This window comes from Diceros bicornis (assembly GCF_020826845.1).
Source record: "Diceros bicornis minor isolate mBicDic1 chromosome 13 unlocalized genomic scaffold, mDicBic1.mat.cur SUPER_13_unloc_1, whole genome shotgun sequence".
Lineage (NCBI taxonomy): Eukaryota > Metazoa > Chordata > Mammalia > Perissodactyla > Rhinocerotidae > Diceros > Diceros bicornis.
Window position 1 is genome coordinate 187807 of NW_026690866.1, and position 144179 is coordinate 331985.

The following is a 144179-nucleotide window of genomic DNA, read 5'->3' on the forward strand; positions in this document are numbered from 1 at the left end:
GATGTCAAGACATGTTTTAGAGACATAGAGAGCAACTGATTAGTTCACCCACACATTATTAATGTTTACTATAACTTTCGTGTGCCACATCGTGTCAACTTTACCAACTTTAGTGCTTCACTGTTCTTTTTGAAAAAACTCAGAATGTCACTTTTCGTGTCAAACACCTTGCTGTTTTCTTCTTATTCACTAGATGACAGTTCTGTATCTCTGTAAATTACCACTGCAGCAGGAAACGAGAGGTCTTAAGCCAGTTTGCTCTGCACAAATGATGGACATAGGAGGACTTCTGCTCCATCAAGGCTGCCTGTGTCATTCCGTGGCTGTAACGGGGATGTCCAGGACTGCTTAGTCAGAGGCACGAAGCAGAGTCAGAAAGCATCCTCTAAATTCTTCAGATGTGAGTTCAGGCACCTGTCCTCTCACCTGAGCACACTGGAGTTTATTGAATGTGTTCTGACTCTTACTCTCTCCCTGTAGTTAATAAGTCTGGGAGCTCCATAACTCTAGAAAAAACACAGGACTCATAAAGCCTTTTCTCAACTAAACAGAGTTGAGGGCTATGGTGTTGCCCGAGAGTCTCATGCTTAAAGAAATTACAGCTGGTGCTCAGGCGGAAGGCAAGTGTCAGCTACTCCTGGAGGGGTTTTATTGATGCTCCCATGGAATGAGCAAGTTTAAAAGAAAACCACATTGCTTAAACCTCACTAACTGATTGTTTTATTTTCAAGTAATATGCTCTGAAATCTGCTATGTCTAAAAAACCATTTCAGGCCGGCCCCATGGCTTAGTGGTTAAGTGCGTGCGGTCCGCTACTGACGGCCCGGGTTCGGATCCCGGGCGCACACGGATGCACTGCTTCTCCGGCCATGCTGTCGCCACGTCCCACATACAGCAACTAGAAGGATGTGCAAATATGACATACAACTATCTATTGGGGCTTTGAGGAAAAAAAGGAGGAAGATTGGCAATAGATCTTAGCTCAGAGCCAGTCTTCCTCAGCAAAAAGAGGAGGATTAGCACAGATGTTAGCTCAGGGCTGATCTTCCTGACACACACACACACAAAAAAAAATTCAGTCTTTTTTCTTTGCTGTCTGTTTATTATCATTTTTACGAATGCTTTGATTTCACCATCTTCTTGGCACCACAACAGTAGCCATTGAGATGTTATTATAGATTCAGTTTTGAAATTTTATCATCTTATCTCTATTTCCTCTGCCATTTCTTAGTTTTAGTTCTTACTGCATCTTATGCTTGAAAATATTTGAAGCTTATAGTGTTTCTTATTTTCTCAACTTTTTATTATCTAAGGGCCCTCAACTATCACTTTTTTAAAAAAGGAAGTGAAATACATAACAGAACAATACACTGTAATAAATTGACCAATTATAAAATTAAGTTCAACCTGAAATCTCTCCCCACTTAACAGAGACCATCTTTCATAATTCACCATACTTTAGTTTGGGCAGGGTCAGTTTATCAATGATTTTTGGATGTTTTAAACCACACGAGATGAATACAATATGGTAAAATTGTTAATCTTGCAGAAGTTGTAGAATTTCCTGATGGTTAGAGAAGTTGATGGTGGAGAACCTGAATCATATGAAAAGTAGTTGATTAATTAACACCTGACAGAGTTTGTTAATTTGTTAAAGATGATGATAAGATATACATGCTGAAAAGATAACTTTGCATATCAGAGTATTGTGAGAGGCCACTGGGAAAATTCATAATGTTTTCAAATACTACAAAAAATGGCCATTTTTTCATAAAAAATGTCATACATGATGGCATCAAATACTTATGTCAGAAAATTTACAATGAAGAAAATTAACACTTGAGTCATTTTAATTCTAATAATTTGTTCATGCTTACTATTAGGTTACAAACAATTTTTAGAAATAAAGTGATAAATGATGTACTTGCTTAATTTTTAATTTTTTTAGGAAAAGACTTTTTCACATTTTAAAAAATATTTATTTGTATTTATTTTATGCTGAATTTATTCCTAGGCTCAAAGACTTTTTTTTAATTAACTAACACCAATTCTTTTCAAACTCTTTCAAAAAGTTGAAGAGGAGAGAATACTTCTAAAGTCATCCTATGGGGTTAATACTACACTGATATCAAAGCCAAAGACACTAAGAGAAAAGAAAACTATAGGTCAATATCTTTCATGAATATTGATACAAAAATTCTCAATAAAATAGTAACAAAGCAAATTCAGCAGCATATTGAAAGGATTATACATCATTTTTAAGTGGGATTTATTCCTGGAATACAAGGATGTTTCAATATATGAAAATGAATCAATGTAATTAACCACATTAACAGAATGAAGGAAAAAAAGTGATCACCTCAATGGATGCAGAAAAGGCGTTTGACAAAACTAAACATGCTTTCATGTTAAAAACACTAAAAAACCCTCAGAGTAAAAGGAAGCTACTTCAACATAATAAAAGCCATATACAGAAATCCACAGAGAACATCGAATTCAAGGGTGAAAGACTGAAATGTTTTTATCTAAGATCAGGAGAAAGGCAAGAAGGCCCACTTTCACCCTTCTATTCAACATGGTATTAGAAGTTCTAGCCAAAGCAATTAGATAAGAAAAAGAAAGAAATAGCATTCAAATTGGAAAGGAAGAAGTGATATTATATTTGTTTACACATAATATCTTATATGTTGAAACCCCGAAAAATTTCACAAAAAATTTTAGAACTAATAAATTATGCAGAGTAGTGGGACAGAAAATTAACTTGCAAAAATTAGTTGTTCTTCTATACATTAATAACAAGTAATCTGAAAAAGAAATTTAAAAACTTTACATTTTTATTTACAATAGCATCAAAAAGAGTAAAATACTTAAGAATCAACTTACTCATGGAGGTAAAAATCCCAATGATTTTTTTGCAAAAATAGAAAAATCTATCCTAAAATTCATATGGACTCTCAAGGGACCCTGAATAGCCATAACAATCTAGAAAAAGAACAAAGTTAGAGAACACACACTTCCTGATTTCAAAACTTACTACAAAGTAATCAAAACAGTGCAGTACTGGCATAAATACACACAATATACTAATGAAATATTAGAGAGAGCCCTGAAATAAACCTTTGCATATATGGTCAAATGATTTTTGACAAGGGTGCAAAGATCATTCACTGGAGAAAGGATAAGTTTTTCAACAAATGGTGCTGGAAAACTGGATACCCACATGCAATAGAATGATGTTGGACACTTACCTTACACCATATACAAAAATTAACTCAAAATGGATCCAAGATATAAATGTTGGAGTTGAAGATATAAAATCCTTAGAAGAAAACACAGGGTAAAAGCTGCATGTCATTGGGTCCAAATGCCATTGCCAACAATGATTTCTTTACTATGACACCAAAGACATAAGCAACAAAAAAAATAACAAATTGCACTTCATCAAAATGAAACGTTTTCTGTATCACAAGATACTAGTAACAGAGTAAAAAGGTAATGCACAGAATGGTTGAAAAGATTTGCAAATCACATATCTGATAAGGGATTAATATCTAGCATATATAAAGAACTCCTACAACTCAACAATAAAAAAACAACCCAATTTAAAAATGCACAAAGGACTTGAATAGACATTTCTCCAAACAAGATATAAAATGGCCAGTAAACACATGAAAAGTTGTTCAACATCACTAAGTATCAGGAAAATGAAAAATAAAACCACAATGAGATACATGTTCACACCCATTAGCATAGTTACTATCACAAAATCAGAAAATAACAAGTGTTGGCAAGGATGTTGAGAAATTAGACCACTTGTGCAATGAAGGTGAGAACGTAAAACTGGAAAACAGTATGGCAGTTCCTTCAAAAATTAAAAATAGAATTCACCATATGACCTAGCAATTCCACTTATGGGTTCTGAAATAATAGAAAATATATTTATCAGTCTCTGCCTCCAGTTCCTGGCACAGAGCTCCTAAAACTTTGTAATTTCCTAAATGATAAGAACACTAGGAGCAACTCTTATTCTAATATTTGTCTTTGACACCATTCCTGACACAGAGACCCTAAAACCCTTGTAATTTCCATTTTTTTTTTTTAGGAAAATCAGCCCTGAGCTTACATCTGTGATAATCCTCCTCTTTTTGCTGAGGAAGACCGGCTCTGAGCTAACATCTATTGCCAATCTTCCTCCTTTATTCTCCCCAAAGCCACAGTAGATAGTTGTATGTCATTCTTGCATATCCTTCTAGTTGCTGTATGTGAGATATGGCCTAAGCATGGCCGGAGAAATGGTGCATCGGTGCGCGCCCGGGATCTGAACCTGGGCCGCCAGTAGTGGAACGTGTGCACTTAACTGCTAAGCCACGGGGCCTACCTCCTTGTAATTTCCTAATTGATAAGAACACTAGGAGAAGCTTTTGTTCTATTGAGGCAACTCTGGGTGGGCTTCTGGATGGCTCCTTGATGTGGGCTGGTCACCAGGAAGACCAAGCCCTGATTAGAAGGTTCGAAATTTTGGCCCTACCCCTTATCTTGCAGAGAGGGGAGGGGGGCTGGAAACTGAGTTAATAATTAATCATGCTTATGTGACAGAGACTCCATTAAAATCCCAATAGAAGGAGGTTCAGAGAGCTTCCAGGTTGGCAATGACAAGGAGTGCTTGGAGAGTGGTGCACTTGGATATGGCATGAAAACTTTGTGCCCCTTCTCACATACCTTTCCCTATGCACCACTTCCATCGGCTGTTCTTGAGTCATATCCTCTTATAATAAACTGGTGATCTAGTAAATGTTTCTCTGAGTTTTGTGAGCCACTCTAGTAAATTAATCACACCCAATGAGGAGGTTGTGGGAACCTCTGGTTTATAGCCAGTCAGTCAGAAGTACAGGTAACAGCCTGGGCTTGTAACCGGCATCTGAAGTTGAGGTGAGGTAGGGTGGGTGTGCAGTCTTATAGGACTAAGCCCTCAACCTGTGGAATCTGATGTATCTCTGGGTTGACAGTATCAAATTGAGTTGAATTATCTGACGACTAGCTGGCATTCCAAGAATTGCTTGTTGGAGGTGTGGGGAACCCTCCCACGTGTGAAAAAATGAATCTCAGAACACCATTTATGAGCATACACCCAAAATGATTGAATGCAGAGGTATAAAGACATAAATGTACACCCATGTTCTTAACAGCATTATTCAAAATAGCCAGAAGCTGGAAGCAAACCAGGTGTCCATCAACAGATGAAATGACAAAAAACATGTGGTGTATACACACAGTGAAATATCATTCACCCTTAAAAAGGAAGAAATCCTGACACATGTTATGACAAGGAAGAACCTTGAGGACTTTATGCTAAGTGAAATAAAGCCATCCACAAAAGGAAAAATACTGTATGATTCCACTCATATAAGGTACTTAGAGAACTTAAATTCATAGGAATAGAAAGGAGAATGGTGTTTCCCAAAGGCAAGAGGAAGGGATAACAGGGAGTTGTTGCTTAATGAGCACAGAGTTTCAGTGCAAGGTGAAAATAGTTCTGTGGATCGTTCGAGGTTATGGCTACACAATAATGTGAATGTACTGCATGTCACTGAACTGTACACTTAAAATTGGTTAAAATGGTCAATTTTAGGTTATGTATATTTTATGACCATTTAAAAAAATTAATTATTTTCAACAAATGAACAAACACTAGCTACATGCAATAGATGAATATCACAACCAAAATGCTGCATAAAAGAAATTATATTCAAAAGGCTATAGATTTTTTAATTCCATATATATAAAATCTAAAAAAGAAACAAAACCGAGGTCTGGCTTCCAGTAATGGTGGAGTGGCTTGTTGAACTAACACTCTCACAGATAACAATGATAAAATCTGCATAAAATATTATATGTATTTATATAGAATCATGTATTTATATGTAATACACATATAATAAATGCATATATGTGTGTATGTATAAATGTCTTCCGAAAGCAAGCAGAACTGAGAGGGAGCCTTCCCTTAAATGATGGGAATTGCACCAGGAGATATTTGCAAGCTTGAGTCTTTTGCCTCAAAGCATTCCAAAATCTGTACATGGCCGAGACAGGGGAAAAACTACAGTCTTACTTGTAAAGTTAGAGGATGTATTTTGGGGCTGACAGAGTAGCTGGAAAGTTAAGGGAGAAATTCTGGAAGGGAGGGAGACACACAGAGGAAAATCTCAAAATATGTACGTAAGTCTCCCCCCCCCACACACACCAAATTGGCAGATCTTTGAACAACACACATGCAGGGTAGACACCAGCGGGCTTAGTGTAAAAACAGCAATTGGTAGATGAAAGAACTGAATGAGGATTTCAGCTATGCTCACGGTAAAGGAGAGAAGATTGGAGTTTCAGTCCAGCCAAGTTAACTCCCTGCTAGAAAAATAACAACACTCTTCAAAGGAATACAATAGAATCCAGAGTCTCTATAACTATCATTCATGGTTTCCAGTACACAGTTTAATTTTTTTTTTTATTTATTTTTCCCCCAAAGCCCCAGTAGATAGTTGTGTGTTATAGCTGCACATCCTTCTAGTTGCTGTATGTGGGACGTGGCCTCAGCATGGCCGGAGAAGCAGTGACTCGGTGCGCGCCCGGGATCTGAACCCAGGCCGCCAGTAGCAGAGCGTGCACACTTAACTGCTAAGCCATGGGGCCGGCCCTCCTGTACACAGTTTAAAAAATCATGAGATTTGAAGAGATGGGAAAATGTAATCCATATATGACCAAAAGCAGGGAGGAGAAACTCTCCCCAAGGTGTTGCAATTAACTGACAAGGATAAGACAGCAGCTATTATAAAGAGGATCAAGGTGGTATGAAAAATATTCTCATAATGAATGAACATATCTGGAAACTCAGCAGAGAAGTGGAAATTACAAAAAAGAACCAAATAGGAAGATTAAATAAAAAAAATACTTTTGAGTTTACATGTACATTAGAAACAGTAGAAGAGGGCCGGCCTTGGGGTTTAGCAGTTAAGTGTGCGGGCTCCACTGCTGGCGGCCCCGGGTTCAGATCTTGGGCTCGCACGGATGCACTGCTTCTCTGGCCATACTGAGGCTGCATTCCACATACAGCAACTAGAAGGATGTGCAGCTATGACATAGAACTGTCTACTGGGGCTTTGGGGCAAAAAATAAATAAGTAAATAAAATTAAAATTAAAAAGGAACAGTAGAAGAAACATGATGATAGAGCAATAGAAATTATCCAGTCTGAACAAAAGAATGTAAAAATTTTGAAGAAAAATGAAGAAAGCCTTACCTGTGAGATGATTGAGTCCCCAGCAGAGAGGGGAGAGACAGAAAAATTAAATGAGGCAGAAAGACAAATCAATAAGTAATAGCATAAAACTTCCAAAATTTGGTGGAAAATCTAAAATTTTAGATCCAAGGAAGTCAGCAAACCCAGAAAATAAAATACAAAATAAAACCATACCTGGGCACATGATAGTCAAGCTGCTAAAATCCAAAGATAAAAACAAAATCTTGAAAGCAGTCAGGGAAATACATATATACAGGGGAAGACATTACATACAGGGAGAAATAATGTCATTGATGGATGATATATTATCAAAAACAAAAGAGACAAATCAACAACAAAATGACATCTTTCAAGTGCAGAAACAAAACCCAAAAGTCAACACGAGATTCTATATTTAGCAGATCTCACTTTCAAAAAGGAGGCAGAAGCCACAATAATATTCCGCACACCCATTAGGTGGCTGAAATAAAAAATAAAATTGCAAATATCAAGTCCTGGTGAGGACAAGGAGCAACTAGAACTGGGAATGCAACATGATAGTTGCATTCGGATAATGGTTTAGCAGGTTCTTATAAAGTTAAACATACACTTATTATATGACTCAGATATCCCACTCCTAGGGATTTACTCAAGCAAATTGAAAACTAATGTTTAAACAAAATCTTTGGGTGAATATTCATAACCATGTTATTCATAATTGCCACAAGCTGAAAATAAACTAAATGTCCTTCATCAGGTGAATGGAGAAAGAAATTGTGGTGAATTGTGACATTAGAATACTACTTGGCAATAAAAAGGATAAACTCTTGATTCACACAACAACATGGATGAATCTTGGCTGCATTTCTCTAAGTGAAGGAAGCCCGATTCAAAAGGCTGTACAGTATGTGGTTTCATTTGTATGACTTTCTAGAAAAGTCAGCATTACAGAGATGAAAAATGATCAGTGGTTGCCAAGGGATGGAATGGGGGAAGGGGTTGATTACACAGGGACAGTATGAGAGAATTTTGGGGAGTGAAAAAAACAGCTCTGTATGCTACTGTGGAGGTGGATACATGACCATAAAGTTGTCAAAACCCACAGAACTGTACACTACAAAGAGTGAATTTTACTCTGCAAATTTTAAAAATCAATCAGGATGCTGGGGAACTCAGATGAAATGCAGTGACAAATGAATCTCACTGTATTACAAGCATGTGACATAGCCACACATAATGGGTGGGGATGAAAGGTCCTGACCTAAGTTACAGTGGAAGACAGTGTTTTGATGGGATACTGTAAAACTAAAGTAATGTACACAAACACTCTACTCTAGGTGGTAAGTTTGTTTTTCATAAGGGTATGGATTAGCAATTCTGAAACTAGTTGACACATTAGGAAATATATTGTAGCTAACTGGAGTTAAATTTCTCACTGTTGGTCAAAGAAGTTAAAAATAAACAAAAGGAGAATGCTAGAATAAACTCTGTGGTGCTGGATAGGAGTTGGAAGTATCAGTATGAATCCATGTCACTTCTAATATATCTATCCAGATAGATGGATAGATTGATAGATGAATAGATAGATGTGTATACCTGTGTTTATATTCATACATACATTTCCAGGCTCTGCTGAGAGGGTCCAGAAGCACTGACACCCTAGTATCAATGAGCACACTTAGCTCCCAGATCTTGGTTTCCAAATATCATTCTCCAATAAAAAGAACCAGGTTTTCTTGGAGAAATGGCTAATTCTAGGGTGGAGATGGAAAATACAATATGAACCTGGACCATCTTGTAGTGTCAGAAGTAGGAAAGTGCTTTAAATAAAACACAGCAAATGATGAGATGTGTCAAAAGGAATCAATCTGAAAGACTTCTCAATGGCTCAAGCTGGAAAACTGTGAGCAACATAATAAATAATGGTAGCATTGGATTATTATACAGAGAATAAAATAAATATCCATGAGTCTATACTGACATAAAATAGATTAAATAAGAAAGGAAGAAAGAAAGAGGAATAAAAAAGAATAAGAGAAAGAAAGGAAGAAGGACGGGAGAAGGAGGGAGGGAATCTTCCTCACAGAATTCCAAATAATAAATGTGGCTGGATAGCATGAAATAGAGAATCGCCACTAGAACACCACAGTAGTAATTATTGTGGGTAAGGCTGACTGATGAATGCAAAAACTGTGGGTGAAATTAAAAAAAAAGAATACATTTGCAGAGCCTCAAATCATCTGCCTCAAAATATATAACTTTTTTATGTTAATTACTTTAAAAGACCTATGACTATTGAAAGCAAAAATTATAACACTGTATTGTGGGATTTATAACATGAGAAGATGTAAAATTTATGATAACAATAGCACAAAGGACAGACAGAGGTAAATGGAACTGTTCTGTAGCAAGTCTTCCATATTTTACATTGATTAAACTGGTGCACTATTAAGTCTAGGTAGGCTGTGATATGTTAAAGATGCATATTGTAATCTGGACCAACCACTAAAAAATGCAAAGGTGTGTCACTTAAATGCTAATAAAGGAATTAAACAGCATACCAAAAAACGTTTGTACAAGACTGTTCACAGGAGATGACCTGCACGTCCCCAGGACGAAGAAGAGCCCACTGCGACGCATCCACAGAGCAGAACGCCCTCAGCTGTGCCGAGGAGCAAACGCTGACACACACATGCTGGGAGAGACTCATCAACCTCGTGCCGAGGGAAGCAAGCTGGACAGAAAACAATACACGTGTGATGATTTCAGCCAAGATGAACCTATGCTGAAAAAACCAGAACAGTGGTTGCCTCGGGGGAAGGAAGAAATTGCCTAGGAAGGAACAGGAAGGGGTTTTCTGGGGGTGATGGAAATATCCTGTTCTTAAAGGGGTGAAGGTTATATGGGCATGTTTATTTGCCAAAAATGTAAGGTTGAGATTTGTGCCTTTCAGTGTGCGTACTTCTTACCCCCCCACACACACAAAGGACTAAAAGAATAATAAAGTGATGTGGGAATGGGATGGAGTGTGGAAGAAACAAAAATGGCAGATGATTAGTAGTTGTTGAAGCTGGGTGACGAGCCTACTATGCTGTTTTGTTTATTTTGTATATTGTTTAAATTGTTCTGTAATAAAACACTTGTATAAGAAGACAAACTCGATATATAGTGTTCGCTGGTAAGGTGTCAGCTACCTTTGGGGAGGAAGGAGGGAGAAAGGGATTGTCGGGGCCTGAGTGAAGCTGGTGCTAGTTCTTGGTCACACAAGTGTGTTCACTTTGTAATAATTCTTTGAGGTTTACATGGATGACTTCTGCGTATATTTCTATACGCATGTTATACATCAATAAACATTTTAAATCCGGCATATTTGCAAAAAGATCCTAACTCAATATCTCAGAATAACAGCAGTGTTTTGTTTTAAAGTGGAACACGTTCACTCATGATATCATCAGATGGATTTTAATACTCCCAAGTATCTAGTAATGCCCTCACCCTTGAGTGGCCCCCCTGGGTGGTTCCATTTTTGCCTCAATTTGGCAAGTGGCATGGCTTTGAGTTTTTATGATGGGTATGGGCCCTTAAGGTGGGTGGGTTCCAAGGGGAGGATCTCTGCAGCGACCCTGATCACGAGGTCCAGAGGGAGGAACATGGCAGGCTGGATGGATGGAGGGGATGGTAGGACAGATGGCCTTGAAAAGGCAAATTCCAGGATCCCATGCACCTGGTATTTCTATTTTAGATATTGAATTTACATTTCAAATACTGGCCAGGGAGCTTCCACCAGGGCTGCAAGCAACCTCAGCAATAGCCAGGCTGGTGAGCCCCACCCCTACCTGAGTACTGGCCCCAAAGGATGCAGCCCAACCACACTGCACAACTCTGGGGGATTGGCAAGGCATGGAGAGATGACATTGTATAGAGAAGAGGCGGAGTAGAAGGTGGGGTGTAGAAGCAGAGGGGCGTGGGCCAGGGGTGGAGGGACAGGTGGGAGTGGGGTCCCCTAGCTGTGTATGCTTGGTGCTTTTGTCTCTTAACCATTCCCTGCTGGGAGCTTGCAGGACAGCAGGACTACAACTCCCAAGATGCTCTGGGCACGGGGCGGTGTCTAGCCCTGGGGGGAGGAGCAGGGCTGTGAAGGCTTGCCTCAGGGCAAAACCGCCGTTGACTCAGGACTCTGGTCCTGCACCCGCTCCAACTGGACTGAGTCCCGGAGGGATGTGACGGGACGAGAGGGACCAGGGAGTTAGGAGGGTGTGGCAGCTGCATGGGCAGCTGCGGGCCTGCAGCGTGCAACTGCTTTTGTCCAAAATTGAAGCTGAACTCATGCCTCTTCCCCACCGCCTCCCTCCGTTGCTTGATTCCTCCTCCCCCCTGTGTGCCTGTGGGTCTTTCCACAGCCTCCTACCTAGTCCAAGGCCAGGTGCTTCTCTAAAGTGCTTATGGGAACTGGTTTGACATCCCAGAAACTTTCCACTTTGCCTGCTGCCCTCTGCCTTCTCCAGCCAAAGTGCCATCATTTCATCAGCTTTTGGGAGACATTCGCCCTTGTGGCCCCTCTTGCAAGCCCAACTGAAGAGTTTGCAGGGTGGTAACATTGGCTGTTGCTTGCCTTTTTCGCAGATGTGGAAGTTGAGGCATGTGTGAGGTTACTCACTGGTTTCCCCACAATCCACTAAGAGCAGAGGAGAACAAATCAATTCCCAGGCAAGTATCTAGTAGGCCGTTTTCACCAACCCATTCCAGTGCAGAGGCCTCCAAAACAGCATCCTTAAGATGAGAATAGCTTAAGTATTTTGCCCTTTAGATTGATCACCTAATCTCAGCTCAGGCCTGAGTGGCCAGTCTCTCAGGGACATGGGTGGTGATTCTGATCCCTCAGGAAGAGACCGGTGGTCCAGCTTTGCGAGAGGGATATTCGTGGTAGACAGCACCTGGGCAGCATTTGAAACCCGTCAGCTTTAACATCTCTGTTTTGGTTTCAGGCAAGTTTCCCAGATAAACACACCTTGGGATAGTCAGATGTACCGTATTCTTTAAAAATTGATTACATCAGTGAAAAGAACAGAACATAAAATATCCTGCTCATTTGCAAAAGATAAAATGCAAGCAAGACTTTCTTGTTAATTTTTTTCTGCTCATTCTCTTGGCTGTACTGTACGCTTGAATGCAGAAACAAAAAACTTGAATTGCCGTATTCTCTTTTCCTGAGATTAGTAAATTAACTTAAAAGTCTTATTGAAACCTGTGGAGGAATGATTAGCAGTTTTTCTGATTTATGTCATCCTTAAAAGTCTGGGCGTTGATTTAAATGAAAACAAGTCCTTGTTTATATCAAACACCCCAATAGGTTACATTTCCGATTCCTGAATGTGTAATATTATCAAAACAACTGGAAAACCTGGTCATCGAAACTAGACCCTGTCACTTTGTCAAGAATTTGCCTCTTTATGAATTAATGACACATGAATTCTTCAACATTTTTGTAAAGAAAGGATGAGAATCTCTGCAGTGTCTCTGAATGTGGCAAGACAGGGAATTCTCGTTAGACCGCAACCTCGGGTTCTTCTCTCGTGTTCAACAGGCCCGGGTGGTAGTCCGTGTGGTCAGGTGCAGCACCGCTCCCCAGCCCCCAGTGTTCCATCCTACTCTGGCCTGTGACCTCTTCAGGGGGTTCTGATGACACTCGTCCACAAGTGTTGGAAGGAGACATTGTAACGTGAGGATATTCCTCATCTTGAAACAAGAATTAATTGAGAGGAAAGTCTCTGGGTCTGTGTGCTCCGATGCACTGCTGTTGGGGTGTGGCTGCAGTGACCACTGTGCTCCCAGCAGTCCCCACAATGGCTGCCTCATACATTTGATCTTCTGGTGCAACCACAGCAGCTGTTGACAGAGCTGGGCGCTCACCATGGTTAAGTGTCTTCCATCAATTTTGTGGCTCTGACCCTCCTCTGATCAGCCCCTTCTCATTCCTAACTGCTGCATTGATTGCTTTGTAGTTGTTTCCTAGGAGCCACTGTGTGTAACTGGATTTCACAGTGTCTTTAGGGACCCACCTTCACTACACGAGTCACTGTACAACAGCCACTTATCCTGGTGTAGCCCATGTTCGTCCTCTAAAGTGGAGCTGTGAAGAACCCTGCTTACTCGGAGCTCCTCTCATTCTCATGCTGCTGGGGCTGCTTATGAAGCTGGGCATCTCGTCTTTGGTCTCATCACATTATTCTTTTCATCGATTATTCTGAAGTCGGATACGACTTTGTTAATAATGTGACACTGGCTGTCACAGGCACTTCTATGTATCTTCCTCAACAGCTCTGTGAAGTATGCCTGTGATCCCCATTTTACAGGGGGGACACTGAGGCTCAGAGAGGTCGAGTAGCTTCCTTCACACAGTTTCTTGGTGCATTTTGAGTCTCCACCTGGAACTCCGCCTCTCAGGTGTGTGCACTTAGCTGGTGTTCCACTTTGTCCCTCTCTGCCAGCCTCACCAAAGGCACACGGCCCATCCTGAGTCCATTGTCTGCTAGTTGGCAGTCACCCTGCACAAACAGGCCCTGGGTGGGGAGTGGACTAGCAGGGCGTGGTCGTCCGGCCTACCCTGGGCAGATTCTAGGTTTATTGCAAGAGCTGGAGTAGTGGAAGATACTGACCGTCACTCACCTGCAAGGTTTCTTATGTAGAAATACTCCACTGACTTTTTACAGGTGTCATGTCTTTTTGTCTTCATTGCTCCTCTGGGCTTTCTCCTACAGTCCGTGTTGTGCAGTAGCATACAGTACAGAGACTGGTGAACATAATATTGTTGCCCTGCACCAAACGGTCACATCATTCATTTTTCTAATTATGAAAGAATTACATACTTCGTAAAAAAAGGCAAATTACACAGATCTATGTAGAGTAAAGTGAAACCTTCCCCTTCCATCCCCTTCCCTGCACACTCACTCCCCTACTCAGAAGGAACTATTGTTAAGAGGTGGCAGCTTATTCTTCTGGACATTTCCTATGAATTTATAAATACACATAAAGATTTTTTTAACATAAACAAATTACATAACTACATCGTTTTGCAGCTTGCTGTTTCCCAAAACATATATCATAGACGTCTCTCCTTATCAGTGCACGTCCCTCTAACTTAGCTTTTTAGAAGTTTTAGAGCTACTCCAAAGAACAGGAATACCATGATCTGTTTATTTCTTCTTTGATAGAGATGGGGTTATTTCCAGTTTCACTATTATACATAATGCTGCAGTAAGATCCTTGTATGGAATTTATTACACTGCTATTCAACTGCTCAATTTGCTTTGTTCCCTTTTAGTCAGAGACTATGATATATTTTTAACAATTTTATGGGAATTGTTTTATAGGGAAATTAATTTTATCTCTGAATCAAGACATTTATGGGGAAACTGGAGTTCAAGGTCATCCATCTCAGTATTCTGGAGAAAAATCATGAAACTTAGAAGATATTATGCTAGCTGCATCACATTCTAACAAGTCACGTTAACAATTTAAAGTTGAATGTTTGGGCTGGCCCGGTGGCGCAAGCGGTTAAGTGCGCGTGCTCCGCTGCGGCGGCCCGGGGTTCGCGGCGGCCCCAGGTTCGCGGGTTCGGATCCCGGGCACTCACCGACGCACTGCTTGTCAAGCCATGCTGTGGCGACGTCCCATATAAATTGGAGGAAGATGGGCATGGATGTTAGCCCACGGCCAGTCTTCCTCGGCAAAAAGAGGAGGATTGACAGATGTTAGCTCAGGGCCGATCTTCCTCACAAAGCAAAAATAAAAAACAAAATAAATAAAATTGAATGTTAGTATAGCCTTACAGTCTTTGTTCAGAAGAAGGATGACATTTTCTTGTCTTGAAAACTTCTGACTCCAGGGGCTCTCAGTTGGGCTTCAGAGAGGATAAGATGTTGGTGTTGTATCTGTTTCTCTTCAGCTGTAGGCTGCATCTTCTAAAGATCATAGAATTGAACATGGTCCAATCTATATATATGATTTGGGTCAAAAATTCAAAGTAATGAACCCAAGATAGGAATCTATAACTTTGGTTCATTTTTAAAGTTTTTTATTTATTTATTTTTTCCCCCAAATCCCCAGTAGATAGTTGTATGTTATAGCTGCACATCCTTCTAGTTGCTGTATGTGGGACGCGACCTCAGCACGGCCGGAGAAGCGGTGCGTCGGTGCGCACCCGGGATCCGAATCCGGGCTGCCAGCAGTGGAGTGCGCGCACTTAACTGCTAAGCCACCGGGCCGGCCCTATAACTTTGGTTCTTAATGAAGAATTTCCTTTGATATCCTCAAGTCTCTGTGATTACTAGTAAAAACTCACCTGTGGATGAAGAGATGTGGTTCTGCTGGCAATGTCTGGCTTGAACATCTATAGTTAAGGCTGCCACATCCCTAGGTAGATTAGACTTGACCTCTCCATGACCTCTGCCCTTGTTCTTTGACGTGGGAAAAATAAGAATTTAAAAAAACTGTTGTTACTAGCACTGAATGCTAGAAATGCCCATTAAAGAGTGAGTTTGATTTGGTAAACCAAAGGGAGTATAAGCAGAAGAAAATCTTTAATATCTATGAAATTTCAAGAAGTTCTAAATTTTTTAAATGTAACTCTATTTTTGCAACAATGCAAAATGTATATATATGAATGAAATATCCCTCTGTCTATTTCTTAACTTGTTTCCATTGATTTGATGGATTTATCCTCTAATCAGGATTCCAAGTGTGAAAGAACATCTTGGTATTTCAAAGAAAAGAAGCCATTGATATTTGATTTGCTTTTAGCTCGGCATCCTACAGGTTTGAGGAATAAATTATCATGTAATGATACAATGATTCTGAAATCTAATTGTTAATTAGAGGAGTGTAAGGGATGATTGAATAGTGGTTCATCTCCATGGTCAGGGGTATTGTACACATGGACATGTAAACACGAATCAGGAAGCTGCTTCAGCCCCGTGACATCGCTGAGAACCACAGTGCAGGAGGATCTAGGGGCACAGCCCTTTGCCTCGATCTCCTGGGTTACATGTAGATCCAGAGGTCTTGACAGTGGCTTCAGAGCAGCTAACTTTTGTCTATTTCTCCCCTTCCTTCTCTCCAGCTTATCTCAAACAGTCCTGACTACCATGTTTTAAAGTAAGGCCAATTATAGTTATTTACATGAGCTTCTTGTTCATTATTGAAGAGTAATTATCAGGCATAACATTAAATATCATTTAATCTACCTAAATAAATTTGTTGTACCTTTTAATTGATTAGAACACTAAAGTTGGTTCAGAGTTTGATATTCACCAAGTGCGTTAATCTGCTTACAACTGCCATGTGCCTCACTCCTCTTAGAAGTGTATCATTGGCCCATCACAAGATTTTAATGACTCAAACCATCATAAATTAAGATAATGCACTCTCTTTTTGATGACCGGGAAGCACATGGGTCCATTTTGGAAATATGCCCATCTGTCTTTTCTCCCCATGGGAAGTTTCTTGTCACTAGGTCTCCAGTGGCTTGCACAAGCCCTAGGTCTGTAATAGCTTGGTGCCTCTCCTTCTACTTGGGGTAGAAATAAAAGAGGTCAGAGAGACTTATTAAAATTTTGGTTGCATGAAGTCTTCTATGAAGACCATCCATACATATTGTTCTGGATAGCTCTCTGTTCCTAAGACTACTAGTTATTTTAAGGGCTTGTCAGAAACCGTGAAAGATCTGATGTTTTACCTTACCTGCAAACCAATAAGTTAGCCTACAATGGTCTTACAGATGCTGGCAAAAGTCAAGAGACCCATGCGTCAGAGACAAAGGACTTAATGACACAACAATAGCGGTGGCTAGAGTATCAGCATTTGCACCAGTTCAATAAATCTCACTTCCTACAGGGTGATACACAGTGGGCCAGGTGACATGCAGAGAGATGCAAGATCTCAGAGCCTAAGGAACTCAAATCTTTGATAACGGGCAGGATGTCTGCTAACCTTTGCCCTGGGGGCGGGGGGTGTTATTTTTATTATACTGGGCAGTAAGCCAGGCTGCCCTTTGCTCCAGAGGAGGCCACTATTTCTATCTTCCAAGGCTGACAGCTCTACACACATCCTTGAAAAGACAGCCTGGTTTTACTGGCTTTCAAAGATAAGCTTGAGTGAGACTTGATCATCATTCAGTTCTTCTGTGTCCTGTTTTGAGATTGTGCAAATATGTTCTTTTCTCTGTAAAGTTCACTAACTTTATTCATACATAAGAGATGCTTTTTGTTTTATTTATTAAGTTGAAATTTTCTTATTAGAGAAAATGATGAAACTATTATGGGTTGGATGTGAAAGTATGTTTTTTCAGGAAAAATGTGAAAGTAGATCGGTGCTCGCAGAACTTTGCCACAAGGAGCTGATAGCAACTTAAATGATTTTAATTTGAATACTGTTTTGTACAACTTTCTTCCATCTTACATCATCCTCTCTGCTTCCTGTAATTCCCATATGGGAATGGGGCAGTTTCAGGGATTCACTGAACTCATATACAGTATTCAAATGGTTTTGTCTGTTGTGGTTTTTTAATTGAGATAAAGTTGACATACAACATTAAATTAGTTTCAGCGGTACGACATAATGATTCAATGTTTGTATATATGTTGAAATGATCACCACAATAAGTCCAGTTAACATCCGTCACCATATAGAGTTACAAATTTTTTCTCTTGTGATGAGGACATGGCATATTTCAAGGTGCAGAAGAATCAACGATGATGTCATACATTTCCATAGACAGCTTGATGAATTTGGACTTAAGCATACACCCTTGAGACTGTCACCACCATCAAGGCCACAAACATATTCATCATCTCCCAAAGTTTTCTCTCACCTCCTTTATTACTATCATTCTGTTGTAAGAACTCTTAATATCTACTCTATTAGCAAATGTAACGTATGCAATACAGTCTTGTTAGCTGTAGGCACTATGTCGTATCCTAGATTTCCAGAACTTATTTATCTTGATAACTGAAACTTTGTATCTTTGAACATCAGCTCCCCATTTCTCCATCTCCCCAGCCCCTGGCAACCACCATTCTAACCTCTGCTTGTGTGAGTTTGACTATTTTAGCTTCCACAAATAAGGGAATATTTGCCTTTCTCTGTCTGCCTTATTTCACTTAGCACAATGTCTTTTAGGTGCATTCATGTTATCAAATATAGCAACAATTCCTTCTTTTTTCAATGTTGAAGAATATGCCATTTCTTTATCCCTTCATCCATCAGTGACGTTTAGGTTACTTCCATATCTTGGCTATTGTGAATTTGCTGCAATGAACATTAGAGGGCAGATATCTCTTTGAGACCCTGATTTCAATTCCTGTGGGTGTCTACCAGAAGTGGGATTGCTGGATCATAAGCTAGTTTTCACTTTTGGAGGAAATTCCATACTGTTTTCCATAATGGCTGTACTAGTTTACATTCCGACGAGGTTTCCTTTTCTCCACATCCTCACCAACATTTGTCATCTTTAGTTTTTTTGATAATCGCCATCATAACAGGTGTGAAATGATAGCTCATTGTGGTTTTGATTTGCATTCCCTGATTTGTGATGCTGAACAACTTTTCATACACCTTCTGGCCACCTGTATGTCTTCACTGGAAAAATTTTACTCTGGTCCCTTGCCCATTTTTAAATTGATATGTCTTTTTGTTTTTGAGCCAAACAAAAAAAGAGAACAAAATTTCCAGGCATTATGGGTGCTTCCCAGTTGATGCAGATGGCTTTGTATTTACAGTGGTACAAAAAGATCGTGTTTCGTGCTTTTTCTTCAGCTTGTCATAAGACCAGCAGTAGCTGTGGCACGGCAGATAATCGGGATGTTCTGGGTTTGGAGGTTTACAAAATAAATGAGTGGTAAGGAATTTTTTATTTTTCCAAGGAAATTATTGTGATCATAGTCCATGGAATCCAGGATTGATAGGTGTAGGAGGAAATTAAGGTGAGAATCGTTGATCTGGCATTACTACTGATCTTGAGGGACAGGTATCTACTGTATGAATGTTTGAATAAAAATATTAGAGATCAGGCATCTGTGATGGGTGAATATGTTTTCTGAGTTGTTTACTTTCGAACATAACCATTTGGATTATGTGAACATCTGGGATATGGGAGTAAGTTGCTAACAGGGGGTGGTTGATAACGTCACTATTGATTTAACCTCTATGAACACAAAGTGGTCAATGGATTAAGCAAATGAGTAGACAGAAAACACAGAAATGGTAAGATTTGGGATTTAGTAAAGGACTGGGGGCCGACTGTCCTGAGAGGGAGTGCCAGGACTTGTGCGGTTGAGAGTGACAAGGAAAAGAAGAGAATAGACTAACACTCAAACAAGGAGGGCGTGTTAACAGGATGGAGGGGGAAATGATCTGGAGGAGCCTTGAGTTTTGACCTTGAGCTTTCTGTTCTTGATGCAAGTCTGCCTGATGACATCCCAGGACACAGGTCAGATATATCCCGAGTGCGTAGAGGGAGGGTGGAAGTACAAAACAGCCAGGATAATTGTCCTAAAAAGGCAGGCCTCTTTTATCATTTGACCCAGTTTCATGGTTTGTTTTTATAGGGTAAGAGGAAAAGAAGGATGATAAGTCACGTCTTCACAGAAGAAGCAGCGTAACTGTGGGAACCAGTCCAAACCAAAGCCTGGTTTAAGCATTTCCATTCTTTTGAGGTTGTCCAGTGACATATTCAAGAGGCCAGTTACTAGAATCCCATCCCATCCTGGCAATTTCTGGTCTCTGAGAGGACAACTTGGACCAGCCCCACCAGATCTGCTGGCCCGAGAGACTGCAAGGACTCCAGGCCTGCAGCAGTGCATGACAACACGTAAGTCCTTTCAATCTTGTAAAAACTTGCACCTAGTCACACAGGTGAATCCCTGCCAGGTGTGCTCGCAGGTGGTCTGCATTCCAGGTCCCATTCCCACTCCTGCTGGTCTTCAGATTTGGCAGAGATGATTCCAGGAACTGATCTGTGCATTCCACAGCTCCACTGTGGAGGTATCAGGAAGGAGGAAAGGGCAGTGAAGAGCACAGGAGCGAGACTGGTGATAGCACTGATGGCGGACACACTTGCTAGCAAGGCAGAGAAAGTGAGGGTCTAAGAAGGCCGTCCTGACAGCAGATTAAATGGAGCAGGCACCTCAGTGAGGTCTCTTGGCAGCGTCCCTAATGTTTCCTTGCTTTGAGCTCTTGAAACTTTAAAATATATTGATACTTTTCTTTTATTAAACTCTGCTTCGAGACATAGAAAATATAGACAACAGTTTCTCTCTGAGGTGAGAGGTTGAGTTTCAGGTGAGGAGAGAAAGATCTTCCTTTTTCATGCTGTTCTCTCATTTTCCTTTACTATGTATATTATTTATTTGTACTTTAAAGTCAGCAGCAAATTATCAATGTCACGGGATGATTCAGTTTTTCCCCTCACAGTCACAGTAAAACCTACTAAAAATGGATTATTCTTTTTGTATAATATTCCAATAGATTCCAAAATATTATTTCAAACGCACTTTTGTGTCTATGTTCTCAAATTAGATATTTACTTCTTGGTCTCCATTTTTCTGTTCTCTGTTGCATGCTAATTCAGAGTTGCATCTAAGGAAATACCAGATTTCCCTTAGTTTTTTAGATCCATATGTGTTGGAAATTTGATTCATGGAGATGAACATGGCAGTTGGGGGATCGTGCGATTATCAAAAGAGATCTTTTCAGCATCAATAATGCGGAAAGAACCCACTGCTTGTTGGGATTTAATTGTCTATTTGAGGGATCAAGCTTTCACTGTTGGCTCTTCTCTTTCTCTTTGGAGAGAAAGTACAGCCTTCTCAGTCTTTCCGTTACCAAATCACTTTCCTGGGTGGCTGTGCCATGTCAGGAAGGGCTTGGGATGCTGGGAACCAGGATTCATTTTCAGCTTCTGGTTGTCCTGAGAAGGCTTCCCTGGCAGAGTGCAGCCTGTGTGTCTGGGTGACACTTGCAGCCATCAGAAGTGAGGGGATAACTCACAAATGCCAAGCGATTCATCTGGTCCTTGTCTTACAGGGTGTTCCCAAGGGATGAGGTTCAAAATGCCACTTGGTAACCATTTGAAAGCTCCTAGTCATGGGGTGGGTTCTCGGTGCGAGCTCAGAGCAGTGTCTGTTCACCACCAGATGGGAAGCATTTCAGTATTTTAATTGGTAAGGCTGTGTTCATGCACGTCCATGGACCATCGGTTCAGCGGCATTCCCTGCTGTAGCCCCCCACACCTCTGTCGTGCGTCATCTTTGAAAGCTCCAAACAGTGTTCACACCCCAGCAGGTGGTGGTAATGTAACCACAGCACAGGACTGGGGACAAAAACACAAAAACCCAGAGGCAACACAGTTTATGGGCTCAGGCCCAATTGCCCCATTTGGACGAGTTGGTAACACCAACACTTAGTGTGTAAACTGGAGGATTGTCCAAGACCATGGACCTCAGAATGACACGGGCTCAGAAGTCACCTTGGACAGCAAGGGACAATGTGAGGTCACTCACTGACCAGGATTATGGTCCCTTATACTGGCAAAGTAGAGCTCACCCGGGATCCATCGAGGGAGGAGGCTTGGGGCCTTCTGGGGAATTTCTGCCCTAAAGGGAATTGCATAAGGAAGGCAGGGGTGCTGAAAATCCTAGTTCACAGGGAGCAGTCATGTTTATGGAACGAGACCCAGCAGTAGCCTTAAAAGCTGCGTCACAAATCTTTCCGCCTGGATACAAAACAAGCAGGAGAAGGAATTCAGAGTCCTGGACAAGGATCCCAGCAGGATTCAAATCCAGGTCAGGGGTGAACAGGGAGCTCCTAGAGGGGCCTCAGGAGCGAGGTCCTGCCTGCCTTTAGTCCATTTGCAAATGAGCTTCCTTGGGCCTTGTCCTCTCAACGTGAAAGTTTTGATCTTTTTACATTGTTTTCATCACTTAGAGCTGATGCAATTCCAGAGATTCAACTAGAAAACTACAAGTTCCTAAAATTTAGTCAAAAGAAATCTCAAAAAGAGGAGCAGAAAAAGTTCCCTGTTCCTCAAGAATGGAGAAAGGCAGTCCCTGCCTGTGGCACGACGTTGTCCTGGGTAGTGCTATTTTAAAGACACCCACATTTCAGTGGTTGTTGCTCTGCCTGTGAAAGTACCTTCAACCTTAAAATCCCAAGAGAAAGGGTGGGGGCCATGTCTGCTCCTGGAGGAGCTGAATGATACTGAAATGAACTGATCTTCGGAATTATGGGGACTTGGGAGTGTCCCCACTAAGCAGGGAAGGGGCTGGCCCTTCTCCCTTCGCCCACAGACAATAAGCTGATGAACCCAGAAGAGTTCGTGATTCAAGGAGAAATGTGAGATTCAGTGTCTCACTTACATGCCTACAGAAAGCGACAGAACCACACCACAACTCCCAGCTCTAAAGGGAACAGGACTTTAATATAATATTCAAATAGGGCATTTATTATTTACAACAAATAACTACTGTCCCTCCCCAATGGGTGAATAGGTGCTGGGGTAGAGACATCAGGGAGCTGGGGTGGGGTCGTCCCCTCTCTCTTGGGTTTCAGGGGACCTCAGAGATCAGCTTACAATGCTCCCCTTCCCGTCAGGTGGGAGGAGCTGGCCCAGTGCATCGAAAGCCTCCCAGCTGTGTCCCCGCTGCTGAGGATGGGGCTGTGATCGGCCACTGGTACAGGGCTCGGTGTTGGGGCCTGGGGACTGAGTAGAAGAGTCGGGTTACCCTGGGGGGCCTCCCTCAGAATCATGGCCCCCACCCTGTCCCCACTGCACTGAGTGCTCCAGACTCTGTGCTCAGTGCTGTCAGCCACCAGTACCCCATTTGTCCCTGCCACGCAAGAGATCATTTGGTATCACCTATTTCACAGAGGAGGAAACGGAGTCTCAGGAAGCTGAAGAGAGTCACCCCAGTCACAGGACTGCTCAGTAGTGGAGCTGGGATCCCAGTGCCAGCTGTCCAACTCCCCAAGGGCACGTTTAGCCCGAAGCTTTACTGAACCCCTGGGAGTCAGTCACCACGGCCCAGACACTCACTCACCCCTGACCTTAATGATGGCGGGTTCTTCTTATCCTTGAGTATTCTTCTGGCCAACTAGGTCTGGGGGGTCCAGCTGGCAGGACAGGCTGTAGCTCCAGGACAGAAAGGCACCTGTGAGCCTACCAGGAGACACACCTCAGGTGTCCCCCCACTGCCTGCCCAGCAGCTGGAGTCTAGGAGTCCCAGAGGTCGCCATGCAATAAGACCTGGGGCTGATTGGGGGGCCACGGAGACAGGCTCTCTGGACTGGCCAACAGGGAGCGTCCACCCCTGCCCTCACCCAACTCCTGCCCGGCCTCACCTATCATTCTCGTTGAGCAGCTCCATGTCCTAGAACCAGGCCCCAAATCGCTCCTCGGGCTCTAGGTTGTAATTCTTTGCGGCCACCTGGAGCAGAAGGATCGCCCTCATGACTGGGTATTCCTGGGACCAGAGGGAAGGAGAGGATGCAGATAGGGCCTGGGTGGGGGATGCTTCATGGACCTTGTGGGTGGTGAGGAGTGGGGCAGGGGACCATCCTGGGAACCCTCCTTCCCTCCAGTTCCATCCAGGCTCTACCTGTTCTCAGAATGGGAATAATCAGCCCCTCCTCCAGGATGTTTTCCTTGATGTCATCTTCCCCTCAACCCACCCGCCAATTGGTTGGGTCTCCCACTTCTCTGTTATCAAACTCTTCCACTAAATGTAAGATACAGGGGGTGGAGCCAGGGACTGTTCTGCCCAGAGGGTCTCTGATTTCCTCCTCCTTCCCCTCCCCTGCAGGGAGTGCGGCAGCTGTTCACTTCAGTCCTCTTCTCAGGTTGATCTCATTCCCCTGGAAGGCAGAGAGCCAGAGTCCATCAGACAGGGCCCTCTAGCCTGACTAGACCCCTAGGCCCACCCCTTCTCATGTTGCACTACTGCCAGGTCCCCAGAGGGGGCCGGGCATGCACAGAAAACAGGACTTGGACCTAGGCTGGGATCTGGGCTCCAGAGAAGCAGGACATGGGGTAGAGGCTGAGGGACCTGGCAGCACAACCCTCTCTGATGACAGACTTGGAGGCTGAGGCCTCAGGCAGAGGGGACTGCTCAGCCACTTATGTGCTGCCTGACTTGGAGGGGTCTGACATCTCTCTCCCTCCATGGGCAGCGTGGGAGGGAGAGGCTGCGTCCAGCTCAGATAAAACCTCAAGCAGCTGTGCCGTCAGGCAGCTCTGAGCTTCCCCAGCCTGAGGAACCGGAATGGGTGTCTCAGGTGGAGCCTCTGTTCACTCATCCCTAAGATGGGCCTGATGCCCCAGCTCCCAGGGGTGGCTGAGAGGCTCTTATGACAGGAGATGTGCCAAGTGCTGAGAGCTCAGAGCTCAGTTCGGGGGCTCCCCATCCCAAGGCTCAGGATCCTGGTCCTCCCTGCCTGGTCCTCAGGTGCACCCATCTCGAGATTATCACCCATCAGCAGGTGCAGCATCAGCAGGTGACCAAGGAAAGTGCCAAGATAGGGGACGACACTTTGTGATATCGGGGTGTGGGTGGGATGAGTCCTTGCTCTCAAGTCAGCCCCCTGCAGAGCCTCCCCTGAAAAGTCCTCACCCTCAGCCTCCTGGCCCACCCCAGGGTTCCCACGGGGAGCAGCCAAGACCCTTAGCAGCCTCCCCTCAACTCCTCCTCCTTTCACAGCCCAAGAAAACCACACTCCTCCCCCTCACCTCCCAGGGCCGGCTTCTGGCAAATCACAGGGTGTGCAGTCCCTGGCCCTCCCCACAACAAACCCATCCTGCACCAGCTCTTCCAGGCCCTCACCCCGGTCACTTCTACTGGGGGATTCAGGCACTGTGGCAGCAAGAGGAAGGGGCCTCCTCTCTTGATTTGAGGGCCTCCAGCTGGGAGGGCAGAACCCCTCCCCCACAGGCACACTCACCTGCTGCTGCTGCTGCTTCTCCTGCACTCTCTGGGGGCTGATCTGTGGGGGGGCAAACGTGGAGGGCCTCTGCTGCCAGGGCCGAGGTGAGTGTCAGTAAGACCATAGTCCCCTCACTCCATTTCTCTCCAGCACCGCTGGCCTCTGACCGTGGACATCTGACTCCAGGCATCTGGTACCAATAGCACTCCATCCTCCAAGGTGTTGTGATCCTAGAACAAGCCAAGCTCCAACTCTCACTCTGGGTGTGAGCTTGGGCTTTGGGCCAGGCCTCCCCGAGGCTGTTTCCTCATCTGGAAGGTGTGAGAATTCCAGCTACCTCACAGGTTCTCCTGAGGACTCAGTGTCACATGACACTGTTCTCGCCCTCACTCTTCCAGGTGGATCAGGCAGAAAGCTCCCACAGTCCTTTCTTCCCTCTTACCTCATCACCCCCTTGTGTGGCCTGCAACTGAGGCTCAACTTGGGGAGGACTGGTCCCCAAGTTCACTCTCAGCTTTCAGGGTTCAGTTTGGACTGAGAGCCTGAGTTTCTTTCTGTCTGTTGGCCTGGGCAATCTCGTGCTTCTCTCCTCTCTAGGCGTCCACATTGGGCAGCCCAAAAACACTGGTATTTGATTCCTCAGTTACAGGGATTCGACAGAGTGAGAGAGAGAGAGAGAGAGATGGGACATGAAAGAGGGAGTAAGAGGAAGTGAGAGACTTTTTTAGTTAAAATTTAGACAAGACATCCCATCACTTTGGCTGTTATTATGTTAAGAAGCCAGTTACTAACTACTTAGTGGTTCCACTGGGATGGCTATACCATGGGTGGCGCTTACTAGGTACCACTGTGGAGATTGCCCACCTCGTATGCGAAGATGAGGCACTTGGGTCACATTCTCCATTAAACAGGAAACAATTGAATGGTTTTATGCCACAGGATGGCAGTATCTAAATTTCCATTAGTTTCAACCCCCTCATGATGCTGACCTGAAAATGAGGCCAAGTTGGAAGCGACTGTTCCAATATCACATTGCTAGAACCCAGGCCTGTTTTGAGTGGTGTTCTGTGCTACCTGTCACCCCTTCTTGTTATTCTTCCATCTCTAAGTTTGTGCCTTACGTACATGTGACACCAGCCCACAGGGGTAATAGATATTATGTCATATACACCGGGTGACATCCCTAGGAAGTAGATTCTAGCCTGATCCCCATGGTGCAGGTTTAGAGACTGAGGAGGACCTGAGAGGTACAGGGACTTTCTCAGGATGAAGAACTGGTAAGAAAAAGGAGGTCTGCATTCGTCTCTGTCTCCTCAAAGCTAAGACCCGACTTAGGTTTCCAGGGAGCTGTGGCTAGGGCTGTGTAGGCTCCTTGTGTACAGTTCAAGAGATGACATGGGGGAGGAGGGTTAGCAGCCAGGGCACAGGCGGCAGCTCTGGACAAGTCTGATTGAGGGAAGGGGCCCAGGTAAAGGAATCTTGAAAAATGACCTCACTTCCTTGGTCATAAACCTCAACAGATCTTAGAACTCTGGTAACCAGGCACCCACAGCCCCCAATTCAGCTCACTTGACTGGAGACAGTCAACAGGCAAAAATATTTTGTTGTTGTATCCCAAATTTTGGAGGATCTAGGCTCAAAAAAAACCAGAAAGAGAAACTTTTTGGTCGTTGCCGACGTTGGCTCAGCCCTCATCCCCGACGCCTCTGGACATCTGGCAGGAGGCAGTGAAGGGTAACACGGGGCAGCCCAGGAAAGGCTAGTGCAGGCCAGGACACAACTGTGATCCCACCTGATCAGCCCCACACCCCTTACACTTCATCGTGTGTGTGTGTGTCTGTGTGTGTTTGTGCAGAGGGGAGAAGGCAGGGTATGAGGGGTAGGCCATTCTTGGGCAGGAGCTGGTTGTTAGGTGTCGGAAGCATGGTGGACCTGTCATGTTCATAGCCCAGGTCATGGCTGGCAGCATGAGAAGGTGAGCTCCTCTACTCTTATGTTACTGAGCCATAGAGGTTTCATCTCTTTTCCTGCCTGACCACAGTTCTTTGCAGGGATGTCCCTCTGTGCCTGAACTGAGGAGCAGACTTTCTCTTGGGGGTTGACCCCAGTGGCAGTGTGCAGGCAGCCCCTGATTCCTTCTGGCCCAGCTCCAGAGCAGTCTTTGCAGAACTCCAATCAGAAGGTCATCGAGGAGCTGCCCAATGGTTTCAATTTCACCAACTCACTAGGCAAGGGGAAGGTGCCTGAGGCCACAAACACCATCCAGTGCTGCTCTGAGATAAGAGCAGGAGCAGAGGGTCTCCACACTCAGGACCTTGAGATAACCAGGTTGGAGCAGAACTAGGGCATGACCAGACTGGGGCTGTCCCTTTTTCAAGCTAAAGGGGATGTACACGCAGGTAACCTTGCCTGGTTCGGAGCTGAGCTGCCATGACCCTCTTACCCTTGCCCGGTTTGAGCTTCTGGAGGCCACTGAGACAGAGGCAGAGGGTAAGGGGGACTGCAGGCTGCATATTCCTGGAAGGGAAGTGGGATCTTTCCTGTGTTTAGAGGGACACATGGACAGTCAGCTATGTGGGTGAATCTTTCTCTTTATCCCACTGTAGCGCCAGCTGCAGAGCTCCAGCCAGTGGCAGAAGCAGAGCAGTGGGCAGTGGTGGAGGTAGAGCTGGCTACAGCTCCGTTGACATCACCCCTTCTAACGTTGGAGCCAGCGTCCCCTCCATCAGCAGTGTTGGAGCTGGAGCAAGGGGCAACATCGGCTCCAGCAGGAGTGGGAGCTGCTGAGCTGGAGTCACCTGGACCATCATTTCTAGTGGGAAGTCTGTCTCCACCTGTGGCTGTTAAGGAGCGTGAGAAGAAGCCCAACCTCACGGCCTTCTCTCCTAAGCAGGTGGTAGAGCGGTTGACCGTGATGGATGCGGTGAGCAGCTGGGCTCTCAGGGCAGGGTGGAACAGGCCTTCCCTCTGCCATCGTTGTCCCAGACCTGATCCAGACTCCCATGATTTGGGCCCAAATCCCAGCTCCACCCCTTACCAACCGTATGACCTGGGCAACTTCTGGAACCCCCAAGCCTTTGCTGTCCACCTGCAGATCGTAGAGGTGGACACTAACAGGACCTGCTGCACAGAGTGGCTGTGCCGGCTCCATGAGGTAGAAGAGATGGAAAGCTGGACAGGGCCTGGCCCATCAGCGGTGGAGGGGAACTCACTGTGTGCAGCCAGGTCTACGGTGGCCCTGCCGTCTCCTCAGGAGGCTCAACAGCCTCAGGACTTGACACCTGATGTGTGCTTCACTACAAGGGAGACAGACAAGGCCAGTGGTTGTAGCTGCCACGGGGGAATGTGCATCAGAATGGGGAGTGGGATCAGAGCGGAGATCAAGGTGGTGGAAGATGCCTCCTTGACATGAGCAGAGTTGAGCCACCATCTGGAGCTTGGAGTTAGCCAGGACGGGCTGGGTGCAAATGCCCCTCTCCCTTCCCTGCCGGGATTGGGTCCTGGGTCATCCTGTGCTGGGCACCCTCGGTGGACAGAGAAGAAAACCCAGGGACTCTCACAAGGCTCAGGACACATCCTGAGCTTCCTGAGCTCCAGCTCTAAACTGTGACACCTGTGTCGGACTTTAGGGGCTGTGGACACAGAGGTGACCTGTGGCAGGGCTGGATGACATTCCCCCTGTTCCCCAGGAGCTCTTCTGGAAGGTGGTGCCCTCTCAGTGCCTGGGATCCACCTGGCACAAGAAGAACAAGCCTGGCAGTGAGCACTAGACACCCACCATCCAGGCCACCATCGACCAGTTCAGAAGGGTGGCCAGCCTCGTCATCACCACCTGCCTCAGGGACGCGAGCATGACAGCCCAGGACAGGGCGAGGGTGGTAGAGCACTGGGTCCAGGTGGCCCAGGCGTGCCGTGGGAGGCCCAGTGGAGCCCCTCTCTGGAGACTTGGGAACTGCCTCTCCACCTTTATCAGCTCCCAGGATTGCAGTGTGTGGTCTAAGCTCCTGCAAGTCCCTAGGCGCTTCCTGCCAGGGGCCCACTGACCTTGACTCCAGGTCCTAGTGGGAGGATGCTCACTTCCTACCTGTCTAATTCCCTGGGTTGAGCTAAACTCCTCCTCCTTGTGAGTGTTACTCTCTGAGTCCTAAATGTCCTTCTGGGGCTCCCTGAGCATCTGTCTCATCCAGGAGGGGAGATTTAAATAGAAGGGGACTGAAGCTAGAGCAAGCGGGGCTCCAGTGCCCAACCTCACACCTCATTCTTTTCCCTTCCCCAGGAGTGCGAGATCTGGAAGAACTTCTCCTTGCCCTGCACTGTCATCTCTGCTCTGCAGAAAACTTCCACAAGCCACCTGAAGAACACATCGGGGGAAGTTTCCCCGTGGGTAAGCCTCTCTCCATAGGAGGACCAGGATGGATGGGGGATCTCCTGTATGACTGCTATTGGCGCCTCAGTCAGCTGGGAACTCCTGGGAGGCAGCAAATGCTGGGGACAGGGCCTGGGCGTCGGCAGTTGGTCTCTAAGTCTCCTGGTGTCCTTAGTGAACCAGTTTTGCTTCAGGACTCAGTTTCCCTAAATGTCAGGTACTGGGTTGAGCCACATTGGAGATTTTCAAGTGTTTATAGCAACAGAACTCTATGGTCAGTTGAAACTCATAGTGGTCAAAACAGAGCTGCTCTGTAGAGCTGGGGAGTGGAGACTCCAGTGACCAACAGGAGAGTCCCCTCCCAGTCCCATGAGACCTTAGCGCTCAGAGGAGCCCAGTGAGAACACTCCTCCAGGCAGGTTGAATCTCTTGGGTTGTCAAAGAAAAGGGATTTGCACTCAGACCCCTCACATTATCCCTAAATTTATCCTTCCCTCTTTCCCCTCCCCTCGGGTAAAGCTCTGAAAAACTTAAGGAGCTCTATAGCCAAGACGAGTCCTTGAGCAGAGAACTGATGACCAAGACAGAGTGGAGGCTGTGGGTCTGGAAAGAGAGGAGGGGAGTGTGGGGCAGGGGACTGAGTGGGCTGTGGTTTTGATAGTTTCTCACTTGAGCATTCTCTGAAACATTCCCATCTATCTTGTCCAGGTTAACAAGCAGAGGGATCTGTTCAGCCCATGGGCAGCAGGGTGCCATTTGTGGGCAGGAGGCCCTGGTCATGGGACACAGTGGTGTTGGCTGGGCTGTTCCAGGAGGAGTTGCCGAGCTGGTGCCATCAGCAGGTCTCTGGCTTCCGTGCTCGTCTATCCTGCTGGATGTAGCTTCTTCCAGGCTGTTGCGGTGGGTTTAGCCCTCAGCCTAAACCTGTCCTCAGGAAGCCAGGCCCCTGCTGCTCCTTCTGTGTTCACCAAGTCTGCGAAGACGTGACTATCATCCTTCTTATCATCTTTCTTTTCCTCTTACCCTAGATAAACCAATCATGAAAGTGGGTCAAATGATAAAGGAAGCCTGCCTTTTTAGGACAATTATCCTGGCTGTTTTGTACTTCCACCCTCCCTCGATCCCCTGGGGATAGATCTGACCTGTGTCCCAGGATGTCATCAGGCAGATTTGCATCAAGAACAGAAAGCTCAAGGTCAAAACTCAAAGCTACTCCAGATAATTTCTCCCCCTCCATCCTGTTAACACCCCCTCCTTGTTTGAGTGTGATTCTATTCTCTTCTTGTCCTTGTCACTCTCAACCGCACAAGTCCTGGCACTCCCACTCAGGACAGTCAGTCCCCAGTCCTTTACTAAATCCCAATTTTTACCATTTCTGTGTTTTCTGTCTACTCATTTGCTTAATCCATTGACCACTTGGTGTTCATAGAGGTTAAATCAATAGTGATATTATCAACCACCCCCTGCTAACGACTTACTCCCATATCCCAGATGTTCACATAATCCAAGTGGTTGTGTTCAAAAGTAAATAATTCAGAAAACATATTCACCCACCACAAATTCCTGATCTCTAATATTTTTATTCAAACACTCATGCAGTAAATACCTGTCCCTCAAGATCAGAAGTAATGCCAGATCACCATTCCTGACCTTAATTTTCTCCTCCACCTATCTAATCCTGGATTCCATGAACAATGATCACAATAACTTCCTTGGAAAAATAAAAAATCCTTACCACTCATTTATTTTGTAAACCTCCAAACCCAGAAGATCCCGATTATCTGCCATGCTGCAGCTACTGCGGGTCTTATAACAAGCCGAAGAAAAAACACGAAACATGATCTTTTGATACCACTGTAAACACAAAACCATCTGCATCAACTGGGAAGCATCCATAATGCCTGGAAATTTAGTTCTCCTTTTTTTGTGTTGGCTCAATAACAAAAAGACAAATCAATTTATAAAATGGGCAAGGGACCACAATAGACTTTTTCCAATGAAGATATACAAGTGGCCAATAGGTCTATGAAAAGGTGTTTGGCATCGCTAATCATCAGGGAATACGAATCAAAACCACAATGAGCTATCACTTCACACCTGTTAAGATGGCGATTATCAGAAAAACTAAAAATGACGAATATTGGTGAAGATGTAAATAAAAGGAACCCTTATGGGAATGTAAACTAGTACAGCCATTATGAAAAAGAGTATGGAGGTTCCTCCATAAAAGAAAACTAGCATATGATCCAGCAATCCCACTTCTGGTATATACACACAGGAATTGAAATCAGGGTCTCAAAAAGATACCTGTACTCTAATGTTCCTTGCAGCTAATTCACAATAGCGAAGATATGGAAGTAACCTAAACGTCACTGATGATGAATGGATAAAGAAATGGAATATTCTTCAACCTTGAAAAAAGAAGGAATTCCTGCCATTTTTGACAACATGAGGGACCTAGAAGATATTATGCTAAGTGAAATAAGGCAGACAGAGAAAGACAAATACTTATATGTGGAATCTAAAATTGTGAAATTCATACAAGCAGAGGTTAGAATGGTGGTTGGCAGGGGCTGGGGAGATGGAGAAATGGGGAGCTGATTGTCAAAGGATACAAAGTTTCAGTTATCAAGATAAATAAGTTCTGGAGATGTAGGATATGGCGTAGTGCCTTCAGCTAACAAAACTCTATTGCATACGTCACATTTGCTACTAGAGTAGATACTAAGAGTTCTTACCACAGAATGATAGTAATAAAGGAGGTGAGAGAAAACTTTGGAAGGTGATGGAAATGTTTGTGGCCTTGATGGTGGTGACAGTCTCAAGGGTGTATACTTATGTCCAAATTCATCAAGCTGTATATAGAAAAGTATGACACCATCGTTGAGTCTTCTGCACCTTGAAATATGCCATGTCCTCATCACAAGACAAAAACATTTGTAACTATGTATGGGGACGGATGTTAACTGGACTCATTGTGGTGATCATTTCAATATATACTCAAACATTGAATCATTACGTTGTACCCCTGAAACTGATATAATATTGTATGTCAACTTTACCTCAATAAAAAAAACACAACAAACAAAACCATTTGAATATTGTAAATGAGTTCAGTGAATCCCTGAAAGTGTCCCATTCCCATATGAGAATTACAGGAAGCAGAGAGGATGAAGTAAATGGAAGAAAGATGTACAAAACACTATTCAAATTAAAATAATTTAAGTTGCTATCAGCTCCTTGTGGCAAAGTTCTGTGAGCACTGATCTTCTTTCACATTTTTCCTGGAAAAGCATACTTTCAGATCCAACCCATAACAGTTTCATCATTTCCTCTAATAAGACAATTTCAACTTAACAAATAAAACCAAAAGCATCCCTTATGTATGAATAAAGTTAATGAACTTTACAGAGAAAAGAGCATATTTGCACAATCTCAATAAAGGAAACAGAAGAACTGAATGATGATCAAGTCTCATTCAAGCTTATCTTTGAAAGCCAGTAAGACCAGCTTATCTTTTCAAGGATGTGTGTAGAGCTGGGAGGCTTGGAAGATAGAAATAGTGGCCTCCTTTGGAGCAAAGGGTAGCCTTGCTTACTGCCCAGTATAATAAAAATAACACCCCCCCAGGGCAAAGGTTAGCAGACATCCTGCCCTTTATCAAAGATTTGAATTCCTTAGGCTCTGAGATCTTGCAACCCTCTGCATGTCACCTGGCCCACTGTGTATCAGCCTGTAGGAAGTGGGATTTAGTGAACCAGTGCCAATGCTGATACTCTGGCCACTGCTATTGCTGTGTCATTAAGTCCTTTGTCTCTGACCCATGGGTCTCCTGTCTTTTGCCAGCATCTGTAAAACCATTGTAGGCTGACTTATTAGCTTGCAGGAAAGGTAAAATATCAGACCTTTCACAGTTCCCGACAAGCCCTTTAACTAGTAGTCTTAGGAACAGAGAGCTATCCAGAACACTATGCATGGATGGTCTTCATAGAAGACTTCATGCAACCAAAACTTTAATAAGTCTCTCTGATCTCTTTTATTTCTACCCCAATTAGAAGGAGAGGCACCAAGCTATTACAGACCTAGGGCTTGTGCATGCCACCTGGAGACCTAGTAACCAGCAACTTCCCATGGGCAGCAAAGACAGATGGGCATACTTCCAAAATGGACCCATATGTCTCCCTATCATCCAAAAGACAGTACATTATCTTAATTTATGATGATTTGAGTCATTAAAATCTTGTGATGGGCCAAAGATACACTTCTACGAGGAGTCAGGCACATAGCAGTTGTAAGCAGATTAATACACTTGGTGAATATCAAACGCTCAACTAAATGTAGTGTTCTAATCAATTATAAGGTACAACAAATTTAATTAGGTCAATTAAATGATATTTGATGGTATCCTTGATTATCACTCTCTAATAATAAACAAGAATCTCACATAGATAACTATAATTGGTCTTACTTTAAAATATGGTAGTCAGGAGTGTTTGAGGTAAACTGGAGATAAGGAAGGGGAGAAATAGATAAAAGTTAGCTTCTCTGAAGCCACTGTCAAGACACCTGGATCTACATGTAACCCAGGAGATCGAGGCAGACGGCTTTGTGCCTAGATCCCCCTGCACTGTGGTTCTCAGTGATGTCACGGTGCTGAAGCAGCTTCCTGAATCGTGTTTACATGTCCATGTGTACAATACCCTTGACCATGGTGATGAACCACCATTCGGTCATCTCTTACACCCCTCTAATTAACAATTAGATTTCAAAATCATTGTATCATTACATGATCATTTATTCCTCAAACCTTTGGGATGCCGAGCTAAAGGAAAATTAAATCTCAATGGTTTCTTTTTTTTGAAGGACCAAGATGTCCTTTCACACTTGGAATCCAGGTTTGAAGATAAATCCATCAAATCAATGGAAATAACTTAAGAAATGGACAGAGGGATACTTCATTCATATATACACAGTTTGCACTGTGGCAAAAACAGAGTTATATTTTTAAAAATTAGAATTTTTTGAAATTTTATAGATATTAATGACTTTGTTCTGCTTATACTCCCTTTGGTTTACCAAACCAAACTCACTCTTTAATGGGCGTTTCTAGCATTGAGTGCTAATAACAGCAGCTTTTTTAAATTCTTATTTTTCCCAGGTCAAAGACCAAGGGCAGAGGTCATCAAGAGGTCAAGTGTAACCTACCTACAGATGTGGCAGGCTTAACTAGGGATGTTCAAGCCAGACATTGTCAGCAGAACCACATCTCTTCACCCATAGGTGAGTTTTTACTAGTAATCACAGAGACTTAAGGATATCAAAGGAAATTCTTTATTAAGAACAAAAGATATAGATTCCTATGTTGAGTTCATTACTTTGAATTTTTGAACCAAATCACATATATCGATTGGACCATGATCAATTCTATGATCTTTAGAAGACGCAGCCTACAGCTGAAGAGAAATAGATACAACACCAATATCTTACCCTCTCTGAAACCCAACTGAGAGCTCTTGGAGTCAGAAGTTTTCAAGACAAGAAAAAGTCATCGTTCATCTGAACAGAGAAAGTAGAGGCTATTCAAAGATTCAACTCACATTGTTAACATGACTTGTTAGAATGTGATGGAGCAAGCATAATACCTTCTAAGTTTCATTATTTTTCTCCAGAATACTGACATGGATGACCTTGAAGTCCAGCTTCCGCATAAATGTCGTTATTCAGTGATAAAATTAATTTCCCTATAAAATAATTCCCGTAAAAGTGTTAAAAATATATCATAGTCTCTGACTAAAAGGAAACAAAGCATATTGAGCAGTTGAAAGCAGTGTAATAAATTCCATACAAGGATCTTATAGCTGCATTATGTATAATAGTGAAACTGGATGTAATCCCTTTGCTATCAAAGAAGATATAAACAGATCATGGTATACCTATTCTTTGGAATACCTCTAAAACTTCTAAAAAGGTAAGTTAGAGTGATGTGCACTGATAAGGAGAGAGGTCTATGATATATGGTTTAGGAAACAGCAAATTGCAAACGATGTAGTTATGTAATTTATGTTTAAAAAACATTTTGTGTATTTATAAATTCATAAGAAATTTCCAGAAGAATAAGTCACAACCTCTTAACAATAGTTTCTTCTGAGTAGGAGAGTGAGTTTGCAGGGAAGGGGATGAAAGGGGAATGTTTCACTTTACTCTACATAGATCAGTGCAATTTGACTTTTTTACAGTGTGTATTTGTTTCATAATTAGAAAAATGAGTGATGTGACCATTTGGTGCATGGCAACAGTATTATGTTCACCAGTCTCTGTACTCTATGTTACTGCACAGCCTGGACTGTAGGAGAATGCCCAGAGGAGCAATGAAGACAAAGAAGACATGACACCTGCAAAAAGTCAGTGGAGTATTTCTACATAACAAACCTTCCAGGTGAGTGACGGTCAGTATCTTCCACTGCTCCAGCTCTCGCCATGAACCTAGTACCTGCCCAGAGTAAGCCAGAGGACCACGCCCCGCTAGTCCAATCCCTGCCCGGAGACTGTTTGTGCAGGGTGACTGCCATCAAGCAGACAATGGACTCAGGATGGGGCGTGTGCCTTTGGGGAGACTGGCAGAGAGGCATAAAGTGGAACACCACCTAAGTGCACTCACCTGAGAAGCGGAGCTCCAGGTGGAGACACAAAATATACCGAGAAATTGTGTGACGTGAAGGAAGCTACTCCATCTCTCTGAGCTTCAGTGTCCCCCCCTGTAAAATGGGGATCACAGGACTACTTCACAGAGCTGTTGGGGAAGTTACATAAAAGTTCCTGTGACAGCAAGTGTCCACATTATTAACAAAGTCATATCCGACTTCAAAATAATCGATGAAAAGAATAATGGCAATGAGACCAAAGACGGGATGCTCAACTTCATAAGCAGCCCCAGCAGCATGAGAATGAGACAGGGTACTAGTAATCAGGGTTCTTCACAGCTCCACTGGAGATGATGAACACGGGCTACACCAGGATAAGTCACTGTTGTACAGTGACTCGTGTAGTGAAGATGGGTCTCTAAAGACACTGTGAAATCCAGTTACACACAGTGGCTCCTAGGAAACAACTACAAAGCAATCAACTCAGCAGATAGGAATGGGAAGGGGGTGAGCATAGGAGAGTCAGAGCCACAAAATCTGACGGAAGACGTTGAACCACGAGCGCTCAGCTCTGTCAACAGCTGCTGTGGTTGCACCAGGAGATCAAATGTCTGAGACAGCCATTGTGGGGACTGCTGGGAGCACAGTGGTCACTGAAGCCACACCCCAACAGCAGTTGCATCGGAGCACACAGATCCCGAGACTTTCCTCTCCATTAATCGTTGTTTTAAGATGATGAATATCCTCATGTTACAATGTCTCCTTCCAACCCTTGTGGATGAGTGTCATCAGAACCCCCTGAAGAGGTCACAGGCCAGAGTAGGATGGAACACTGGGGGCTGGGGGAGCGGCGCTGCACCTGACCACACGGACTATCACCCGGGTCTATTGAACACGAGAGAAGAACTCGAGGATGTGGTCTAAGGAGAATTCCCCGTCTTGCCACATTCAGAGACACTGCAGAGTTTCTCGTCCGTTCTTTACAAAAATGTGAAAGAATTCGAGTCATTAATTCATAAAGAGGTAAATTCTTCACATAGTGACAGGGTCCAGTTTCCATGACCAGCTTTTTCAGTTGTTTTGATGATATCCCACATTCAGGAATCGGAAATGTAAGCTATTGGGATGTGTAATATAAACAAGGACTTTTTTTCATGTAGATCAACACCCAGGTTTTTAGGGAGGACATGAATCATGAAAGCTGCTAACCATTCCTCCACAGGTTTCAATAAGACTTTTAAGTTAATTTACCAATCTCAGGAAAAGATAACTTGGCAATGCAAATTTTTTGTTTCTGCATTCAAGCGTATAGTACAGCCAAGAGAATGAGGAGAAAAAAATTAACAAGAAGGTCTTGCTTGCATTTCATCTTTTGCAAATAATCAGGATATTTTATGCTCTGTTCCTTTCACTACTCTAATCAATTTTTAAAGAATACGGTACATTTGACTATCCCTGGGCATGTTTATCCTGGAAACTTGCCAGAATCCAAAGCAGAGATGTTAAAGCTGACGGGTTTCAAATGCTGCCCAGGTGCTGTCTACCATGAACATGCCTCTCCCAAAGCTGGACCACCGGTCTCTTCCTGAAGGATCAGAGTCATCACTCATGTCCCTGAGAGACTGGCCACTCAGGCCTGAACTGAGATTAGGTGATCAATCTAAAGGGCAAAATGCTTAAGCTATTCTCATCTTAAGGATGCTGTTTTGGAGGCCTCTGCACTGGAATGGGTTAGTGAAAACGGCTTACTAGATACTTGCCTGGGAATTGTGTTGTTCCCCTCTGCTCTTAGCAGATCCTGGGGAAACCAATGATTAACCCCGAGGATGCCTCAACTTTCACACCTGTGAAAAAGGCAAGCAACAGCCAATGCTACCACCCTGCAAACTCTTAAGTTGTGCTTGCAAAAGGGGCCACAAGGGCGAATGTCTCCCAAAAGCTGATGAAATGATGGCACTTTGGCTGGAGATGGCAGAGGGCAGCAGGCAAACTGGAAAGTTTCTGGGATGTCAAACCAGTTCCCATAAGCACTTTAGAGAAACACCTGGCCTTGGATTAGGTAGGAGGCTGTGGAAAGACCCACAGGTATGCAGGTGGGAGGAGGAATCAAGCAACGGAGGGAGGTGGTGGGGAAGAGGCGCCAGTCCAGCTTCAATTTTGGACAAAAGCAGTTGCATGTGGCAGGCCCGCGGCTGCCACTGCAGCCGCCACACCCTCCTAACTCCCTGGTCCCTCTCATTCCCTCCGGGACTCAGTCCAGTTGGAGCGGGTGCAGGGCCAGAGTCCTGATTCAATGGGGGTTTGGCCCTCGGCCAAGCTCACATTGCCCTGTTCCTCCCCCCAGAGCTAGGCACGGCCTCGTGCCCAGAGCCTCCTGGGAGTTCTAGTCCTGCAGCCCTACGGGTTGCCAGCTGGGAGCGGTTAAGAGAGAAAAGCTCCCAGCATGCACAGCTCGTGGCCCCAACTCGTGCCTTGTCTCTCGGGCCCTGGGCTCCACGCCTCTGATTCTCCATCCAACCCTCTTCTCTATACCACGCCCATTCTCCATGCCCTGCCCACCTCCCAGAGTATGCGCAGTGTGGTTGGGCTGCATCCCTTGAGGCCGGGACTCAGGTAGGGGTGGGGCTCACCAGCCTGGCTGTTGCTGAGGTTGCTTGCAGCCCTGGTGGAAGCTCCCTGGCCAGTATTTCAAATGTGAATTCAATATCTAAAATGGAACTACCAGGTGCCTGGGATCCTGGAATTTGCCTTTTCAAGGCCACTGTCCTACCATCCCCCCATCCCTCCAGGCTGCCATGATCCTCGCTCTGGACCCGTGGTCAGGGTCGCTGCAGAGATCCTCCCTTTGGACCCAATCTGCCTGAAGGGCCCATACCTTGGTCAGGAGTCTTAGAAGGACTGCCCTGAGCCATGTCATAAAAAGGAGAAAACATCACATTGGACAGCCCCAATTCCTGCATTATACAGACAGGAAACTCAGGCGCACTGGTAAGTGACCCCTAAGCCACTTCAGGGGACCACACACATGTCCCTTTTCCCACGCTGCACACAGGCTGGTTCACTGGACTTCCTTATCCCAGTGTGGACCTCTTGGCCTCGTTAACATAGGCAACAACACCGAAACGTCCCTTTGGTCCTTCCCACAATGTTAGGCAAGTTTGTGCAGGAAGGTAATATGCAATTTCTGCTCTACTATAGGGCTGGCTCCTTGGGAACTAGTTTTAATATCCTTGTTTGAATATACCCTCAGAATCACAAAATAATTTGTTGCTGTGGGGGGTTATGGTGATAATTCTCTGAAGTCGTTTTTCCATTTAGCTTTTCTGATTGACTCCAAATACTACAGCACCACACACTTCTTAGACTGGTGGATGCACAGCTCCACTTCTTTGCAGGGAGGATGCACAACAGCAGAATATCTGTGGCCTGACTTTCTGGAGCATCGGTATTACTACAAGATTTGGAAGAAGAAATGTTAGGTCATTTCCAAGGTAAGGAATTAAAAACTTAACACTAAGATGAGGTGGGAAAGTCATATGCCATTAATAATTGTCAGTAATCTGTGCCTGAAATGTCAGACTTTCTCTGAGAAAGAACTCTGAGACCCTATTTCCCATTGTTTTAAATAGGAAAAATTAGAAGGCATAGCAAAGCTATCGAAAAACTCTACCAATTTCCTAAGTCACAGTATGGCACCTAGACATAAGTTACGAACATCATGAGCTCCTCATTTTGTTCCTCATCCAACCCAGTCTCACAGGTCTTCAGTGCATGCTGTGAACACGGCACTGTGCTAGGTGTCGAGGCCTTGGTGAGCATCGTGGTGGGGGTGGACCTTGCTGGAGAAAGATGGCATCATAAAAACTCAAATCCATGCCACTTACAAAACTGAGGCAAAAATGGAAAGACCCAGGAGCCACGCAGGGATGAGGGCATTAATAGATACTTGGGAGTATTAAAATCCATCTAATGGTGTCATGAGTGAATGTGTTCCACTTTAAAACAAAACACTGCTGTTATTCTAAGATATTGACTTAGTATCTTTGTGCAAATATGCAGGATTTAAAATGTTTATTGATGTATAACATGCGTACAGAAATATATGCAGAAGTCATCCACGTAAATCTCAAAGAATTATTACAAAGCGAACACACTTGTGTGACCAAGAACTAACACCAGCTTTACTCAGGCCCCGACAATCCCTTTCTCCCTATTTCCTCCCCAAAGGTAACTGATATCTTACCAGTGAACACTGTATATCGAGTTTGTCTTCTTATACAAGTGTTTTATTACAGAACAATTTAAACAATATACAAAATAAGCAAAATAGCATAGTAGCCCCATCACCCAGCTTCAACAACTACTAATCATCTGCTATTTTTGTTTCATCCACACTCCATCCCATTCTCACCTCACTTTATTATTCTTTTAAGCCTTTGTGCGTGTGTGGTGAGTAAGATGTATGCACACTGAAAGGCACAAATCTCAACCGTACAGTTTTGGCAAATAAACATGCCCATATAACTTTCATCCCTTTAAGAATAGGATAGTTCCATCACCCCCAGAAAACTCCTTCCTGTTCCTTCCCAGACAATTTTTTCCTTCCCCCGATGCAACCCCTGTTCTGGTTTTTTCAGCATAGGTTCATCTTGGCTGAAATCATCCCATGTGTGTTGGTTTCTGTCCAGCTTGCCTCCCTCAGCACGAGGTTGATGAGTCTCTCTCAGCATATGTGTGTCAGCGTTTTCTCCTTGGCACGGCTGAGGACGTTCTGCTCTGTGGATGCCCCAAAGTGCGCTCATCTTGCTCCTGGGGACGTGCAGGTCATCTCCTGTGAACAGTCTTGTACAAACGTTTTTTGGTATGGTGTTTAATTCCTTTATTAGCATTTAAGTGACACACCTTTGGATTTTTACTGGTTGGTCCAGATTACAATATGCATCTTTAACATATCACAGCCTACCTAGACTTAATAGTTCACCAGTTTAATCAATGTAAAATATGGAAGACTTGCTACAGAACGGTTCCATCTACCTCTGTCTGTCCTTTGTGCTATTGTTGTCATAAATTTTACATCTACCCATGTTATAAATCCCACAATACAGTGTTATAAATTTGCTTTAAATAGTCATAGGTATTTTAAAGAAATAAGAGAAATAAGTTAAATGTTTGGAAGGAAATGCTTTGAGACTCTGCAATTGTACTGTTTCTTCTTTAAGTTTCCTCCACAGTTTTTGCATTCATCAGTCAATCTTTCCAACAGTAATTATTACTGTAGCGTTCTAGTGGCGATTTTCAATTTCATGCTATCTAGCGCATTTATTATTTGGAACTCTGTGAGGAAGATTCCCCACCCTCCCTCTCCTTTCCTTCTTCCTTTCTTTCTCTCTTTCTCTCATTCTTTTTTTTCCCTTTTTTCTTTCTTCCTTCCCTTCCTTTCTTATTTAATCTTTTTTATATCAGTATAGCCTCGTGGATATTTATTTTAGTCTCTGGGTAATAATCCAATGCTACCATTATTTATTTTGTTGCTCACAGTTTTCCAGCTTGAGTCATTGGGAAGTCTTTTAGACTGATTCATTTTGACACGTCCCATCATTTTCTGTGTGTGTGCGTGTGTGTGTGTGTGTGTGTGTTTTAAAGCACTTTCCTACTTTCTGGCACTACAAGATGATCCAGGCTCATTTTGTATTTTCTATCTCCAGCCCTAGAATTAGCCATTTCTCCAAGAAAACCTGGTTCTTTTTATTGGAGAATGATATTTAGAAAACAAGATCTGGGAGCTAGATGTGCTCATTAATATTAGAGTGTCACTGCTTCTAGTCCCTCTCAGCAGAGCTTGGAAATGTATGTATGAATATAAACTCAAGTATACGCATCTGTCTATCGATCTATCAATCTATCTATCTTTTTTGATAGATATATTAAAAGAGACATGGATTCATACTGATACTTCCAACTCCAAGCCAGCACCACTGGGTTTATTCTAGCATTCTCCTTTTGTTTATTTGTAACTTCTTTCACCAACAGTGAGAAACCTAACTCCAGTTAGCTACAATATGTTTACTGTGTCAACTAGTTTCAGAATTGCTAATCCATACCCTTATGAAAAACAAATTGACCACCTAGAGTACAGTGTTTATGTCCAGTACTTTAGTTTTACAGTATCCCGTCAAAACACTGTCTTCCAAAGTAACTTAGGTCAGGACCTTTCATCCCCACTCCTTCTGTATGGTTATGTCACATGCTTGTAATACAGTGAGATTCATTTGTCACTGCATTCCATCTGGGTTCCCCAGCATCCTGATTGATTTTTAAAATTTGCAGAGTAAAATTCACTCTTTGCTGTGTACAGTTCTATGGGTTTTGACTTTATGGTCATGCATACATGTCCACAGTACCATACAGAGCTGTGTTTTTCACTCCCAAAGTTCTCTCATGCTATCCCTTTGTATTCAACCCCTTCCCCTACTCCATCCCTTGGCAACCACTGATCATTTTCCATCCCTGTAATTCTGCCTTTTCTAGAAAGTCATATAAATGGAATCATATTCTATACAGCCTTTTGAATCTGGCTTCCTTCACTTAGAGAAATGCAGCCAAGATTCATCCATGTTGTTGTGTGAATCAAGAGTTTATCCTGGGACCGACCCATGGCTTAGCGGTTGAGTGCGTGTGCTCCCCTACTGGCGGCCCAGGTTCAGATCCATGGTGCGCACTGACACATCGCTTCTCAGGCCATGCTGAGGTCGTGTTCCACATACATCAACTAGAAGGGTGTGCAAATATGACATACAACTATCTACTGGGGCTTTGGGGGGAAAAAGGAGGAGGATTGGCACTGGATGTTAGCTCAGGGCTTATCTTCCTCACACACAAAAAAAAGAGTTTATCCTTTTTATTGCCAAGTACTATTCTAATGTACCAATGCAACACAGTTTCTTTCTCCATTCACCTGATGAAGAACATTTAGTTTATTTCCAGCTTTTGGCAAGTATGAATAAAATGGCTATAAAGATTCCCACAAAGATTTTTGTTTAAACATTAGTTTTCAATTTTCTTCAGTAAATACCTAGGAGTGGGATATCTGAGTCATATAATAAGTGTATGTTTAGCTTTATAAGAACCTGCTCAACTGTTTTCTGAATGCAACTATCATGTTGCATTCCCAGTTCTAATTGCTCCTAGTCCTCACCAGCACGTCGTATTTGCAATTTTATTTTTTATTTCAGCCATTTAATAGGCGTGCAGTATCTTATTATGGCTTCTACTTCCTTTTTGAAAGTGAGTTCTGCTAAATGTAGAATTTTGTGTTGACTTTTGGGTTTTCTTTCTGCACTTGAATGATGTCATTTTGTTGTTGAGTTGTCTCTTTTGTTTTTGATAGTACATCATCCATCATTCACAGTATTTCTCCCTGTATGTAATGTCTTCCACTGTATGTGTGTATTTCCCTGATGCTTTTAAGAATTTCTTTTTATCTTTGGATTTTAGTAGCTTGACTATCGTGTACCTAAGTATGCTTTTCTTTTATATTTTATTTTGTGGGTTTGCTGAATTTCTGGGATCTAAAATTTTAGATTTTCCAACAAACTTTGGAAGTTTTATGCTATTACTTATTGATTTGCCTTTCTGCCTCATTTAATTTTTCTGTCTCTCCCCTCTCTGCTTGGGACTCAATCATCTCACAGGTCATAAGGCTCTCTTCATTTTTCTTCAAAATTTTTACATTCTTTTCTTCAGACTGGATAATTTCTATTGCTGTATCTTCATGTTTTTTCTACTATTTCTAATCTACCGGTAAACTCAAAAGTATTTTTTTTATTTCATCTTCCTATTTGGTTCTTTTGTGTAATTTCCACTTCTCTGCTGAGTTCCCACATCTGTTCATTCACTATGGGAATATTTTTCTTTACCACCATGATCACCTTTATAATAACTGCTTTCATATTCTTGACTGCTAATTAGAACACATTGGGGAGAGTTTCTACTGCCTGCTTTTGGTCACATATGGATTACATTTTCCTATTTTGTCAAATCTCGTGCTTCTTTTAAATTGTGTACTGGAAATCATGAAATATAGGTATAGAGGCTCCGGATTCTATTGTATTCCTTGGAAGAGTTTTGTTATTTTTCTAGCAGGGAATCAACTTGGCTAGACTGAAATTCCAATCCTATCTCATTTACAGTGGGCATAACTGAAATCCTAGTTTAGTTCTTTCATCTTCCAACTGCTATTTTTACACTAGGCCTTCTGGGGCCTACCCTGCATGTGTGTTGTTCAAAGATCTGCCAATTTGGAGTGTGTGGGGGAGAGACTTACATATATATTTTGCGATTTTCCTCTTTGTGGCTCCCTCCCTTCCAGAATTTCTCCCCTAACTTTCCAGCTACTCTGCCAGCCCAAAAATACATCTTCTAACATGACAAGTAAGACTGTAGTTTTTCCCCTGTCTAGGCCATGTGCAGATTTTGGAATGCTTTGAGGCAAAAGACTCAAGCTTGCAAATATCTCCTGGTGCAATTCCCATCATTTAAAGGAAGATTCCCTCTCAGTTCTGCTTGCTTTTGGAAGTGATTTATACATACACACAAGTACACATTTATTTTATGTGTATTACATATAGCCACACGAGTCTGTATAAATATATATAATATTTTGTGCAGATTTTATCATTGTTATCTGTGAGAGTGTTAGTTCAACAGGCTACTCCACCATTACTAGAAGCCAGACCTCGGTTTTGTTTCTTTCTTGGATTTTATATAAATGGAATTATAAAATATATAGTCTTTTGAATATAATTTCTTTTATGCAGCCTTATGGTTGTGATATTCATCCATGCTATCGCATGTAGCTAATGTTTGTTCATTTGTTGATAATAATTAATTTTTTAATGGTCATAAAATATGCATAACATAAAATTTTAACCATTTTTAAGTGTACAGTTCAGTGTCATTCAATACATTCACATAGTTGTGTAGCCATAACCTCCAACCTTCCACAGAACTGTTTTCACCTTGCACTGAAACTTTGTGCCCATTAAGCAACAACTCCCTGTTATCCCTCCCTCTTGCCCCTGGGAACCACCATTCTCCTTTCTATTCCTATAAATTTGACTACTCTAAGTACCTTATATGAGTGGAATCATACAGTATTTTTCCTTTTGTGACTGGCTTTATTTCACTTAGCATAAAGTCCTCAAGGTTCATCCATGTCATAGCATGTGTCAGAATTCCTTCCTTTTTAAGGGTGAAGAGTATTCCACTATGTGTATACACCACATTTTTTTGTCAGTTCGTCCATTGATGGACACCTGGCTTGATTCCAGCTTCCGGCTATTTTGAATAATGCTGTTAAGAACACGGGTGTACATATATGTCTTTATACCTCTGCGTTCAGTTCTTTTGCGTGTATACCCATAAATGGTGTTCTCAGATTCACTTTTTCACATGTAGGAGGGTTCCCCACGCCTCCAACAAGCAATTCTTGGAATGCCAGCTGGTCGCCAGATAATTCAACTCAATTTGATGCTGACAACCCAGAGATACATCAGATTCCACAGGTTGATGGCTCCGTCCTATAAGTCTGCACACCCACCCAACCTCGCCTCAACTTCAGATGCCAGTTACAAGCCCAGGCTGTTACCTATACTTCTGACTTACTGGCTAAAAACCAGAGGTTCCCACAACCTTCTCCTTGGGTTTGATTAATTTGGTAGAGTGGCTCACAAAACTCAGAGAAACATTTACTAGGTCACCAGTTTATCATAAGAGGATATAATTCAAGAACAGCCTGTTGGAAGTGGTGCATAGGGAAAGGTATGGAGACGGTACACAGAGCTTTCATGCCATCTCCAGGTACACCAGTCTCCAAGCAGTCCTTGTCATTGCCAACCTGGAAGCTCTCTGAACCGCCTTCTCTTGGGACTTTTATGGAGGCTCTCTCACATAGGCATGATCAATTATTAACTCAATTTCCAGCTCCTCTCCTCTCTCTGGAGGATAAGGGGTAGGGCTAAAAATTCCAAGCTTCTAATCAGGGCTTGGTCTTTCTGGTGACCAGCCCCCATTCAGGAGGCATCCAGGAGCCCACCCAGAGTAGCCTCAATAGAACAAAAGATTCTCCTAGTGTTCTTATCACTGGGGAAATTACAAAGGTTTCAGGAGCTCTGTGCCAAGAACTGGACACAGAGGCTGATAAATATGATTTTTATTATTTCAGAACCCATAAGTGGAATTTCTAGATCATATAGTAATTCTATTTTTAATTTTTGAAGGAACTGCCACACAGTTTTCCACAGTTTTATATTCTCACACTCAGAGCACAAGGGTTCCAATTTCTCAACATCCTTGCCAACACTTGTTATGTTCTGATTTTGTGATAGTAACTATCCTAATGGGTGTGAAAAGGTATCTCATTGTGGTTTTATTTCACATTTTCCTGATACTTAGTGATGTTGAGCATCTTTTCATGTGTTTCCTGTTCATTTTATATCTTCTTTGGAGAAATGTCTATTCAAGTATTTTGTGCATTTTTAAATTGAGTTGTTTTTTTATTGTTGAGTTGTAGATGTTCTTTATTTATTCTAGATATTAATCCCTTATCAGATTTGTGATTTGCAAATATTTTCAATCTTTCTATGGTTTGCCTTTTTACTCTGTTGATAGTATCTTGTGATACAGAAATCTTTTTCATTTTGATGAAGTAAAATTTGTTATTTTTTTTGTTACTTATGTCTTTGGTGTCATAAAGAAATCATTGTTACAATGGCATTTGGACCCAATGACACACAGCTTTTACCATGTGTTTTCTTCTAAGGATTTTATAGCTTCAACTCTAACATTTATATCTTTGATCCATTTTGAGTTAATTTTTGTATATGGTGTAAAGTAAGGGTCCAACCTCATTCTTTTGCATGTGGGTATCCAGTTTTCCCAACAACATTTGTTGAAAAACTGATCTTTTCTCCTTTGAATGATCTTTGTACCTTTGTCAAAAATCATTGGACCATATACGCAAAGTTTTATTTCTGGGGTCTCTGTGCTATTTCATTAGCATAGTGTGTGTATTTACGCCAATACCACACTGTTTTGATTACTTTATAGTAAGTTTTGAAATCAGGAAGTGTGAGTTCTCTAACTTTGTTCTTCTTTTTCTAGATTGTTTTGGTTATTCAGGGTCCCTTGAGAGTCCATATGAATTTTAGGATAGATTTTTCTAATTTTGCAAAACCATCACTGGAATTTTTACCTCTTTGAGTAAGTTGATTCTTAAGTATTTTACTCTTTTTGATGCTATTGTAAATAAAAATGTAAAGTTTTTAAATTTCTTTTTCAGATTACTTATTATTAATGTATAGAAGAACAACTAGTTTTTGCATGTTGATTTTGTGTCCCACTACTCTGCAGAATTTTCTAGTTCTAACAAATTTTTGGTGGAATTTTTAGGGGTTTCAGCATATAAGATACTATTTGTAAACAAATATAATATTACTTCTTCCTTTCCAATTTGGATGCTATTTCTTTCTTTTTCTTGCCTACTTACCTTGGCTAGAACTTCTAATACCATGTTGAATAGAAGTGGTGAAAATGGGCCTTCTTGCCTTGTTCCTGATCGTAGAGAAAAAGCTTTCATTCCTTCACCCTTGAATATGATGTTCTCTGTGGATTTCTATATATGGCTTTTATTATGTTGAAGTAGTTTCCTTTTACTCTGAGGGGTTTTTTAGTGGTTTTAGCATGAAAGCATTTTTAGTTTTGCCAAACGCCTTTTCTGCATCCATTGAGATGATCATGTGTTTTTTTCCTTCATTCTGCTAATGTGGTTTATTACATTGATTCATTTTCATATATTGAAACATCCTTTATTCCAGGAGTAAATCCCACTGAAAAATGCTGTATAATCCTTTTAATATGTTGATTAATTTAGTTTATTACTGTTTTATGGAGGATTTTTATATCAATATTCATCAAAGATATTGACCTATAGTTTTCTTTTCTCTTAGTGTCTTTGGCTTTGATATCAGGGTAGTGTTAATCCCATAGGATGACTTTAGGGGTATTCTCTCCTCTTCAACTTTTTGAAAGAGTTTGAAAAGAATTGGTGTTAGTTAATTAAAAAAAAAAATCTTTGGCCCAGGAATAAATTCAGCATAAAATAAATACAAATAAATATTTTTTAAAAATATGAAAAAGTTTTCTTACTAAAAGAAATTAAAAATTAAGCAAGTACATCACTTATCACTTTCTTTCTTTTTTTTTTTTGATTTATTTATTTATTTATTTATTTTTCCCCCAAAACCCCAGTAGATAGTTGTATGTCGTAGTTGCACATCCTTCTAGTTGCTGCATGTGGGACGCGGCCCCAGCGTGGCCACAGAAGCGGTGCGTCGGTGCACGCCCGGGATCCGAACCCGGGCCACCAGCATCGGAGCGCGCGCACTTAACCACTAAGCCACCGGGCCAGCCCTCACTTTATTTCTAAAAAGTTTTTTAACCTACTAGTAAGCATGAACAAATTGTTAGAATTAAAATGACTGAAGTGTTAATTTTCTTCATTGCAAATTTTCTGACAGAAGTATATGATGCCGTCATGTATCACATCTTTTATGAAAAAATGATCATTTTTTTGTAGTATTTGAAAATATTATGAATTTTCCCAGTGGCCTCTGACAATACTCTGATATGCAAAGTTATCTTTTCAACATGTATGTCTCATCATCATCTTTACCAAATTAACAAACTCAGGTGCTAATTAATTAACTACTTTTCATATGATTCAGGTTCTCCACCACCAACTCCCCTAAGCATCAGGAAATTCTACAACTTCTGCAAGATTAACAATTTTACCTTATATTGTATTCATCTCATGTGGTTTAAAACATCCAAAAATCATTGATAAACTGACCCTGCCCAGACAAAAGCATTGTGAATTATAAAAGATGGTCTCTGTTAAGTGAGGAGGGATTTCAGGTTGAACTTAATATTATGAGTGGTCAATTTATTACAGTGTATTGTTCTGTTATGTATTTCACTTCTTTTCTAAAAAAAAGTGATAGTTGAGGGCACTTAGATAAAAATTTGAGAAAAGAAGGAACTGTTACACACTGTAAGTTTCAAATGTTTTCAAGCATAAGATAAAATAAGAACTAAAACTATGAAATGACAGACGAAATAGAGATAAGGGGATGAAATTGCAAAACTGAATCTATAATAATATCTCAATGGCTAATGTTGTGGTGCCAGAAAGGTGGTGAAGTCAAAGAATTCGTGAAGATGATAATAAACACACTACAAAGAAAAAAGATTGAAATTTTCATAGAGAGAATTTTTACAGTGATATGACAGAGAACAGGGAAGAGAAGTTGGAGTGAGAGACTATCTGCTTCTTAAATTATTTCCACTGTTGAGAACAAAAATCCAATTTGCTGAAATCTTTATTCCCCTCTATGACCCTATCTTTACCTGCAAAGTCTCAGCATTGAATCGATGTCACAGTCCAGCTTTTCCATCCCTAGGGAACAAAGCAATTTATCTCATCTGAAACCTCAATTGCTCAGGCTGTGAAACAAGGCCGGCCATCCATTCTCACAGAGGAGCCAACTGGAGGTAGGATTTTTGGTTCTGAATTCAGCTAAACATCTTCAAAGAATTGTATCTGGCCTTCCTTATCCAGGGCTATCAGTGAAGTGCTGGCTGGCTTTCAGAGAAGAACAATTCACAGTCAGCGGAGATATTTTCTGTTGAGCTCTCTAGAGAAGGCTGTGGGGCTTGTCAGTAAGAGTTAATTTATATGCGGGTTATAAATTTTTATTTTATTCAAAGATTTATAAAGAAATTTACATGGTAAGTATTATTATCAACATAAAACGTTGTCTATTCTCTGGTCATTTAAGCAAAATTTTCCTCTCAGGGTCCACCCATGGACAAAGCCCAGATTTAATCTCCAAGAGTCAGCCAGGCACTCTGTGGTCCATGGGAAGCCCTCAAGTTTGCAGCCTGTTTCCTTGTGTGCTGTGCTGGTGTTTAATCTTCCATCTCTTCCGGGTACAACTAGACAGATGCTTATCAAATCATCAAGGGACTTGACATTCGAAAAATGTACTTTTCATTATCTTTAGACTTCTGCACTTTTCAAAAAGACTCTCAGCATTTCCAGTAATTGTGCAGCAGTTTACCCAACACTAAGGTTCTCACTATTAAAATTAAAACAAATAAATGTTGAAAAGGAAAAAGTGATCTTTGCAATTTTGTACAGAATCTATATAATGGGTGCATCCTTATAAATGGAGGTGATGGTGCTCAGGGCAAGCTACCCCAGGAGGCACCACTCTGGTATGCAGATTATTTCGAGCTGAAGACAATAAGGACTCAGAGAACTCACGAAGAATATTTGAGTTTCCCTTCCCAAACTGCCTAAAGAATTTAAAACAAAAGATCTGTTTCAGGAAGGAGTTATTATCATGATGGCTGTAAAGATAATGTAGGATAGAGGTTACAACAGGAAAGGCACCAAGCCCCTTTTATCAAAAACTCTCTCTCTCCCTGACCACATTATCTATAGATGACCCTGAGAGGAGTTGTCAGGCAAACATTTGCATTTCTATCTCCATGTGAGTTGTCTTCTTGCATTCTGAGGTCCCAGACCACTACCCATCCCCAACACCTTCCTCGTCTTTAGCTACAATACTTAAGCGGGCAGCTGAGACAGAGGGACGAGTTGCTCATTTCTGAGTTTCTCCCATGTATACATGTTATTAAACTTGGTTTTATTTTCTCCTGCTAACCTGTCTTGTTAATTATTCGGCCAGCCATAAGAACCTTAAGAAAAGGACAGAGGAAGATTCTCTCTCTCCCCCAACAGTTTTTGTGCCCAACGTGGGGCTACACTGGCTGGCAAGTTGCGTTCTCTGGCTGGAAGAACTGCCTTCTCCCTGGATTACTTCAGATGATGAGATACGGGAACGCCTGACGAAAGTCGGCAAAATATAAGACTTCTTACCACGTCAGCCTCCCAGAATCTCTACCTGTGGAGTCCGGTGGAAGGAAGTGGTGAGAATTTTTTTCTCTTTCTAAATTTAGATTGGCAGGAGAAAATATTTGGGAAACGAGTTTCTTGTGCTTTTAGTGACGCTGGTACATTTGGTAGAGTACTCTTGGTTTTGATCTTGATCCCTTTTCCTCCCAGAGATAGTCTCTGTTTTTCTCTTTTGTCTTTGTCTTTTGTATCGTGTGTCATAAGAAGGAAATACCATAGTGTAGGACGCAGGCATAGACCCTATAAGCCTAATGTCTGGGCCGGCCCCACAGACTGGTGAGTTTGTGGGTCTCACCAGACTGGCGTCTATTTAGACAAACTTTGCTGTGGGTTAATATGCACATGAAGTGAAGGCCATTGCCAAGGGCATCTTGGAAGCCAAAAAGGCCACAAATTTGGTGGGCACGGGTCGAGCGGTTAAGAGCCATTAGGGCGCTCGCCACTTTCAGGAAACTCCCGTGACAGGATAAGTTGGGTCACGGAACGGGGTAGATGACACAGGTCCCCCGTCAACTGCAAGAAAATGTCCATGCAATGACGAGGTACTCTGTAAAGCACACAGTCCCCAACCCCGTGACACCTCCCCTCCTAGGTATTATTCTGGCTCCAACAGACCTAAGGCGTGGCTAAAGCTGTCATTGTGCACATAAGAAAAAAACCGGATGAGGTTTTTCCTTCTGTCTTGTTCTGTGTCCTGAGACAACTTGGCTTTGTGCCAAGTGAGAATATCCTCCTTGGTCTCCACCATATGGAAGGTGCATTTACTGGGGTGCCCCTTGGTGGCCAGTCGAATAGACTGGGGTTCTGAACTGTCTCTTTGTCTGGCTGTGCCAAGCTCTCAGGGGAGTTTGTCATAAAGGGCCCAGTCCATAAGGGCTTTTGTCGTCTTAACCTTCGTTGCTTGTTAGTGCTGGAAAAATCCCATACCAGTATCACCTGCCCGATGTCACAGATTAGCGTAGCGGGTCTGTGACTGGAGGCGTCCCACACTATTGTGGGAGACCGGAGACACCGTTTTCACTACACCATCCTTACCGCCTGTGCAACGAAGGTCTTTACTTTCTCTGAATATCTTTGGGAGTGAATTCTGTGGATCATGGGGGCTACATCATCTGCGCCCTCACCAGGGACGCCTCTTGCGTCCACGGTAAAGATTTATTCTAAGCGTGGAAAGTTACCTCTGGGTCTTTCTTAAAAAGTCTTATTGGATCGAGTCACTATTGGAATAAATATACAAATGAAGATCCTACTCGTCAATGGCCAGATGACGGATTCTTTGAATTGGGAAAACTTCTAAATTGGGGGAAAAAAATATGTTTTGAGAGCTCTCACACAATTGTTTAATTGGTACCTAAAAAAGGGCCAGAAAAAGGAGGGGAAAAATTTAAATAGCCTTAAGAGCTTGACTCAGGTTGCAATTGAATTGAGAACATGTAAAAGTGTAAGTGTTGATAAGATTATAAAGGTTGGAATGTTTGAGCTAATTTTATATAAAGAGGTTACATCAACTTTGCCTGAGTATATTTTAAAATGTCTGACTGGGAATTCTTCCCTTGTCCAAAATCAGAAGACCCAGATCTATTAATAAAAATCTTAATGATAACTATGGTTAAAGGTATAAGAGGTGATGAAATTTACATGAAGTTTTGTACAAAAAACTGATGTTATTTCTATTACAGAACTGGTTAACAAAAATAGTAATTTAAATGATGGCTAATTTTATCTAATGTCTTATGAAGTCTTATAGACAATCTAAATAATTATTGGGAACAAGTAACTAAATAGTTGTGAAAAAGATGAATGTTGGGTGAACTTTAAACAATAATTATGTGTTATGGTGGTTACAGCTTCCAAACTCTTTTTGGTGACATAAAACTTTAGAGTTTTGCTAAATTTTGTGATAAAAATTCACTGAGTATTATCATTTCCAAATAAGATAAGATATTAGACATTGATTGCTAAACTTACGTTTGTCTACCTTTGGCTTTTCATTACAGGAAAACTAAAAGGTGTTTTGGGTCTATTGGTAAACGTGTGTTTTATTAAAAGATTGTACTATAAAGGAACATATTTCTAGAAGTTATGAAGTCTTTATAAATTTTCCAAGCTACAAGATCCTAATGTAAAAGAAAGTTTATAATTGTTTACTTAGTTTTTACTTACAAATTGGGGTTTCTAAGAGTTAAAATTTCTAATTAGTATATGTGATTGAAGCTACTAAATATTAAGAAAATTATGTCTGTGTACAAGGAAAGTAAGATGTATAAAGAAGGAACAAAGAATGGAGATATTTTATTTGATTGATTAAGAAAGATAAATTTGTCTTCAAGAACTAGGAGGGAAAAGAAAGACATGGGACAAATTCTGAATGTAAAAAGAAAGTTATAGGTTTGTGGAAGAGGAATTCTGGAAAAGCAGTTTTTGTATGGTCAAGTTGGCTCAGATTGAAATGAATTTAATTAAGTAAATGAGTTTTAATATCAGAAGGAAGCTGGTACAAAATTATAATTTGGTCTTCTTTCTCTTAAAAGGATAATTTTCTTGAACTTGATAAAGAGGTTATAAAAGATTTTTCTTTACCTTTGGGTAAGTCTACCTAAAAGACGGAAAAAAAAAAAATCTGTTAAAATGATTTCCTGCGTTCAAAAGACTGAAGTCTCTCTATTAAAGTTTTTGGACTGTCAATGCTCTCTTTGCTTTAACGTTTTCTATTTTTGACAAGCTCCCCAAAATTCATATAAATAAAGTCTTTTTTTTTACTTTTTTTCTTTGAGAATTTTCAAAGGGCCCTGGAACTTCTCAAAGAAATTTGCTCTCTTCCTACAAAGGGAAAGATACTAAATTTATTAGGCTTATTCCGTATGTTAAATTACATGGAAAGCATTGTCAGACAAGTGATGGTAAGTCTGCTTAGGCGCTGTTATGTGGGCAAATGTTATTGACATAGGTGTTTTAAAATTGTATAACATTACTGAAATTCTGATCTGTCCTGATTATCAGTCATAATTCTGGTTATTATTATTTTAAAGTGTTGTATGTCACAAAATTAACCAAATTCCTCTGTCAATTACCATTTTGAGGTCTTGTTTACAGACTTATTTCTTTGCTCTAATGCCCTTGCAAAATGTTTCAACTTCAGAAAAATTCATGGAAAGGACTCTGACATTTACACTGGAGTACAGGTTTCTGACAAACTTTCTGATAATAAAACTGAACTTGGTAAGAAATTACAGAAAACTGATGGAAAGACTGATAACTTCATGAAACTGCTCACAAAAAGATTGGGATCAAGAATGGATTACACAGGACTGAATGAACTGATAAGGATGATTATAATTTTTATTATTTTTCATTTGAAGTATTGCTGAATTTTTAATATTTTGTTTTTTTAGATTTAAGGAAAACTTTTTCTCTTTTCTCCTGAGCTAGCTATGACTTATAACAATTTGGTAAATAATATTTTTGTAAGTAAAATTGAAATATTTATCTTTCTCTCTATCTGATCCCTCGAATTTGGAAACTCTTAGTGAGTATTGTTGTTTTCATGGCAATATAGTTATTTGCATAAGTTCAATAAGAATCTCTTCTCCTTATAACAGGACACAATTGGAAACACTGGTTCTATTACCAAGGCTGTGACTGGAACATCATATTTGCGATATAACCATACAGCTTTTGAGGAATGAAGATTGGACTTTATGGAATAAAGCCACGTGGAAACATTGCCCTGGTACCTTATGTTCCAAGCAGCGCTTACCAGGATAAATAAAGAATGTCACTTATCTGGCAAGCACAAGGAACCTCGAAATATTTTGGGGGAACCTCGGAAGAGAGGAGTTCACCCAAATCTGTAGGTATTACAGGCAAAGTCTGATAACAAAATTTTGGCTTGGCTTTCCTGGCCTGGAGAGGCCTTTAAAGTTCAATCTGAGATTCCTTATAAAAAGTTCCAGCAAAGCAGATTTAAAAGAGCCTATGTGATCAATTGCCATTCTTGCTGTACTTATGTAAATAATTGGGCCAACTCTATTGGAACTAGACTTATTTTGCAAACTACTTAGTTTTAATTTGTCCATCTTTGATAAAAATGAGGGTGATTTTAGAAAGAAAAATTATATTTCTGTAAAAACTATAGTGTAGATTTGCGGATATTAGATCCTGGTTTTGTTAATTGTCTTTTAAGGTTTTTGTTTTATATTGTTGACTTGACTGGATCCTGATTTCTTCTAGTCTCCTAAAATATCTGGCTACAGATGTCCAAACTAACGTTTTTTATTTTTTCCATCATTTTCATTTGGAATCGCTGAAAACTGAACCTGCCCTTTTTCCTGAAGCCTTTCAAACTGAAGCTGATGGACTTGCTATAAACTTAAGAGATTACCCGATGACATCATCAGAGACATTTTAAACTGCAAAAGCTGCTTTGACGCTGACATCTAAAAATCTTATCTGGCTGTCCTCTAAACTCAGAAACTGCTTTACAACTTGCTCCAACCATTAACCTTGTTTTTCTTTCGTTTACATAGAAACGCTTCCATTAAATACTTGATTGCTTGCTTCCACGATATAGGTGTAACCTTGAGAGCCCACCTGCATCACCACCTTCTAAAATGTACTTAATTGAACTATCTATTATCAGGACTAAGAAATGTGCTCAGTGAGATGAAACAATCTACCAACTCAGCTTTTGGACTATGAAACGTCTTTAATTTTCAAAAGGACTGTGAAACTTCTAGGAAAGTTTCAGAGGAGGGAACTGATGGTGCTCAGGGCAAGTTACCCCAGGAGGCACCACTCTGGTTTGCAGATTATTTCGAGCTGAAGACAATAAGGACTCAGAGAGCTCAGGAAGAATATTTGAGTTTCCCCTCCCAGACTACCTAAAGAATTTAAAACAAAAGATCTGTTTCAGGAAGGAGTTATTATCATGATGGCTGTAAAGATAATGTAGGATAGCGGTTACAAAAGGAAAGACACCAAGCCCCTTATATCAAAAACTTTATCTCTCCCTCCACATTATCTATAGATGACCCTGAGAGGAGTTGTCAGGCAAACATTTGCATTTCTATCTCCATGTGAGTTGCCTCTTGCCCTCTGAGGTCCCAGACCACTACCCACCCCCAACACGTTCCTCGCCTTTAACTGCAATACTTAAGCAGGCAGCTTAGACAGAGGGATGCGTTGCTCATTTCTGAGTTTCTCCCATGTATACATGTTATTAAACTTGTTATTATTTTCTCCTGCTAACTTGGCTTGTTAATTATTTGGCCAGCCATAAGAACCTTAAGGGAAAGGGCAGAGGGAGATTCTCCCTCTTCCCCCAACAACAAGATTATCTGATTCCCAGAAAAAGAAAACATTACTATAATATTAAGGCTACAACTGTCAAAATGAAGCCAATATACACTCAAGTCAAGCTTTTGCTCAAAAGTTAATTGGCTCCTATTTGAAACTTTATCATGTTTATTATGTAAGCATAATATAGAGCCTAGAATATAGAAAGTGCTTATTGGGAAGTTAACATTGTGATCATTTATTTTGTAAATGTTAGTATGAGAGATGTAATTCGTTTTCTAGTATATTCAGATTTTCAAGTTCTGCTAAACCTAAAGCCACATTACTGGCAAGTTGGGATACCTCTAGACATCTGAAAAATATGAATCCTAAACAGAAGCATATAAATTCTCTATTCATCAGGTTCTAAGTTCTAAAACATTCTAAGGTGTTGGAACAAATCAATGGCATTCCAAATTTACAGTAAGGCTACATGTGCCACACAGGATCCTACAGGAAGAGAAATCCAGATTTTAAATAGAGGAGATTATGCACAAAAATAAAGTACGTTTTCAAGTCTGAAAGGGGATTTCAAGAAAGAAGAGACTCTCAGAACATGTGGGAAGTGGTTAATAACTTATCAAGGGCTCTCTAAAGGAGAACATATTGTGGACAAAAGAGCTTCACACCAGAGAGCTAAAATGGCATCTCTGGAATCCTTACGATGAAATAGATGCTGAACTACTATTTCCTGAAACTTAAAATGCACCTTGGGCCGGCCCCGTGGCTTATCAGTTAAGTGCACACGCTCAGCTACCTGCGGCCCGGGTTCGGATCCCGGGCGCGCACCGACGCATGGCTTCTCCGAGCACGCTGAGGCCGCATCCCACATACAGCAACTAGAAGGATGTGCAACTATGACATACAACTATCTACTGGGGCTTTGGGGGAAAATAAAAGGAGGAGGATTGGCAGCGGATGTTAGCTCAGAGCTGGTCTTCCACAGCAAAATGAGGGGGATTAGCATGGATGTTAGCTCAGGGCTGATCGTCCTCACACAAAAAAATAAAAATAAAATGCATCTTATCCTCCAAACAAATACCACCTCCTGCCTTGCAGCTTACCTGGACATAGTGATGTGTTGGAATCGTTTTTCTAATTCATTGGTTCTTTTTTTTTTTGAAGATTTTATGTATTTATTTTTCCCCCCAAAGCCCCAGTAGATAGTTGTGTGTCGTAGCTGCACATCCTTCTAGTTGCTGTATGTGGGACTTGGCCACAGCATGGCAGGAGAAGTGGTGCCTTGGTGCGCGCCCAGGAACCGAACCTGATCCACCAGCAGCAGAGCGTGCGCACTTAACCGCCAAGCCACGGGGCCGGCCCCTAATTCATTGGTTCTTAAACTTGATGGGCACCAGAAGCACCTGGAGGCCTTGTTGAAACCCAGATTGCTAGGCCCCACCCCAGACTTGCCAGTTCAGCAGGTCTGCAGCAGCACCTGACAATTTGCATTTCAGCCCAGTTCCCAGGTGATGCTGATGCTGCTGGTCCAAGGACTCCACTTTAAGAACCACAGCCTGATTTGCACCCTATATATGGTTACCAAATCCATTATTTTATCCTTTGGCTGCTACTTTTCCTTTATCACATCAGCACCTTAGCTCCGAATCTCCTCACCTAGCAATGGGAATACGTGGAGATTTTAACAGCTGGTTCTCCTTTCCAGATCAGTTCTCCCTCTTCCTCTCAATACTACATTCTCTTGCCAGGTAACTGTTCCTTAAACATCAGTGCATCATAGATCTTCCTCGCTCAAAAACTCATGACTCTTATGCTGAACACAAGACATTTTAAATTCTCCACTTGGTTCACAATGTCTTTAATAGCCTTACTTTAATAGTAAAATGTGGACACCCTGTTCCGTACCCTGCCTGCTATAAAGGAGTATGTGAGGATTACATAAGATACAGTCAGTTCTCTTTCTGCACAGTGTGACATTCTATAAGGTCATTGTGTACACTGAATCGGTGAATATGACCCACTGCTCCTACGGGAAATGCAGTGTTAGGTTTCTGTAAGCCTTAGTCACATTTTCTTCAACTCATCAGTACATTACCTTGTTCTCTGTGTGTTCTCTTTAAAGTCACCTTACTTAATATATATTGTTGATATATTAACATTGAACTCACACCAACAGCACTGTAACTCGTGTCTGATAGTAGCTTGTCGAACACACATACTTTCTCAGTAAAGGCACGTCACAGCCTCTTGCCCTGAGGAACACCAGGCAACATTGCAGCACTACACATGGGGGACATATTAAATGGCAAGGTCACCAACATAATGCACAAAAAGATAAGAAATGAGGCACTAAATAGACTGCAAGAAGGACACTTGTTTACAATGTGGGCTGAAACAAGAGGGCAGAGCAGCACCTTGTTCCCCCTCAGCTGGGAACGTGCACGTCGAGTGAATCAAATTTCTCACCACTTTGTGCATATCTGCAAATGGACATGAAAGCCCTGAGAGTGTTCATTTGGGGGCTGCCAGTACATTTTAGCTAGTGGGCAAGTGTGCAAACACGGAATCCACAAATAATGAGGAGCAACTATATTATGAAAGCATCTTTTCAAAACCAGAATATTGCTTATATATAAGAGCAATAATGATAACATAACAGCTAACATTTAAGTGCCTACTATGTGCCAGGAGCTCTTCTAAGTACTTTACATAAGTTAATGCATGTAAATCTCACTAAAACGCTACAAGACAGGAGTTTTCAGTAGCCCCTTTTGATAGATGAGGAAACTAAGGTTCAGAGAGTAAATATTTCCACAGGTTCTCCAGTTAAAAGTGGAATAACTGGGATTGATGCCCAGACAAACTAGTCCAAAGCCCACAGCCTCAACCACTATGGTAGGAATGTGAGCGAATTTTCTACCACTCCCTGAAAAGCCCCTTCTGATCCAGCCTGTGTGGTCTCACACATACTTATTCACTCATCAAACATTTTCTGAGTGCACCAAAGGTGTCAGGTACGGTGTTTAGATACTGGAGGGACAAATAGAATATCGTCACAAATAATCCATAACCAACCAATAAATCAAAATTGGGGTGAGTTTATTATGAGCCAAGCTTTGAGGATCATATAGCCCAGGAGAGTCTTTTCACAAAGAAATGGAGCACTGCAAAGAAGTGGGGTGTATAGTGTGGTTATATACCATCAAAGAGCATGTACCACATGTGATTGCAATGTCCCTTTTACAATAGCCACGACATTGACCTGTTGGCACGTGGATTGATGGACACTATGGGTATCAGGTGTGCTGTCTCCATGGGCGTGGCTGTTGTCTCAAGTTTGGTGGTCACGGAATGATCGCAGCAATCAAATCCTAGTCTATGGAGAAATGCTTATCCTTAAGGAAATGCTAATGTGGGGGAAGTTGCATTTACACCTTAAGGGCATTGCTTTTGTCTTTGGGACACGTTAATTGCTTAAAGCGGATATACAATGGATGAACAGAGGCTACAGGCCCCTTTTGGGGAAAAGAAAAAAAAAACAAGGTCAGGCCCAATTAGTTTTACACCAAATGGCTTCCTCATATGCTCCAATGTATCCTGTTGCTGGCCATTTATTCATCAAGAAGAAGGATCGTCTCAGATTTAAGGAGCTCACTGTCTATGAGACAAGAATAAAACAACAGTTATGGAAAAGGAAATAAGTACAGGGTCCCAGAGTGGGGACATCAAAATGGGTCTCTAGATGGAGACCTCTCAGGAAATGTCTCCAAGAGGAAGGAACATTTGATATGAGTTTAGATCAAGAAATAGGAATTAAGTTGATTAATAAAGGAGGTAGGAGTGCAGAAGAAACACATATAAAAAGACAGATATAAAGGATGCTAAAGCTTTCAGAAAATGGGGGTATTTTTAAGGCTGGAACAAAGCGAACATGTAGGACACAGTGGGTGATGAGGCTAAAGATGACGACAGCAAGAGAAAGCCTGCATGTCCAGCTCAGGAGTCTGAATGTTCTCTCGGATGCTCTGAGCAGTCATTGAAGGAGTCTAAGCAGATATCAGATTTAAGCAAATTTGGATTCTAGAAGGTAACTCTGGAGGCATTGTGAAGGAAAGATTAGAAGAAATTAAGACTGAAGGAAAGGGACCTGTTGGAAGACTAGGCAGCGATCCAGATAAGATAGGTCTTGGCCGGCCCGGTGGCGCAAGCTGTTAAGCATGCGTGGTCCAATGCGGTGGCCCGGGCCTCGCCGGTTAGGATCTCGGGTGCGCACCAACGTAGCGCTTGGCAGGCCATTCTGTGGCAGCATCCCATACAAAGTGGAGGAAAGTGGGCATGGATGTTAGCCCAGGGCCAGTCTCCCTCAGCAAAAAAAGAGGAGGATTGGCAGATGTTAGCACAGGGCTGATCTCCTCACACACACAAAAAAGATAGGCCTTGGCTCAACCACGGAGTCTGCAGGTGGAGGAGGCCAGGAGGTGGGAAGCAGTGCTGGGTTCCTGCAGGAGGAAACTGAGCTGCCTCTCAGTCACGGGAAGACTGTGCCTGTCATGGCCTCCCCACTCCCATGCCCAAATGCCATGTTCCTTTCTGCTTCAGTACCTTTCCTCTCTTCTCCCATCTGAAATCCTCACTCTTTCTTCCCTCCACCTGCTCAAAAGTGGTCCCTTTGAGGACTTGATCTAGTCTACCTCTCCTAAGAAGCTGTCCTTAATTACAATTTCTCGATAACATTCTCATTTTTTTTAAGGTTCTGTAATACAACATACACTAAATACCTTGGCAGAATCAAATTATATCTTGCAAACAATTTCATGTATGTGGAGGAGCTTGGAACCGTATAATTCTTTATATTTCCTTCGATACCTACCACAAATACCTTGCACATAGAGGTCAATGGATGTCCAGTAAAGTTAAATAGAGTGGAAGCACACTTTATAAGCTAAAAACTTTTATGAGTTCAGTTATTCCTTTAGATCAGCTGCTTGAACCATTTGTTTTTCTCCACAGGTCAACAGTGTTGCCCAGCACAAATGAATTTTACACCTTCTCAAACTCAATAGAGCAAAGATGGAACTTCATTCCCCTTGCAAGTCTTACTGCCCCAGAGGAAAGCAACAACATGTGACGTCTAATTCTTTCTTCACATTCTCGTCTCAAATTGTAACTGTTTCCCAGTTGCTAATTGGTTTTCATTATTAAAACTGACAAAAAAGTTTCTCATTATTTCTTTCTTTCTTTTTTTTGTGTTATGAGAAAGATCAAACCTGAGCTAACTTACAATGCCAATCCTCCTCTTTTTGCCGAGGAAGATTGGTCCTGGGCTAACAATTGTGCCCATCTTCCTCCACATTATATGGGATGCCGCCACAACATGGCTCGACAAGCGGTGCATTGGTGTGCGCCCGGGATCCAAACCTCTGAACCCGGGGCTGCCGTAGCGGAGCGTGCTCACTTAACTGCTGCACCACCGGGCTGGCCCCTCTCTTTATTTCTAAAGCTAAAATGTCTAAATCTTTCTCTGGGCTAGTTGGAGTTTCCATAAAATGAAAATGTACATTCCAGAAAAATCCTTAACTTTCCAGAATAATCTTGAATATGGTAAACACCTTGGCAAAAATGTCACTGATTTTCAATGTCAGTGCCTCCACAAGGGTATCCTTGCATTGTCTCCCCTCCCAACCACCTCTCACTTTGGCCCTCCCCAGGCTCATGGGGTCAAACTCTTTACTGAGCGCTAGGAATGATCAGAGTCTGAGGGAGACTTCAAGGATGACTAAGCCATGGTTTCTGACCCCAACCATCTCTCTCCATCTCTGCTTTAACCTCTATTTTTCTTACTCTGGTTTCTACTTTAGTTGTTTACTTGTCTTGTGAATTGTTGTTTTGTGGTTTATAATTATCATGTAAATTCATATTACTTGTTGCCTTAGAGTTTAGAAAGAACTTACATTAAACAATGTTTTTTCCCAGCCCTTTGATGTGTCTAACACCTTTCAACGAAATTCAAGTGGCTTCTTGTTTTTACGTCTCCATCATTATTTAGAATTATGTTCACCCCACACTTTTGAACTGACTAATGCTGCTTTATTCTTTAAACTATTCTATGACAAGACTCACGTGAGGAATCCCTGAAGCACCATCAGCTAGGCATCCCCACATTCCTCACATCTGTTTCCTTGATTTGTTCCTAACTAAAGATGTTTCTGAAACTAATACTGAATTGTACCAAGTGGTCATTGCATAAAAAGCACTATCACAGATACCTTAAAGAGAAGAAATGGAAAAGAATATTCAATTCCTCAGATAAGTTTGCAATCCAATGAGGCATTGAGGGGACCAGGGGGCACTGATCAGAGCAGGAATCTAAGAGAAGAGTTTTAAGTCAATTTCAAATGAGGTTAAAACTGGAATGAGATAGTATTTTACCGGTTATCTGAAATCATAGGCATTTTTCTGACCTATGAGAATTTATTTGCATATAAACTGTACGTGTGGGGTAAGAGAGTGCTGATATTGTTTGATTTCTTTTTATTATTCACCACTTTGTAATAGATGTGGCTATTCACAATTAATAAATATCATAACGTGGAGAGACCCAATTGCCTCTTGTTATCAATTCTTACACAAAGCTAAAGTTTTAAAGATCAAACTTCATTCTAGTTACCTTGCAACTAGTCTATTTATATCAGAAAGATGCTGAGTTTTAGGAAAATACTTCAAAACACAAATTTTATATGTAATTTCAAAAGCAAAAAATGAGTTAAAAATTGGGTGGTAACCAGTTTTGCTGCTATATATTAAACTTTAACATGGGAGCAGACATTTTTAGAGAATATAATTGATATTTGCCTATTTGTATATTGTAGAATGTTAAAGGATTTACAGTTTTAATAGTATTTCAAATACCAGAGAATAAAAAACAGAACTGTTTCAGTTTTACGAAATAGCTTTTTAGACATAGCAGATTTTCAGAGCATATTACTTGAAAATAAAATAATCAGTTAGTGAGGTTTAAGCCATGTGGTTTTATTTTGAAATTGCTCATTCCATAGGAGCATCAGTAAAAGCCCTCCAGGAGTAGCTGATGCTCTTTCCTTCCGCCTGAGCACCGGCTGTATTTTCTTTAAGCCTCAGACTCTCGGGCAACACCATAGCCCTCAACTCTGTTTAGTTGAGAAAAGGCTTTATGAGTCATATGTTTTTTCTAGGGGTATGGAGCTCCCAGACTTATTAAGTACAGGGAGAGAGTAAGAGTCTGAACACATTCAATAAACTCCAATGTGCTCAGGTGAGAAGACAGGTGCCTGAACTCACATGTGAAGAAGAACTTAAGAGGATGCTTTCTGACTCTGGTTCGTGCCTCTGACTAAGCAGTCCTGGACATCCCCGTTACAGCCACGGAATAACACAGGCAGTCTTGATGGAGCAGAAGTCCTCCTATGTCCATCATTTGTGCAGAGCAAACTGGCTTAAGATCTCTCATTTCCTGCTGCAGTGGTAATTTACAGAGATACAGAACTGCCATTTAGTGACTAAGAGAGCAGCAAAGTGCTTTACATGAAAAGTGAAATTCTGAGTTTTATAAAACAGAACAGTGAAGCACTAAAGTTGGTAAAGTTGATACAATGTGGCACACGAAAGTTATAGTAAACCTGAAAAATGTGTAGGTGAACTAATCAGTTGCTCTCTATGCCTCTAAAACATGTCTTGACATCCTACTCATAAATAGTAGAGTTTAAATATAATAGAATAACTTTGGAAACAAACTTCTCATCTCATCTCATCCACTGCTGTTGGCAGGAGCCGGTATTAAATAACCAGATGGTGAGAACCCATGTTGAAGCACCATTTTTATCACAATGGAGAGAATATGAGGCATAACCCAACGGACTGATGTTCACATCTTCCCTCTTACCCTTGATCAGTTTTGTAAACATGGTTTTCTTTATCAGTTAAATATGAATTATAACAGTTACTTTAAAGGATTACTGTAAGAATTGCATAAGGGAATACAGTAAAGGAACTGGCGCACAGTAGATTGATAGTTAATTCTCCTGCCCTGTCTCTCTTCTAAGAAACATACAGAAATAATCTAAGAATAGAACCCATGTATAAAGTAAACTTATGACAAACAGTCAATGGCTCCTGAAGTAAGGGACATCATTGTTGAGTGCTTAACCTCAACTGCCTCCAAATACTGTTAACTCTCAATTAATTTTATGTGTTTTCTGTCTTCCAGACACTTCACTGGCTACAAGGAAAGGAGAAGTGTGAAATTGAAATTAATTTCACCCTTGAATGGCCTAGCTGTAACAACAGGTGTTTTAAATCACCTAGTTCTTCAGGTTTTCTGCTTATTACTATATATTTTAACATGGTTCACAGCCAGAGAAAATAAGAAAATCATTATAATTTTACACACGTGAATATATGTCTTGACTATTACAGCTGGACTCTTAATATATAGAGCAATGTTGTACATGTTTTGTGCTTGTTGATAGTACAGAATACTTTTGTCCAGGCTTTCTTTGGCATTATCATAAATAATGAAGATCTCAGTAATATAAGCCCAGGAGAAAAGGGTTTATAAAAATCTAACATACTATCCTAGTCATGCCTCAAAAAAAAAAAAGCTATAAAAATAATGAGAGGATATTTTGAAGGCACTATTTTTCTTAATTATTTCCAACTTTATTTCCCTTTACCTCTTTTTAATCTTTCTCCGTCTTATTCGCTATTGGCTAATCATCTCACAGTAATTAAATCACCCTCAGCAGAGTCCACCATGCCTCTTCAAGTGCCCCAGCCTAATGTCTGTCTCAGCTCTGACAAAAAGTAGCTGGGAAAACCTGTTTTGTGGCACTATTCTTAAGAATATCTTTACTCTTGGGCTGGCCCCGTGGCTTAGTGGTTAAGTGTGCACACTCTGCTGCTGGCGGCCCGGGTTTGGATCCCAGGCATGCACTGACATGCCAGTTCTCTGGCCATGCTGACACCGCGTCCCAAATACAGCAACTAGAAGGATGTGCAACTATGACATACAACTATCTACTGGGGCTTTGCGGGGAAAATAAATAAATAAATAAAATTATTTAAAAAAAAAGAACATCTTTACTCTTACAATAATAGCTATATGTTTGAAAGGCACCAGTGGATTACAAAATGAAGTACTTGACCAATGTTGTATCCCCATTTTCCCTCCAGGGAGAACACAACATTCGTGTGCAATGCAGGGCTGCTGCTTTATTGTTCTCTCCTTTCAAGACATTTTATTACCTGTAAAACATAATAGGATTAATGGTGATATATGAGTAACAATATAAACTTACAGACAGCAAAAAGATACTATTTCAGTGTCATCATTTTATGTACTGTAACAAACAGTAATATTTTCATAGTGTAATATCTTGATTGATCATAAATTTTTTCCTGGCTCATTTTTATGCTAATTCATTTATTAGATTACCAAATTTATACTTTTATGATCTTTATTTTCAATCAATATAATTGAAGGGACATCAGTTGTTCTTGGTAAGTGAAAGTTCAGAAAACATTTTTGATAATGTATAAGTTTGAGAAGGATCTTTTTGTTTTTTAAAAGAGAAGTCAGGCCTGGCCCTGTGGCTTAGTGGTTAACTGCGCACGCTCCGCTGCTGGAGGCCCGGGTTCGGATCCCGGGCACGCACCGACGCACCACTTCTCCGGCCATGCTGAGGCAGTGTCCCACATACATCAAGGATGTGCAGCTATGACATACAGCTATCTACTGGAGCTTTGGGGGAAAAATAAATAAATAAAATTATAAAAAATATAAAAGAGAAGTCATTTAATATTTAGAAAAGTTCTCAAAAATCATCAAACTCTTTAATTTTACAGAAAGGAATACTACGTTCCAGAGAGCCTAAGTACGTTGTCACACACTAACCAGAAACAGACCTGGGCCTAGAACTCAGGTCTGAGTCACCTGACTTCTACTGGACCACACTCAAGGGAGCACATCCTCTTCTTACTGGTAATTTCTAATACTAAGTTATTTTCAAAAGCACAGTTGAGAGAAATTGTAAATAAATAAAACATGATTTTATATAAAAAAGTAGCAATTGCGACCCACAATTTCTATTCCATATGAATGTTTCCTTTCTTGTAGGTTTCTTGTTTTTAATACCAAGTCCATTTTGGTAACAAGAAAAAAGACATAATGTTTAGTTTCTTTAGTAACATACAAAAAGCTTCTGTGGAAATTAAAAAGACACTAACTAATGTCTCGTCTACTAAAGCAACTTAAGAATATTATTTGATTTTGGGAAAGCTCTGAGAGATTTTTTTAAAAATCATATCCACGTGACTATTAGTCCAGCCAGGCACATCTCCACATGACATCTCCTAGAGTGCCCAGTTTTCTGCTGGATCCAGCTATTGTCAGGCCCAATGCTCTGGCTGAGTAGAGAATGATGCCGCTTCTGAAAAGCATGTACTCAGTTCCACTTCAAGGCTGATTGATGGAGACACTAGGAAAGGAAAAGATGAAAATATTACCCTAATCAATGATGTAAAACACAAGCTATGAGCAACCGTTAAAAGAATTCTCTATGAAATTGATCAAATCTACTATCACTACACCGGGCTATTTCCTATCAGTAATTTGACACATAAACAAATAGAATAGTGTATTTAATGATATCAATTCTTTTAGTTGTGTGCTTTTCCTTTTAAAACTACATATGCTTATATGTGTTAGCTTTATTTTCAGGTGGTGTCACCGTGTCAAGGCCTCGCGGGCAGGTGGGGCTTTCACTGAGGACCCCCAAGGCCCCCCCTAGGCCCGCTGGCTGTGCACGTGCCCTTGGCCTCATGGGTTAAACCCAAGGCCGCAGGGCTTCCATAGCGAGCGGCCAGAGAAAGAAGGGCCCATGAGAGAGGTAGGCGAGGGGCGCGGGCTCTGCCAACTTCCTCTTCTCAGGTCCCTGAGAGAGAGAGACACAGAGAGAGAGAGAGAGAGTGAGAGAGCGAGAGAGATCCCTGACCTCTGCATTGCTGCCTCCACCGCTGGTGCCATGTCACACACCATCCCCCTTCCCCCAGCATCCCCATGCTACCCCTGGGAAGGCACCACCACTGGGAGGCCTGTTCCTGGTCACCTCCCTGTCGTCCCTTCAGGACCAGAGCCCAGTGCAGGGGAGTTGGTTCAGACAAACATTTACATGTCCCTCTCCATGAGAATTGTCTTCTCCAGTCTCACATCCCAAACCCCACCCCCAACATCCTCCTTTGTCTTATCTGAAGATAGTATTTAAGAGGAGCATCTCTGCCATTCTTTTGAGAGACTCCATTTCTCATGTGTCTCCCATGTATACATGTTATGAGCCCAATTTAATCAAGCATGGATTCTTTTACTTGCCTATTTGCATCAGGAACATAATTACTAGCTAGAGAATTAATTAGAGAATATTCATGGTGAAAGAAAGATGTCATTTCTAATAACATAATGGAATTCCTTGAGGCTTTATTCTGGGGATATGTGTAGGATTAAGTCAGGACACACTGTGAGAGTGATAGATAAGTTCTATATATTTTTCTTCTTCAAGACCATGAATTTCAGCCACAGTTCATACCCATCTACTTTGCAACAATGAAAAACAAACAATGACCTTGAATATTTTGCCCTCAGATTCATTAGTCTTTAAAGTATTAATTGAACAATTTAAATCTAGATGAGTGAAAGACTATGGAGACTTCTAGAATGTCACGTTAGGTCCTTTAGAAGTGAAGAATTGTTTTTATAAAACATTTCTATTCCTTCTTATACCTTGACAATAATGTTACTCTGAATCTGTTTTAAAGAGGATAATGGCAGATTTACTTTAATTTGCACCCTTTTTTAAGTACATTTACCTAATATTTCTCAGTCTCTTGAAAACTTTTATCTTTAGCTCAACATTCATTTAAATCACCAGACCTATTTGATGAAGCCGACATGAACATTTACTCGAAAACTCCTCAGAAAATTACTAATTTAACCTGTACTCTGGACGATCCATTGTAAAACGCAAACTGGATTTGCCAGGCCCCTCAAAACGGCTCATAACTCTGTTTGTACATTTATCTGGGCAGATACTATCTGAAGGTAATTGTTCTTCCCAAATGCTTTCTTTAATTCAATCAGCAATACTTCCAAAGTCTTAATGAAAATGTGGCCAATTTTGTGAAATCCAAGTGACTTTTTTGTTTTTGCATGCCAATGAGATTAAGAAAATAAGTGTTTTAATTATTGTTATTGATTTTAAAAATCAGAGACGAAGAAAACAAACTTCTTTGTCCAAAGACATTTCTGCAAATGAAATCGTCTGAAAAACTGACAGCTAGCCCCCTGTTTTAACCACTAAACCATAAGAAATGTAATACCGTGGGCAAACACTTGAGAGTTGTCACCTGCAGGAGTCCCCAGCACTGTTGCCCCATCAGGGCCATGGATCAGGGGAAGGAGCCAGTGGAGGGGAGTCAGCTGGGCCCTCAGCATCCTTCCTTCCTTGGTCAGAACCCGGTCCCAGCTGCTCCCTGTATCATCTTCTGGGGAAGCAGAGAATTCTTCTGGAGACACAACACATTGGGTGTTAAGGATGTCATTGTTCTTTTATAAACAGATGTTAGATCGTGTAACGGGCTTCTCAGCACAGGAGAAGCCACCTCAAGGGAAGGCAGAACTTCTCCAGGAGCTGAAGGTCATCCAGGGAGAGCAGAGTCAAGGGCTGCACAGCGTCAGCCGGCTCCTGCTCTCCATCTCATGGACACCTCGGTCCCCAATCCCCGACACCCCTCCCAGTGCCCCCCCCAAGGGTTCCCATTGTATCCTCAGAGTCCCGAGCAAGCGCAGGACCGGTGCTCAGAGTGGCAGAGGGGCCGCCGAGCTGGAGAGCCCCGGGGCGCAAGCACTGGGGGCGGAGTCCCTGATGCGGAAGTGGTGGCCACTGGAGTTTGTGTGGGGGGCTCAGGCAGTTTCTGGATCCTTCCTCCAGGATTTTCAGCGCGGGGAGCTCTCCTTTCTGCAGTGTGGAGGAGCGCTGGGCAGGAGCGGCGCTGAGGTAGGCGGTGGGCAGCGGGCTCGGCGTGGAGATCGCCGCCGCGTATGGCGGGAGCGCGGCGTCCGGGGCGGCGGATGGGACCGGGGGCCGGGGCTGCTGGCGGGCTGCTCCAGGCGGGGGAGCCCAACCTCTGTCCCTTGGAGGAGCAGAAGAGCGCCGCTTGGCCAGCCTGTCCCTGTGCCTTGGCGGGGCCCCACCTCAGCGGGGTCACACCCATCCGTGGTGCAGGGGGCGGCAGGGAGTCGCCTGCCCTGTGCGCCCGCCCTTGAGTTCGCGCCCCCCGGGACCCCGTCTAGGCCAGGTCGCGACATCTTTGGGTGAACGCTTTCCTTCGGAAGAGGGCCTGTGGTCAGCGCTCCTCTGCCGGACTCCGCTCAGGCTATTGGGCTCCTCATTGCCTTCATTAAACAAATGAACGGTTTCTACATCCTTGGGACCACCTTTATTGAAAAGCCTGATCGCATTCATGGTTTCTGATAATTGACTCTATATTTGCAAGGTGAACTTTGAAGCCTGTGAATTGTTGTAAACTGCATTTAATGAAAGGAGCTTTAAACAATCTTTGGTGCAAATTGTGTAGCTTCCTAATACTAACTCACCTTCTGTTAACATAGACTGATGACTGATCAATTGATGATTGACATAATGTGTATGGAATTTTGGTTTCAGTTGAAAAGATTTTCTTGGCAGTCGGTGCTAAAATTAAAATCGGATAAAGAGGAGGATTTTGGAAGCTGTATGTAGTGTCTGTTTTGTCTCCGTACTCATTTAGAATTGTAAGAATTTAGATTTGGAAAGCCCATAGAACAAGAAGTTTGAAATTTTGATTTGACTGACAAGGGGAAAGGTCAAAAGGTCAAATACGGTAAGATGTCATTTATATAATATTCTAGAAAAGATAAACCATAGGGAAAGACAACAGATCGTTAGTTGTCATTAGTTTTCATATTTAGTTAATCATTTAGTTCAATAGTTTAATCATTAGTTTTAATATTTCTTATTAAAAAATACATTTTAATGATAGCATCCTAATTATGCTTTTGGGTGATACCAGAAGTTGATAACCTATTAAATTCTGCAGTAGGAAGAAATGACATGTTGGTTATTGGCGTCTTTGAAGTGTAAGTATTGGCGGTAATGAAACTTTTAAATGAGCTTTTTTGGATTCTGAACTACTGATTTTTTTACTAGATCCTGTTGGACGTGGCATGTTACAAGTTTCAAAAGGCTCTTTAAATTATTGTAGCAGGCTGAAGCTATTAAATTATAATGTAAGCTCTTTATAGATGAAACAGGCAAAAATACAAAAAGCCATTCATCAATTTATTTTTGTTAAAAAATCAAGTGAATCTTACCATACACATGAATGACTTTTGGCTAGACAGACCTGAACTTGACAAGATGGACTCATTGGTATGGGGAACTTCTTTTGGAATGTTAAAATGGGAGAGGATATATAAATTTTACCTGAGGGTGACCCAAGTCGATATGGCAGGTTTAGTTGCTTTTACACTCTTTCTGAGTTATGATCTTGATTAAAAACCTGGTCATAGACATTCCAAGACATTTGGACCATTTTATGTATCAATATAATAAGATGTTTTATTTCTCTGATACTTTCTGATTTCAGGGTGTCTAGGAAAAACAGTTTCTCAACATAGGTACTTTGGAATATAATTTTTGATTGTTGACTTATTGAATCATAGAATTGTTGAGTTGGAAATAATTTTAGTGGTTTAGAGCCTAACCTCTTCAATTTCCAGGAAATGGAACGTGAGGTTTCTTGAGTTAAGTCGTCCACAGTCAGACTGCTACTTTAGTGGCAGAGTTGGAACTAAATGCTCAGATGCTTGTCTCCAGATTCCTAGTACAGTGCTCTCTGTGCTGCGTACTATTAAATAGACAAATCAATGAGTTACCTTCTCATAGCATATACATAGCCAGCAGGGTCGATTATTTCCCATATGCATTTCTTTCCTTTCTTTTTTAAGTAACTACTAACCACAATTAATTTATTCCCCTGCCATGTTTAATGACCATCCTTGTGTGTGTCTCCTCGAGCACACGTGTGAACTCCCTAGAATGGACACCTGCCTGTGATTGGATTGTTGGGCCAGAGGCTGATGTGCATCAGCCTCTTGATGAGCTGCAGCCAAATCATCCTCTGAAGTTTTAACAATTTCCATTCCCTCCAACAGTGTTTGAGTCATCCTTGCCCTGGGAATGGTCAGATTGGCATTGTCAGATTTTTAAATTTTTGCCAATCTGATGGGTGAGGAATGAAGTATTTGTTTTCCTCTTTTGACAAACGCATGGAGCTGTGCAACTACCAAAATTGAGATACAGAACAGTTCCAGCACCCAGAACTCCCTTGAGCTGCTCTTTTCTAGTCAACTCTTCCCCCAACCTTAACCCCTGGTGGCTAATGATCTGTTGTCTTTCTCTATGGTTTGTCTTTTCTGGAATATCATATAAATGGAATCCTACAGTATTTGGCCTTTTGAGTCTGGTTTCTTTCATTTAGCATGATACATTTATTTGAGTGTTCATCCATGTTGTTGACTGTATCAGCAGTTCCTTCTGTTTTATTGCTGAATGTAGTATCCATTGTATGAATTTACCAGTTTATCCATCCACCAGTTGAAGGACATTTGAGTTATTTTCAGTTTTGTCTTTTTTGACTATGAATAAAGCTGCTATAAATCTTTATGATTTGAGAAGGCAAACAAGTTTTTGCATGAACATGTCTTCTTCTCCTGGGTAAGCACATAGAAGTGGAATTGCTGGGTCATATGGTATGTGCATGTTTAACTTTATTTTAAAAACTCTTTGTGGTAGCAAAGTCATGGCCCACAAAGATGTCCTAATCCCTGAACCTGGGAATACATTGGTTTACTTGGCAAAGGTGAATTAAATTTGCAGACAGAATTAAGGTTACTGATCAACTGACTTGAAAATAGGGAGAGGATCCTGGATTATCCAGGTGGGCCCAGTGCATCACAAAGGCCCTTAAAAGGGAAAGAGAAACAGTAGAGTAGAAAAAGATCCAAGGGAAGCAGGGCCAGAGAGATGCCGAGTTCTTGGTTTTGAGGGTGGAGGAGGGGGGCATAGGCTAAGGAATGTGGTGGTCTCTAGAAGCTTGAAAAGGCTAGGAAATGGATTAATCTTTAAAGTCCCCCCAAAAGAACCTAGCTCTTCCAACACCTTGATTATAGCCCAAAGAGACCCGTGTCAGACTGCTAACCTACAGTACTGTAAAACAATAAATCTGAGTTGATTTAAGCCATGAAATTTGTGCTAATTTGTTACAGCAGCATAATAAACTCCACTTTAAAACTGTTTTCCAAAGAGGCTGAACCACTTTGTGTTCCCACCAGCAATGTAAGGGTGTTCCAGTTACTTTCCATCCTCATTAACACTTGGTATGCTCAACCTCTTTAATTCTAGTCATTCCAGTATGTACATAGCAGGATCTCAATGTGGTTTTTATGTGCCTTTTTCTCATGATTAACGACCTTGAGCATCTTTTCATGTGCTTATTTGCCATCTGCGTATCTTCTTTGGTGAAGTGTCCAAATCTGTGACCATTTTAAACTTGAATTTTCTTATTGCCGAGATTTGAGCGTTCTTTATAGTCCTGTCAGATATGTGATTTGCAAAGGTCTTCTCCCAGTCTGTGGTTTGCCTTCTCCAGCCTCCCACGAGTGTCTTTGTAACGTCCGTGTAACATAACTCGAGAGGTTTCACATGACCTTATCTTCCTTCATTGGGAAACAGAGTGAAGTTGGAGCACTTGAGTCCAATCAGACCTTGATCAGAGTTGGGTCTGGGTCTCAGTTTTAGTAAACCCAGGCCTTCCACTTTCCCCCTGTTCCTGTTTGCGGTGCTCCCCTCCCCCGCACAGGGGTCTGGTCCTAAGTCTGGTAGATCTGTCTCCTCAGGTTTGGGAGCCCACAGAAAACTTAGCTACGCCCGTCAGACATCTCAGCGTAGCTCTCCAGCCTCCTACCTTACATTGTTCACAATATGGCAAATTCCCAAAAGGTCACACTAGCAGTATGTTTGACTTAGGCCACTTCCACCACTTCTGGAGGTTTCGCTTTGCTTTGTGGAAGCTTTTGGCCTATTTCCCCAGATTCCTGTGTGGCACCAAAACTTAACACAGGTGCTGTGAGGAAGAGCAGTTGTGTGTCTGAGAGCCTTCAGGTTTCCTCTGCCACACCAAACTAGAAGTTTGGCTAGTTTCTCTTTTCCCTAGCCGAGGCTCTGACTGAGCAAGCCAGAGTCTCGGCAAGCACCTAGAATCAGAAAATGCCTGCAGGGGAAAGAAAGATAAAAATCCCTGCTCACATAAAAGAGTTTTCTTCTTTCTGGAATTTTAGTTGGTTGGTTCTGAAGTTCTCTGATGCTCTAAAAATATATTTATAATTTATCTGGCTTTGTCCAGTTTTGCAGCAAGAGTGTTTTCCTGTCCTAGTCTCCTCTAAACCAGAAGTTCCCTTGTCATTAGTTTTTAACTCCATCAGTTATACCCTGTCAATATTATTATTGTTTGGTAAAGTCATGCTTTCAATGATTTATTCAGACGTTTACCCTTTTTTATCCTCACGATCCATTTTTACATCTTAGCATTTCTTCTTCTATCAATTTCTTCTTAAAGTACATTCTTTTTCACTTTTTAAATTTTTTCTTTGAGGAAGATTAGCCCTGGGCTAACATCTTTTCCTATCTTCTGCTATTTTGCATGTGGGTCACCACCACGGCGTGGCTGATGAGTGCTGTAGGTCCACACCTGAGATCCAAACCCATGAACCCAGGCAACCAAAGTGGTGCGTGGTGAACTTAAACCAATACACCAGGTGGCTGGCTCCCTTAAAGTACATTCCTTCGATGTTCCTTAATGAGCATTTGTTGGTGGTAATACTCTTAGTAAATGTTTGCATAAAAATATCTTTAATTCACCCCAGTTCTTGAGATATGGTTTGATTGGGTATACACTGAAAGTGATCGTCTCTCTGTACCCTGAAGAATTAATCCAACTCTCTCTTGCCTTCCGTTGTTAAGACACGTATCATGGGTCTAAATGTAAGTCTCCATAAGTGTTCTGTCCCTCTGCGGGGCTTTGAATATCTTCTTTTGTATTTGGTGTTCTTTGGTTTCCCTGGATGGATCTGACTCTAGATTTATTTTTTTAATTCTGCTTGAGATGTATTCAGCTGCCTGAAGCTAGAGTAGAAGAATTTTATCAATTCTGGAAATTTCTGTTATTATGTCTGAATATTCCTTTAAATCATATATATATTTATATTTTTTAATTCAAATATATATGCACATACTTATTTATACACATTCAATATATATTCATTAAATATATATTTATATTATTTAACTCAATGTATTATATTATTCAATATAATGATTTATGTTATTCAAAAAATACATATATTAATCATATATATAGTTTCCTTTACTTGACCAAACTCAAGCCAGGCTCCTTTGAGCCCTCTTCTTCACTAGGCCTTGATCTTGGCCTATAATAACTACAGCCTCTCAGCACAAATGGTTTCACCCCACACACACACATTAAAGAATTAAACACTGACATAGTTTCTAACAGCTCAAATCCACATCCCTACGATGACCCCTGCCCCCTTATAGTGCCTGCCTGAGAAAGCTCAAGGCAGCCAAAAGAATTGACTGTTTGTTCTGGCCAACACTCGATCATTGGCCCCTGACATCCCTTTCTTAGAGCATTTACCCAAAAGTGCTTACAACTGTGAATCTTTCCTCTGTCTTTTTGAGTTGTGTATGTGTCTCCTATAACTGCATTTCTCAAGATTCTGAGAGCCATTCCTTGAGAGGAGGACAGGGTGTCAGTCTCCCAGACTCTGTGAGAGGAGAGAAGTTAAACTTTGATCATTTCCAACTAGCAGACACAACTGGCCAGATCACACTGCACTGACCAACACTCTGTAGCTGTTCCCTCCCTGACTCTACTGAGCCCCTGCTCACCCCTCTGCCTGCTCCCTCATTCTCCCTTTCAAATGCCCCGTCACCTCTGTACAAATCAAATTGAATTCAGCCCTGTTCCCTCTTCCCTACTGCAGTGGTATATTACTGATTAAAATCTGTTTTGATCTTTTTAACTAGATTCTGGCTTTGTGTATACTCTACATTTAACACACATCCTGATAATCTCATGCATATGCATATATATGCATATACCAACACAACCATGGGCCCTCCAGGACCAGTTCAGCTGACCCCATCTTATCAACAGAGTAGTTCCGCATTTTCTTTCAGGAACTGACACCCCTCGTCCAGTTCAGGCCAGTTGAGACCACCAACCCATCAACCGGGCCTGCGCAAATGCTTGATAAGTGACCTTTTTGACATCGAGCTAAAAGCTCCATCCTCAGATCATGGTAACACTGCCAATTTGTGAACACACATCTGATGAAGAGCCATGAAGCTTGACTTTGCTTGCACAGATCATCAATTACCTCACTTCTCCTTACTTCCAATCATCTACCTCCATACATCAGACCACCCTACCCTTCATCCCATAAATTGTAACCCAAGCCCTGGATCAGGGAGACAGATCTGAGACAGACACGTGCCCCATCTCCTTGCAGATCAATCTCACAAAATAAAGCTACAATTCTTTCCCCAAAAGCTAATGCCAGAATAATTACCTTTTTTAATGTAGATTGGGCAAGAGAACCTCAATATTGTGCGGTAACATCAATACATATATATATACTTAATGGATGTTTTATCTTCTTTTTCTTTTTCTTTGCTGAGGAGGATTCACCCTGAGCTAATATCTGTTGCCAATCTTCTTCTTTTTCAAAGGAAGATTCACCCTGAGCTAACCTCTGTGCCAACCTTCCTCTATTTTGTATGTGGGTTGCCACCACAGCCTGGACCACTGATGAGTGGTGTAGGTCCATGCCCAGGAACTGAACCTGGGCCGTTGAAGTGGAGTTCTCTGAATTTAACCACTAGGCCATGGGTCTGGCCCATCTCTAACTGTTTTGAAGATGTTACTAGAGATGTAATTGAAGTTTCACTATGATCTCTGGATTTCCTTGCTGCTCCTTTAGTCCCTCACTTCAGTGTATGTGTTTCTTGCTCCATCTTTCATGCTAGAGGAATTCCTCAAATATCTAGTGGTCCTTGGCTACCCATTCGTATTTCTGTGATGAGGAGGAAACAGCTGAGTATGATCTCTGTGGGCCTGATGGGGCCTGTGTCTGTCTGGACTCACTGTTTCTTCAGGGGTGTAGAGTGTTGACATAAACAAGCAAACAATGTTGGTACCCACACTGATCTCTAACAACATACTTATTCCACACATTCCCACAATGACAGACATCCTCTGAACACTTGGAAATGCTGACAACACACACACACACACACACACACACACACACACACACTATTTGCAAATGACCAGCAGCATTCAGCCTGTAAACTGCACCTGATAATGCACACTGATAATCAGAACATACACACAAACTCACACACATACAGACCACTCGTTGTCTCAGAGCCCACAGTGACTTGAACTCTAAACACACACAGACATCAACAAAACACACATTCACATAGATGCTATAATAGCCATGCACCCTGTGACCATACAGAATTGCTGAACACACACACATCCACACAACAAGGAACGTGGCCATGCACGTGTGGGCTTGATCAGGGGTTTTTTCACACCTCAGCATCAACGTGGACACCCCGGGGCGAGAGGGAGAGGCAGAGGGAACAGGGAGAACATGGGGGGAGCAGACAGGAGGCACTTACATAAAGCAAATATGATACCTGCAAAGCTGGTTCCTAAATGACATATGACTCAAGGGTATGAGGAGCCAAGAGGGTCTGAAATGGTACAAAGGAGGTGACTGATACAAACCCATCACAAGATATTGAAATGTAAGGGACAGTGATATTTTAAAAGGCACTGAGGAGAGTTCATCAAAGCTTAGGTATAATTCCAGACAATGAGTGACATGGAATTCTGGCCAAAGAACAGCCATTATTGCTGTTAAAATTCCTATTTAAATGTTTCTTATAAAATTATACTCATTGAAAAATGACAAATATTCATTGGTTTAAAACATTTAAAACATTTCAGGATAAAATTACTGCAGGTTCCACTTTTATTGAGTAGCTTTCCTTGGGCAGCTATAAAAGCTGGATAAAGCACACAGAACAGCTGCTTGAAGGGTCAGAGAACATCCCGTGCAGGCAGGACTTGGGGGTCTATAATCTCTGAGATGAGGGAAGCACAAGATTGTGAGCACCAGCTCCATGCAGCTTCTCCCCTAAGGCATTTGCTATTTCAACAGTGAGAGAAGAGAGTCTGAGTAGAAAGAGGAGGAAAAATGAAATGAAATTTGGTTCCAGCAAAGTCCAGTAACTTCTGCTTCCAGTCAGATGTGGTAAAGGCAGAGCAACAATTAAACATTGATTTAATAAATACAGTGTGTTTGAAAACACCAAAGGGATGTGGAAGAAACAGGACTAGATGAAATAAAATTTCAAAAAGTTAAGAGCCTTTTTAGGTGAGATTGCCAGACATACCCTCACCCGGGGGAATTTGCGTAATCTGGACTGTGGTAATCAGACTTGTGTTAGCAGAAGACAATAGTAAGTATAATCTGTCATATTGATCTATGTTAGCTTTTTAATATCACAAGTTTTGTTTCCCTGTTAAATTTTATTGCCTCCACTAGAAGACTCTGTGAAGGGAAGGACATTGTATCATTTGCCACGTGATCTCCAGAACATTCTTCAGTTGGGGCTGCATGACTACTATAGATATTTGTTAATTGTTGGTTTCATGAATGCTATGGACTGAATGTCTATGTAACCCAATTTCATACGTTAAAATCCTAACCCCTGACGCGATGGTATTTGAAAGTGGAGCCTTTGGGAGTTAATTAGGTTAGGTGAGGCCATGAGTGTGAAGCCCCCATGATGGGATTAGTGCCCTTATAAGGAGATGGAGGGCCAGAACTCTCTCTGCCAGATGAGGGTAGAGCAACAAGCTGTCCTTCTGCAAAACAGGAAGACAGGTCTCACCAAAAACAAATCAGCTGGAACCTAGATCTTGAACATCCCAGTCTTGAGAACTCTAAGGAATGCATTTCTGTTGTTAAAAGTGCCCAGTCTAGGGACAGCCCAGTTGCGCAGTGGCTAAGTGTGTGTGCTCCACTTCGGCGGCCTGAGGGTTTGCAGGATCGGATCCCGGGTGCACACTGACGCACCGCTTGTCAAGCCGTGCTGTGGCAGCGTCCCATATAAAAAGTAGAGGAAGATGGGCACAGATGTTAACCCAGGGCCAATCTTCCTCAGCAAAGATGAGGAGGATTGGCATCAGATCTTAGCTCAGGGCTGATCTTCCTCACACACACACACACAAAAACCCAAAAGTGCCCAGTCTAGGGGCCTGCCCCACCACCTAGTGGTTAAGTTTAGTGAGCTCCGCTCTGGTAGTCTGGGTTCGGTTCCTGGACACAGACCTACGCCACTCATCAGCAGCCATGCTGTGGGGGTGACCCACATACAAAATAGAGGAAGACTGGCATGGATGTTAGCTCATGATGACTCTTCCTCAGCACAAATATAAATAAAGAACCCAGTCTATGGTATTTTTGTTACAGCATCCCATACTGACTAGGACACTGAGTGTGTGAATAACTTCATCTAGATCCATGATCCTTCTTCCACGTGACACATTATTGCCAATGATTCCTAATTTGGTGTGAGTCAAATGTCCCTTAAGGATCATAAAGACGTTAGGGACCTTCTCCGTAGTTATGTACATATTGATACGCATGAAAACGTTGCATCAAGTGCTTTATCGACGCCTTAGTCTCACACCTCATCCCATTAGCCTTCAACGAACCTCAGTGTTACAGCCAGTGCTTTGGGAAATAGAGGAAAGTCCCTGGACGGAAGAGGGGCTGGTGTCCATCGTGCAGCTCCTGTCCTCTGCCCAGCCAGCTCCAGCGCAGGGTCAATTTATAAGATGGGCTTTCCTCCAGGCAGCTCTGTCTTTCTCCCAGCCTGTTCTCATATAGGATGATCTCACCAAGAGCAATGAGTGGAAATTGGAAGGGAAGAGCTACAGAAGGCATCTGCCAGGGGAAATTCTTTGTGGTTACATGATCTAGAATATGGACACCCGGCTGCTCTAAAGGGTCCTGAAAATGGAACCCTTCCCATGTCTGCAATATCCCTCTATGTCCTCTTTCCCCACCATCTCTCTGTTCTTGGTGGCAAAATTCCCTTGGCAACGACAATATAAAAATGCAAATAGGGAATGGTCCATTTCCAGTCTCAGAATTCTGTGAAATTTTACTGCCTATCCCCAGTCTCCCAGGACTAAGGCCCTTTTTACTCTTTTAAGATTAGATCACATTTTAATCTCCTTGAATCAGAGTTTTCTCTCATCCTTGTTATGTATATACATTTTCTAACACAGAATATTGAAAACATTATTTTTGGCCCTACAATTTCCAGATTAATTCATAGCTATTTTCTGATGGATGCATGCCTTTTTAATTATGTTTATAACTCCATTAACTATAGAAATTGACTACATGCTGAGTAGTAATGTACTAATACAGGAAAATGGCCCATTTTTATTCATCATAAAGTTTCATGTTTTCATCAAGACAAATACACGAATACTTAATTATTCAGCAAAAACTCTTACTGTGTACATGTAAGCAATAATAAATCTATTGGAGTTGGTTTACCTTGTCGATTATTCCTTGTTTCTGAATTGTCCCTTCAGCATTTCCATGAACATTTTAGAATCCTGCATCCTTATCCTACCATTTTAAATACTAGGTCATTGACAAAAGTCCACATGACTTATCCAGTTGTGTGCTAGTGTGTCCTTTGTAGGGTGTCTTTCCGGGTACGTTTTCCAATGTGAACTCCAGCTGATGGCCTTGTGACACTGACGTAAATACTGGTGTCTCCACATATCATGGGGCCAGTGGTGTGTGGTCCGTTACGGAGTCATATATAACCTAATACTTTTCATTCAATCAGTGTAAACAATGCTATGGAAAGTAGATTGGGGACAATTAATAAAAGAAGATTGATTATGAACATGCTGTTGGGGAGAAAAATTGAACCTCTGGCTATAAAGGTTTATGTTTATGCAATTAATCAGCCACCCTAACAAACCCCGTTCATAGGCAGGGCTATATACATATATATATTAGATTAAGATTATATCATCCATTAGTTTGAATGTGCTTTTGTAAAGTATGCCTTGTTTCTCTTGCCCTTTCATACTGGGAGAAATACGGAATAGATAGAAAATGACTGGCTTACTCTGGTCCTAACTCAGATCACGTAGGGCTTGAATCGTTGAACAAATGAGCCATTAACGGCGGCTACACCACTGGGATTTCCTGATCTAACATCGGTTATACAGCCTATTGTGGATATGGACTCTAGAATAGGATTGTGCTGTTATCCTCAGGGTAACTTGTTCTGCTGATCAATATTTTGGATCAATAAGTGATAAAATATTTTGACTAGCTGGTCTAGATTTTAATCACTCGGTGGTTATTTTCTTCCCTGAGGTCACCCCAACCAAAATTCTTAGTCCATTTCAGTTTTGTTATCCCTTGATTTGGCTTACCTTTGTTTTTTTTTAATTAATTGAAGCTCCATAGGGTCTTCTCGCCTTATTTTGTCATTCCCACCTCTTCAGGGAAAGGTCAATTTCACTGTTTAAATGTAAGAGAGAGTAAAACCCTCGAGTGGCCCTTCATACAAGTTCTCATTTAGACAACAAATGATGATGTTGCCTTTGCAAGGTCTGGTCACCGCGGCTTTTACACCGTGTCACTGAGCAAGCAGTGCCTGTAACACCAGAAATGCCAGAGGAGATGCTTTTTCTAAACAGGTGTGGGCTGTGTTTGCCGATTTTCTTTTACTTTTTAAAGCTTTCCTTGAATGCCTACCTGTGTTGGGTTAACAATTAATATAATAAATAATTATTGGGTTGAATTTATTTTATTGTTAACTTTTGGTGATTATGTGTTCTGATATCAGATTATGCAAGGAGAAACAACTCTTATTCCTCATAGTAACAGTACTACTTCTATGAATTAATAGATTAATGCAGTATTAGATTAGGAGTTAGTTTCTGTGACTGAAATTAAGTATATTGTCGAACCCGAAAGCTTTCTTAATTGGTGGCTGAATTTAGGCCAACGAGGGTATTGTTTGTACTCCCTCTCTAAGGAAGGTTGTATCCTGTATCTAAAAGGCTGTACCTCTTTAGGGCTGGGTCTGGAGGAGGCAGGAGGCTGGACAAGTGTGGAGCTGGCTCTGGCCCAGAGGGATGAGCAAGAGACACAGGGCACCTGCTGCCACACACAGCCGCAGCAGACATCACTCATCAGTCACGACATGCTTGGCTGCAGAGCCAAGAGAGCCCCCAGTCCAACAAGGTGCACTCCGAAGCCACTCCCGGGCAGAGCAGGGGACTGTGATGAACCCATTTGCAGTCCCTGCTCCCCTAAGACGTGCTGCAGGCCTCCTCTCCCCACTTACCTCAGCAGCTCCTCACTGTCCTCGGGACTCAGGCCTTCAAGGCCCGCCAGCAGGCTGCTCCAGCACTTCTCCTTCCTTATCATCGTCTCCCCTCTCTGCTCCCACTCTAGTTCCAGGGCAAGTTACTTGTGGCTCCTGAGTGCTGCTCCTTGGCCTGGAAGGCCCTTCCTTCACCCCATCCACCCTGTGCACTCCTACTTACGCTTCAAGACTCGACTCCAGTGATGCCTCCTCAGGAAGCCCTCCCTGATGCTCCATCTTCCCAGGCATGCTCTGGGCCACCACTCTGCCTCCTGCCCACGTCCATCACTGCCGGGAACCTTGCTGGGCCCTTGTCTGGTCTCCACGTCCAGCCTAGCCCCTAAGGGGGGGAGGAAATGCTTAGGCTCAGGCAGTGGAGCAGACTCCTGGACCGTGGTGACACTCTCCACCCAAGGAGAGGTCATTCATTGACCCACTTCCAGCTTGGGCCCAATGCAGCTCAGGGGGAGCCAGGACACAGGGAGGCTGGCTCTGGGCTCCACAGGTCACAGGGTCAGCCTAGAGAAAGGGCACAAGGGGCCACACAAAGGGCCTCAGGACAGAACTCCAAGTTAACAATACCCTTGCCAAGGGCAGCAGGGGCCAAAGGCAGCTGCACAGGCCGCAGGAGGTTCTGGTGAGCTTTTCATCTGCTCAGAGAGGCCCAGGGCTGGATAGAAGGAACTCAGGAGGCCCGTCTGAGGTGGAGGCCACCTCGGGGGCATGTAAGCAGAAGCTGAGCTTCCCACAGTAAGTGGAATCTGAAGAGGTGACCCTCAGACCCCTGGCAGCTCTAACGTCTCCGAGTTGGAAGTCAGTCCCCTCAGTCACAGCCTCTAGCTGCCCCCTCATAGGGCTGTGCCTCTCAAACACAGCTCCCAAGGTGAGTGGAGGCTGAAGGTGAATCAAACTTCCTACCCGTGAGAACCTCTGTGATCCCGGCCTCCCACAAGGGGCCAAGGATGATGAGCAAGGGACAGAGGGACTGACCCACACGACTTCCCCACGGATTCTGAACATGCTTGTGATTCACGGGGCCAATTAGTATCTGTCCTCATCTCCACTCCTCTCTCCCCAAAAGGACATGTCAGTGTTTACTATGACATCCACAGACACATCAAGGGCATCTGGGAAGAGTCATGTGTACATCTGGAGAGAAAGGAACTGTGAAAACCAGTAATATCTGCATCCATGTGTGCAGATACTGACATCCACATACAGCTGTCACATTCCTCCAGCAGCCCTGGAATACTCCGCAATCACGCTGACAGGTTTTGGCACATGGGAGCCAAACCAACTGGTGCTGTCCCCGAATGCCACCACTGCTGGGGCCTACCTTGAGATTGGGGGGAGCCTGGGTGCCATGCCCCATCTCACAAAATTCTGGCTGTTGTCCAGGAGGGTCTCACAGCCTTTGAGGATCATGCACTCCATGGCTATGTTTTCCTGGATGCTCTCTGTCTCATTTACTTCATTGTTCATTATCCTGTGGGGACAGAAAATAAGCCAGAGACAGGCTGTCCCCACCTCTCAGGGAGAAGGGAATGCCGGGCCTCTGGCCAGACGTAGGAAGAAGGCCTGGCACCCAGGATGCTCAGGTGGAGCCTGTGGTCATGAAGGGGGAGAGAGCATGCATATTGAATACCTGCTGTGCTGGGCACTCTATGGGCATGATCTCACATCATCCTTCTGACAGCCCAAGGAGACAGGCTTCAGGAAAGGGGATCAGGGTCTTGGGACAAAGGGCTTGGCACTCATGTGCCTTCCTCACTCCTGCCCGACCGGGAACAGGGCAACCCACAGTGACGAGGAGCCTAGCAGGAGACCCAGGTATCATCCTTGGGGAAGTGTGCAGGATTTGGCTCCTTGGGGCATGAGAAGACTGGGGTCCCCACCCCACAATGGTTTTTGTTAGTCTGCAATCACGCTCTGATTACATTTGCTCCCTGAGTGAACCTCCACTCCGGAGCCTGTGCCCTGCCCTGGTCCAGCCTTGTCCTCCCTCTACCCAGCTGGGATCCGTGGCCCTACTGGCTGCCTTTTGCTGGATTCGGGAAGCCATTTAGGGCACTGAGTGTTTGGCAGGGCTGGGTACTGGACCTCACATACTGCACACCGACAATCCTTTGCAGTTTGTGGCAGCTCAACACTGACTACGAGGCTGCTCATCATCTCTTGGCCTTCATAAGGTGGAGAACCCAGGGCTCAGCTCTTGGTGCGCATCTCGTTCCTGCCTAAACTCACTCCCCTGGTGATCTCACTAGTCTTGTGACTTTAAATACCATCTCCGAGCTGATGGTTCCTGAATGGCTCCCACCCTGAAACCCCAGACTCAAACACCCTCCTCCCTTCTTGTCCTCTCCACCACTGTTGTCCATCTCAAGTTCAACATGCCCCCAGTAAAGCTCCAGTGAAGCAAGAAAGACTGCCCCTCCACACCTGCCCTTCCTGCACCTTTCTCCATCTTGGTTAGCAGCAACTCCAACCTTCTGCTTGCTCAGCCAAAAACGCTGGACTCACCCTTGACTCCCGTCTTCTCTCTCCTCACATCTAATGCATCAGAAACTCCTGTTGGTTCCATCTTCAAAACACACCCAGAATCTGAACCTCCTTCTCGCCTCCACTGCCACCACCTGGTACAGGCCACCGTCAACTGCTGCCTGGGTTGTTGTAGGCGCCTTGTTCCTGGCCCCTCTGCTTCTGCCCCGGCAGAGGAAGGTTGCCCCGTACTTTGGTGACTGAAAGAGGGGCAGGGGAGGGGCCTTGACCAGAGGGCTGGGGCCTCTGACACTGGACTAGTCATGGGCTTCTCCACCCATGACACTGCCTGCTGTTGACTGCAGCCTTGAGCACATGAAGGCCCATCACCCAGGACCCCCTCTGGGGCTCCTAAACCACAGATTGTGACACACTGACACTGGAGAACAGAAGAAGTTGGCAGAGTGCCTGTGAGTCCCTGGGCGGTTCCCCATTTTGGCAGGTGGGCTCACGTGAGTACCCAAGGCCCTTCCTCGAACCCCATCTGTGCCAAGGACAGCACAGCACCCACACCATCCCACCAAGTGCCCACTGGGCTTCAGCTGTGAACTCCTCAGATTGTTCCGGGGGCCCTGCTTGCAGGTGGGGCAAGCTGGGGGTCCCCCAACCCTCACCACTTGGGATCCTAACCTGAACATGAGCTTTTACCATCTGGGGGTCAGCAAACTCCCACTGGGGAGCATCCTCAGCCCTGGCTTGTCCACTGGCGGGGGCACCCGGAAGCCGGGCTCACCCAGACAGCTCCTCCATTTTAGCCCTGGCGTCGTCCAGGCTATGGGCTCGATGTGCTCATGAAAAGTGGGCCAGGAGCTCATGCAGTGTCAGAATGTGCCTGGGAATCTGCAGCAGGGAGAGGTAGGGGGAGAAGAACAGAGGCAAAGATGGGGAAGGAGAGAGACAGTGATGAAGCAAGTCAGAGAGAGAGCAGCAACGTAGAGAGGGGGAGAGAGAGAGACAAAGCAAATGGAGAATGGTTCTCTCAGCTCCCAGCACTCCCACGAGCAGGGCTGAGGACGGACACCCACAGCACTTCTGATCTCAGACTCTAAGGTGGAGCCTCTTCCAAGGTCTTGTCTGGGGCAAGAGCCCAACGCTTGAGGCTCTAAGCCGACAGGAGGAAGGGCCTGGAGGTGGGCTTAGGACCCAGAGCTCCCCCTCACCTTCCCACACTGCCTGCTCTGCGGAGCTGGACAGCCTGTGTGGTCCGCTGGGTCAGGGGCTGGCTTTAACCGCATTCTCTACGCAGCCCAGAGCTGGGGCCTGTTAGGGCCTGGGCCCTCCCGGCCATGGGCCCCTGGTGTTCCCAGAGGTGGCTTCCTCCCAGCTGGGGCCCTCACTGCCATGGCCCCCGAGTGGTCTCCCCAGGCATGTGCCCTCAAGGACATGGTTCAGACTTTTAGATCAGACCTGCTTTCTAGCTATTAATCTCCATTTCCGTCTCTCTGAAATAAGGCCATCTGTCTCCTTGGGCTGTCAGAAGGATGATGTGAGATCATGCCCATAGAGTGCCCAGCACAGCAGGTATTCAATATGCATGCTCTCTCCCCCTTCATGACCACAGGCTCCACCTGAGCATCCTGGGTGCCAGGCCTTCTTCCTACGTCTGGCCAGAGGCCCGGCATTCCCTTCTCCCTGAGAGGTGGGGACAGCCTGTCTCTGGCTTATTTTCTGTCCCCACAGGATAATGAACAATGAAGTAAATGAGACAGAGAGCATCCAGGAAAACATAGCCATGGAGTGCATGATCCTCAAAGGCTGTGAGACCCTCCTGGACAACAGCCAGAATTTTGTGAGATGGGGCATGGCACCCAGGCTCCCCCCAATCTCAAGGTAGGCCCCAGCAGTGGTGGCATTCGGGGACAGCACCAGTTGGTTTGGCTCCCATGTGCCAAAACCTGTCAGCGTGATTGCGGAGTATTCCAGGGCTGCTGGAGGAATGTGACAGCTGTATGTGGATGTCAGTATCTGCACACATGGATGCAGATATTACTGGTTTTCACAGTTCCTTTCTCTCCAGATGTACACATGACTCTTCCCAGATGCCCTTGATGTGTCTGTGGATGTCATAGTAAACACTGACATGTCCTTTTGGGGAGAGAGGAGTGGAGATGAGGACAGATACTAATTGGCCCCGTGAATCACAAGCATGTTCAGAATCCGTGGGGAAGTCGTGTGGGTCAGTCCCTCTGTCCCTTGCTCATCATCCTTGGCCCCTTGTGGGAGGCCGGGATCACAGAGGTTCTCACGGGTAGGAAGTTTGATTCACCTTCAGCCTCCACTCACCTTGGGAGCTGTGTTTGAGAGGCACAGCCCTATGAGGGGGCAGCTAGAGGCTGTGACTGAGGGGACTGACTTCCAACTCGGAGACGTTAGAGCTGCCAGGGGTCTGAGGGTCACCTCTTCAGATTCCACTTACTGTGGGAAGCTCAGCTTCTGCTTACATGCCCCCGAGGTGGCCTCCACCTCAGACGGGCCTCCTGAGTTCCTTCTATCCAGCCCTGGGCCTCTCTGAGCAGATGAAAAGCTCACCAGAACCTCCTGCGGCCTGTGCAGCTGCCTTTGGCCCCTGCTGCCCTTGGCAAGGGTATTGTTAACTTGGAGTTCTGTCCTGAGGCCCTTTGTGTGGCCCCTTGTGCCCTTTCTCTAGGCTGACCCTGTGACCTGTGGAGCCCAGAGCCAGCCTCCCTGTGTCCTGGCTCCCCCTGAGCTGCATTGGGCCCAAGCTGGAAGTGGGTCAATGAATGACCTCTCCTTGGGTGGAGAGTGTCACCACGGTCCAGGAGTCTGCTCCACTGCCTGAGCCTAAGCATTTCCTCCCCCCCTTAGGGGCTAGGCTGGACGTGGAGACCAGACAAGGGCCCAGCAAGGTTCCCGGCAGTGATGGACGTGGGCAGGAGGCAGAGTGGTGGCCCAGAGCATGCCTGGGAAGATGGAGCATCAGGGAGGGCTTCCTGAGGAGGCATCACTGGAGTCGAGTCTTGAAGCGTAAGTAGGAGTGCACAGGGTGGATGGGGTGAAGGAAGGGCCTTCCAGGCCAAGGAGCAGCACTCAGGAGCCACAAGTAACTTGCCCTGGAACTAGAGTGGGAGCAGAGAGGGGAGACGATGATAAGGAAGGAGAAGTGCTGGAGCAGCCTGCTGGCGGGCCTTGAAGGCCTGAGTCCCGAGGACAGTGAGGAGCTGCTGAGGTAAGTGGGGAGAGGAGGCCTGCAGCACGTCTTAGGGGAGCAGGGACTGCAAATGGGTTCATCACAGTCCCCTGCTCTGCCCGGGAGTGGCTTCGGAGTGCACCTTGTTGGACTGGGGGCTCTCTTGGCTCTGCAGCCAAGCATGTCGTGACTGATGAGTGATGTCTGCTGCGGCTGTGTGTGGCAGCAGGTGCCCTGTGTCTCTTGCTCATCCCTCTGGGCCAGAGCCAGCTCCACACTTGTCCAGCCTCCTGCCTCCTCCAGACCCAGCCCTAAAGAGGTACAGCCTTTTAGATACAGGATACAACCTTCCTTAGAGAGGGAGTACAAACAATACCCTCGTTGGCCTAAATTCAGCCACCAATTAAGAAAGCTTTCGGGTTCGACAATATACTTAATTTCAGTCACAGAAACTAACTCCTAATCTAATACTGCATTAATCTATTAATTCATAGAAGTAGTACTGTTACTATGAGGAATAAGAGTTGTTTCTCCTTGCATAATCTGATATCAGAACACATAATCACCAAAAGTTAACAATAAAATAAATTCAACCCAATAATTATTTATTATATTAATTGTTAACCCAACACAGGTAGGCATTCAAGGAAAGCTTTAAAAAGTAAAAGAAAATCGGCAAACACAGCCCACACCTGTTTAGAAAAAGCATCTCCTCTGGCATTTCTGGTGTTACAGGCACTGCTTGCTCAGTGACACGGTGTAAAAGCCGCGGTGACCAGACCTTGCAAAGGCAACATCATCATTTGTTGTCTAAATGAGAACTTGTATGAAGGGCCACTCGAGGGTTTTACTCTCTCTTACATTTAAACAGTGAAATTGACCTTTCCCTGAAGAGGTGGGAATGACAAAATAAGGCGAGAAGACCCTATGGAGCTTCAATTAATTAAAAAAAAACAAAGGTAAGCCAAATCAAGGGATAACAAAACTGAAATGGACTAAGAATTTTGGTTGGGGTGACCTCAGGGAAGAAAATAACCACCGAGTGATTAAAATCTAGACCAGCTAGTCAAAATATTTTATCACTTATTGATCCAAAATATTGATCAGCAGAACAAGTTACCCTGAGGATAACAGCACAATCCTATTCTAGAGTCCATATCCACAATAGGCTGTATAACCGATGTTAGATCAGGAAATCCCAGTGGTGTAGCCGCCGTTAATGGCTCATTTGTTCAACGATTCAAGCCCTACGTGATCTGAGTTAGGACCAGAGTAAGCCAGTCATTTTCTATCTATTCCGTATTTCTCCCAGTATGAAAGGGCAAGAGAAACAAGGCATACTTTACAAAAGCACATTCAAACTAATGGATGATATAATCTTAATCTAATATATATATGTATATAGCCCTGCCTATGAACGGGGTTTGTTAGGGTGGCTGATTAATTGCATAAACATAAACCTTTATAGCCAGAGGTTCAATTTTTCTCCCCAACAGCATGTTCATAATCAATCTTCTTTTATTAATTGTCCCCAATCTACTTTCCATAGCATTGTTTACACTGATTGAATGAAAAGTATTAGGTTATATATGACTCCGTAACGGACCACACACCACTGGCCCCATGATATGTGGAGACACCAGTATTTACGTCAGTGTCACAAGGCCATCAGCTGGAGTTCACATTGGAAAACGTACCCGGAAAGACACCCTACAAAGGACACACTAGCACACAACTGGATAAGTCATGTGGACTTTTGTCAATGACCTAGTATTTAAAATGGTAGGATAAGGATGCAGGATTCTAAAATGTTCATGGAAATGCTGAAGGGACAATTCAGAAACAAGGAATAATCGACAAGGTAAACCAACTCCAATAGATTTATTATTGCTTACATGTACACAGTAAGAGTTTTTGCTGAATAATTAAGTATTCGTGTATTTGTCTTGATGAAAACATGAAACTTTATGATGAATAAAAATGGGCCATTTTCCTGTATTAGTACATTACTACTCAGCATGTAGTCAATTTCTATAGTTAATGGAGTTATAAACATAATTAAAAAGGCATGCATCCATCAGAAAATAGCTATGAATTAATCTGGAAATTGTAGGGCCAAAAATAATGTTTTCAATATTCTGTGTTAGAAAATGTATATACATAACAAGGATGAGAGAAAACTCTGATTCAAGGAGATTAAAATGTGATCTAATCTTAAAAGAGTAAAAAGGGCCTTAGTCCTGGGAGACTGGGGATAGGCAGTAAAATTTCACAGAATTCTGAGACTGGAAATGGACCATTCCCTATTTGCATTTTTATATTGTCGTTGCCAAGGGAATTTTGCCACCAAGAACAGAGAGATGGTGGGGAAAGAGGACATAGAGGGATATTGCAGACATGGGAAGGGTTCCATTTTCAGGACCCTTTAGAGCAGCCGGGTGTCCATATTCTAGATCATGTAACCACAAAGAATTTCCCCTGGCAGATGCCTTCTGTAGCTCTTCCCTTCCAATTTCCACTCATTGCTCTTGGTGAGATCATCCTATATGAGAACAGGCTGGGAGAAAGACAGAGCTGCCTGGAGGAAAGCCCATCTTATAAATTGACCCTGCGCTGGAGCTGGCTGGGCAGAGGACAGGAGCTGCACGATGGACACCAGCCCCTCTTCCGTCCAGGGACTTTCCTCTATTTCCCAAAGCACTGGCTGTAACACTGAGGTTCGTTGAAGGCTAATGGGATGAGGTGTGAGACTAAGGCGTCGATAAAGCACTTGATGCAACGTTTTCATGCGTATCAATATGTACATAACTACGGAGAAGGTCCCTAACGTCTTTATGATCCTTAAGGGACATTTGACTCACACCAAATTAGGAATCATTGGCAATAATGTGTCACGTGGAAGAAGGATCATGGATCTAGATGAAGTTATTCACACACTCAGTGTCCTAGTCAGTATGGGATGCTGTAACAAAAATACCATAGACTGGGTTCTTTATTTATATTTGTGCTGAGGAAGAGTCATCATGAGCTAACATCCATGCCAGTCTTCCTCTATTTTGTATGTGGGTCACCCCCACAGCATGGCTGCTGATGAGTGGCGTAGGTCTGTGTCCAGGAACCGAACCCAGACTACCAGAGCGGAGCTCACTAAACTTAACCACTAGGTGGTGGGGCAGGCCCCTAGACTGGGCACTTTTGGGTTTTTGTGTGTGTGTGTGTGAGGAAGATCAGCCCTGAGCTAAGATCTGATGCCAATCCTCCTCATCTTTGCTGAGGAAGATTGGCCCTGGGTTAACATCTGTGCCCATCTTCCTCTACTTTTTATATGGGACGCTGCCACAGCACGGCTTGACAAGCGGTGCGTCAGTGTGCACCCGGGATCCGATCCTGCAAACCCTCAGGCCGCCGAAGTGGAGCACACACACTTAGCCACTGCGCAACTGGGCTGTCCCTAGACTGGGCACTTTTAACAACAGAAATGCATTCCTTAGAGTTCTCAAGACTGGGATGTTCAAGATCTAGGTTCCAGCTGATTTGTTTTTGGTGAGACCTGTCTTCCTGTTTTGCAGAAGGACAGCTTGTTGCTCTACCCTCATCTGGCAGAGAGAGTTCTGGCCCTCCATCTCCTTATAAGGGCACTAATCCCATCATGGGGGCTTCACACTCATGGCCTCACCTAACCTAATTAACTCCCAAAGGCTCCACTTTCAAATACCATCGCGTCAGGGGTTAGGATTTTAACGTATGAAATTGGGTTACATAGACATTCAGTCCATAGCATTCATGAAACCAACAATTAACAAATATCTATAGTAGTCATGCAGCCCCAACTGAAGAATGTTCTGGAGATCACGTGGCAAATGATACAATGTCCTTCCCTTCACAGAGTCTTCTAGTGGAGGCAATAAAATTTAACAGGGAAACAAAACTTGTGATATTAAAAAGCTAACATAGATCAATATGACAGATTATACTTACTATTGTCTTCTGCTAACACAAGTCTGATTACCACAGTCCAGATTACGCAAATTCCCCCGGGTGAGGGTATGTCTGGCAATCTCACCTAAAAAGGCTCTTAACTTTTTGAAATTTTATTTCATCTAGTCCTGTTTCTTCCACATCCCTTTGGTGTTTTCAAACACACTGTATTTATTAAATCAATGTTTAATTGTTGCTCTGCCTTTACCACATCTGACTGGAAGCAGAAGTTACTGGACTTTGCTGGAACCAAATTTCATTTCATTTTTCCTCCTCTTTCTACTCAGACTCTCTTCTCTCACTGTTGAAATAGCAAATGCCTTAGGGGAGAAGCTGCATGGAGCTGGTGCTCACAATCTTGTGCTTCCCTCATCTCAGAGATTATAGACCCCCAAGTCCTGCCTGCACGGGATGTTCTCTGACCCTTCAAGCAGCTGTTCTGTGTGCTTTATCCAGCTTTTATAGCTGCCCAAGGAAAGCTACTCAATAAAAGTGGAACCTGCAGTAATTTTATCCTGAAATGTTTTAAATGTTTTAAACCAATGAATATTTGTCATTTTTCAATGAGTATAATTTTATAAGAAACATTTAAATAGGAATTTTAACAGCAATAATGGCTGTTCTTTGGCCAGAATTCCATGTCACTCATTGTCTGGAATTATACCTAAGCTTTGATGAACTCTCCTCAGTGCCTTTTAAAATATCACTGTCCCTTACATTTCAATATCTTGTGATGGGTTTGTATCAGTCACCTCCTTTGTACCATTTCAGACCCTCTTGGCTCCTCATACCCTTGAGTCATATGTCATTTAGGAACCAGCTTTGCAGGTATCATATTTGCTTTATGTAAGTGCCTCCTGTCTGCTCCCCCCATGTTCTCCCTGTTCCCTCTGCCTCTCCCTCTCGCCCCGGGGTGTCCATGTTGATGCTGAGGTGTGAAAAAACCCCTGATCAAGCCCACACGTGCATGGCCACGTTCCTTGTTGTGTGGATGTGTGTGTGTTCAGCAATTCTGTATGGTCACAGGGTGCATGGCTATTATAGCATCTATGTGAATGTGTGTTTTGTTGATGTCTGTGTGTGTTTAGAGTTCAAGTCACTGTGGGCTCTGAGACAATGAGTGGTCTGTATGTGTGTGAGTTTGTGTGTATGTTCTGATTATCAGTGTGCATTATCAGGTGCAGTTTACAGGCTGAATGCTGCTGGTCATTTGCAAATAGTGTGTGTGTGTGTGTGTGTGTGTGTGTGTGTGTGTGTTGTCAGCATTTCCAAGTGTTCAGAGGATGTCTGTCATTGTGGGAATGTGTGGAATAAGTATGTTGTTAGAGATCAGTGTGGGTACCAACATTGTTTGCTTGTTTATGTCAACACTCTACACCCCTGAAGAAACACTGAGTCCAGACAGACACAGGCCCCATCAGGCCCACAGAGATCATACTCAGCTGTTTCCTCCTCATCACAGAAATACGAATGGGTAGCCAAGGACCACTAGATATTTGAGGAATTCCTCTAGCATGAAAGATGGAGCAAGAAACACATACACTGAAGTGAGGGACTAAAGGAGCAGCAAGGAAATCCAGAGATCATAGTGAAACTTCAATTACATCTCTAGTAACATCTTCAAAACAGTTAGAGATGGGCCAGACCCATGGCCTAGTGGTTAAATTCAGAGAACTCCACTTCAACGGCCCAGGTTCAGTTCCTGGGCATGGACCTACACCACTCATCAGTGGTCCAGGCTGTGGTGGCAACCCACATACAAAATAGAGGAAGGTTGGCACAGAGGTTAGCTCAGGGTGAATCTTCCTTTGAAAAAGAAGAAGATTGGCAACAGATATTAGCTCAGGGTGAATCCTCCTCAGCAAAGAAAAAGAAAAAGAAGATAAAACATCCATTAAGTATATATATATGTATTGATGTTACCGCACAATATTGAGGTTCTCTTGCCCAATCTACATTAAAAAAGGTAATTATTCTGGCATTAGCTTTTGGGGAAAGAATTGTAGCTTTATTTTGTGAGATTGATCTGCAAGGAGATGGGGCACGTGTCTGTCTCAGATCTGTCTCCCTGATCCAGGGCTTGGGTTACAATTTATGGGATGAAGGGTAGGGTGGTCTGATGTGTGGAGGTAGATGATTGGAAGTAAGGAGAAGTGAGGTAATTGATGATCTGTGCAAGCAAAGTCAAGCTTCATGGCTCTTCATCAGATGTGTGTTCACAAATTGGCAGTGTTACCATGATCTGAGGATGGAGCTTTTAGCTCGATGTCAAAAAGGTCACTTATCAAGCATTTGCGCAGGCCCGGTTGATGGGTTGGTGGTCTCAACTGGCCTGAACTGGACGAGGGGTGTCAGTTCCTGAAAGAAAATGCGGAACTACTCTGTTGATAAGATGGGGTCAGCTGAACTGGTCCTGGAGGGCCCATGGTTGTGTTGGTATATGCATATATATGCATATGCATGAGATTATCAGGATGTGTGTTAAATGTAGAGTATACACAAAGCCAGAATCTAGTTAAAAAGATCAAAACAGATTTTAATCAGTAATATACCACTGCAGTAGGGAAGAGGGAACAGGGCTGAATTCAATTTGATTTGTACAGAGGTGACGGGGCATTTGAAAGGGAGAATGAGGGAGCAGGCAGAGGGGTGAGCAGGGGCTCAGTAGAGTCAGGGAGGGAACAGCTACAGAGTGTTGGTCAGTGCAGTGTGATCTGGCCAGTTGTGTCTGCTAGTTGGAAATGATCAAAGTTTAACTTCTCTCCTCTCACAGAGTCTGGGAGACTGACACCCTGTCCTCCTCTCAAGGAATGGCTCTCAGAATCTTGAGAAATGCAGTTATAGGAGACACATACACAACTCAAAAAGACAGAGGAAAGATTCACAGTTGTAAGCACTTTTGGGTAAATGCTCTAAGAAAGGGATGTCAGGGGCCAATGATCGAGTGTTGGCCAGAACAAACAGTCAATTCTTTTGGCTGCCTTGAGCTTTCTCAGGCAGGCACTATAAGGGGGCAGGGGTCATCGTAGGGATGTGGATTTGAGCTGTTAGAAACTATGTCAGTGTTTAATTCTTTAATGTGTGTGTGTGGGGTGAAACCATTTGTGCTGAGAGGCTGTAGTTATTATAGGCCAAGATCAAGGCCTAGTGAAGAAGAGGGCTCAAAGGAGCCTGGCTTGAGTTTGGTCAAGTAAAGGAAACTATATATATGAATAATATATGTATTTTTTGAATAACATAAATCATTATATTGAATAATATAATACATTGAGTTAAATAATATAAATATATATTTAATGAATATATATTGAATGTGTATAAATAAGTATGTGCATATATATTTGAATTAAAAAATATAAATATATATATGATTTAAAGGAATATTCAGACATAATAACAGAAATTTCCAGAATTGATAAAATTCTTCTACTCTAGCTTCAGGCAGCTGAATACATCTCAAGCAGAATTAAAAAAATAAATCTAGAGTCAGATCCATCCAGGGAAACCAAAGAACACCAAATACAAAAGAAGATATTCAAAGCCCCGCAGAGGGACAGAACACTTATGGAGACTTACATTTAGACCCATGATACGTGTCTTAACAACGGAAGGCAAGAGAGAGTTGGATTAATTCTTCAGGGTACAGAGAGACGATCACTTTCAGTGTATACCCAATCAAACCATATCTCAAGAACTGGGGTGAATTAAAGATATTTTTATGCAAACATTTACTAAGAGTATTACCACCAACAAATGCTCATTAAGGAACATCGAAGGAATGTACTTTAAGGGAGCCAGCCACCTGGTGTATTGGTTTAAGTTCACCACGCACCACTTTGGTTGCCTGGGTTCATGGGTTTGGATCTCAGGTGTGGACCTACAGCACTCATCAGCCACGCCGTGGTGGTGACCCACATGCAAAATAGCAGAAGATAGGAAAAGATGTTAGCCCAGGGCTAATCTTCCTCAAAGAAAAAATTTAAAAAGTGAAAAAGAATGTACTTTAAGAAGAAATTGATAGAAGAAGAAATGCTAAGATGTAAAAATGGATCGTGAGGATAAAAAAGGGTAAACGTCTGAATAAATCATTGAAAGCATGACTTTACCAAACAATAATAATATTGACAGGGTATAACTGATGGAGTTAAAAACTAATGACAAGGGAACTTCTGGTTTAGAGGAGACTAGGACAGGAAAACACTCTTGCTGCAAAACTGGACAAAGCCAGATAAATTATAAATATATTTTTAGAGCATCAGAGAACTTCAGAACCAACCAACTAAAATTCCAGAAAGAAGAAAACTCTTTTATGTGAGCAGGGATTTTTATCTTTCTTTCCCCTGCAGGCATTTTCTGATTCTAGGTGCTTGCCGAGACTCTGGCTTGCTCAGTCAGAGCCTCGGCTAGGGAAAAGAGAAACTAGCCAAACTTCTAGTTTGGTGTGGCAGAGGAAACCTGAAGGCTCTCAGACACACAACTGCTCTTCCTCACAGCACCTGTGTTAAGTTTTGGTGCCACACAGGAATCTGGGGAAATAGGCCAAAAGCTTCCACAAAGCAAAGCGAAACCTCCAGAAGTGGTGGAAGTGGCCTAAGTCAAACATACTGCTAGTGTGACCTTTTGGGAATTTGCCATATTGTGAACAATGTAAGGTAGGAGGCTGGAGAGCTACGCTGAGATGTCTGACGGGCGTAGCTAAGTTTTCTGTGGGCTCCCAAACCTGAGGAGACAGATCTACCAGACTTAGGACCAGACCCCTGTGCGGGGGAGGGGAGCACCGCAAACAGGAACAGGGGGAAAGTGGAAGGCCTGGGTTTACTAAAACTGAGACCCAGACCCAACTCTGATCAAGGTCTGATTGGACTCAAGTGCTCCAACTTCACTCTGTTTCCCAATGAAGGAAGATAAGGTCATGTGAAACCTCTCGAGTTATGTTACACGGACGTTACAAAGACACTCGTGGGAGGCTGGAGAAGGCAAACCACAGACTGGGAGAAGACCTTTGCAAATCACATATCTGACAGGACTATAAAGAACGCTCAAATCTCGGCAATAAGAAAATTCAAGTTTAAAATGGTCACAGATTTGGACACTTCACCAAAGAAGATACGCAGATGGCAAATAAGCACATGAAAAGATGCTCAAGGTCGTTAATCATGAGAAAAAGGCACATAAAAACCACATTGAGATCCTGCTATGTACATACTGGAATGACTAGAATTAAAGAGGTTGAGCATACCAAGTGTTAATGAGGATGGAAAGTAACTGGAACACCCTTACATTGCTGGTGGGAACACAAAGTGGTTCAGCCTCTTTGGAAAACAGTTTTAAAGTGGAGTTTATTATGCTGCTGTAACAAATTAGCACAAATTTCATGGCTTAAATCAACTCAGATTTATTGTTTTACAGTACTGTAGGTTAGCAGTCTGACACGGGTCTCTTTGGGCTATAATCAAGGTGTTGGCAGAGCTAGGTTCTTTTGGGGGGACTTTAAAGATTAATCCATTTCCTAGCCTTTTCAAGCTTCTAGAGACCACCACATTCCTTAGCCTATGCCCCCCTCCTCCACCCTCAAAACCAAGAACTCGGCATCTCTCTGGCCCTGCTTCCCTTGGATCTTTTTCTACTCTACTGTTTCTCTTTCCCTTTTAAGGGCCTTTGTGATGCACTGGGCCCACCTGGATAATCCAGGATCCTCTCCCTATTTTCAAGTCAGTTGATCAGTAACCTTAATTCTGTCTGCAAATTTAATTCACCTTTGCCAAGTAAACCAATGTATTCCCAGGTTCAGGGATTAGGACATCTTTGTGGGCCATGACTTTGCTACCACAAAGAGTTTTTAAAATAAAGTTAAACATGCACATACCATATGACCCAGCAATTCCACTTCTATGTGCTTACCCAGGAGAAGAAGACATGTTCATGCAAAAACTTGTTTGCCTTCTCAAATCATAAAGATTTATAGCAGCTTTATTCATAGTCAAAAAAGACAAAACTGAAAATAACTCAAATGTCCTTCAACTGGTGGATGGATAAACTGGTAAATTCATACAATGGATACTACATTCAGCAATAAAACAGAAGGAACTGCTGATACAGTCAACAACATGGATGAACACTCAAATAAATGTATCATGCTAAATGAAAGAAACCAGACTCAAAAGGCCAAATACTGTAGGATTCCATTTATATGATATTCCAGAAAAGACAAACCATAGAGAAAGACAACAGATCATTAGCCACCAGGGGTTAAGGTTGGGGGAAGAGTTGACTAGAAAAGAGCAGCTCAAGGGAGTTCTGGGTGCTGGAACTGTTCTGTATCTCAATTTTGGTAGTTGCACAGCTCCATGCGTTTGTCAAAAGAGGAAAACAAATACTTCATTCCTCACCCATCAGATTGGCAAAAATTTAAAAATCTGACAATGCCAATCTGACCATTCCCAGGGCAAGGATGACTCAAACACTGTTGGAGGGAATGGAAATTGTTAAAACTTCAGAGGATGATTTGGCTGCAGCTCATCAAGAGGCTGATGCACATCAGCCTCTGGCCCAACAATCCAATCACAGGCAGGTGTCCATTCTAGGGAGTTCACACGTGTGCTCGAGGAGACACACACAAGGATGGTCATTAAACATGGCAGGGGAATAAATTAATTGTGGTTAGTAGTTACTTAAAAAAGAAAGGAAAGAAATGCATATGGGAAATAATCGACCCTGCTGGCTATGTATATGCTATGAGAAGGTAACTCATTGATTTGTCTATTTAATAGTACGCAGCACAGAGAGCACTGTACTAGGAATCTGGAGACAAGCATCTGAGCATTTAGTTCCAACTCTGCCACTAAAGTAGCAGTCTGACTGTGGACGACTTAACTCAAGAAACCTCACGTTCCATTTCCTGGAAATTGAAGAGGTTAGGCTCTAAACCACTAAAATTATTTCCAACTCAACAATTCTATGATTCAATAAGTCAACAATCAAAAATTATATTCCAAAGTACCTATGTTGAGAAACTGTTTTTCCCAGACACCCTGAAATCAGAAAGTATCAGAGAAATAAAACATCTTATTATATTGATACATAAAATGGTCCAAATGTCTTGGAATGTCTATGACCAGGTTTTTAATCAAGATCATAACTCAGAAAGAGTGTAAAAGCAACTAAACCTGCCATATCGACTTGGGTCACCCTCAGGTAAAATTTATATATCCTCTCCCATTTTAACATTCCAAAAGAAGTTCCCCATACCAATGAGTCCATCTTGTCAAGTTCAGGTCTGTCTAGCCAAAAGTCATTCATGTGTATGGTAAGATTCACTTGATTTTTTAACAAAAATAAATTGATGAATGGCTTTTTGTATTTTTGCCTGTTTCATCTATAAAGAGCTTACATTATAATTTAATAGCTTCAGCCTGCTACAATAATTTAAAGAGCCTTTTGAAACTTGTAACATGCCACGTCCAACAGGATCTAGTAAAAAAATCAGTAGTTCAGAATCCAAAAAAGCTCATTTAAAAGTTTCATTACCGCCAATACTTACACTTCAAAGACGCCAATAACCAACATGTCATTTCTTCCTACTGCAGAATTTAATAGGTTATCAACTTCTGGTATCACCCAAAAGCATAATTAGGATGCTATCATTAAAATGTATTTTTTAATAAGAAATATTAAAACTAATGATTAAACTATTGAACTAAATGATTAACTAAATATGAAAACTAATGACAACTAACGATCTGTTGTCTTTCCCTATGGTTTATCTTTTCTAGAATATTATATAAATGACATCTTACCGTATTTGACCTTTTGACCTTTCCCCTTGTCAGTCAAATCAAAATTTCAAACTTCTTGTTCTATGGGCTTTCCAAATCTAAATTCTTACAATTCTAAATGAGTACGGAGACAAAACAGACACTACATACAGCTTCCAAAATCCTCCTCTTTATCCGATTTTAATTTTAGCACCGACTGCCAAGAAAATCTTTTCAACTGAAACCAAAATTCCATACACATTATGTCAATCATCAATTGATCAGTCATCAGTCTATGTTAACAGAAGGTGAGTTAGTATTAGGAAGCTACACAATTTGCACCAAAGATTGTTTAAAGCTCCTTTCATTAAATGCAGTTTACAACAATTCACAGGCTTCAAAGTTCACCTTGCAAATATAGAGTCAATTATCAGAAACCATGAATGCGATCAGGCTTTTCAATAAAGGTGGTCCCAAGGATGTAGAAACCGTTCATTTGTTTAATGAAGGCAATGAGGAGCCCAATAGCCTGAGCGGAGTCCGGCAGAGGAGCGCTGACCACAGGCCCTCTTCCGAAGGAAAGCGTTCACCCAAAGATGTCGCGACCTGGCCTAGACGGGGTCCCGGGGGGCGCGAACTCAAGGGCGGGCGCACAGGGCAGGCGACTCCCTGCCGCCCCCTGCACCACGGATGGGTGTGACCCCGCTGAGGTGGGGCCCCGCCAAGGCACAGGGACAGGCTGGCCAAGCGGCGCTCTTCTGCTCCTCCAAGGGACAGAGGTTGGGCTCCCCCGCCTGGAGCAGCCCGCCAGCAGCCCCGGCCCCCGGTCCCATCCGCCGCCCCGGACGCCGCGCTCCCGCCATACGCGGCGGCGATCTCCACGCCGAGCCCGCTGCCCACCGCCTACCTCAGCGCCGCTCCTGCCCAGCGCTCCTCCACACTGCAGAAAGGAGAGCTCCCCGCGCTGAAAATCCTGGAGGAAGGATCCAGAAACTGCCTGAGCCCCCCACACAAACTCCAGTGGCCACCACTTCCGCATCAGGGACTCCGCCCCCAGTGCTTGCGCCCCGGGGCTCTCCAGCTCGGCGGCCCCTCTGCCACTCTGAGCACCGGTCCTGCGCTTGCTCGGGACTCTGAGGATACAATGGGAACCCTTGGGGGGGGCACTGGGAGGGGTGTCGGGGATTGGGGACCGAGGTGTCCATGAGATGGAGAGCAGGAGCCGGCTGACGCTGTGCAGCCCTTGACTCTGCTCTCCCTGGATGACCTTCAGCTCCTGGAGAAGTTCTGCCTTCCCTTGAGGTGGCTTCTCCTGTGCTGAGAAGCCCGTTACACGATCTAACATCTGTTTATAAAAGAACAATGACATCCTTAACACCCAATGTGTTGTGTCTCCAGAAGAATTCTCTGCTTCCCCAGAAGATGATACAGGGAGCAGCTGGGACCGGGTTCTGACCAAGGAAGGAAGGATGCTGAGGGCCCAGCTGACTCCCCTCCACTGGCTCCTTCCCCTGATCCATGGCCCTGATGGGGCAACAGTGCTGGGGACTCCTGCAGGTGACAACTCTCAAGTGTTTGCCCACGGTATTACATTTCTTATGGTTTAGTGGTTAAAACAGGGGGCTAGCTGTCAGTTTTTCAGACGATTTCATTTGCAGAAATGTCTTTGGACAAAGAAGTTTGTTTTCTTCGTCTCTGATTTTTAAAATCAATAACAATAATTAAAACACTTATTTTCTTAATCTCATTGGCATGCAAAAACAAAAAAGTCACTTGGATTTCACAAAATTGGCCACATTTTCATTAAGACTTTGGAAGTATTGCTGATTGAATTAAAGAAAGCATTTGGGAAGAACAATTACCTTCAGATAGTATCTGCCCAGATAAATGTACAAACAGAGTTATGAGCCGTTTTGAGGGGCCTGGCAAATCCAGTTTGCGTTTTACAATGGATCGTCCAGAGTACAGGTTAAATTAGTAATTTTCTGAGGAGTTTTCGAGTAAATGTTCATGTCGGCTTCATCAAATAGGTCTGGTGATTTAAATGAATGTTGAGCTAAAGATAAAAGTTTTCAAGAGACTGAGAAATATTAGGTAAATGTACTTAAAAAAGGGTGCAAATTAAAGTAAATCTGCCATTATCCTCTTTAAAACAGATTCAGAGTAACATTATTGTCAAGGTATAAGAAGGAATAGAAATGTTTTATAAAAACAATTCTTCACTTCTAAAGGACCTAACGTGACATTCTAGAAGTCTCCATAGTCTTTCACTCATCTAGATTTAAATTGTTCAATTAATACTTTAAAGACTAATGAATCTGAGGGCAAAATATTCAAGGTCATTGTTTGTTTTTCATTGTTGCAAAGTAGATGGGTATGAACTGTGGCTGAAATTCATGGTCTTGAAGAAGAAAAATATATAGAACTTATCTATCACTCTCACAGTGTGTCCTGACTTAATCCTACACATATCCCCAGAATAAAGCCTCAAGGAATTCCATTATGTTATTAGAAATGACATCTTTCTTTCACCATGAATATTCTCTAATTAATTCTCTAGCTAGTAATTATGTTCCTGATGCAAATAGGCAAGTAAAAGAATCCATGCTTGATTAAATTGGGCTCATAACATGTATACATGGGAGACACATGAGAAATGGAGTCTCTCAAAAGAATGGCAGAGATGCTCCTCTTAAATACTATCTTCAGATAAGACAAAGGAGGATGTTGGGGGTGGGGTTTGGGATGTGAGACTGGAGAAGACAATTCTCATGGAGAGGGACATGTAAATGTTTGTCTGAACCAACTCCCCTGCACTGGGCTCTGGTCCTGAAGGGACGACAGGGAGGTGACCAGGAACAGGCCTCCCAGTGGTGGTGCCTTCCCAGGGGTAGCATGGGGATGCTGGGGGAAGGGGGATGGTGTGTGACATGGCACCAGCGGTGGAGGCAGCAATGCAGAGGTCAGGGATCTCTCTCGCTCTCTCACTCTCTCTCTCTCTCTCTGTGTCTCTCTCTCTCAGGGACCTGAGAAGAGGAAGTTGGCAGAGCCCGCGCCCCTCGCCTACCTCTCTCATGGGCCCTTCTTTCTCTGGCCGCTCGCTATGGAAGCCCTGCGGCCTTGGGTTTAACCCATGAGGCCAAGGGCACGTGCACAGCCAGCGGGCCTAGGGGGGGCCTTGGGGGTCCTCAGTGAAAGCCCCACCTGCCCGCGAGGCCTTGACACGGTGACACCACCTGAAAATAAAGCTAACACATATAAGCATATGTAGTTTTAAAAGGAAAAGCACACAACTAAAAGAATTGATATCATTAAATACACTATTCTATTTGTTTATGTGTCAAATTACTGATAGGAAATAGCCCGGTGTAGTGATAGTAGATTTGATCAATTTCATAGAGAATTCTTTTAACGGTTGCTCATAGCTTGTGTTTTACATCATTGATTAGGGTAATATTTTCATCTTTTCCTTTCCTAGTGTCTCCATCAATCAGCCTTGAAGTGGAACTGAGTACATGCTTTTCAGAAGCGGCATCATTCTCTACTCAGCCAGAGCATTGGGCCTGACAATAGCTGGATCCAGCAGAAAACTGGGCACTCTAGGAGATGTCATGTGGAGATGTGCCTGGCTGGACTAATAGTCACGTGGATATGATTTTTAAAAAAATCTCTCAGAGCTTTCCCAAAATCAAATAATATTCTTAAGTTGCTTTAGTAGACGAGACATTAGTTAGTGTCTTTTTAATTTCCACAGAAGCTTTTTGTATGTTACTAAAGAAACTAAACATTATGTCTTTTTTCTTGTTACCAAAATGGACTTGGTATTAAAAACAAGAAACCTACAAGAAAGGAAACATTCATATGGAATAGAAATTGTGGGTCGCAATTGCTACTTTTTTATATAAAATCATGTTTTATTTATTTACAATTTCTCTCAACTGTGCTTTTGAAAATAACTTAGTATTAGAAATTACCAGTAAGAAGAGGATGTGCTCCCTTGAGTGTGGTCCAGTAGAAGTCAGGTGACTCAGACCTGAGTTCTAGGCCCAGGTCTGTTTCTGGTTAGTGTGTGACAACGTACTTAGGCTCTCTGGAACGTAGTATTCCTTTCTGTAAAATTAAAGAGTTTGATGATTTTTGAGAACTTTTCTAAATATTAAATGACTTCTCTTTTATATTTTTTATAATTTTATTTATTTATTTTTCCCCCAAAGCTCCAGTAGATAGCTGTATGTCATAGCTGCACATCCTTGATGTATGTGGGACACTGCCTCAGCATGGCCGGAGAAGTGGTGCGTCGGTGCGTGCCCGGGATCCGAACCCGGGCCTCCAGCAGCGGAGCGTGCGCAGTTAACCACTAAGCCACAGGGCCAGGCCTGACTTCTCTTTTAAAAAACAAAAAGATCCTTCTCAAACTTATACATTATCAAAAATGTTTTCTGAACTTTCACTTACCAAGAACAACTGATGTCCCTTCAATTATATTGATTGAAAATAAAGATCATAAAAGTATAAATTTGGTAATCTAATAAATGAATTAGCATAAAAATGAGCCAGGAAAAAATTTATGATCAATCAAGATATTACACTATGAAAATATTACTGTTTATTACAGTACATAAAATGATGACACTGAAATAGTATCTTTTTGCTGTCTGTAAGTTTATATTGTTACTCATATATCACCATTAATCCTATTATGTTTTACAGGTAATAAAATGTCTTGAAAGGAGAGAACAATAAAGCAGCAGCCCTGCATTACACACGAATGTTGTGTTCTCCCTGGAGGGAAAATGGGGATACAACATTGGTCAAGTACTTCATTTTGTAATCCACTGGTGCCTTTCAAACATATAGCTATTATTGTAAGAGTAAAGATGTTCTTTTTTTTTAAATAATTTTATTTATTTATTTATTTTCCCCGCAAAGCCCCAGTAGATAGTTGTATGTCATAGTTGCACATCCTTCTAGTTGCTGTATTTGGGACGCGGTGTCAGCATGGCCAGAGAACTGGCATGTCAGTGCATGCCTGGGATCCAAACCCGGGCCGCCAGCAGCAGAGTGTGCACACTTAACCACTAAGCCACGGGGCCAGCCCAAGAGTAAAGATATTCTTAAGAATAGTGCCACAAAACAGGTTTTCCCAGCTACTTTTTGTCAGAGCTGAGACAGACATTAGGCTGGGGCACTTGAAGAGGCATGGTGGACTCTGCTGAGGGTGATTTAATTACTGTGAGATGATTAGCCAATAGCGAATAAGACGGAGAAAGATTAAAAAGAGGTAAAGGGAAATAAAGTTGGAAATAATTAAGAAAAATAGTGCCTTCAAAATATCCTCTCATTATTTTTATAGCTTTTTTTTTTTTGAGGCATGACTAGGATAGTATGTTAGATTTTTATAAACCCTTTTCTCCTGGGCTTATATTACTGAGATCTTCATTATTTATGATAATGCCAAAGAAAGCCTGGACAAAAGTATTCTGTACTATCAACAAGCACAAAACATGTACAACATTGCTCTATATATTAAGAGTCCAGCTGTAATAGTCAAGACATATATTCACGTGTGTAAAATTATAATGATTTTCTTATTTTCTCTGGCTGTGAACCATGTTAAAATATATAGTAATAAGCAGAAAACCTGAAGAACTAGGTGATTTAAAACACCTGTTGTTACAGCTAGGCCATTCAAGGGTGAAATTAATTTCAATTTCACACTTCTCCTTTCCTTGTAGCCAGTGAAGTGTCTGGAAGACAGAAAACACATAAAATTAATTGAGAGTTAACAGTATTTGGAGGCAGTTGAGGTTAAGCACTCAACAATGATGTCCCTTACTTCAGGAGCCATTGACTGTTTGTCATAAGTTTACTTTATACATGGGTTCTATTCTTAGATTATTTCTGTATGTTTCTTAGAAGAGAGACAGGGCAGGAGAATTAACTATCAATCTACTGTGCGCCAGTTCCTTTACTGTATTCCCTTATGCAATTCTTACAGTAATCCTTTAAAGTAACTGTTATAATTCATATTTAACTGATAAAGAAAACCATGTTTACAAAACTGATCAAGGGTAAGAGGGAAGATGTGAACATCAGTCCGTTGGGTTATGCCTCATATTCTCTCCATTGTGATAAAAATGGTGCTTCAACATGGGTTCTCACCATCTGGTTATTTAATACCGGCTCCTGCCAACAGCAGTGGATGAGATGAGATGAGAAGTTTGTTTCCAAAGTTATTCTATTATATTTAAACTCTACTATTTATGAGTAGGATGTCAAGACATGTTTTAGAGGCATAGAGAGCAACTGATTAGTTCACCTACACATTTTTCAGGTTTACTATAACTTTCGTGTGCCACATTGTATCAACTTTACCAACTTTAGTGCTTCACTGTTCTGTTTTATAAAACTCAGAATTTCACTTTTCATGTAAAGCACTTTGCTGCTCTCTTAGTCACTAAATGGCAGTTCTGTATCTCTGTAAATTACCACTGCAGCAGGAAATGAGAGATCTTAAGCCAGTTTGCTCTGCACAAATGATGGACATAGGAGGACTTCTGCTCCATCAAGACTGCCTGTGTTATTCCGTGGCTGTAACGGGGATGTCCAGGACTGCTTAGTCAGAGGCACGAACCAGAGTCAGAAAGCATCCTCTTAAGTTCTTCTTCACATGTGAGTTCAGGCACCTGTCTTCTCACCTGAGCACATTGGAGTTTATTGAATGTGTTCAGACTCTTACTCTCTCCCTGTACTTAATAAGTCTGGGAGCTCCATACCCCTAGAAAAAACATATGACTCATAAAGCCTTTTCTCAACTAAACAGAGTTGAGGGCTATGGTGTTGCCCGAGAGTCTGAGGCTTAAAGAAAATACAGCCGGTGCTCAGGCGGAAGGAAAGAGCATCAGCTACTCCTGGAGGGCTTTTACTGATGCTCCTATGGAATGAGCAATTTCAAAATAAAACCACATGGCTTAAACCTCACTAACTGATTATTTTATTTTCAAGTAATATGCTCTGAAAATCTGCTATGTCTAAAAAGCTATTTCGTAAAACTGAAACAGTTCTGTTTTTTATTCTCTGGTATTTGAAATACTATTAAAACTGTAAATCCTTTAACATTCTACAATATACAAATAGGCAAATATCAATTATATTCTCTAAAAATGTCTGCTCCCATGTTAAAGTTTAATATATAGCAGCAAAACTGGTTACCACCCAATTTTTAACTCATTTTTTGCTTTTGAAATTACATATAAAATTTGTGTTTTGAAGTATTTTCCTAAAACTCAGCATCTTTCTGATATAAATAGACTAGTTGCAAGGTAACTAGAATGAAGTTTGATCTTTAAAACTTTAGCTTTGTGTAAGAATTGATAACAAGAGGCAATTGGGTCTCTCCACGTTATGATATTTATTAATTGTGAATAGCCACATCTATTACAAAGTGGTGAATAATAAAAAGAAATCAAACAATATCAGCACTCTCTTACCCCACACGTACAGTTTATATGCAAATAAATTCTCATAGGTCAGAAAAATGCCTATGATTTCAGATAACCGGTAAAATACTATCTCATTCCAGTTTTAACCTCATTTGAAATTGACTTAAAACTCTTCTCTTAGATTCCTGCTCTGATCAGTGCCCCCTGGTCCCCTCAATGCCTCATTGGATTGCAAACTTATCTGAGGAATTGAATATTCTTTTCCATTTCTTCTCTTTAAGGTATCTGTGATAGTGCTTTTTATGCAATGACCACTTGGTACAATTCAGTATTAGTTTCAGAAACATCTTTAGTTAGGAACAAATCAAGGAAACAGATGTGAGGAATGTGGGGATGCCTAGCTGATGGTGCTTCAGGGATTCCTCACGTGAGTCTTGTCATAGAATAGTTTAAAGAATAAAGCAGCATTAGTCAGTTCAAAAGTGTGGGGTGAACATAATTCTAAATAATGATGGAGACGTAAAAACAAGAAGCCACTTGAATTTCGTTGAAAGGTGTTAGACACATCAAAGGGCTGGGAAAAAACATTGTTTAATGTAAGTTCTTTCTAAACTCTAAGGCAACAAGTAATATGAATTTACATGATAATTATAAACCACAAAACAACAATTCACAAGACAAGTAAACAACTAAAGTAGAAACCAGAGTAAGAAAAATAGAGGTTAAAGCAGAGATGGAGAGAGATGGTTGGGGTCAGAAACCATGGCTTAGTCATCCTTGAAGTCTCCCTCAGACTCTGATCATTCCTAGCGCTCAGTAAAGAGTTTGACCCCATGAGCCTGGGGAGGGCCAAAGTGAGAGGTGGTTGGGAGGGGAGACAATGCAAGGATACCCTTGTGGAGGCACTGACATTGAAAATCAGTGACATTTTTGCCAAGGTGTTTACCATATTCAAGATTATTCTGGAAAGTTAAGGATTTTTCTGGAATGTACATTTTCATTTTATGGAAACTCCAACTAGCCCAGAGAAAGATTTAGACATTTTAGCTTTAGAAATAAAGAGAGGGGCCAGCCCGGTGGTGCAGCAGTTAAGTGAGCACGCTCCGCTACGGCAGCCCCGGGTTCAGAGGTTTGGATCCCGGGCGCACACCAATGCACCGCTTGTCGAGCCATGTTGTGGCGGCATCCCATATAATGTGGAGGAAGATGGGCACAATTGTTAGCCCAGGACCAATCTTCCTCGGCAAAAAGAGGAGGATTGGCATTGTAAGTTAGCTCAGGTTTGATCTTTCTCATAACACAAAAAAAAGAAAGAAAGAAATAATGAGAAACTTTTTTGTCAGTTTTAATAATGAAAACCAATTAGCAACTGGGAAACAGTTACAATTTGAGACGAGAATGTGAAGAAAGAATTAGACGTCACATGTTGTTGCTTTCCTCTGGGGCAGTAAGACTTGCAAGGGGAATGAAGTTCCATCTTTGCTCTATTGAGTTTGAGAAGGTGTAAAATTCATTTGTGCTGGGCAACACTGTTGACCTGTGGAGAAAAACAAATGGTTCAAGCAGCTGATCTAAAGGAATAACTGAACTCATAAAAGTTTTTAGCTTATAAAGTGTGCTTCCACTCTATTTAACTTTACTGGACATCCATTGACCTCTATGTGCAAGGTATTTGTGGTAGGTATCGAAGGAAATATAAAGAATTATACGGTTCCAAGCTCCTCCACATACATGAAATTGTTTGCAAGATATAATTTGATTCTGCCAAGGTATTTAGTGTATGTTGTATTACAGAACCTTAAAAAAAATGAGAATGTTATCGAGAAATTGTAATTAAGGACAGCTTCTTAGGAGAGGTAGACTAGATCAAGTCCTCAAAGGGACCACTTTTGAGCAGGTGGAGGGAAGAAAGAGTGAGGATTTCAGATGGGAGAAGAGAGGAAAGGTACTGAAGCAGAAAGGAACATGGCATTTGGGCATGGGAGTGGGGAGGCCATGACAGGCACAGTCTTCCCGTGACTGAGAGGCAGCTCAGTTTCCTCCTGCAGGAACCCAGCACTGCTTCCCACCTCCTGGCCTCCTCCACCTGCAGACTCCGTGGTTGAGCCAAGGCCTATCTTTTTTGTGTGTGTGAGGAGATCAGCCCTGTGCTAACATCTGCCAATCCTCCTCTTTTTTTGCTGAGGGAGACTGGCCCTGGGCTAACATCCATGCCCACTTTCCTCCACTTTGTATGGGATGCTGCCACAGAATGGCCTGCCAAGCGCTACGTTGGTGCGCACCCGAGATCCTAACCGGCGAGGCCCGGGCCACCGCATTGGACCACGCATGCTTAACAGCTTGCGCCACCGGGCCGGCCAAGACCTATCTTATCTGGATCGCTGCCTAGTCTTCCAACAGGTCCCTTTCCTTCAGTCTTAATTTCTTCTAATCTTTCCTTCACAATGCCTCCAGAGTTACCTTCTAGAATCCAAATTTGCTTAAATCTGATATCTGCTTAGACTCCTTCAATGACTGCTCAGAGCATCCGAGAGAACATTCAGACTCCTGAGCTGGACATGCAGGCTTTCTCTTGCTGTCGTCATCTTTAGCCTCATCACCCACTGTGTCCTACATGTTCGCTTTGTTCCAGCCTTAAAAATACCCCCATTTTCTGAAAGCTTTAGCATCCTTTATATCTGTCTTTTTATATGTGTTTCTTCTGCACTCCTACCTCCTTTATTAATCAACTTAATTCCTATTTCTTGATCTAAACTCATATCAAATGTTCCTTCCTCTTGGAGACATTTCCTGAGAGGTCTCCATCTAGAGACCCATTTTGATGTCCCCACTCTGGGACCCTGTACTTATTTCCTTTTCCATAACTGTTGTTTTATTCTTGTCTCATAGACAGTGAGCTCCTTAAATCTGAGACGATCCTTCTTCTTGATGAATAAATGGCCAGCAACAGGATACATTGGAGCATATGAGGAAGCCATTTGGTGTAAAACTAATTGGGCCTGACCTTGTTTTTTTTTTCTTTTCCCCAAAAGGGGCCTGTAGCCTCTGTTCATCCATTGTATATCCGCTTTAAGCAATTAACGTGTCCCAAAGACAAAAGCAATGCCCTTAAGGTGTAAATGCAACTTCCCCCACATTAGCATTTCCTTAAGGATAAGCATTTCTCCATAGACTAGGATTTGATTGCTGCGATCATTCCGTGACCACCAAACTTGAGACAACAGCCACGCCCATGGAGACAGCACACCTGATACCCATAGTGTCCATCAATCCACGTGCCAACAGGTCAATGTCGTGGCTATTGTAAAAGGGACATTGCAATCACATGTGGTACATGCTCTTTGATGGTATATAACCACACTATACACCCCACTTCTTTGCAGTGCTCCATTTCTTTGTGAAAAGACTCTCCTGGGCTATATGATCCTCAAAGCTTGGCTCATAATAAACTCACCCCAATTTTGATTTATTGGTTGGTTATGGATTATTTGTGACGATATTCTATTTGTCCCTCCAGTATCTAAACACCGTACCTGACACCTTTGGTGCACTCAGAAAATGTTTGATGAGTGAATAAGTATGTGTGAGACCACACAGGCTGGATCAGAAGGGGCTTTTCAGGGAGTGGTAGAAAATTCGCTCACATTCCTACCATAGTGGTTGAGGCTGTGGGCTTTGGACTAGTTTGTCTGGGCATCAATCCCAGTTATTCCACTTTTAACTGGAGAACCTGTGGAAATATTTACTCTCTGAACCTTAGTTTCCTCATCTATCAAAAGGGGCTACTGAAAACTCCTGTCTTGTAGCGTTTTAGTGAGATTTACATGCATTAACTTATGTAAAGTACTTAGAAGAGCTCCTGGCACATAGTAGGCACTTAAATGTTAGCTGTTATGTTATCATTATTGCTCTTATATATAAGCAATATTCTGGTTTTGAAAAGATGCTTTCATAATATAGTTGCTCCTCATTATTTGTGGATTCCGTGTTTGCACACTTGCCCACTAGCTAAAATGTACTGGCAGCCCCCAAATGAACACTCTCAGGGCTTTCATGTCCATTTGCAGATATGCACAAAGTGGTGAGAAATTTGATTCACTCGACGTGCACGTTCCCAGCTGAGGGGGAACAAGGTGCTGCTCTGCCCTCTTGTTTCAGCCCACATTGTAAACAAGTGTCCTTCTTGCAGTCTATTTAGTGCCTCATTTCTTATCTTTTTGTGCATTATGTTGGTGACCTTGCCATTTAATATGTCCCCCATGTGTAGTGCTGCAATGTTGCCTGGTGTTCCTCAGGGCAAGAGGCTGTGACGTGCCTTTACTGAGAAAGTATGTGTGTTCGACAAGCTACTATCAGACACGAGTTACAGTGCTGTTGGTGTGAGTTCAATGTTAATATATCAACAATATATATTAAGTAAGGTGACTTTAAAGAGAACACACAGAGAACAAGGTAATGTACTGATGAGTTGAAGAAAATGTGACTAAGGCTTACAGAAACCTAACACTGCATTTCCCGTAGGAGCAGTGGGTCATATTCACCGATTCAGTGTACACAATGACCTTATAGAATGTCACACTGTGCAGAAAGAGAACTGACTGTATCTTATGTAATCCTCACATACTCCTTTATAGCAGGCAGGGTACGGAACAGGGTGTCCACATTTTACTATTAAAGTAAGGCTATTAAAGACATTGTGAACCAAGTGGAGAATTTAAAATGTCTTGTGTTCAGCATAAGAGTCATGAGTTTTTGAGCGAGGAAGATCTATGATGCACTGATGTTTAAGGAACAGTTACCTGGCAAGAGAATGTAGTATTGAGAGGAAGAGGGAGAACTGATCTGGAAAGGAGAACCAGCTGTTAAAATCTCCACGTATTCCCATTGCTAGGTGAGGAGATTCGGAGCTAAGGTGCTGATGTGATAAAGGAAAAGTAGCAGCCAAAGGATAAAATAATGGATTTGGTAACCATATATAGGGTGCAAATCAGGCTGTGGTTCTTAAAGTGGAGTCCTTGGACCAGCAGCATCAGCATCACCTGGGAACTGGGCTGAAATGCAAATTGTCAGGTGCTGCTGCAGACCTGCTGAACTGGCAAGTCTGGGGTGGGGCCTAGCAATCTGGGTTTCAACAAGGCCTCCAGGTGCTTCTGGTGCCCATCAAGTTTAAGAACCAATGAATTAGGGGCCGGCCCCGTGGCTTGGCGGTTAAGTGCGCACGCTCTGCTGCTGGTGGATCAGGTTCGGTTCCTGGGCGCGCACCAAGGCACCACTTCTCCTGCCATGCTGTGGCCAAGTCCCACATACAGCAACTAGAAGGATGTGCAGCTACGACACACAACTATCTACTGGGGCTTTGGGGGGAAAAATAAATACATAAAATCTTCAAAAAAAAAAAGAACCAATGAATTAGAAAAACGATTCCAACACATCACTATGTCCAGGTAAGCTGCAAGGCAGGAGGTGGTATTTGTTTGGAGGATAAGATGCATTTTATTTTTATTTTTTTGTGTGAGGACGATCAGCCCTGAGCTAACATCCATGCTAATCCCCCTCATTTTGCTGTGGAAGACCAGCTCTGAGCTAACATCCGCTGCCAATCCTCCTCCTTTTATTTTCCCCCAAAGCCCCAGTAGATAGTTGTATGTCATAGTTGCACATCCTTCTAGTTGCTGTATGTGGGATGCGGCCTCAGCGTGCTCGGAGAAGCCATGCGTCGGTGCGCGCCCGGGATCCGAACCCGGGCCGCAGGTAGCTGAGCGTGTGCACTTAACTGATAAGCCACGGGGCCGGCCCAAGGTGCATTTTAAGTTTCAGGAAATAGTAGTTCAGCATCTATTTCATCGTAAGGATTCCAGAGATGCCATTTTAGCTCTCTGGTGTGAAGCTCTTTTGTCCACAATATGTTCTCCTTTAGAGAGCCCTTGATAAGTTATTTACCACTTCCCACATGTTCTGAGAGTCTCTTCTTTCTTGAAATCCCCTTTCAGACTTGAAAACGTACTTTATTTTTGTGCATAATCTCCTCTATTTAAAATCTGGATTTCTCTTCCTGTAGGATCCTGTGTGGCACATGTAGCCTTACTGTAAATTTGGAATGCCATTGATTTGTTCCAACACCTTAGAATGTTTTAGAACTTAGAACCTGATGAATAGAGAATTTATATGCTTCTGTTTAGGATTCATATTTTTCAGATGTCTAGAGGTATCCCAACTTGCCAGTAATGTGGCTTTAGGTTTAGCAGAACTTGAAAATCTGAATATACTAGAAAACGAATTACATCTCTCATACTAACATTTACAAAATAAATGATCACAATGTTAACTTCCCAATAAGCACTTTCTATATTCTAGGCTCTATATTATGCTTACATAATAAACATGATAAAGTTTCAAAGAGGAGCCAATTAACTTTTGAGCAAAAGCTTGACTTGAGTGTATATTGGCTTCATTTTGACAGTTGTAGCCTTAATATTATAGTAATGTTTTCTTTTTCTGGGAATCAGATAATCTTGTTGTTGGGGGAAGAGGGAGAATCTCCCTCTGCCCTTTCCCTTAAGGTTCTTATGGCTGGCCAAATAATTAACAAGCCAAGTTAGCAGGAGAAAATAATAACAAGTTTAATAACATGTATACATGGGAGAAACTCAGAAATGAGCAACGCATCCCTCTGTCTAAGCTGCCTGCTTAAGTATTGCAGTTAAAGGCGAGGAACGTGTTGGGGGTGGGTAGTGGTCTGGGACCTCAGAGGGCAAGAGGCAACTCACATGGAGATAGAAATGCAAATGTTTGCCTGACAACTCCTCTCAGGGTCATCTATAGATAATGTGGAGGGAGAGATAAAGTTTTTGATATAAGGGGCTTGGTGTCTTTCCTTTTGTAACCGCTATCCTACATTATCTTTACAGCCATCATGATAATAACTCCTTCCTGAAACAGATCTTTTGTTTTAAATTCTTTAGGTAGTCTGGGAGGGGAAACTCAAATATTCTTCCTGAGCTCTCTGAGTCCTTATTGTCTTCAGCTCGAAATAATCTGCAAACCAGAGTGGTGCCTCCTGGGGTAACTTGCCCTGAGCACCATCAGTTCCCTCCTCTGAAACTTTCCTAGAAGTTTCACAGTCCTTTTGAAAATTAAAGACGTTTCATAGTCCAAAAGCTGAGTTGGTAGATTGTTTCATCTCACTGAGCACATTTCTTAGTCCTGATAATAGATAGTTCAATTAAGTACATTTTAGAAGGTGGTGATGCAGGTGGGCTCTCAAGGTTACACCTATATCGTGGAAGCAAGCAATCAAGTATTTAATGGAAGCGTTTCTATGTAAACGAAAGAAAAACAAGGTTAATGGTTGGAGCAAGTTGTAAAGCAGTTTCTGAGTTTAGAGGACAGCCAGATAAGATTTTTAGATGTCAGCGTCAAAGCAGCTTTTGCAGTTTAAAATGTCTCTGATGATGTCATCGGGTAATCTCTTAAGTTTATAGCAAGTCCATCAGCTTCAGTTTGAAAGGCTTCAGGAAAAAAGGCAGGTTCAGTTTTCAGCGATTCCAAATGAAAATGATGGAAAAAATAAAAAACGTTAGTTTGGACATCTGTAGCCAGATATTTTAGGAGACTAGAAGAAATCAGGATCCAGTCAAGTCAACAATATAAAACAAAAACCTTAAAAGACAATTAACAAAACCAGGATCTAATATCCGCAAATCTACACTATAGTTTTTACAGAAATATAATTTTTCTTTCTAAAATCACCCTCATTTTTATCAAAGATGGACAAATTAAAACTAAGTAGTTTGCAAAATAAGTCTAGTTCCAATAGAGTTGGCCCAATTATTTACATAAGTACAGCAAGAATGGCAATTGATCACATAGGCTCTTTTAAATCTGCTTTGCTGGAACTTTTTATAAGGAATCTCAGATTGAACTTTAAAGGCCTCTCCAGGCCAGGAAAGCCAAGCCAAAATTTTGTTATCAGACTTTGCCTGTAATACCTACAGATTTGGGTGAACTCCTCTCTTCCGAGGTTCCCCCAAAATATTTCGAGGTTCCTTGTGCTTGCCAGATAAGTGACATTCTTTACTTATCCTGGTAAGCGCTGCTTGGAACATAAGGTACCAGGGCAATGTTTCCACGTGGCTTTATTCCATAAAGTCCAATCTTCATTCCTCAAAAGCTGTATGGTTATATCGCAAATATGATGTTCCAGTCACAGCCTTGGTAATAGAACCAGTGTTTCCAATTGTGTCCTGTTATAAGGAGAAGAGATTCTTATTGAACTTATGCAAATAACTATATTGCCATGAAAACAACAATACTCACTAAGAGTTTCCAAATTCGAGGGATCAGATAGAGAGAAAGATAAATATTTCAATTTTACTTACAAAAATATTATTTACCAAATTGTTATAAGTCATAGCTAGCTCAGGAGAAAAGAGAAAAAGTTTTCCTTAAATCTAAAAAAACAAAATATTAAAAATTCAGCAATACTTCAAATGAAAAATAATAAAAATTATAATCATCCTTATCAGTTCATTCAGTCCTGTGTAATCCATTCTTGATCCCAATCTTTTTGTGAGCAGTTTCATGAAGTTATCAGTCTTTCCATCAGCTTTCTGTAATTTCTTACCAAGTTCAGTTTTATTATCAGAAAGTTTGTCAGAAACCTGTACTCCAGTGTAAATGTCAGAGTCCTTTCCATGAATTTTTCTGAAGTTGAAACATTTTGCAAGGGCATTAGAGCAAAGAAATAAGTCTGTAAACAAGACCTCAAAATGGCAATTGACAGAGGAATTTGGTTAATTTTGTGACATACAACACTTTAAAATAATAATAACCAGAAATATGACTGATAATCAGGACAGATCAGAATTTCAATAATGTTATACAATTTTAAAACATCTATGTCAATAACATTTGCCCACATAACAGCGCCTAAGCAGACTTACCATCACTTGTCTGACAATGCTTTCCATGTAATTTAACATACGGAATAAGCCTAATAAATTTAATGTCTTTCCCTTTGTAGGAAGAGAGCAAATTTCTTTGAGAAGTTCCAGGGCCCTTTGAAAATTCTCAAAGAAAAAAAGTAAAGAAAAAGACTTTATTTATATGAATTTTGGGGAGCTTGTCAAAAATAGAAAACGTTAAAGCAAAGAGAGCATTGACAGTCCAAAAACTTTAATAGAGAGACCTCAGTCTTTTGAACGCAGGAAATCATTTTAACAGATTTTTTTTTTTCCGTCTTTTAGGTAGACTTACCCAAAGGTAAAGAAAAATCTTTTATAACCTCTTTATCAAGTTCAAGAAAATTATCCTTTTAAGAGAAAGGAGACCAAATTATAATTTTGTACCAGCTTCCTTCTGATATTAAAACTCATTTACTTAATTAAATTCATTTCAATCTGAGCCAACTTGACCATACAAAAACTGCTTTTCCAGAATTCCTCTTCCACAAACCTATAACTTTCTTTTTACATTCAGAATTTGTCCCATGTCTTTCTTTTCCCTCCTAGTTCTTGAAGACAAATTTATCTTTCTTAATCAATCAAATAAAATATCTCCATTCTTTGTTCCTTCTTTATACATCTTACTTTCCTTGTACACAGACATAATTTTCTTAATATTTAGTAGCTTCAATCACATATACTAATTAGAAATTTTAACTCTTAGAAACCCCAATTTGTAAGTAAAAACTAAGTAAACAATTATAAACTTTCTTTTACATTAGGATCTTGTAGCTTGGAAAATTTATAAAGACTTCATAACTTCTAGAAATATGTTCCTTTATAGTACAATCTTTTAATAAAACACACGTTTACCAATAGACCCAAAACACCTTTTAGTTTTCCTGTAATGAAAAGCCAAAGGTAGACAAACGTAAGTTTAGCAATCAATGTCTAATATCTTATCTTATTTGGAAATGATAATACTCAGCGAATTTTTATCACAAAATTTAGCAAAACTCTAAAGTTTTATGTCACCAAAAAGAGTTTGGAAGCTGTAACCACCATAACACATAATTATTGTTTAAAGTTCACCCAACATTCATCTTTTTCACAACTATTTAGTTACTTGTTCCCAATAATTATTTAGATTGTCTATAAGACTTCATAAGACATTAGATAAAATTAGCAATCATTTAAATTACTATTTTTGTTAACCAGTTCTGTAATAGAAATAACATCAGTTTTTTGTACAAAACTTCATGTAAATTTCATCACCTTTAACCATAGTTATCATTAAGATTTTTATTAATAGATCTGGGTCTTCTGATTTTGGACAAGGGAAGAATTCCCAGTCAGACATTTTAAAATATACTCAGGCAAAGTTGATGTAACCTCTTTATATAAAATTAGCTCAAACATTCCAACCTTTATAATCTTATCAACACTTACACTTTTACATGTTCTCAATTCAATTGCAACCTGAGTCAAGCTCTTAAGGCTATTTAAATTTTTCCCCTCCTTTTTCTGGCCCTTTTTTAGGTACCAATTAAACAATTGTGTGAGAGCTCTCAAAACATATTTTTTTCCCCCAATTTAGAAGTTTTCCCAATTCAAAGAATCCGTCATCTGGCCATTGACGAGTAGGATCTTCATTTGTATATTTATTCCAATAGTGACTCGATCCAATAAGACTTTTTAAGAAAGACCCAGAGGTAACTTTCCACGCTTAGAATAAATCTTTACCGTGGACGCAAGAGGCGTCCCTGGTGAGGGCGCAGATGATGTAGCCCCCATGATCCACAGAATTCACTCCCAAAGATATTCAGAGAAAGTAAAGACCTTCGTTGCACAGGCGGTAAGGATGGTGTAGTGAAAACGGTGTCTCCGGTCTCCCACAATAGTGTGGGACGCCTCCAGTCACAGACCCGCTACGCTAATCTGTGACATCGGGCAGGTGATACTGGTATGGGATTTTTCCAGCACTAACAAGCAACGAAGGTTAAGACGACAAAAGCCCTTATGGACTGGGCCCTTTATGACAAACTCCCCTGAGAGCTTGGCACAGCCAGACAAAGAGACAGTTCAGAACCCCAGTCTATTCGACTGGCCACCAAGGGGCACCCCAGTAAATGCACCTTCCATATGGTGGAGACCAAGGAGGATATTCTCACTTGGCAAAAAGCCAAGTTGTCTCAGGACACAGAACAAGACAGAAGGAAAAACCTCATCCGGTTTTTTTCTTATGTGCACAATGACAGCTTTAGCCACGCCTTAGGTCTGTTGGAGCCAGAATAATACCTAGGAGGGGAGGTGTCACGGGGTTGGGGACTGTGTGCTTTACAGAGTACCTCGTCATTGCATGGACATTTTCTTGAAGTTGACGGGGGACCTGTGTCATCTACCCCGTTCCATGACCCAACTTATCCTGTCACGGGAGTTTCCTGAAAGTGGCGAGCGCACTAATGGCTCTTAACCGCTCGACCCGTGCCCACCAAATTTGTGGCCTTTTTGGCTTCCAAGATGCCCTTGGCAATGGCCTTCACTTCATGTGCATATTAACCCACAGCAAAGTTTGTCTAAATAGACGCCAGTCTGGTGAGACCCACAAACTCACCAGTCTGTGGGGCCGGCCCAGACATTAGGCTTATAGGGTCTATGCCTGCGTCCTACACTATGGTATTTCCTTCTTATGACACACGATACAAAAGACAAAGACAAAAGAGAAAAACAGAGACTATCTCTGGGAGGAAAAGGGATCAAGATCAAAACCAAGAGTACTCTACCAAATGTACCAGCGTCACTAAAAGCACAAGAAACTCGTTTCCCAAATATTTTCTCCTGCCAATCTAAATTTAGAAAGAGAAAAAAATTCTCACCACTTCCTTCCACCGGACTCCACAGGTAGAGATTCTGGGAGGCTGACGTGGTAAGAAGTCTTATATTTTGCCGACTTTCGTCAGGCGTTCCCGTATCTCATCATCTGAAGTAATCCAGGGAGAAGGCAGTTCTTCCAGCCAGAGAACGCAACTTGCCAGCCAGTGTAGCCCCACGTTGGGCACAAAAACTGTTGAGGGAGAGAGAGAATCTTCCTCTGTCCTTTTCTTAAGGTTCTTATGGCTGGCCAAATAATTAACAAGACAGGTTAGCAGGAGAAAATAAAACCAAGTTTAATAACATGTATACATGGGAGAAACTCAGAAATGAGCAACTCGTCCCTCTGTCTCAGCTGCCCGCTTAAGTATTGTAGCTAAAGACGAGGAAGGTGTTGGGGATGGGTAGTGGTCTGGGACCTCAGAGGGCAAGAAGACAACTCACATGGAGATAGAAATGCAAATGTTTGCCTGACAACTCCTCTCAGGGTCATCTATAGATAATGTGGTCAGGGAGAGAGAGAGTTTTTGATAAAAGGGGCTTGGTGCCTTTCCTGTTGTAACCTCTATCCTACATTATCTTTACAGCCATCATGATAATAACTCCTTCCTGAAACAGATCTTTTGTTTTAAATTCTTTAGGCAGTTTGGGAAGGGAAACTCAAATATTCTTCGTGAGTTCTCTGAGTCCTTATTGTCTTCAGCTCGAAATAATCTGCATACCAGAGTGGTGCCTCCTGGGGTAGCTTGCCCTGAGCACCATCACCTCCATTTATAAGGATGCACCCATTATATAGATTCTGTACAAAATTGCAAAGATCACTTTTTCCTTTTCAACATTTATTTGTTTTAACTTTTAATAGTGAGAACCTTAGTGTTGGGTAAACTGCTGCACAATTACTGGAAATGCTGAGAGTCTTTTTGAAAAGTGCAGAAGTCTAAAGATAATGAAAAGTACATTTTTCGAATGTCAAGTCCCTTGATGATTTGATAAGCATCTGTCTAGTTGTACCCGGAAGAGATGGAAGATTAAACACCAGCACAGCACACAAGGAAACAGGCTGCAAACTTGAGGGCTTCCCATGGACCACAGAGTGCCTGGCTGACTCTTGGAGATTAAATCTGGGCTTTGTCCATGGGTGGACCCTGAGAGGAAAATTTTGCTTAAATGACCAGAGAATAGACAACGTTTTATGTTGATAATAATACTTACCATGTAAATTTCTTTATAAATCTTTGAATAAAATAAAAATTTATAACCCGCATATAAATTAACTCTTACTGACAAGCCCCACAGCCTTCTCTAGAGAGCTCAACAGAAAATATCTCCGCTGACTGTGAATTGTTCTTCTCTGAAAGCCAGCCAGCACTTCACTGATAGCCCTGGATAAGGAAGGCCAGATACAATTCTTTGAAGATGTTTAGCTGAATTCAGAACCAAAAATCCTACCTCCAGTTGGCTCCTCTGTGAGAATGGATGGCCGGCCTTGTTTCACAGCCTGAGCAATTGAGGTTTCAGATGAGATAAATTGCTTTGTTCCCTAGGGATGGAAAAGCTGGACTGTGACATCGATTCAATGCTGAGACTTTGCAGGTAAAGATAGGGTCATAGAGGGGAATAAAGATTTCAGCAAATTGGATTTTTGTTCTCAACAGTGGAAATAATTTAAGAAGCAGATAGTCTCTCACTCCAACTTCTCTTCCCTGTTCTCTGTCATATCACTGTAAAAATTCTCTCTATGAAAATTTCAATCTTTTTTCTTTGTAGTGTGTTTATTATCATCTTCACGAATTCTTTGACTTCACCACCTTTCTGGCACCACAACATTAGCCATTGAGATATTATTATAGATTCAGTTTTGCAATTTCATCCCCTTATCTCTATTTCGTCTGTCATTTCATAGTTTTAGTTCTTATTTTATCTTATGCTTGAAAACATTTGAAGCTTACAGTGTGTAACAGTTCCTTCTTTTCTCAAATTTTTATCTAAGTGCCCTCAACTATCACTTTTTTTTAGAAAAGAAGTGAAATACATAACAGAACAATACACTGTAATAAATTGACCACTCATAATATTAAGTTCAACCTGAAATCCCTCCTCACTTAACAGAGACCATCTTTTATAATTCACAATGCTTTTGTCTGGGCAGGGTCAGTTTATCAATGATTTTTGGATGTTTTAAACCACATGAGATGAATACAATATAAGGTAAAATTGTTAATCTTGCAGAAGTTGTAGAATTTCCTGATGCTTAGGGGAGTTGGTGGTGGAGAACCTGAATCATATGAAAAGTAGTTAATTAATTAGCACCTGAGTTTGTTAATTTGGTAAAGATGATGATGAGACATACATGTTGAAAAGATAACTTTGCATATCAGAGTATTGTCAGAGGCCACTGGGAAAATTCATAATATTTTCAAATACTACAAAAAAATGATCATTTTTTCATAAAAGATGTGATACATGACGGCATCATATACTTCTGTCAGAAAATTTGCAATGAAGAAAATTAACACTTCAGTCATTTTAATTCTAACAATTTGTTCATGCTTACTAGTAGGTTAAAAAACTTTTTAGAAATAAAGTGAGGGCTGGCCCGGTGGCTTAGCGGTTAAGTGCGCGCGCTCCGATGCTGGTGGCCCGGGTTCGGATCCCGGGCGTGCACCGACGCACCGCTTCTGTGGCCACGCTGGGGCCGCGTCCCACATGCAGCAACTAGAAGGATGTGCAACTACGACATACAACTATCTACTGGGGTTTTGGGGGAAAAATAAATAAATAAATAAATAAATCAAAAAAAAAAAAAGAAAGAAAGTGATAAGTGATGTACTTGCTTAATTTTTAATTTCTTTTAGTAAGAAAACTTTTTCATATTTTTAAAAAATATTTATTTGTATTTATTTTATGCTGAATTTATTCCTGGGCCAAAGATTTTTTTTTTTAATTAACTAACACCAATTCTTTTCAAACTCTTTCAAAAAGTTGAAGAGGAGAGAATACCCCTAAAGTCATCCTATGGGATTAACACTACCCTGATATCAAAGCCAAAGACACTAAGAGAAAAGAAAACTATAGGTCAATATCTTTGATGAATATTGATATAAAAATCCTCCATAAAACAGTAATAAACTAAATTAATCAACATATTAAAAGGATTATACAGCATTTTTCAGTGGGATTTACTCCTGGAATAAAGGATGTTTCAATATATGAAAATGAATCAATGTAATAAACCACATTAGCAGAATGAAGGAAAAAAACACATGATCATCTCAATGGATGCAGAAAATGCGTTTGGCAAAACTAAAAATGCTTTCATGCTAAAACCACTAAAAAACCCCTCAGAGTAAAAGGAAACTACTTCAACATAATAAAAGCCATATATAGAAATCCACAGAGAACATCATATTCAAGGGTGAAGGAATGAAAGCTTTTTCTCTACGATCAGGAACAAGGCAAGAAGGCCCATTTTCACCACTTCTATTCAACATGGTATTAGAAGTTCTAGCCAAGGTAAGTAGGCAAGAAAAAGAAAGAAATAGCATCCAAATTGGAAAGGAAGAAGTAATATTATATTTGTTTACAAATAGTATCTTATATGCTGAAACCCCTAAAAATTCCACCAAAAATTTGTTAGAACTAGAAAATTCTGCAGAGTAGTGGGACACGAAATCAACATGCAAAAACTAGTTGTTCTTCTATACATTAATAATAAGTAATCTGAAAAAGAAATTTAAAAACTTTACATTTTTATTTACAATAGCATCAAAAAGAGTAAAATACTTAAGAATCAACTTACTCAAAGAGGTAAAAATTCCAGTGATGGTTTTGCAAAATTAGAAAAATCTATCCTAAAATTCATATGGACTCTCAAGGGACCCTGAATAACCAAAACAATCTAGAAAAAGAAGAACAAAGTTAGAGAACTCACACTTCCTGATTTCAAAACTTACTATAAAGTAATCAAAACAGTGTGGTATTGGCGTAAATACACACACTATGCTAATGAAATAGCACAGAGACCCCAGAAATAAAACTTTGCGTATATGGTCCAATGATTTTTGACAAAGGTACAAAGATCATTCAAAGGAGAAAAGATCAGTTTTTCAACAAATGTTGTTGGGAAAACTGGATACCCACATGCAAAAGAATGAGGTTGGACCCTTACTTTACACCATATACAAAAATTAACTCAAAATGGATCAAAGATATAAATGTTAGAGTTGAAGCTATAAAATCCTTAGAAGAAAACACATGGTAAAAGCTGTGTGTCATTGGGTCCAAATGCCATTGTAACAATGATTTCTTTATGACACCAAAGACATAAGTAACAAAAAAAATAACAAATTTTACTTCATCAAAATGAAAAAGATTTCTGTATCACAAGATACTATCAACAGAGTAAAAAGGCAAACCATAGAAAGATTGAAAATATTTGCAAATCACAAATCTGATAAGGGATTAATATCTAGAATAAATAAAGAACATCTACAACTCAACAATAAAAAAACAACTCAATTTAAAATTGCACAAAATACTTGAATAGACATTTCTCCAAAGAAGATATAAAATGAACAGGAAACACATGAAAAGATGCTTAACATCACTAAGTATCAGGAAAATGTGAAATAAAACCACAATGAGATACCTTTTCACACCCATTAGGATAGTTACTATCACAAAATCAGAACATAACAAGTGTTGGCAAGGATGTTGAGAAATTGGAACCCTTGTGCTCTGAGTGTGAGAATATAAAACTGTGGAAAACTGTGTGGCAGTTCCTTCAAAAATTAAAAATAGAATTACTATATGATCTAGAAATTCCACTTATGGGTTCTGAAATAATAAAAATCATATTTATCAGCCTCTGTGTCCAGTTCTTGGCACAGAGCTCCTGAAACCTTTGTAATTTCCCCAGTGATAAGAACACTAGGAGAATCTTTTGTTCTATTGAGGCTACTCTGGGTGGGCTCCTGGATGCCTCCTGAATGGGGGCTGGTCACCAGAAAGACCAAGCCCTGATTAGAAGCTTGGAATTTTTAGCCCTACCCCTTATCCTCCAGAGAGAGGAGAGGAGCTGGAAATTGAGTTAATAATTGATCATGCCTATGTGAGAGAGCCTCCATAAAAGTCCCAAGAGAAGGCGGTTCAGAGAGCTTCCAGGTTGGCAATGACAAGGACTGCTTGGAGACTGGTGTACCTGGAGATGGCATGAAAGCTCTGTGTACCGTCTCCATACCTTTCCCTATGCACCACTTCCAACAGGCTGTTCTTGAATTATATCCTCTTATAATAAACTGGTGACCTAGTAAATGTTTCTCTGAGTTTTGTGAGCCACTCTAGCAAATTAATCAAACCCAAGGAGAAGGTTGTGGGAACCTCTGGTTTTTAGCCAGTAAGTCAGAAGTATAGGTAACAGCCTGGGCTTGTAACTGGCATCTGAAGTTGAGGTGAGGTTGGGTGGGTGTGCAGACTTATAGGACGGAGCCATCAACCTGTGGAATCTGATGTATCTCTGGGTTGTCAGCATCAAATTGAGTTGAATTATCTGGCGACCAGCTGGCATTCCAAGAATTGCTTGTTGGAGGTGTGGGGAACCCTCCTACATGTGAAAAAGTGAATCTGAGAACACCATTTATGGGTATACACGCAAAAGAACTGAACGCAGAGGTATAAAGACATATATGTACACCCGTGTTCTTAACAGCATTATTCAAAATAGCCGGAAGCTGGAATCAAGCCAGGTGTCCATCAATGGACGAACTGACAAAAAAATGTGGTGTATACACATAGTGGAATACTCTTCACCCTTAAAAAGGAAGGAATTCTGACACATGCTATGACATGGATGAACCTTGAGGACTTTATGCTAAGTGAAATAAAGCCAGTCACAAAAGGAAAAATACTGTATGATTCCACTCATATAAGGTACTTAGAGTAGTCAAATTTATAGGAATAGAAAGGAGAATGGTTGTTCCCAGGGGCAAGAGGGAGGGATAACAGGGAGTTGTTGCTTAATGGGCACAAAGTTTCAGTGCAAGGTGAAAACAGTTCTGTGGAAGGTTGGAGGTTATGGCTACACAACTATGGGAATGTATTGAATGACACTGAACTGTACACTTAAAAATGGTTAAAATTTTATGTTATGCATATTTTATGACCATTAAAAATTTAATTATTATCAACAAATGAACAAACATTAGCTACATGCGATAGCATGGATGAATATCACAACCATAAGGCTGCATAAAAGAAATTATATTCAAAAGACTATATATTTTATAATTCCATTTATATAAAATCCAAGAAAGAAACAAAACCGAGGTCTGGCTTCTAGTAATGGTGGAGTAGCCTGTTGAACTAACACTCTCACAGATAACAATGATAAAATCTGCACAAAATATTATATATATTTATACAGACTCGTGTGGCTATATGTAATACACATAAAATAAATGTGTACTTGTGTGTATGTATAAATCACTTCCAAAAGCAAGCAGAACTGAGAGGGAATCTTCCTTTAAATGATGGGAATTGCACCAGGAGATATTTGCAAGCTTGAGTCTTTTGCCTCAAAGCATTCCAAAATCTGCACATGGCCTAGACAGGGGAAAAACTACAGTCTTACTTGTAATGTTAGAGGATGTATTTTTGGGCTGGCAGAGTAGCTGGAAAGTTAGGGGAGAAATTCTGGAAGGGAGGGAGCCACAGAGAGGAAAATCGCAAAATATATATGTAAGTCTCTCCCCCACACACTCCAAATTGGCAGATCTTTGAACAACACACATGCAGGGTAGGCCCCAGAAGGCCTAGTGTAAAAATAGCAGTTGGAAGATGAAAGAACTAAACTAGGATTTCAGTTATGCCCACTGTAAATGAGATAGGATTGGAATTTCAGTCTAGCCAAGTTGATTCCCTGCTAGAAAAATAACAAAACTCTTCCAAGGAATACAATAGAATCCGGAGCCTCTATACCTATCTTTCATGATTTCCAGTACACAATTTAAAAGAAGCACGAGATTTGACAAAATAGGAAAATGTAATCCATATGTGACCAAAAGCAGGCAGTAGAAACTCTCCCCAATGTGTTCTAATTAGCAGTCAAGAATACGAAAGCAGTTATTATAAAGGTGATCATGGTGGTAAAGAAAAATATTCCCATAGTGAATGAACAGATGTGGGAACTCAGCAGAGAAGTGGAAATTACACAAAAGAACCAAATAGGAAGATGAAATAAAAAAATACTTTTGAGTTTACCGGTAGATTAGAAATAGTAGAAAAAACATGAAGATACAGCAATAGAAATTATCCAGTCTGAAGAAAAGAATGTAAAAATTTTGAAGAAAAATGAAGAGAGCCTTATGACCTGTGAGATGATTGAGTCCCAAGCAGAGAGGGGAGAGACAGAAAAATTAAATGAGGCAGAAAGGCAAATCAATAAGTAATAGCATAAAACTTCCAAAGTTTGTTGGAAAATCTAAAATTTTAGATCCCAGAAATTCAGCAAACCCACAAAATAAAATATAAAAGAAAAGCATACTTAGGTACACGATAGTCAAGCTACTAAAATCCAAAGATAAAAAGAAATTCTTAAAAGCATCAGGGAAATACACACATACAGTGGAAGACATTACATACAGGGAGAAATACTGTGAATGATGGATGATGTACTATCAAAAACAAAAGAGACAACTCAACAACAAAATGACATCATTCAAGTGCAGAAAGAAAACCCAAAAGTCAACACAAAATTCTACATTTAGCAGAACTCACTTTCAAAAAGGAAGTAGAAGCCATAATAAGATACTGCACGCCTATTAAATGGCTGAAATAAAAAATAAAATTGCAAATACGACGTGCTGGTGAGGACTAGGAGCAATTAGAACTGGGAATGCAACATGATAGTTGCATTCAGAAAACAGTTGAGCAGGTTCTTATAAAGCTAAACATACACTTATTATATGACTCAGATATCCCACTCCTAGGTATTTACTGAAGAAAATTGAAAACTAATGTTTAAACAAAAATCTTTGTGGGAATCTTTATAGCCATTTTATTCATACTTGCCAAAAGCTGGAAATAAACTAAATGTCCTTCATCAGGTGAATGGAGAAAGAAACTGTGTTGCATTGGTACATTAGAATAGTACTTGGCAATAAAAAGGATAAACTCTTTTTTTTGTGTGTGAGGAAGATAAGCCCTGAGCTAACATCCAGTGCCAATCCTCCTCCTTTTTCCCCCCAAAGCCCCAGTAGATAGTTGTATGTCATATTTGCACACCCTTCTAGTTGATGTATGTGGAACACGACCTCAGCATGGCCTGAGAAGCGATGTGTCAGTGCGCACCATGGATCTGAACCTGGGCCGCCAGTAGGGGAGCACACGCACTCAACCGCTAAGCCATGGGTCGGTCCCAGGATAAACTCTTGATTCACACAACAACATGGATGAATCTTGGCTGCATTTCTCTAAGTGAAGGAAGCCAGATTCAAAAGGCTGTATAGAATATGATTCCATTTATATGACTTTCTAGAAAAGGCAGAATTACAGGGATGGAAAATGATCAGTGGTTGCCAAGGGATGGAGTAGGGGAAGGGGTTGAATACAAAGGGATAGCATGAGAGAACTTTGGGAGTGAAAAACACAGCTCTGTATGGTACTGTGGACATGTATGCATGACCATAAAGTCAAAACCCATAGAACTGTACACAGCAAAGAGTGAATTTTACTCTGCAAATTTTAAAAATCAATCAGGATGCTGGGGAACCCAGATGGAATGCAGTGACAAATGAATCTCACTGTATTACAAGCATGTGACATAACCATACAGAAGGAGTGGGGATGAAAGGTCCTGACCTAAGTTACTTTGGAAGACAGTGTTTTGACGGGATACTGTAAAACTAAAGTACTGGACATAAACACTGTACTCTAGGTGGTCAATTTGTTTTTCATAAGGGTATGGATTAGCAATTCTGAAACTAGTTGACACAGTAAACATATTGTAGCTAACTGGAGTTAGGTTTCTCACTGTTGGTGAAAGAAGTTACAAATAAACAAAAGGAGAATGCTAGAATAAACCCAGTGGTGCTGGCTTGGAGTTGGAAGTATCAGTATGAATCCATGTCTCTTTTAATATATCTATCAAAAAAGATAGATAGATTGATAGATCGATAGACAGATGCGTATACTTGAGTTTATATTCATACATACATTTCCAAGCTCTGCTGAGAGGGACTAGAAGCAGTGACACTCTAATATTAATGAGCACATCTAGCTCCCAGATCTTGTTTTCTAAATATCATTCTCCAATAAAAAGAACCAGGTTTTCTTGGAGAAATGGCTAATTCTAGGGCTGGAGATAGAAAATACAAAATGAGCCTGGATCATCTTGTAGTGCCAGAAAGTAGGAAAGTGCTTTAAAACACACACACACACACACGCACACACACAGAAAATGATGGGACGTGTCAAAATGAATCAGTCTAAAAGACTTCCCAATGACTCAAGCTGGAAAACTGTGAGCAACAAAATAAATAATGGTAGCATTGGATTATTACCCAGAGACTAAAATAAATATCCACGAGGCTATACTGATATAAAAAAGATTAAATAAGAAAGGAAGGGAAGGAAGAAAGAAAAAAGGGAAAAAAAAGAATGAGAGAAAGAGAGAAAGAAAGGAAGAAGGAAAGGAGAGGGAGGGTGGGGAATCTTCCTCACAGAGTTCCAAATAATAAATGCGCTAGATAGCATGAAATTGAAAATCGCCACTAGAACGCTACAGTAATAATTACTGTTGGAAAGATTGACTGATGAATGCAAAAACTGTGGAGGAAACTTAAAGAAGAAACAGTACAATTGCAGAGTCTCAAAGCATTTCCTTCCAAACATTTAACTTATTTCTCTTATTTCTTTAAAATACCTATGACTATTTAAAGCAAATTTATAACACTGTATTGTGGGATTTATAACATGGGTAGATGTAAAATTTATGACAACAATAGCACAAAGGACAGACAGAGGTAGATGGAACCGTTCTGTAGCAAGTCTTCCATATTTTACATTGATTAAACTGGTGAACTATTAAGTCTAGGTAGGCTGTGATATGTTAAAGATGCATATTGTAATCTGGACCAACCAGTAAAAATCCAAAGGTGTGTCACTTAAATGCTAATAAAGGAATTAAACACCATACCAAAAAACGTTTGTACAAGACTGTTCACAGGAGATGACCTGCACGTCCCCAGGAGCAAGATGAGCGCACTTTGGGGCATCCACAGAGCAGAACGTCCTCAGCCGTGCCAAGGAGAAAACGCTGACACACATATGCTGAGAGAGACTCATCAACCTCGTGCTGAGGGAGGCAAGCTGGACAGAAACCAACACACATGGGATGATTTCAGCCAAGATGAACCTATGCTGAAAAAACCAGAACAGGGGTTGCATCGGGGGAAGGAAAAAATTGTCTGGGAAGGAACAGGAAGGAGTTTTCTGGGGGTGATGGAACTATCCTATTCTTAAAGGGATGAAAGTTATATGGGCATGTTTATTTGCCAAAACTGTACGGTTGAGATTTGTGCCTTTCAGTGTGCATACATCTTACTCACCACACACGCACAAAGGCTTAAAAGAATAATAAAGTGAGGTGAGAATGGGATGGAGTGTGGATGAAACAAAAATAGCAGATGATTAGTAGTTGTTGAAGCTGGGTGATGGGGCTACTATGCTATTTTGCTTATTTTGTATATTGTTTAAATTGTTCTGTAATAAAACACTTGTATAAGAAGACAAACTCGATATACAGTGTTCACTGGTAAGATATCAGTTACCTTTGGGGAGGAAATAGGGAGAAAGGGATTGTCGGGGCCTGAGTAAAGCTGGTGTTAGTTCTTGGTCACACAAGTGTGTTCGCTTTGTAATAATTCTTTGAGATTTACGTGGATGACTTCTGCATATATTTCTGTACGCATGTTATACATCAATAAACATTTTAAATCCTGCATATTTGCACAAAGATACTAAGTCAATATCTTAGAATAACAGCAGTGTTTTGTTTTAAAGTGGAACACATTCACTCATGACACCATTAGATGGATTTTAATACTCCCAAGTATCTATTAATGCCCTCATCCCTGCGTGGCTCCTGGGTCTTTCCATTTTTGCCTCAGTTTTGTAAGTGGCATGGATTTGAGTTTTTATGATGCCATCTTTCTCCAGCAAGGTCCACCCCCACCACGATGCTCACCAAGGCCTCGACACCTAGCACAGTGCCGTGTTCACAGCATGCACTGAAGACCTGTGAGACTGGGTTGGATGAGGAACAAAATGAGGAGCTCATGATGTTCGTAACTTATGTCTAGGTGCCATACTGTGACTTAGGAAATTGGTAGAGTTTTTCGATAGCTTTGCTATGCCTTCTAATTTTTCCTATTTAAAACAATGGGAAATAGGGTCTCAGAGTTCTTTCTCAGAGAAAGTCTGACATTTCAGGCACAGATTACTGACAATTATTAATGGCATATGACTTTCCCACCTCATCTTAGTGTTAAGTTTTTAATTCCTTACCTTGGAAATGACCTAACATTTCTTCTTCCAAATCTTGTAGTAATACCGATGCTCCAGAAAGTCAGGCCACAGATATTCTGCTGTTGTGCATCCTCCCTGCAAAGAAGTGGAGCTGTGCATCCACCAGTCTAAGAAGTGTGTGGTGCTGTAGTATTTGGAGTCAATCAGAAAAGCTAAATGGAAAAACGACTTCAGAGAATTATCACCATAACCCCCCACAGCAACAAATTATTTTGTGATTCTGAGGGTATATTCAAACAAGGATATTAAAACTAGTTCCCAAGGAGCCAGCCCTATAGTAGAGCAGAAATTGCATATTACCTTCCTGCACAAACTTGCCTAACATTGTGGGAAGGACCAAAGGGACGTTTCGGTGTTGTTGCCTATGTTAACGAGGCCAAGAGGTCCACACTGGGATAAGGAAGTCCAGTGAACCAGCCTGTGTGCAGCGTGGGAAAAGGGACATGTGTGTGGTCCCCTGAAGTGGCTTAGGGGTCACTTACCAGTGCGCCTGAGTTTCCTGTCTGTATAATGCAGGAATTGGGGCTGTCCAATGTGATGTTTTCTCCTTTTTATGACATGGCTCAGGGCAGTCCTTCTAAGACTCCTGACCAAGGTATGGGCCCTTCAGGCAGATTGGGTCCAAAGGGAGGATCTCTGCAGCGACCCTGACCACGGGTCCAGAGCGAGGATCATGGCAGCCTGGAGGGATGGGGGGATGGTAGGACAGTGGCCTTGAAAAGGCAAATTCCAGGATCCCAGGCACCTGGTAGTTCCATTTTAGATATTGAATTCACATTTGAAATACTGGCCAGGGAGCTTCCACCAGGGCTGCAAGCAACCTCAGCAACAGCCAGGCTGGTGAGCCCCACCCCTACCTGAGTCCCGGCCTCAAGGGATGCAGCCCAACCACACTGCGCATACTCTGGGAGGTGGGCAGGGCATGGAGAATGGGCGTGGTATAGAGAAGAGGATTGGATGGAGAATCAGAGGCGTGGAGCCCAGGGCCCGAGAGACAAGGCACGAGTTGGGGCCACGAGCTGTGCATGCTGGGAGCTTTTCTCTCTTAACCGCTCCCAGCTGGCAACCCGTAGGGCTGCAGGACTAGAACTCCCAGGAGGCTCTGGGCACGAGGCCGTGCCTAGCTCTGGGGGGAGGAACAGGGCAATGTGAGCTTGGCCGAGGGCCAAACCCCCATTGAATCAGGACTCTGGCCCTGCACCCGCTCCAACTGGACTGAGTCCCGGAGGGAATGAGAGGGACCAGGGAGTTAGGAGGGTGTGGCGGCTGCAGTGGCAGCCGCGGGCCTGCCACATGCAACTGCTTTTGTCCAAAATTGAAGCTGGACTGGCGCCTCTTCCCCACCACCTCCCTCTGTTGCTTGATTCCTCCTCCCACCTGCATGCCTGTGGGTCTTTCCACAGCCTCCTACCTAGTCCAAGGCCAGGTGTTTCTCTAAAGTGCTTATGGGAACTGGTTTGACATCCCAGAAACTTTCCAGTTTGCCTGCTGCCCTCTGCCATCTCCAGCCAAAGTGCCATCATTTCATCAGCTTTTGGGAGACATTCGCCCTTGTGGCCCCTTTTGCAAGCACAACTTAAGAGTTTGCAGGGTGGTAGCATTGGCTGTTGCTTGCCTTTTTCACAGGTGTGGAAGTTGAGGCATCCTCGGGGTTAATCATTGGTTTCCCCAGGATCTGCTAAGAGCAGAGGGGAACAACACAATTCCCAGGCAAGTATCTAGTAAGCCGTTTTCACTAACCCATTCCAGTGCAGAGGCCTCCAAAACAGCATCCTTAAGATGAGAATAGCTTAAGCATTTTGCCCTTTAGATTGATCACCTAATCTCAGTTCAGGCCTGAGTGGCCAGTCTCTCAGGGACATGAGTGATGACTCTGATCCTTCAGGAAGAGACCGGCGGTCCAGCTTTGGGAGAGGCATGTTCATGGTAGACAGCACCTGGGCAGCATTTGAAACCCGTCAGCTTTAACATCTCTGCTTTGGATTCTGGCAAGTTTCCAGGATAAACATGCCCAGGGATAGTCAAATGTACCGTATTCTTTAAAAATTGATTAGAGTAGTGAAAGGAACAGAGCATAAAATATCCTGATTATTTGCAAAAGATGAAATGCAAGCAAGACCTCCTTGTTAATTTTTTTCTCCTCATTCTCTTGGCTGTACTATACGCTTGAATGCAGAAACAAAAAATTTGCATTGCCAAGTTATCTTTTCCTGAGATTGGTAAATTAACTTAAAAGTCTTATTGAAACCTGTGGAGGAATGGTTAGCAGCTTTCATGATTCATGTCCTCCCTAAAAACCTGGGTGTTGATCTACATGAAAAAAAGTCCTTGTTTATATTACACATCCCAATAGCTTACATTTCCGATTCCTGAATGTGGGATATCATCAAAACAACTGAAAAAGCTGGTCATGGAAACTGGACCCTGTCACTATGTGAAGAATTTACCTCTTTATGAATTAATGACTCGAATTCTTTCACATTTTTGTAAAGAACGGACGAGAAACTCCGCAGTGTCTCTGAATGTGGCAAGACGGGGAATTCTCCTTAGACCACATCCTCGAGTTCTTCTCTCGTGTTCAATAGACCCGGGTGATAGTCCGTGTGGTCAGGTGCAGCGCCGCTCCCCCAGCCCCCAGTGTTCCATCCTACTCTGGCCTGTGACCTCTTCAGGGGGTTCTGATGACACTCATCCACAAGGGTTGGAAGGAGACATTGTAACATGAGGATATTCATCATCTTAAAACAACGATTAATGGAGAGGAAAGTCTCGGGATCTGTGTGCTCCGATGCAACTGCTGTTGGGGTGTGGCTTCAGTGACCACTGTGCTCCCAGCAGTCCCCACAATGGCTGTCTCAGACATTTGATCTCCTGGTGCAACCACAGCAGCTGTTGACAGAGCTGAGCGCTCGTGGTTCAATGTCTTCCGTCAGATTTTGTGGCTCTGACCCTCCTATGCTCACCCCCTTCCCATTCCTATCTGCTGAGTTGATTGCTTTGTAGTTGTTTCCTAGGAGCCACTGTGTGTAACTGGATTTCACAGTGTCTTTAGAGACCCATCTTCACTACACGAGTCACTGTACAACAGTGACTTATCCTGGTGTAGCCCGTGTTCATCATCTCCAGTGGAGCTGTGAAGAACCCTGCTTACTAGTACCCTGTCTCATTCTCATGCTGCTGGGGCTGCTTATGAAGTTGAGCATCCCGTCTTTGGTCTCATTGCCATTATTCTTTTCATCGATTATTTTGAAGTCGGATATGACTTTGTTAATAATGTGGACACTTGCTGTCACAGGAACTTTTATGTAACTTCCCCAACAGCTCTGTGAAGTAGTCCTGTGATCCCCATTTTACAGGGGGGGACACTGAAGCTCAGAGAGATGGAGTAGCTTCCTTCACGTCACACAATTTCTCGGTATATTTTGTGTCTCCACCTGGAGCTCCGCTTCTCAGGTGAGTGCACTTAGGTGGTGTTCCACTTTATGCCTCTCTGCCAGTCTCCCCAAAGGCACACGCCCCATCCTGAGTCCATTGTCTGCTTGATGGCAGTCACCCTGCACAAACAGTCTCCGGGCAGGGATTGGACTAACGGGGCGTGGTCCTCCGGCTTACTCTGGGCAGGTACTAGGTTCATGGCGAGAGCTGGAGCAGTGGAAGATACTGACCGTCACTCACCTGGAAGGTTTGTTATGTAGAAATACTCCACTGACTTTTTGCAGGTGTCATGTCTTCTTTGTCTTCATTGCTCCTCTGGGCATTCTCCTACAGTCCAGGCTGTGCAGTAACATAGAGTACAGAGACTGGTGAACATAATACTGTTGCCATGCACCAAATGGTCACATCACTCATTTTTCTAATTATGAAACAAATACACACTGTAAAAAAGTCAAATTGCACTGATCTATGTAGAGTAAAGTGAAACATTCCCCTTTCATCCCCTTCCCTGCAAACTCACTCTCCTACTCAGAAGAAACTATTGTTAAGAGGTTGTGACTTATTCTTCTGGAAATTTCTTATGAATTTATAAATACACAAAATGTTTTTTAAACATAAATTACATAACTACATCGTTTGCAATTTGCTGTTTCCTAAACCATATATCATAGACCTCTCTCCTTATCAGTGCACATCACTCTAACTTACCTTTTTAGAAGTTTTAGAGGTATTCCAAAGAATAGGTATACCATGATCTGTTTATATCTTCTTTGATAGCAAAGGGATTACATCCAGTTTCACTATTATACATAATGCAGCTATAAGATCCTTGTATGGAATTTATTACACTGCTTTCAACTGCTCAATATGCTTTGTTTCCTTTTAGTCAGAGACTATGATATATTTTTAACACTTTTACGGGAATTATTTTATAGGGAAATTAATTTTATCACTGAATAACGACATTTATGCGGAAGCTGGACTTCAAGGTCATCCATGTCAGTATTCTGGAGAAAAATAATGAAACTTAGAAGGTATTATGCTTGCTCCATCACATTCTAACAAGTCATGTTAACAATGTGAGTTGAATCTTTGAATAGCCTCTACTTTCTCTGTTCAGATGAACGATGACTTTTTCTTGTCTTGAAAACTTCTGACTCCAAGAGCTCTCAGTTGGGTTTCAGAGAGGGTAAGATATTGGTGTTGTATCTATTTCTCTTCAGCTGTAGGCTGCGTCTTCTAAAGATCATAGAATTGATCATGGTCCAATCGATATATGTGATTTGGTTCAAAAATTCAAAGTAATGAACTCAACATAGGAATCTATATCTTTTGTTCTTAATAAAGAATTTCCTTTGATATCCTTAAGTCTCTGTGATTACTAGTAAAAACTCACCTATGGGTGAAGAGATGTGGTTCTGCTGACAATGTCTGGCTTGAACATCCCTAGTTAAGCCTGCCACATCTGTAGGTAGGTTACACTTGACCTCTTGATGACCTCTGCCCTTGGTCTTTGACCTGGGAAAAATAAGAATTTAAAAAAGCTGCTGTTATTAGCACTCAATGCTAGAAACGCCCATTAAAGAGTGAGTTTGGTTTGGTAAACCAAAGGGAGTATAAGCAGAACAAAGTCATTAATATCTATAAAATTTCAAAAAATTCTAATTTTTAAAAATATAACTCTGTTTTTGCCACAGTGCAAACTGTGTATATATGAATGAAGTATCCCTCTGTCCATTTCTTAAGTTATTTCCATTGATTTGATGGATTTATCTTCAAACCTGGATTCCAAGTGTGAAAGGACATCTTGGTCCTTCAAAAAAAAGAAACCATTGAGATTTAATTTTCCTTTAGCTCGGCATCCCAAAGGTTTGAGGAATAAATGATCATGTAATGATACAATGATTTTGAAATCTAATTGTTAATTAGAGGGGTGTAAGAGATGACCGAATGGTGGTTCATCACCATGGTCAAGGGTATTGTACACATGGACATGTAAACACGATTCAGGAAGCTGCTTCAGCACCGTGACATCACTGAGAACCACAGTGCAGGGGGATCTAGGCACAAAGCCGTCTGCCTCGATCTCCTGGGTTACATGTAGATCCAGGTGTCTTGACAGTGGCTTCAGAGAAGCTAACTTTTATCTATTTCTCCCCTTCCTTATCTCCAGTTTACCTCAAACACTCCTGACTACCATATTTTAAAGTAAGACCAATTATAGTTATCTATGTGAGATTCTTGTTTATTATTAGAGAGTGATAATCAAGGATACCATCAAATATCATTTAATTGACCTAATTAAATTTGTTGTACCTTATAATTGATTAGAACACTACATTTAGTTGAGCGTTTGATATTCACCAAGTGTATTAATCTGCTTACAACTGCTATGTGCCTGACTCCTCGTAGAAGTGTATCTTTGGCCCATCACAAGATTTTAATGACTCAAATCATCATAAATTAAGATAATGTACTGTCTTTTGGATGATAGGGAGACATATGGGTCCATTTTGGAAGTATGCCCATCTGTCTTTGCTGCCCATGGGAAGTTGCTGGTTACTAGGTCTCCAGGTGGCTTGCACAAGCCCTAGGTCTGTAATAGCTTGGTGCCTCTCCTTCTAATTGGGGTAGAAATAAAAGAGATCAGAGAGACTTATTAAAGTTTTGGTTGCATGAAGTCTTCTATGAAGACCATCCATGCATAGTGTTCTGGATAGCTCTCTGTTCCTAAGACTACTAGTTACTTAAAGGGCTTGTCGGGAACTGTGAAAGGTCTGATATTTTACCTTTCCTGCAAGCTAATAAGTCAGCCTACAATGGTTTTACAGATGCTGGCAAAAGACAGGAGACCCATGGGTCAGAGACAAAGGACTTAATGACACAGCAATAGCAGTGGCCAGAGTATCAGCATTGGCACTGGTTCACTAAATCCCACTTCCTACAGGCTGATACACAGTGGGCCAGGTGACATGCAGAGGGTTGCAAGATCTCAGAGCCTAAGGAATTCAAATCTTTGATAACGGGCAGGATGTCTGCTAACCTTTGCCCTGGGGGGGTGTTATTTTTATTATACTGGGCAGTAAGCAAGGCTACCCTTTGCTCCAAAGGAGGCCACTATTTCTATCTTCCAAGCCTCCCAGCTCTACACACATCCTTGAAAAGATAAGCTGGTCTTACTGGCTTTCAAAGATAAGCTTGAATGAGACTTGATCATCATTCAGTTCTTCTGTTTCCTTTATTGAGATTGTGCAAATATGCTCTTTTCTCTGTAAAGTTCATTAACTTTATTCATACATAAGGGATGCTTTTGGTTTTATTTGTTAAGTTGAAATTGTCTTATTAGAGGAAATGATGAAACTGTTATGGGTTGGATCTGAAAGTATGCTTTTCCAGGAAAAATGTGAAAGAAGATCAGTGCTCACAGAACTTTGCTACAAGGAGCTGATAGCAACTTAAATTATTTTAATTTGAATAGTGTTTTGTACATCTTTCTTCCATTTACTTCATCCTCTCTGCTTCCTGTAACTCTCATATGGGAATGGGGCACTTTCAGGGATTCACTGAACTCATTTACAATATTCAAATGGTTTTGTTTGTTGTGTTTTTTTTATTGAGGTAAAGTTGACATACAATATTATATCAGTTTCAGGGGTACAACGTAATGATTCAATGTTTGAGTATATATTGAAATGATCACCACAATGAGTCCAGTTAACATCCGTCCCCATACATAGTTACAAATGTTTTTGTCTTGTGATGAGGACATGGCATATTTCAAGGTGCAGAAGACTCAACGATGGTGTCATACTTTTCTATATACAGCTTGATGAATTTGGACATAAGTATACACCCTTGAGACTGTCACCACCATCAAGGCCACAAACATTTCCATCACCTTCCAAAGTTTTCTCTCACCTCCTTTATTACTATCATTCTGTGGTAAGAACTCTTAGTATCTACTCTAGTAGCAAATGTGACGTATGCAATAGAGTTTTGTTAGCTGAAGGCACTACGCCGTATCCTACATCTCCAGAACTTATTTATCTTGATAACTGAAACTTTGTATCCTTTGACAATCAGCTCCCCATTTCTCCATCTCCCCAGCCCCTGCCAACCACCATTCTAACCTCTGCTTGTATGAATTTCACAATTTTAGATTCCACATATAAGTATTTGTCTTTCTCTGTCTGCCTTATTTCACTTAGCATAATATCTTCTAGGTCCCTCATGTTGTCAAAAATGGCAGGAATTCCTTCTTTTTTCAAGGTTGAAGAACATTCCATTTCTTTATCCATTCATCATCAGTGACGTTTAGGTTACTTCCATATCTTCGCTATTGTGAATTAGCTGCAAGGAACATTAGAGTACAGGTATCTTTTTGAGACCCTGATTTCAATTCCTGTGTGTATATACCAGAAGTGGGATTGCTGGATCATATGCTAGTTTTCTTTTTTGGAGGAACCTCCATACTGTTTTTCATAATGGCTGTACTAGTTTACATTCCCATAAGGGTTCCTTTTATTTACATCTTCACCAATATTCGTCATTTTTAGTTTTTCTGATAATCGCCATCTTAACAGGTGTGAAGTGATAGCTCATTGTGGTTTTGATTCGTATTCCCTGATGATTAGCGATGCCAAACACCTTTTCATAGACCTATTGGCCACTTGTATATCTTCATTGGAAAAAGTCTATTGTGGTCCCTTGCCCATTTTATAAATTGATTTGTCTTTTTGTTATTGAGCCAACACAAAAAAAGGAGAACAAAATTTCCAGGCATTATGGATGCTTCCCAGTTGATGCAGATGGTTTTGTGTTTACAGTGGTACCAAAAGATCATGTTTCGTGTTTTTTCTTCGGCTTGTTATAAGACCCGCAGTAGCTGCAGCATGGCAGATAATCGGGATCTTCTGGGTTTGGAGGTTTACAAAATAAATGAGTGGTAAGGATTTTTTATTTTTCCAAGGAAGTTATTGTGATCATTGTCCATGGAATCCAGGATTAGATAGGTGGAGGAGAAAATTAAGGTCAGGAATGGTGATCTGGCATTACTTCTGATCTTGAGGGACAGGTATATACTGCATGAGTGTTTGAATAAAAATATTAGAGATCAGGAATTTGTGGTGGGTGAATATGTTTTCTGAATTATTTACTTTTGAACACAACCACTTGGATTATGTGAACATCTGGGATATGGGAGTAAGTCGTTAGCAGGGGGTGGTTGATAATATCACTATTGATTTAACCTCTATGAACACCAAGTGGTCAATGGATTAAGCAAATGAGTAGACAGAAAACACAGAAATGGTAAAAATTGGGATTTAGTAAAGGACTGGGGACTGACTGTCCTGAGTGGGAGTGCCAGGACTTGTGCGGTTGAGAGTGACAAGGACAAGAAGAGAATAGAATCACACTCAAACAAGGAGGGGGTGTTAACAGGATGGAGGGGGAGAAATTATCTGGAGTAGCTTTGAGTTTTGACCTTGAGCTTTCTGTTCTTGATGCAAATCTGCCTGATGACATCCTGGGACACAGGTCAGATCTATCCCCAGGGGATCGAGGGAGGGTGGAAGTACAAAACAGCCAGGATAATTGTCCTAAAAAGGCAGGCTTCCTTTATCATTTGACCCACTTTCATGATTGGTTTATCTAGGGTAAGAGGAAAAGAAAGATGATAAGAAGGATGATAGTCACGTCTTCGCAGACTTGGTGAACACAGAAGGAGCAGCAGGGGCCTGGCTTCCTGAGGACAGGTTTAGGCTGAGGGCTAAACCCACCGCAACAGCCTGGAAGAAGCTACATCCAGCAGGATAGACGAGCACGGAAGCCAGAGACCTGCTGATGGCACCAGCTCGGCAACTCCTCCTGGAACAGCCCAGCCAACACCACTGTGTCCCATGACCAGGGCCTCCTGCCCACAAATGGCACCCTGCTGCCCATGGGCTGAACAGATCCCTCTGCTTGTTAACCTGGACAAGATAGATGGGAATGTTTCAGAGAATGCTCAAGTGAGAAACTATCAAAACCACAGCCCACTCAGTCCCCTGCCCCACACTCCCCTCCTCTCTTTCCAGACCCACAGCCTCCACTCTGTCTTGGTCATCAGTTCTCTGCTCAAGGACTCGTCTTGGCTATAGAGCTCCTTAAGTTTTTCAGAGCTTTACCCGAGGGGAGGGGAAAGAGGGAAGGATAAATTTAGGGATAATGTGAGGGGTCTGAGTGCAAATCCCTTTTCTTTGACAACCCAAGAGATTCAACCTGCCTGGAGGAGTGTTCTCACTGGGCTCCTCTGAGCGCTAAGGTCTCATGGGACTGGGAGGGGACTCTCCTGTTGGTCACTGGGGTCTCCACTCCCCAGCTCTACAGAGCAGCTCTGTTTTGACCACTATGAGTTTCAACTGACCATAGAGTTCTGTTGCTATAAACACTTGAAAATCTCCAATGTGGCTCAACCCAGTACCTGACATTTAGGGAAACTGAGTCCTGAAGCAGAACTGGTTCACTAAGGACACCAGGAGACTTAGAGACCAACTGCCGACGCCCAGGCCCTGTCCCCAGCATTTGCTGCCTCCCAGGAGTTCCCAGCTGACTGAGGAGCCAATAGCAGTCATACAGGAGATCCCCCATCCATCCTGGTCCTCCTATGGAGAGAGGCTTACCCACGGGGAAACTTCCCCCGATGTGTTCTTCAGGTGGCTTGTGGAAGTTTTCTGCAGAGCAGAGATGACAGTGCAGGGCGAGGAGAAGTTCTTCCAGATCTCGCACTCCTGAGGAAGGGAAAAGAATGAGGTGTGAGGTTGGGCACTGGAGCCCCGCTTGCTCTAGCTTCAGTCCCCTTCTATTTAAATCTCCCCTCCTGGATGAGACAGATGCTCAGGGAGCCCCAGAAGGACATTTAGGACTCAGAGAGTAACACTCACAAGGAGGAGGAGTTTAGCTCAACCCAGGGAATTAGACAGGTAGGAAGTGAGCATCCTCCCACTAGGACCTGGAGTCAAGGTCAGTGGGCCCCTGGCAGGAAGCGCCTAGGGACTTGCAGGAGCTTAGACCACACACTGCAATCCTGGGAGCTGATAAACGTGGAGAGGCAGTTCCCAAGTCTCCAGAGAGGGGCTCCACTGGGCCTCCCACGGCACGCCTGGGCCACCTGGACCCAGTGCTCTACCACCCTCGCCCTGTCCTGGGCTGTCATGCTCGCGTCCCTGAGGCAGGTGGTGATGACGAGGCTGGCCACCCTTCTGAACTGGTCGATGGTGGCCTGGATGGTGGGTGTCTAGTGCTCACTGCCAGGCTTGTTCTTCTTGTGCCAGGTGGATCCCAGGCACTGAGAGGGCACCACCTTCCAGAAGAGCTCCTGGGGAACAGGGGGAATGTCATCCAGCCCTGCCACAGGTCACCTCTGTGTCCACAGCCCCTAAAGTCCGACACAGGTGTCACAGTTTAGAGCTGGAGCTCAGGAAGCTCAGGATGTGTCCTGAGCCTTGTGAGAGTCCCTGGGTTTTCTTCTCTGTCCACCGAGGGTGCCCAGCACAGGATGACCCAGGACCCAATCCCGGCAGGGAAGGGAGAGGGGCATTTGCACCCAGCCCGTCCTGGCTAACTCCAAGCTCCAGATGGTGGCTCAACTCTGCTCATGTCAAGGAGGCATCTTCCACCACCTTGATCTCCGCTCTGATCCCACTCCCCATTCTGATGCACATTCCCCCGTGGCAGCTACAACCACTGGCCTTGTCTGTCTCCCTTGTAGTGAAGCACACATCAGGTGTCAAGTCCTGAGGCTGTTGAGCCTCCTGAGGAGACGGCAGGGCCACCGTAGACCTGGCTGCACACAGTGAGTTCCCCTCCACCGCTGATGGGCCAGGCCCTGTCCAGCTTTCCATCTCTTCTACCTCATGGAGCCGGCACAGCCACTCTGTGCAGCAGGTCCTGTTAGTGTCCACCTCTACGATCTGCAGGTGGACAGCAAAGGCTTGGGGGTTCCAGAAGTTGCCCAGGTCATACGGTTGGTAAGGGGTGGAGCTGGGATTTGGGCCCAAATCATGGGAGTCTGGATCAGGTCTGGGACAACGATGGCAGAGGGAAGGCCTGTTCCACCCTGCCCTGAGAGCCCAGCTGCTCACCGCATCCATCACGGTCAACCGCTCTACCACCTACTTAGGAGAGAAGGCCGTGAGGTTGGGCTTCTTCTCACGCTCCTTAACAGCCACAGGTGGAGACAGACTTCCCACTAGAAATGATGGTCCAGGTGACTCCAGCTCAGCAGCTCCCACTCCTGCTGGAGCCGATGTTGGCCCTTGCTCCAGCTCCAACACTGCTGATGGAGGGGACGCTGGCTCCAACGCTAGAAGGGGTGATGTCAACGGAGCTGTAGCCAGCTCTACCTCCACCACTGCCCACTGCTCTGCTTCTGCCACTGGCTGGAGCTCTGCAGCTGGCGCTACAGTGGGATAAAGAGAAAGATTCACCCACATAGCTGACTGTCCATGTGTCCCTCTAAACACAGGAAAGATCCCACTTCCCTTCCAGGAATATGCAGCCTGCAGTCCCCCTTACCCTCTGCCTCTGTCTCAGTGGCCTCCAGAAGCTCAAACCGGGCAAGGGTAAGAGGGTCATGGCAGCTCAGCTCCGAACCAGGCAAGGTTACCTGCGTGTACATCCCCTTTAGCTTGAAAAAGGGACAGCCCCAGTCTGGTCATGCCCTAGTTCTGCTCCAACCTGGTTATCTCAAGGTCCTGAGTGTGGAGACCCTCTGCTCCTGCTCTTATCTCAGAGCAGCACTGGATGGTGTTTGTGGCCTCAGGCACCTTCCCCTTGCCTAGTGAGTTGGTGAAATTGAAACCATTGGGCAGCTCCTCGATGACCTTCTGATTGGAGTTCTGCAAAGACTGCTCTGGAGCTGGGCCAGAAGGAATCAGGGGCTGCCTGCACACTGCCACTGGGGTCAACCCCCAAGAGAAAGTCTGCTCCTCAGTTCAGGCACAGAGGGACATCCCTGCAAAGAACTGTGGTCAGGCAGGAAAAGAGATGAAACCTCTATGGCTCAGTAACATAAGAGTAGAGGAGCTCACCTTCTCATGCTGCCAGCCATGACCTGGGCTATGAACATGACAGGCCCACCATGCTTCCGACACCTAACAACCAGCTCCTGCCCAAGAATGGCCTACCCCTCATACCCTGCCTTCTCCCCTCTGCACAAACACACACAGACACACACACACACGATGAAGTGTAAGGGGTGTGGGGCTGATCAGGTGGGATCACAGTTGTGTCCTGGCCTGCACTAGCCTTTCCTGGGCTGCCCTGTGTTACCCTTCACTGCCTCCTGCCAGATGTCCAGAGGCGTCGGGGATGAGGGCTGAGCCAACGTCGGCAACGACCAAAAAGTTTCTCTTTCTGGTTTTTTTTGAGCCTAGATCCTCCAAAATTTGGGATACAACAACAAAATATTTTTGCCTGTTGACTGTCTCCAGTCAAGTGAGCTGAATTGGGGGCTGTGGGTGCCTGGTTACCAGAGTTCTAAGATCTGTTGAGGTTTATGACCAAGGAAGTGAGGTCATTTTTCAAGATTCCTTTACCTGGGCCCCTTCCCTCAATCAGACTTGTCCAGAGCTGCCGCCTGTGCCCTGGCTGCTAACCCTCCTCCCCCATGTCATCTCTTGAACTGTACACAAGGAGCCTACACAGCCCTAGCCACAGCTCCCTGGAAACCTAAGTCGGGTCTTAGCTTTGAGGAGACAGAGACGAATGCAGACCTCCTTTTTCTTACCAGTTCTTCATCCTGAGAAAGTCCCTGTACCTCTCAGGTCCTCCTTAGTCTCTAAACCTGCACCATGGGGATCAGGCTAGAATCTACTTCCCAGGGATGTCACCCGGTGTATATGACATAATATCTATTACCCCTGTGGGCTGGTGTCACATGTACGTAAGGCACAAACTTAGAGATGGAAGAATAACAAGAAGGGGTGACAGGTAGCACAGAACACCACTCAAAACAGGCCTGGGTTCTAGCAATGTGATATTGGAACAGTCGCTTCCAACTTGGCCTCATTTTCAGGTCAGCATCATGAGGGGGTTGAAACTAATGGAAATTTAGATACTGCCATCCTGTGGCATAAAACCATTCAATTGTTTCCTGTTTAATGGAGAATGTGACCCAAGTGTCTCATCTTCGCATACGAGGTGGGCAATCTCCACAGTGGTA